The sequence below is a fragment of the Alosa pseudoharengus genome, unplaced genomic scaffold (genome assembly GCF_046254945.1).
Source record: "Alosa pseudoharengus isolate Yale_2024_CS ecotype anadromous, Long Island Sound unplaced genomic scaffold, YU_APseudo_1.1 YU_APseudo_1.1_scf_12, whole genome shotgun sequence".
In the NCBI taxonomy this organism is placed as follows: Eukaryota; Metazoa; Chordata; class Actinopteri; order Clupeiformes; family Clupeidae; genus Alosa; species Alosa pseudoharengus.
The window spans coordinates 15,666,121-15,805,736 of record NW_027468587.1 but is presented as its reverse complement, the minus strand read 5'-3'; the positions used below and the strand labels follow the sequence as shown (position 1 = coordinate 15,805,736).

At 42.4% G+C, this 139,616-nt stretch overlaps 6 protein-coding genes and 1 long non-coding RNA gene across 14 annotated transcripts; 4 read left to right on the top strand and 3 right to left on the bottom strand.

The window, feature by feature from the left end:
* Nucleotides 1-6,353: 6,353 nt before the first annotated feature.
* LOC143119030 (putative acidic leucine-rich nuclear phosphoprotein 32 family member C) lies at nt 6,354-12,602 on the bottom strand. Its single transcript, XM_076280244.1, has 7 exons — nt 12,429-12,602; nt 10,869-11,018; nt 10,185-10,307; nt 9,474-9,609; nt 8,219-8,346; nt 8,059-8,119; nt 6,354-7,800 (listed from the first exon to the last, which is right to left on the bottom strand). The coding sequence occupies exons 1-7, from the start codon at nt 12,480-12,482 to the stop codon at nt 7,718-7,720; spliced, it is 735 nt and encodes a 244-aa protein (XP_076136359.1). The 5' UTR covers nt 12,483-12,602; the 3' UTR covers nt 6,354-7,717.
* Nucleotides 12,603-39,455: 26,853 nt separating this feature from the next.
* LOC143118371 (uncharacterized) lies at nt 39,456-40,383 on the top strand. The gene is made up of 3 exons (XR_012986126.1): nt 39,456-39,680; nt 39,822-39,905; nt 40,276-40,383. It is a non-coding gene; the product is annotated as an uncharacterized LOC143118371 (long non-coding RNA).
* Nucleotides 40,384-40,932: 549 nt separating this feature from the next.
* On the bottom strand, nt 40,933-44,172 carry LOC143118369 (protein JTB-like). 2 transcript variants are annotated; one of them, XR_012986125.1, is made up of 6 exons: nt 44,012-44,172; nt 43,226-43,339; nt 43,068-43,108; nt 42,735-42,847; nt 42,551-42,627; nt 40,933-41,492 (listed from the first exon to the last, which is right to left on the bottom strand). XR_012986125.1 is itself a non-coding variant. In XM_076279435.1 (6 exons), exons 2-6 carry the CDS (start codon nt 43,294-43,296, stop codon nt 41,336-41,338), a joined length of 432 nt encoding a protein of 143 aa, XP_076135550.1. In that variant the 5' UTR covers nt 43,297-43,339; nt 44,012-44,171; the 3' UTR covers nt 40,933-41,335. The 2 variants fall into 2 exon arrangements, 1 of the variants encoding a protein (XP_076135550.1); XM_076279435.1 differs by having other exon boundaries at nt 42,735-42,820; nt 44,012-44,171.
* A 439-nt stretch (nt 44,173-44,611) lies between these two features.
* creb3l4 (cAMP responsive element binding protein 3-like 4) lies at nt 44,612-50,042 on the bottom strand. Of its 3 annotated transcripts, XM_076280242.1 has the most exons (11): nt 49,991-50,042; nt 49,703-49,838; nt 48,692-48,811; nt 48,244-48,511; nt 47,916-48,052; nt 47,488-47,577; nt 47,265-47,371; nt 47,062-47,130; nt 46,554-46,638; nt 46,197-46,293; nt 44,612-46,004 (listed from the first exon to the last, which is right to left on the bottom strand). In XM_076280242.1, the coding sequence occupies exons 3-11, from the start codon at nt 48,806-48,808 to the stop codon at nt 45,667-45,669; spliced, it is 1,308 nt and encodes a 435-aa protein (XP_076136357.1). In that variant the 5' UTR covers nt 48,809-48,811; nt 49,703-49,838; nt 49,991-50,042; the 3' UTR covers nt 44,612-45,666. The 3 variants fall into 3 exon arrangements, with proteins under 3 accessions (XP_076136357.1, XP_076136356.1, XP_076136355.1); XM_076280241.1 differs by lacking the exon at nt 49,991-50,042 and having other exon boundaries at nt 49,703-49,983; XM_076280240.1 differs by lacking the exons at nt 49,703-49,838; nt 49,991-50,042 and adding an exon at nt 49,418-49,632.
* A 6,333-nt stretch (nt 50,043-56,375) lies between these two features.
* On the top strand, nt 56,376-59,080 carry slc39a3 (solute carrier family 39 member 3). 2 transcript variants are annotated; one of them, XM_076280239.1, is made up of 4 exons: nt 56,376-56,598; nt 57,065-57,321; nt 57,451-57,581; nt 57,845-59,080. In XM_076280239.1, the coding sequence occupies exons 2-4, from the start codon at nt 57,183-57,185 to the stop codon at nt 58,565-58,567; spliced, it is 993 nt and encodes a 330-aa protein (XP_076136354.1). In that variant the 5' UTR covers nt 56,376-56,598; nt 57,065-57,182; the 3' UTR covers nt 58,568-59,080. The 2 variants fall into 2 exon arrangements, with proteins under 2 accessions (XP_076136354.1, XP_076136353.1); XM_076280238.1 differs by having other exon boundaries at nt 57,020-57,321.
* A 941-nt stretch (nt 59,081-60,021) lies between these two features.
* Nucleotides 60,022-90,234, top strand: LOC143119026 (CREB-regulated transcription coactivator 2). 3 transcript variants are annotated; one of them, XM_076280236.1, is made up of 15 exons: nt 60,022-60,213; nt 65,868-65,969; nt 66,643-66,756; nt 67,225-67,286; nt 68,622-68,690; nt 69,349-69,449; nt 72,595-72,621; nt 72,761-72,840; nt 72,976-73,025; nt 74,195-74,427; nt 75,752-76,257; nt 77,331-78,161; nt 80,240-80,320; nt 85,916-86,117; nt 86,359-90,234. In XM_076280236.1, exons 1-15 carry the CDS (start codon nt 60,040-60,042, stop codon nt 86,559-86,561), a joined length of 2,835 nt encoding a protein of 944 aa, XP_076136351.1. In that variant the 5' UTR covers nt 60,022-60,039; the 3' UTR covers nt 86,562-90,234. The 3 variants fall into 3 exon arrangements, with proteins under 3 accessions (XP_076136351.1, XP_076136350.1, XP_076136352.1); XM_076280235.1 differs by having other exon boundaries at nt 74,195-74,430; XM_076280237.1 differs by lacking the exon at nt 68,622-68,690 and having other exon boundaries at nt 74,195-74,430.
* A 201-nt stretch (nt 90,235-90,435) lies between these two features.
* Nucleotides 90,436-135,257, top strand: dennd4b (DENN/MADD domain containing 4B). 2 transcript variants are annotated; one of them, XM_076280234.1, is made up of 29 exons: nt 90,436-90,557; nt 106,919-107,246; nt 108,635-108,887; nt 109,386-109,455; nt 110,721-110,890; nt 113,989-114,230; nt 114,787-114,853; nt 115,578-115,636; nt 116,492-116,636; nt 118,029-118,204; nt 118,648-118,748; nt 120,689-120,904; nt 121,443-121,588; nt 121,849-121,982; nt 122,288-122,402; nt 123,529-123,735; nt 123,959-124,087; nt 124,504-124,648; nt 124,835-124,981; nt 125,296-125,521; nt 126,290-126,575; nt 126,933-127,037; nt 127,508-127,683; nt 128,741-128,903; nt 129,794-130,033; nt 130,490-130,589; nt 130,940-131,108; nt 131,415-131,473; nt 131,907-135,257. In XM_076280234.1, exons 2-29 carry the CDS (start codon nt 106,939-106,941, stop codon nt 132,050-132,052), a joined length of 4,500 nt encoding a protein of 1,499 aa, XP_076136349.1. In that variant the 5' UTR covers nt 90,436-90,557; nt 106,919-106,938; the 3' UTR covers nt 132,053-135,257. The 2 variants fall into 2 exon arrangements, with proteins under 2 accessions (XP_076136349.1, XP_076136348.1); XM_076280233.1 differs by having other exon boundaries at nt 125,293-125,521.
* The last annotated feature ends 4,359 nt before the right edge of the window (nt 135,258-139,616 follow it).

The window sequence follows — 139,616 nt, the reverse complement described above, 5'->3', positions numbered from 1 at the left end:
TTTATGACATTAAATGAAGTGCGATACCACATTTACCTAGACAGACATCAGATGTATATGAAGAATGAGAATGAGAGAAGAGAAGAGAGAGAATGATAGAATGAGCATGAATGTATAAAATGTCAAAAGTTGAGCGCATCATGAAAGAGGATCACTTTAACTTGAACTTTAAGAACCTTATAAGGTAGGTAAAGATGACACTGCTGTGCATACAACACAAACTCAACCCTGACCTCAAAGCCAGAGGCAGTATAGTTACACACTCCCTTACAAAGAAGAAAATGATCTCAGTGTCATCTTTGCTATATGTTACAGAAAACAGCCAGTGGTTTCTGTAAGAAGTTATGCAAAAACTGCACAGGCTGCTATGAGTCTGTCCCTCAATCTTAGACATAAATGAAGAATGTAAAACTGAACTGGATCTCTATAATTACACCATGTGGTCTGTATGCACTCTGTTTAAGACAGCAAGCTATGCAGCTCATTACAGAGAGGCCATGCTGTTCTCTGTTTTTCAGTCTTGTTGTCATGGTGTGGGTCTTTCATACTGAAGTGAGCTACACACTGGCCTTCTCTCTTCAGGGGTATTTTTAGTGCTTCCGTGTGATGCACCGACAGCACACCACCAATTTGGTTTCAGTTTTACTCATCCCTGGATGCACTGTAAAAATCAAATGAACACACACACACACACATACACACACACACACACACACACACACAAACACACACACACACACACACACACACACATATATATATACCCCAAAGACTTAAGGCGTTTGACATGCAGACAGTGTTAGGTGCCATTCTGTATTGGTACACATTGAACAGTAAAATATTGCATATTCAGAGCAATGTATTGTTGGTGGAGTGCTTTTTGTTGTCAAAATGATTAGTCATGACTTGCTTGAGTCACATGTCGAGCCTGCACTATTGTATCATTTGATTCCATATAAGAGAATTAGGTTTTGTTTTTAATCTGAGGGGGGGTGGGGCAGAGGGGTTGTTGCATTAGAAATGTCTCCCTGATAAAATCAGGATGAAGTGATGCCTGCATCTTGTTGCCATGAACACTTATCACAACAGTGCACACACAGCGAGACTATCCAGTGACCCCACGCCCTACCCCCTCACACACACACACACACACACACACACACACACACACACACACACACACACACACACACTGACACAGACATATGCATGCACACAGACGTCTGCCGGCCGAGTGCTGTCAGGGGTGTGTGTTTTTGTCCTGGAGATTTGAGTAGGTCTCTGGGGGTGAGGCTGGTGTGTGTGTGTGTGTGTGTGTGTGTGTGTGTGTGTGTTTAAGGGTGGTACATGAGGAGAGAGACAGGCCTGATTAAGGCTGGAGGTCCAGGGGGAAAAGGCTCTCACAGCTGCCAGGTTTTTGGGCCTTTTGTTCTGTCCGCCCCCACCAGAGGACCCATCACAGCACCAGGGGACAGCAGCATGAGCAGGAGCACCACAAGCACCAGCAGGAGGGAATAGAAGAGGTTTTGACACAGGCCATGGACATGACACATTCTCTCTCTCTCTCTCTCTCTCTCTCTCTCACACACACACACACACACACACACACACAAACACACACACACACACACACAAACACACACACACACATACATACCCTGTCCGACAGGATGACATGCCATATACATAGATGGGCCTGTCTCAAACGGACATGGCCCTGTCCGCATCTTGAAGCCATCTGTGGGTGCAAGACACTAAGTTCTGCCTGAAAGTGTGTTTATCACAACGATCACGTGTCATGAATCACATGTGTCATCATGAATCACACAATGTGTGTATTGGGGACATTATATAACACATCATCCAAGTGCAACAGGGATGTGTGAGAGGAGTGTTTCAACAGACACACAAGCACATACACACACACACACACACACACACACACACACACACACACACACACACTCGCACACACTCGCACACACACCTGCCTCCAGTTTTGTCGGTTGGTGTTTTTCCAGCCAGGCAAAAATAATTTCCCTCTCATTTGTATCCCTCGTCAGGCCTGTGCCTTGGAGTGGACAGAATAAGCACACAGAGCACGAGGATTCCGCTGACTCGCTTTCTTTTTGGGGGGCTCTCAGTCTTTTGCGCCGCGTCAGCTGCTTGTCACACTTGAGAGACAGCTGAAAAACTCCCTATAGCAGCAGAGTCAAGACAGGCTACAGATATCAAGGCATAGCACTCTAACCAAAAAAATAAAAACAGCAAAGAAAATTTAAAACAACAAAATGCTTGCAACTGTGTATCACATCCAGACAAAGCACTGGCAAAGACTTTAATCTCACATGTGTTGGCTGAAATGTGGGAAGGTTAATTCCACCTTGTCTTGGCGAGGGAGAGCCCTGCCACCTCCACCAGCTTGCGAGCATGTGTGGAGGAGATGGAGAGTTAGCAAAGTGTACACAGCCTGGCAGACATTAAGAAAACAACAAAAGGGCCCTCAGCCACTAGCAAACGCAAAGCACTCTAACAAAACCTTCCCCTTTTCACAACACAGCACAGCACAGACTTACCATATAAGGCATGGGGCCAGCAACGCACTCTGATTTGCTGGCTGGGACACATGGATGGGGGAGGTGGGGAGGTGGGGGGTAGCGGGAGGAGAGGAGTCGAGGGGAGAAGAGGGGTGGGGGTTAATTGGTGGGGGGAGGTGAGGTGTGAGCGCAGACAGCGATGGTGTGGGGGAACAGCAGGAGAATAACTTGATGAACAAGTCATTATTTATGATTCATTTGACAAAGTGAGCCACATATGGTCAACCAAGAGTCAGGTTCGAAAACAGTTATGGTGAAGATGCTCAAGACCATAAATTAAATATAACAGTGCTTAATGGGTCTGCTGCCTTTTTGTCTGTATGTGTAAGTGTGCCTGTGCCTGTTACATCTTACAGCAAAAAACAATAGAGAGAAACGATCAGATTGCACATGCAGGCCAGTTCTTGATAAACAAACAGTGTCCATAAAGACAACCACTTACGCATGTATCTGGACTGGGAAATCATAAGAGTAAGGTATCAGATCTTTGGAGAGAGACTAAAATGTACAGACACACACACACACACACACACAGGAATAGATATTTATCTATATTTCCATTCTCTGATCCATTCCATATGTGACTTGTTTGATCTTCCTGCCACATGCATGTGCAGCACACGTGAGTGCCTGTGTGTATGAGTGTGACCACATACAACCACATGTGAGTGTGTGCAGAGGACACATGCATGTGTGTGTGTGTTTGTGTGAGTGCTGTTGACAGAAATGATCCAGGGTACAGAAAGGCAGCCCTATTGCTGTGTGCTGGTGTGGCTCAGTGGCCCTCCTCCCTCCTCTCCCACAGCGAGGGACCGCACCAATGAGCCATACAGTACAGTAGAAATGACCTCACATCACACATACACTCGCACACACACACGCACGCACACACACGCGCGCACACACACGCACACACACATGCACACACATGTACACACGCACACACACACGCACACACACACGCACACACGCACACGCACACGCACACGCACACGCACGCACACACACACACACACGTGCGCACACACGCACACACACACGCGCGCACACACGCACGCGCACACACACACACACACACACACACACACACACACACACGTGCGCACACACGCACACACACACGCGCGCACACACACACACACACACACACACACACACACGCACACACACACGCGCGCACACACACACATACACTCAAGCAGTTGAGGGACCTGCAGGGGCCACTAAAGCCACAGAGAGACCTCAGCAGTCTGCCCTGCCCAGTGTTCCATTCGTCAGGGTCAGGTGCAAAAGGTCTCTGGTGCTCCATGCAAAACACTGAACTCATTTGTTTGTTTGATGTCAGCAGTCATTCTGAAGATAAAGCTGGGAGATCAACAGTCGAGCCCAAATCCACAGTAGATACTTACACCCAGATCAGTTCAGTGACCCATTATGCCTCAGTTCCAAGTATGTGGAATATGATAAACTTTAATCGATCCAAAAAGAGGCACAACCCTTTGATGATTTTTAAAGCAGTTGATATCAGTCAGCAACAGCTGGATAGTTTCTTTGTAATAAACAAGCTGTTTGTGCCATGTGGAAGTCAGCATGTCAAGAATTTGTGTGTTTTTTTTTTTTTAAAGCACTGTCCAGTCATGACTCATGGGCAACGTTTCACACAGCTTTCAGACAAAGAGCATATTCAGACATGTACCCCCCCCCCTCCCCCCTAAGGACTAAGGACTCTCTGATCTGAGGACCCATAATGTGCAACACTTTATGTCCACTGCTGTCCAGACCGCATCATAACTCCACTAGCCCGGAGCGAAAGGCCCAGCACAGAGGGACGAACGTCATGTGCAGACATCGAGCATACCACACTGTCCATCAATGGTCTGGAGCACAGAGCATGTGTGTGTCGTGTGTCGGTGGCCTCTGTATCTGTGGTCCCGGGGTGAGTCAAAGAGCAGGGATCTGTTTCCTGTCTCCAGCTGGGTCGCCCGTGGTCACTCAGCTCAGCTGGGCAGAGGGGTTAGCAGATGTTGCACTCGGACATGACACATGACACAGGGCCGTTGTGGCTCTGGAATGCACTCAAATGTCAAGATGAGTTATGATCCCTCCGGTGGGATTCGCCACTGAGCGAATGCCTGAGGTCTACCAAAAAAGGTGTGTGCGTGTGGCTCTCTCTGGTCTGAACCAATGACATGTAGTAGCATCACTGCTGGGCATTATTGGCACCTGTAAATCAAAATGCCCAGTCTGTACTGTTGGGACTTCATCTGTCAACTGCGTGCCTGTGCATCACTAACAAACAGTGAGTCTGTATAGAAGCAGACTTTAATTAAGTTTTTCTCGATCATTTTGATACTTGTGTCAACTCTGACATCACATTCTCAAAACAGTTAACACCTGTGTCTGAACAAAAACACTCGGGCCAAAATGATACATTTTGCTTGCAAAAGGCTGTTACTCTCTCAAAACTTTTAAAACATGCAGCAAAAGCAAATCTTGCCTTCAAACAACACATGCTGTCATCAAATCACTGTGTGATTTCATTCAATCATTACACACTGGACAACAAAATGCAAAATATAGTTCTCAAAATGAGCATTTTTGCTATGTCTGTTCCATTTCTTTCTCATTTTTCTGGTATCAGAGAAAACTGTGATAAGACAAAATATACTGAATAAAAAATAATTTATTCATTCCTCCCAAGATGTAACCGTCATTGAGATGTAAGACCTACAGTAAACACCTAGGCAAGACAAATTTCATTGAACATACTACATTTTTCATCAAAATAGACCTACAGTAAAAGCCTTTTGTACTGTTTTCTTCACCAAATAGGCAATACAGTACTTTGTCAAAATGTGCATTAGATCCATACTTGCAAATAGCAACACAGAACAGACATGGCATCTCTTATGAATGATTGCTGATTGAAGAATTGTGCAAAGGAGTTTCACACAGGTGTATCAGAGATTCAGACTTATGCAAGGAATCTATACCACCTGTGAAAAGATGTTTTCCTTTTGTTTAGCAGGGGAAAACCAATAGAGTTTGGGTTTTTTGAATGACATCTGTGTTAACTGTTTTGCAGGGGGTGTGAGAAATGTGTGAAACCAATGAAAATGTGTGAACACATTCGCAAGAGATGACTTCTGCCGTGCAAAGAAAGTGTTTATGAAGACCAAGTGGATTCCAGTTTCCTTAAGCAGGTCAAAGCAGTCGAGAAAAACTGAAACAGATCACAGTCCATTCCAAAATGTTTCCCCCTATAGGCCTTTGTTTACATGTGGTATAATCTTTTAATCATGACTGTTTCCATCTCCTCTCCTCAGTTATACAGATTAAGCAAATGCCCTTTCTGCGAGGTGCTTGAGAAAGTCTTTCCTTCCGCAGTCAGTAAAAGGGACAGGTCTACAGAAGTGGTTGCCTCACCAACTGCCAAATGTACACAACCAATAGTTATGAAAATCTTTGACTCCATCTAGTGGAGACATGACATCATAGGCTACATGGGCAAGTGGCGCACCCAAGTTGCTATACAAACATAGAAATGAGTCCCCAACTTGGAGTTGGGGGTGGGGGTTTGTTCCAGCACAAGCGCATGTCATTGCATCTTACATAATATTGGCTTCATTGGTTTTGGGTTGTCAGACTTGGAAAAGCCTTCAATTGAATATATCTATGTGAATTAAAGTTGAAAGCTGATGAAGTGGTAATAATTGAAAGAATGGTAGAATCACACTAAAACTAGTAATACACTGGTTGAATTATTATTTTTTTTTTATTTAAAAAAACTCTTTAGAAGATTACAGCACACAAACTCCAAACACAGCTTTCTCAACAGCAGAGGACATAAAAATAAAAACTATATTGAATGGATCTGAATCTTATCCTGACCTGTGCTTTGCATTTATTCAAAAACAAATCAAAAAGAAAAGAAAAAGGACAAGAGATATTGCATGTTTTAAAAAGACAAAATTAATTAATAAAATGAACTACACACGACAGAATCGTAGGGTACCTATTTACAGTCATAGAAACAAGTTTTAAAATGTTCATTCTAAAAAGGGAATGCAAAAAGGAAAAACAACAGAGAAGGCATTTGTTTTTGTCTGAAGAATAGTGAGCGGTAGTAAATTCAGTAACAAAGAGTGAGATGATCGATTATAGTCCTGGAGATATACTGAAGCCTCCAAAGTTTGGTCCACCTGAGTGTTCTAAGAGATCTGACATCTCATCAGAAATTGTTGAGCGCTGAGCCTTGGGGGAGAAAGGAGGGAGAGGGTGTTGGATCTCCGAGGACTTGCTTGCTTTCTTGGTTTGTTTGATTTCTTTAACTCTTTGATGCCACAAAACATAACGCGCCTCACAAACAAGCAGTACAGTTTGTTTAGAAAAAAATAATTTAAAAATCCTCTATCCAACAAATTAAAACATGATTGTTAGGTTGACTCCTATACAGTAATGGAAGGGGAATAACTTTACAGGAATTCATGGAGGGAACACATGGTAAACTGATTCTGGGCAAAAATGTAATTCAACGCAGGGATACTTTAACCTTATATAAATACAGATTTCCTGGTTAGCAACATTTCATTCTTTTGGGCGAAAAAAAAAAAAAACCCAGACAGGAGAACACACACAAAGGTGGATTTCAACACTATAAGAATACATGGGTTCTTAGGAAGTCACAAGGAGGGCAAAAAGTATTTTAGATGAGGAGCCTAGCCCATACAACTCTACAAAAGGACATGTAGAGCGAAACAGCAATCTGACTCACTTGATAGAAACGGTGCCCACCATACGAATGAAACTTTACATAAAAGTGCCAAAACATGGGAAGCAATCTGGAAATCAGAATGCACTTTGCTACTGCCATATTTGGAATGACATCTAATAAAAATTCTGACCTTTTTGAATGGCCGATGCAGAAAAACAAAAAACAAGACAAATGATATAAAAAATGAAAGACAAAAAAAAAAAAAACGTACATACTACAGTGATGCCTATGATATACAAAGGAAAATGAAAACAAACAAACAAAAATATATAGGAAAGACCATTTCACGTTTCTCTTCTACAGCTTAGTTTTGGGACACGGCAGCTTGGCTTCACAGGGCAGTGCTTTAGTCGTCATCCTCGTCATCATCACCTTCGTCTTCTTGGTCCCGCTTCCGTTTCTCCCCGTGGGCCACGGCTCCATCCTCATCTAAAGGAGACCAATCACACAGCTCAGCTTTAGATTTAGCTTTAGCAACACTTGAACAATTAGTCAAAACTTATGAATGGTGAAAACTATAAAAATATGGAGAGAACCTTGTCATGTCAGAACAGTGCATTTCTTTTCAGACACATGAGTTGGGCATAACCATTTCAACATGGAAAATTAAAGATCACAAAACAGAAAAAAAGATGCAGTTCTAAAGCACAAACTTAAAAAATAAATAAAATAAAAAAAACACCTCACCTTCACCATCTACGTCGTCCTCCTCTTCCTCTTCTACATAGTCATCATCGTCTTCCTCGTCCTGTCAATGGCATTTTGCATTAACCAAGGAATGTTCAAAGCATATTTTTCTCCATATAGAGTTTCTGCACAAAGGACACACAAAATAACCACTGGTTACCTGAATCCCATCCTTCATGAGGTAGGACAGGCCCACCTCATCACCCTCCGAGCCCTCGTCATCTTCGTCCTCATCCTCATCATCCTCGTCATCATCATCTCCAGGGGCGCCACCATCCTCATCCTCGTCTAAAAACCAGACAACATTTTTTTTTTTTATACTATGTTCACACCATCTTCAGTTTCGCTCACCACAACATCTAGGTGATCTACACATGACCCTTGATGTGCAATCACATGATTTATGCCCATTTCATCCAGAGTATTTTCTTGTCTAAAATTGTCACACGACTGAAAAAAAACATACAAACAAAAAAACACGACTTCATGTGGTGTCAATCATGTTTGTACTCAGAAAGTTTCGTCTGTCAAAAAAAGTTATCGGAACAAGTTGTTCGATAGCCTGTGTTTTTTTTTTTTCCATCAATGTAGTGAATATGGTTTCCTATTGCAGTCTGTTTTGCACAGACCAACAAAAAAAAAAGGGGAAATACAGACTTCAGTGTGCAAAGCCCTTTAGTTTTCCATCTACCTGGACTAATTGAGCTTATAGAACTTCATAAAATTCAACCTTTATTACTTATGTTAAAGCTTCAATACAGAGAGACTCAAAAGTACCATCATTACAATTTAACACAGAATGAAACATAACTGTTTAATATGACTAATAGCTTTTTTCGAATAAGCCTATCAATATCATGAGAACACCATGACTTCCCATTTCAACCTGTAGGTCTACACTTTTCATTTGACTGAAGAAACTAAAAAGGTAAACATTCCTTTCCTTGCATACAGCTCCAGTCCAGAAATGGAGCTACATCAATAAAGCACTTTTTGAGCACTTCATGAGACAAACTCAGTTATGGTAGACTGGTTAGGTTAGTCTCCACAGGTTGTGGATCAAACAAGACCCTGTTGGGTCGAAACGTTGCTTTTTTCTTTTAATTAAACTCTGGGAGCTACATCGGTGTGCAGACATTCACTTGTTTTTACCTTATAGTATACTTTGTCCTACACCTGGCTTTAATATACAGCTCTGGAAAAAAATTTAAAGAGACCACTGCACATTTTTCTGATGTCATCCTACGGTTGTTGAGTTGACGGTCATATTTAAAATATGCCCATAAACACATTCGAATGTCACTCAGCAAATGTGGGATGACATCAGAAAAATGTGCAGAGGTCTCTTAATTTTTTCCAGAGCTGCAGGTGGGATGTGCACACAAGCACTCTACCAGACTTTCACCTCAACACACCTTCATTGTCATCCTGGTCGAAACCATCCAGGAACGTAAGCTGAGGCAGGAGCTCAAAGATGTTCTCTCTGTAGTCGTCCTGCGAGGTGACGTCACAATTAAACAGGTCCAGCCTCTTCAAACTCTTCAGGTTTTGCTGCAGGAAGCAGAGACAAATATACGGTTTGTTGAAGTTTCATACGTAACAAATCAAAGGTCAAAGTTTGAAATGCTGAAAAGACTACACAGGACACAGTACTAATCTGGCTAACACCAGACCGCTTCTCAAATGAGATTGAGAATGGGTCTGGGGACTCTTCGTTCATTTCCGATTTTCAAGGTGCGTAACCAATGGTAAAATTTAAACAGTTACATTGAAGTCTTACCCAGTCATTTTAGAAGTATAGCACACACATCTTTCTTGTAAACAAAGGTTTTAAATGCAGTTGTTTACTAAATTTGAAAGAAAATATACATCTACATTGTATAACACTGACACCATCAGAGCAGCTGTTGGATATGTAGAACAGTGCAGCTAACTGTACTGGCTACACTGCCACATAAACCAAGGAAGTATGCAGATATTTGATGACACAGGGAAGCGTTATGTTGAACTGCATTTTTCCAGTGACAGTGTTTCTCAGGGTCAGCTTTTCCTCTGTGCCTAGCTGAATCCAAAGGAAATGTGCTCAGAGGCAGAGCAGTTAGACCAAATCCTTCTGCACAACATACCAGTGCTTCCATCGCGCTGGTCTCCTTGATGCCGTTTCCACTCAAAACCAGATAGGTCAGATTGGGACATTTCTCTGACAAGGTCTCCAGACCCCCTGAGATGCCATTATCACTGATGTCCAGCTGTATGGAGTAGGCAAAGTGAGGAGTAAATTACCTGGATATGTTTGCAGTTGAACACGTCTAACAAGGAAACACTTCCGTTCAATGTAAACACATTCACATAACATGATGATCAAAGGAAATTAATCGAATAACTACTACAGGAGAATTCTGGCAATTTTTTACATAAATCTGTTTCTCGAGGTTACCGAATACTGTCTGTACGAAACAAATGAAAACAATCGTTCTACCCAGCTTGAGTTGTTGCAGCCAACAGCTAGAGGCGCCAGGCAGTTAAAGCGCTACACTCTGAGGGCATGTCCGTGAGTCCCCATGTTCATGCCCCCAGAATGTAGCACTGTAGCTGCCTGGCTGTTGGCTGCAGGAACTCGAGTTAGGTTGATCTGATTGTTTTCGTTTTTCCCCTGTCGGTGACCTCGAGAAACAGAAATCTATGTGAAAAAAATTGCAGGAACTCTCCTTTAACTGACAGTAGACTATTGCCCTGTGCAACTCTGGAAGTTTCACTTAAGTTTGTTTAAGGCTGTTTTTTTGACACAAAACCATGTCATTCAAACTCACCTTGCGAAGCTTCGGCAGCGATGGCAGTTTGGCCAGGGAGGTCAGTCCAGCGTTCACCATACTCAGAAACTCCAGCTCCTTGTATTCATCAGAGAGGCCCACTATCTGTCCATCGCTAGAACGGCTGTTGTCCACAACAAGCTCAAACACCTGTGGAAGCAATTTATTCAGACTTATTCTTATTTAAAGGTATTAAAAGGTGTCTATTTCACTTTAATGCACTTTTCAATACACTTTTGTCGAGCTGTCCTCTAACTAAAAAAAAAAACAAGTAAATAAGAAACAAAGTTGATAGGAAGAGCCATACATTAGTTCAGCTAATTCGAATCTTTCTTTGGGAGCTCTGGAGACGGGTGAAGTTGGATTTGCTATTGAACTCAAACTTATACTTCGGATATCAAAATATTGCAAACTGAATACATCACCTTCCACACACTTAAATAACAATAACAGGAATAGTGTCTACCCGCTCCTTGGTCATACATATTCCAGCAAAAGCAACGAGTTTAACCTCCTATTAAGATACATTCATATAAGAATATTGCAGATTATCACATCATTACATAACCAGACCAACAGAACATCAAGTTTACTTTGAACTTCGCACACCTGCGCTACTACAACTGCATGACGGAAACCCGCTTGTTTGTGGGCTTTGAAACGAGACAAAGATGCTGCAGCGTCAAGGAAATGTGATTGCCGTATGTACCCAACGCTAATAGTGAATAGGCGTTGTAATGTTTACAAACGCACCTGCTGCATGAAAGTTGTACTACTGCGTGACGTTATCTTGAGGACCAAGTGAGTGAGCGGCAAAACAGTCTGGGAGGGAACTAGCCATGGTTAAGACGCGTGTCTCATTTCGTCTTGAGTATCGAAGGTGGTGTAACAAAAACATTCAGAGTCAACAAGACGAAGATGTTAATCAAACTAAAGACCTTTAAATATGTGTAAGCTTCCTTGCATGGAATGAATGAATATATTTACGTTAACCGGTTAACTAGGGAGAGGTTAGCAAGCTAAATGACGTTGGATGGCTGAATAACGCGCCCTCCGGTTGCGCTGGGACTGGTTCAGCCAGCAAGTTCACAAACAATACTACACGCGCTGCGCTAAGTTATGAAGCCAACTATTCGGTACACCCTGTTTATCCACAATTCAGCGAACTAACGCATCCGATTACCGTTATAGCGTTGTTACTTTCTGTGTCTCCAACTTGGTTTTAAAAGGAAGCAAGCTAACCAGCTAAGCTAGCCAAGGAAGATAACCGCGTTTTTTCGTGGCTCCGACTCAAATGCTTGAAGACTTGGGACCATCTTTATTTGAAGAACTAGCTAATCAGAATGAATACTAAATTCGTGTGTACTGTAACTGTATAAGACTACATTTCACTGCATGCTTATTTCTAGCTTAAAGATACAACTTTGCACTCAATGTCGTTCACAATTTCTATGGACTTCTTCAAGGCTGGTTTGGAAACCAAGTTGCCAATCAGCAGTCACAGGCTAACATTAGCTAGCATCATAAAATGTTTCTGAATAAATAGTCCAAATCCCATACCTCTTCCGGCTTCCGACTCCCAACTTCTTTCTCTATTCTCTTCTTGAAATCCATTTCTGATTTGGTTAAAAAATGTAGAGGTCAAGGATATAAAAAAAATACAGAGAGAGAAAGTGTTTAGCTTGCACAGTCCACTCGGTAATAGTCTGTAGCCACAACACGATTACTGAGCCACCATGTTAACTCCAGGCCAAACCCCTTTGCTAAACCCCGCCTGTTTTGCGTTAGTAGGCGGTGAGTTCATTTTTCAGCCACGACATTGGTTGACGGGGCTGCTTTCTGGTATACGTCATACTAATTACCATAATATGGTACAATGCTGCATAAGGATTGGTCAGAGTTACTTGCATAATCATTATAACTTCACCAATCGGTTTATTGCTGCATCTTTTTAAAACTCGGTGAACGCCTCCTCTTTGTTCTCATTGGCGCCATGACGAGAGATGGACACATCAGAACGACACAGCCTAGGCAGGCTACAATGTTTTTAATCGTAATGATCCAAACATTATTTAAACGTCCAAAGCATGTACTTGCAGCTCTAGTGGAATTAAAATAGCCTACCTATGGTTTCTTTGATCTTCTTTTGCTCTACGCTAAGGGATCGAGTAACCCAAAAGATCAACTACATGTACAAAATGGCTGCCGAAAATACAAGGATATATGAATCTGTCCTTGCAAACATGCGAATCTCCTAAGTAGGTTACCCAGGGGTTCCATTTTCAACAACAAAGCCACTATGTTGTATACCGGTATTGTCCAATAATAAGCCAGTCACAAATTGAATTACCTCAAAACGCATTTTCTTTTAATGCATCTATGCAAAAAGAAGTTAAAGACAAATAATTTCTAAATACCATAAACACATTGACCCCGTGACCTACAAAAAAACGCACGGGTGGTAAATGGAATTGTGGTATCTACAATGCCCAGTAGATGGCAGACAATACAAGGCTGTAAATTAGTTGTTCAGAGTGAACCTTGTGAAACACTTAGGGCCCTATTTTAATGGTCTAAAACGGAAGTGTCTTTGCGCAAAACGCAATTCACTTTGTGGGCGGATCTCGGGCGCTGATGCTATTTTACCGGCGGGATATTTGACTGTTGCGCCCGACGCAAATCTAAAATGGGGTTGTCTGAAGTAGCTACATTAATTATGGGTGTGGTTTGGGCGTAACGTGCAATAAACCAATCAGAGCGTCATCTCACATTCCCTTTAACAACAGGCATGCTTGTTCCATAGCTGATTGCTATTATGGTGGCGTATTTGCCAGGCGCAGCCAGGAGCGTTTACTGTTCAGTTGGGAACAGTTAGCTATTGATTTTTCATCTACAGAATTGTCACAAAGACATACTTTCCGATGTTTTGGGATCATTCTCACTGAATCAAGAGGTTATGAATGCATGGTGATATATTTGCAATGTACAATGTAATCTAACATTTCCTCTCTATAGACAATGCATATCTTCTGTCAGTTAATCTCTTCTCTCCCGTGCTGCCGCTGGGGCATTTGGGTTAAATGGCATCGGCATGCAGTTCAACATCACGTCTCCTGAAGTCCTCTAACATTTCCTAATTTATGTCATCAACGCAATGTGTACGCTAGATTTATGCCTATTTTTTCACATGGACACCACACTGATTTCCCTCGAGTGGTAATATTTTTCTTTGAAATTATGTATGGTTTACAGAAATGGGAACTACATTGTATAGATGAGAGGAGCTAAGTGTGCGTTGCGCAGCACAGGCGGCCAAGCAAGGGCTTTGTTTAAGTTGACCTAACTTTCAACTCTGCACAGTATCCCATTAACTGCGTGACAGTAGACTATTTACAATATTTTCTGTAAAGCAGAGTTTGTAAACACGTTATCATCAACTTAATTCACGCACAACATTTATTTGAGCAGGAGAGAGAATAACAATGAATGGATGCAGCAACTACAGAAATTGTACAGAAATTGTAACCATACTTGCTGCTTTCTTGTACTATCTGTTGCTGGTTAACAGCACATGAAAAGCTGATTTAAGCTAATTCACTAACTCAAGACTTCAAGGCCATCATGGATATAAAACGTTTTTTGAAAATAACGAAAGGATGGAGGGAACATAGCAAAGCTTGGAGTTATTTCAGATGGGCTACAACAAGGTAGGCAAAATTATGGTGCTTAAAACCTTACACAACGGTAAATTGGAACAAAACTAAAAGTAACTTTAGCCTTTATAGGGCTGTAGCCTATAAAGTTGTCCAGATTAATAGGTCGTAATTAGGCGTTGTTGTAAAGATATTGCATGTAGATGTTGTACTATATAGGCTACTAAATATTTAGGTCACCAATGCACGAACAAAACCGGGAAATGGACAAATATTATCAAGGCTTTGAATGTTTCCGTCTGTGCACGGAGGTGTCTGTAGATTGGTGTGCAACGCATTCATTCATGCAGGCCTGTGGTCATGCACGCACCCTTAAAATAGCATCTGCATTTTCGCCACAGACTTTAGACCAGGGAGTTCCTGGTCTGTGGCGGAATTGTTTTCTGAAACTGCAAAATATCAACAGTGAACGTTTGCGCCGGAACACGCCCCGTCTTTTCGCTGAACCGCCCCCGTGGGCGCAATCGAATTCCCTAATTTACAGGCATGTACCTGTGGAGGGAAAATTCCAATATGCGCTGACTGCAAAATAGGAAAGACAAACGCGCGAGTATACAAAGTCAATTGCGCCGGCACGGAAGATAGAGCCCTTAGTCTATATTGTGTATTCTGAATAAAACACCACCCTTTTGTCCTCCACTACTTGTGTAATTAAAAAGTTGTACCTTTACTGCACCATTGTTTTGACTTTATAGTTTTGGAAGTCTGGACTCCATTCCATTCAAAGTAAAAAGTAAAACAATTTATTTTTTTGCAACTGAGAACTTGTCTTGAACAAGCCTTTTCTGTATACCAGGCAAGGTATATTAATTGGGCTGCCATAATTTGGGATATTTTTACAAATGTAAATCCAGGGATGGTTTGTGGCCTAAGGTAGGGGTCAATTTTTTTTTTTACCAGAAATACAAAATAAATCTGTCTGGGGCTGCAAAGATATCAGAACCATTTAAGAGAAATCAGTTTAAACACCTCTATTTTCATTAGCTTCAGGCATATGGTATACTCGCCATACTCGCATATATGTTGTACTGTACAGTATAGTATTTTCACTAACTATTGGGACAGCTTGAAGCTTAACAACTAAATTAAACTGTTAGAAATTTTATAACTTCCATTTTTAGAGAAAGCCAGGGAGCCACTAGAGAGGAGCTAAAGGGCCGCATGTGGTCCTCGGGACGCAGGTTGCCTACCTATGGCCTAAGGCGAAGATAAAACCACGTCCAGCCCCCAAATCCACAGCTGTCACTTCTAGATGGGTGTGGAAGGGAGAGGATTCCACCAGCTCAGAGTCACTGCACTCTAATTTTTTTCATAATAATAAAAAATCACCTTATACATTTACATTTAAATGTAGTCATTTAGCTGACACTTTTATCCAAAGTGACTTACAAAAAGGGAAACACTCAAGGTACACAAGGGAAATAATAATAAAAAAAATACTGATAAATAGAGAGTAAGACAGACAGGTTCCCTTGAAAATGAATGTCCAATGACATAAAGACTTGAATGATTTACAGGACAGCTACTACAAGCAATAATAGAACTTGAATAAAAAACAAGTCCTTAAAATATGTGAAATGTCAATTTGCCCCACAAATATTTGACTTGATGCCAAACATGGAGGGCAATTCCATGGAAAATTAGATTTTTTGTAACATCCATAACACCAATAAAATGTGATGTATGATGTGAATAATTACATGAAATATGAGAATTTTCTATTTTTGGCTGAAGAATGTAAATGAGAAAAAATGCACAAAAATGAATGTTATCATTCACATCATACAAATGCCAAGGCATTTCACTGGCACTATGGATGTGACAAAAAGTCAATTTTCCGTGGAATTGCCCTGGAGTTTAATAATCAGGATTCATTGTTAGTTTTCACATCTGTGTACAAGTTTGAAAAGTGATTTGTTTGATTGACAGCACTCAGTATCAGTATTACTCTTTTCATACACTGCAGCATGGACACGATAGCCCCCTACAATGTGATGGGCTGACCCATGTCTCAAATGAACAACATGAGCTCTTCTAGATGAGATTGGTCATGATTTTTTAAGACATGTTCCATACAACCTTTTTGAGAATGAAACATAAACATAACCTATCAATTCATTTTAAGCTCTTATACAGCATAGCCTGTAACTATAATGTTTTTAGTGATGAGTTTATAGTTGGCTTATAATATGGTCACAACCTAGAAGCACACTTTTTTACACAAGGAATGCTTGCCATGAATAGTTTGGAAGTAACTTTATCTGGTAGCCTACCTGAAGCAACACATAGGGGATTCCTTCTCTAAATGACATTTGAAAAGCTGCTTGCAGCTGACATGAGAAATATTTGCTATCATTGACAAGCAGAGATAAGGCAAATATGATGTATGGGCCTGTTATATGAGTTGAGTAAAGGGACACAAATCTGTTCCTTGAGGTTCCTTTAAGAGTTGTAGTGAGTGTGTGTGTGTGTGTGCACTTGTGTGTGTGGTTGTGTCATTATGCCATCACTTCACAGCCCATAATATGTGTGGACATAGAGCTGATGAAACTGCCTCAGAGCTCAGATACTGGAATGGAGTGTGAAACAGTTCCCACATCAACACGGCCAAGAGTTAATGTAACACAGCCCAGCTATGCTCCTATGGGCAGCTATGACCCAATGACCAGAAGCGAGCGGCTATAAATAGTCTACTACTCAAGTGGAAAGGTCCTCTGTTAGAAAACCCCTCTGCAGGCTCGGGGGGGGGGGGACAAATCCAGTACCCCGGTTTAATGACACCACCACACATACTTTTCGGTTGAGAGAAATACAGTGTGATCAGTGGGCCATAAAGTGAGGACTCTGTGAACATCTGCCGAAGCATTTAGGTCCTCTGAGGGTGTGCCAGTGAGAGGTGAGGAGTTATAGTTGATTCTAATGATGGGAATAACACCTGAACACACAGTCTCCCCGCTTGGCTTGCAACACATGGGTCACAAGGCCTTCTCATTTCAAGGTGTCCAGAAGCTTTGTGTTTTTCAAGTGATTCACAACATGGGATCTTGGCATTATACACAGTCGTTATCAGGAGTCATTTTACAGACACACACGCCAGGACGTCTCCATAAACATCTGGGTTTGTGTTCTCGTTCACTGGAAATTCTCAGTGTTGTGAAACAGCAACACAGCTCCCAGAAAGAATGTGTTAGAGTTGCAACATAGTGCTGTTCTCTCAGCCTAAAACAAACACATAATTTAAAAAGTAACATGACATTTAACATGTTTGCTTTAATAATCCCACTGATTCTTTTGAAAAACAGTGACGTGTCCCTATGGGATTTGACCCTATACTACGTCTCTGTTTATCTAACTTTGTCCATGTACCTTGTGTGTTTGTTTATATTTATGTATCTGAAAATTGTAAAGTGTCTTTGAGTGTCTTAAGAAGCACTTAAATGTATTATTATGTCACATTTGCTGAGAGAAGATATTTATAACACTTCAGCATGCACCCTGCAAAGTTACATAGTTTAGGTACCTAATATGTCATTCTCTGTTGAGAAGAATCCCGTTATGCACTGCTGAGGTCATTTGCAATAAAGGGCTCTCGGGTTTTTAGCCCTGAGGTTGACCTGCTCCGTGAGTACATGCTCATTGTTTTCATGTTTAGACTGCCAAATCCACCCCCTTCTTTGCACAGTGTCCTGGACGAGTTTTTAGATAGGAGGGTCAGGAGGCGCTGCATCCTCTCCTCTGTCCCCGGGTCTCAACGGAGATCAGTCTTCATCCCTGACTTGTTCAAATGTTCCAAATGTTCCAAAGCAAAACGAAAAGTCCTCTCACTGAGAGGGAGATTTTTCACACTTTCATTTTTGTTTTCATGAGTTTCTTATTGAGTTTGTCCAACCAGTGTGTCATAAAAGTAGTAATTATGACCGCCACGCAGCGAAGCGGCGGTCATATAGGTTTAGTCAGATTTTTTTTTTTTTTTTCTTTTTTTCGCATGTCCAAATTTCCGTCAAGGATTCCCGGGACACTGTAAGACCGGGGTACTCTAAACTTGGTGGGCATGTAACCCCACATGGATATCATGGAACCTCCTGTTTTCGTTTTGATCTGTAGCCCCCCCCTGGACTGGACCCCCCGAAAGGAGGGTAGGGCAGATACAGTTTTCTGTGAATATCTCGAGAACCGTAGGGTTTAGGAGGACCATCTTTTTTTGTATGTTGATCTCAAAGGGCCATGTCAACCCATTCCATAACCACTCATTTCATGTATAGCGTCACCTAGTTAAACACAAAAAAGTAAAAATGAGGTGTTGTAATCGCAGGTATCTGTGACCTAACATAGTCAAAACTGCACGAAATGTAGGATCATTATGGAAGTGTAGGATCATTATGACACCCTCTGAATGCACGCCAAGTTTCGTGGAATTCCGTTCATGGGGGGTCACACAATAAATTAATTTATGTTACTATACACCAACTGGCCTGTAGGTGGCCGGAGACAGTTTTCTGTGAATATCTCGAGAACCGTAGGTCCACCTTTTTTTTGTATGTTGGTCTTAAGGGGGCATGTCAACCTATCCCATTACCACTTATTTCATGTATAGCGCCACCTAGTTAAAAATTAAAAAGCAAAACATTAGGTGTTTTCATCACAATATCTCTGGCTGACATGGTCAAAACTGCATGAAATTGAAAGTGTAGGATCATTATGACACCCTCCGAATGCATGCCAAGTTTCGTGGACTTTCGTTCATGGGGGGCCTTACAATAAAATAATTTATGTGTACATTTAGTGACCGTACACCAACAAGGATTCCCGGGACACTGAAAGACCGTGGTACACGAAACTAGGTGGGCATGTAACCCCACATGGATAGCATGGAACCATCGGTTTTTGTTTTGATCTGTAGCCCCCCCGCTGGACTGGACCCCCCGAAAGGAGGGTAGGGCAGACACAGTTTTCTGTGAATATCTTGAAAACCGTAGGGCCTAGGATGACTAATTTTTTGCGTATGTTTGCCTCCGGGGGTCATGGAAACCCATTCCATATGCACACATGTGCATAAACAGATACACACGCACACACATACATTCACAGTAATCCTACGTATGACACATACTCACACAGTAGACATATATACGCATGCATGCACATGCACACACACAGGCACATAAACAGGCAAACACACAAGCACATGCACGCACACACACCCACCCACACACACATAAACATAAACATGTACACGCACACATGCACACAATTAAAGAATTTCTCAAATTATGAACATGCAAGATGGGGGTGGGGTTGTATAAAATGTATATTACATGTGAAATCTATGAACTAATCATGTTTTGGTACTTGTTGTCTAGCAGATACCAGTGAGAATTGAGTGTGCATAATGCAATTCAGTGAGACAGTTAGAATCATATATGCCTTTCAGCGTGACTTATTTTTCTGGAAAACATGTGCTGGACTGGGCGGCGGTCATATTTTGTACCGCTCTGCGGTACATCTAGTTTAATTTCATAGTACTAGATGTACCGCAAAGTGGTACAAAATATGACAGCCACCTAGTCCTGCGTGTGAGTCTGTGCGTGCGTGCCTGTGTGTGCATGTGAATGCGTGTGTATGTATGCATGTCTACTGGGTTTTTATGTGTTTATTTGTGTGTGTGTGCATGTGTGTGTGTGTGTGTGAGTGTGAGCGTACCTGTTTGTGTGTGTGTGTCTGTGCTTGTGTGTGTGTGTGTGTGGTGTGTGTACGCGTTTCTGTGTGTGTGTGTGTGTGTGTGTTTATGTGTATGTGTGTGTGTGCCTGCACGTGGGTCTGTGTGTATGTGTGTGTGTGTATCTTTAGGTGTGTGTTTGCGTGTGTTCATGAGTGTGTGTGTGTGTGTTTTTCACGAAACTTGGCATGCATTCAGAGGGTGTCTTACACTTCAAATTCAGTGCAGTTTTCAGTCAAAGATACCTGCCATTACAATGCCTCATTGTTGCTTTTTCCTTTTTACCTAGGTGGCACTACAGTATAAATCAAATGAGTCGATATGGGATGGGTTGACATGGCCCCTGGAGGCCAACATACAAAAAATATTGGTCGTTCTAGGTACTACGGTTCTCGAAATATTCACAGAAAACTGTGTCCGGCCATCTACTGGCCACTTGGTGTACAGTCACTAAATGTACACAAATTAATTTATTGTGTGGAATTCCCATGAATGGAATTCCACAAGACAGACGCGTTTCGGCCAATGCCGTCCTCAGTGTCTTGGCATTGGCTGAAACGTGTCCGTCTTGTGACATTCTTTCTTAGAAATTAAAAAGAGTTTAAGCTTGTGTTTACTTTTTATGCATTCAGAGGGTGTCATAATGATCCCACACCTCCAATTTCGTACAGTTTTGACCATGTCAGCCAGAGATACTTGCAATTACAACACCTCATTTTTGCTTTTTCATTTTTAACTAGGTGGCACTATACATCAAATGAGGTTATGGGATGGGTTGACATGGCCCCTTGAGACCAACATACAAAATAAATGTGGTCCTCCTAGGCCCTTCGGTTCTCGAGATGTTCACAGAAGGGATGGGGGTGTAAGGCCCGTCTTTTGCCCAAACCTTATGCATTTCTAAAGAATGCCTTTTTGCATTCAATTTACATGTGTGGATGCCTGTGTTTGATCTGTATTGTCTTAGCTGGCCATGGCCAAAGATCTCCAACACCCGCTCATGCATAAAGTGACCCATTTGTTCCTTGTTCTGGGCCCCCTGTACTGAGAGATAACTCAGTCCTGGGCCTACTTGATGTCCTTTGGTGAGATAGGCCAACCTCATTATCATACAGTATTGCTCTGTAAATATGTGTTGTGAATAATACATTCATGTTTGGTCTTGAATTAATACTTGTAATGTGGGCAACAGTCTGATTATGGTTTTGGTACAATTGGATGTATCTGTGCATAGTTGTAGATTAAGAATTAAACTGTAGCATAAAGTTATGATATCCATCTGGGCCACACCCATCCACCTCAGACAACAAAGGCTCTGATGAGTCGGGGGTGGCCCAAGTGAATGATAAAAGTGGAGGCTCTTGTCCTCCTGGGCTCTTCTCTGCTCGGCTCTCTCTGCTCTTCTATCTTCTTTCCCATCTTGGGGCTTCTTTTCCCATCTTCTCTTCTTTTCCATCTTGGACCTCTTCTCTGGGTCTCTCTCTTTTCCCCCTTTCTCTCTCTCCCTCTCTCTGTCTCTCTCCCCCTTTCCTATATCTGGGTTTGTATTGTTTTATCTGGTGTATCTGTTATCTTTAACTTGTCAAGTTTACCTCTGTGAATTGGTTAAGTTTCCTTTGTTACCATTTGCTACTTTGTTACAGTAGACTATGTGAGTTTACTTGTACATTCAACTGAAGTGATATGGGTTACATTTACCTTTAAGACTTAATGCCTATTAAATTGTTCATTTGCCTACCAATAGGATAACTTCAATTCTCGTAGTGTGCCATGTCATTCTCCTCCATAGCTGATAAACTAGTTACTTGGTAATTGATTGGTGATACAAATTATTAATCAAACGGAGTCAGATTAACGAGTATGTAATAACATCATTGCCATTTAACTCTTCACCCTACTTGTCCACGGGGCAACGGATCAAAATGAAACACAATGGTTCCATGTCATCCTTGTGAGGCTACATGCACACCAAGTTTTGTGAACCGCGGTCTTTCAGTGTCCCGGGAACTGAAGAAATCACTGAAGAAAAAAAAAAATCCAGAAGAAAAAAAAATCCAGAAGAAAGAAAAACCGACTAAACCTATAACCGTCGCTTCGCTACGCGGCAGTCATAATAATAATAAAACCAGTTAAAACCATGACCAAAAAAAAGGACACTTTGTCATGCGAATAGTGTTAAAACACGAAGAGAAGTATGTCATCTCTGGTTGTTGCTTGAACAGATTGATGAATGGCATTATTTCATCAATTAGGCCATTCTTATACTGTGGTTTGTCCCCTTAGAGGCTGCAGGCTTGACAATGATAAGAGACTACTGACACAAGAGAACCTCGGACGCAGTTCAATGAGTCATGATCTAGTGAAAGAATCTATTCTGATATGAGCTTCAAAAGCCTCTGGTTAATGGAGAGCATGGTTAATGTGATGCACACCCCAGAATTTCAAGTCTTGCCTTTCTGTTTCACAAGTGTCTGTTTTCATGAGCTATGCTATTTACTGCATGAGAGAGAGTCTGTTTTGCCTCAGGCGATAGGGAGGTCCAACGATTCAATGTTGTACCCACACACATAACAAGTTAACCATTTGTTCACTGAATTTTGCCGTGTCGATCCTAACCCCTCTACTCCTGCTTTCTGTCAACAGAGCTCCACACAAATGACAAGCTGCTGCTCTCAGCTGATGCACATGATAACCTTCAAAGCAGAGTGTGCGAGAGTAGCTGAGACCCTTATCATGGTATCATGGCCCTGATGCCATGGCTGTCCCTGGTGCTGCTCTTAATGGCATCCGTGCAAGACCATATAAGCAGAGATGCTGTGTTTGCAAATTGTATTTTTGTCATGCCAATTAAGCTCAATTTAATTTAATTGAAAATTGAACGAGAGAGAGAGATTGTGTGAGAGTGACTGTGTGTGTGTGTGTGTGTGTGTGTGTGAGAGAGAGAGGTATGGAAAAACAGACAGTGCTCCACAGGGAGAGCCCAGAGGTCTCTCCACCTCCGTTGACCTCTTCCTCCCTTTCTGTCTGTGTTTGGCAGGACACAGATATGAGAACCCAACCGTGAGGCTGCCGACAGCTTCAGTAGCTCTGTAGACTGTAGACTGACATTTAGGGATGTTGGTTGATAGTGAAACGTAGACTCATGTCATGCAACATATTTCGGAGGCATTTTATGGTGATTTGATGGTCAGCTGGGATTTACTTATAGTCATCGAAAAGTGCAACTTAATACACTGATGTTACGCTGCATGCCAGATTACAAAGTTAGTTGAATACTCTTTGCATGGACGCTCCATTGGCAAATAAAACACTTCTCACATAGAGCACTGTATGCTGCTGGATACAGTGCTCCTCAGAGTTTTCAAAAATGGCACCTTTAAGACAGAAAAAAAAATATATAACAAGAGAATGAATATGAGGCATTGCCATAACCAACACCTCTCATTTTCCTCTTATCTCCTTTTTGGGCTTGGTCACAAAACTCCATTGTTTCCATTTGAGTGAATGAAATGCCGATGCATGCCCTTACTAGATGATCTTAAATGTAATTTAGCCCTGTAACACACCTCTTGTTCTCTTCTTCAACATTGTAATGTGCCCTGATCTCCTCTATAGCGAAGAGTGTGCCTTTGCAGGCTTACTTATTTTTACATTTCAGTCCAAGCAGATTTGTGAACTGAAATGCAATGTGTTTATTGGGGCTGTAAAAAATATGGACCTTCATCTTGCATTTTTAAAAGATTAAACACTGTCCAGCTATTTGTTTGTAGAAAACAGTCTTTTTTTAATTTAACAAACTGTTTTAAAAATGGCTGTTACATATACAACTTGCACATCTACATCAGTCTGCCTTCACACACCAAAATCCTGGACCTTTATAAGGCACACCAGAGTGGGTGTCGCCCAATTAACCCATTACCCCACCTGCAGACAATTAGCAGTTAATAGTCCGACAGGCCATGTGCAAAAGCGCATTCAATTAAAACAGTGTCCTAAAACAGGGAAGATGTAGTCAGCATCTTCACAGGGGCCAAATGTGAATTTATACTGTGAAAAGAGATACCTTTGAAAATTTCTTTGTGATTCATGAATGAATGCTACCTGTTCAAATTCAGGGATCTAAAGAAAAGTTGCATTTTTAATTAGAATATAAGAGGTCAAACATATGAGAATAATGGGAACCAAAAATAAATGATCCCTCCAGAAAAATATAATGTGTACAATTGTACAGAAAATCAAAAAGTCGCACTCCAAAATCACTGATAACAGCAGGGGTAACAGTAACAAACGTTTCGGCCTTGCGGCCTTCGTCAGTGTGTGTGATCCCTAACCGTTTCCTGGTGTTTAAGGCAAGCTACCTCAATTGATAACACCTTTAGCCTATCTACAGCGCCGCACAGGGTCACAAAGTGCTCCGACACATCGGGCCTCACGGGCCATGCTTGGTGTCTCCGATGTTCGCATGACACAACATTACATTGAGCCAGACAATAATAAAAGCATAGCAAAAATGTGTAGGTTACATTCAAATACATTCTCAAAGATACAATTGTACAGGCATCATTAAATACACTTGTAGAACAGCATTGTACATACCAGGCCCTCTGTGCCTGCTGAGAAATGAACTGTAACCCAGCGGGTGGGGGGAATGGGGGTGGGGGTGGGGGTGGGGCAGGCAGTCAGAATGAAAGACAGTTCAGACACAAAACAGCCTTAATGAAGAGGGATGGCCCTCCACTGCACAGACACAGTGGATTATTTCCAATATGCGGGCCATGGCCAGTTAACACTGTGCGTGCAGAGATTCTGGAATGGCCCTGGCACTCTGCCTTAAACTGGCAAAGACAGAGGCTTTGGCTGGGGCAAGAGTGTGGGGACGTTGTGAGCTTGTGGTTTTTGTCCATGGGTGTGCGAGAATCCTCTCAGGTATGAAGTTTAGTTTTCATGCCTCCCTGCCAGGAGTGCTGCTGGCACCTGAGAGGTGCAGGCTCAGGCCTGATCCAACAATCACCGCCATCATCCACCCACTAACAGAAAACACCTACGACATGTTAGTGCTGTGATAGTAACAGGTATATTTATAAAAAGAGGAAGGCCAAAGTATAGGAACTCTATTAAGACTATTTTGTCTTATCTTAAAGGTATTTGTACCTTGTATCAGCGATTTCAGGCCCAAAAAAGGCCCGAACATAAATGAACACATTTATCTAATCTTTCCTAACGATCCGCTAGCTGCCTGCCCCATAAGCAGGCCGCCAAAAAAACGCGTCTCTGTAGGCAGCATAGGCTCCGAGATCTGTACACAAAAAATTGCTACCAACATGTGCTGCCAACCACTCAAAGGCAAAATAAAGTGTTCCAACCAATAACCGACGAGATGCACGTTTAGGAGAGTTTCAATTGCACAGGAGGGAGGGGGGAGGGAGTAACGAGCTAGCTCTCTGTTTTGTTTGAACATCAACAAAAGTGACGTTACCCCGCCATTGCTGATACAACCTTTACAGTTTTTTTCAATTGTTTACACGCCATTTTGAAAACCACATTCTTTTTTTCAAAATATAATCACAATTATCCAAACACCACACTCAATTTGCATAATTCCTAGATTGTTTGCAAAATGACACTTCAGTCAAAACATACACACTCCAGTCAAAACATATTTGTGAAAATGCTATTAGTTTTCATTTAACTAACACAGTCCTCAATGATCGACACTATTGCAGCCAGTTTCACACTGCTGTGATAAATAAAAAACACATTTTAAAAAAAACTAATGTTAGGAAATAGCATGTGCTAGATTTTTGGCCAGACATTGTTATGTAAGGGATCATTTAGATTACAAAAAAATATTACACTTCAATTAGTTTGATTAGTTTGAGATATAGGGAGAATGTACACAAACAGGCCTACTATACAGTAAACTTACCAAGCACTGCACAACACTGATGCTGCAGACTGAATATTTCAAGTATTTACATTTCAATACTTACAGTATTTCTTACCATAATCAGTTACAGTAATCAACCAACAATGAAATCAAAGAAACAAATACAATCTGTAGACAAATAAAAATTACTGCATGAAGTACATACACTTTGACTCTGAAAAAAAATTACTGTAAAAGCTGCTGCCTTTTATACACCTGAGTGCTGCGTTTTCAAATTAGCACATGTGCTTCCACACCTGGTGGATGTGGTTATCCAATTCATTCATTAGTGTGGTCATTGGCAATCCGGGGCTTTGTAATGACAAGGAAGTAACCTCACAATCCTTATCTGTGTCTAAGGTGTGAAAATGTGTGTAGAGTTTTACAAATCACTGTGTGTAATGTTTTGCAAAAAGGGTGAAGCAGACATTGTGTGTAATGCTGTGCAAATCTGTGGAAGTGTTTTGCTCCTTGGAGTAGAATTTTGCAAATTGTGGTAAAAAGTTTTTATTTTAGTGTGTAAACAATCATAAAAAAACTGTAATAGAGCTCTTTAAGGACAGGTTTAGATGTCAGAAAAAGAAACGACCTTGTGGTCATTCATTTCTGTGGCTGTTCTGAGGTCAGTCCTGCACACTCCCATGGTTTGGAGCCCCTCCTGGACTCACAAAGCTGGGACTGGTTAGAGATCAGTGGCCTCCTCTCATCCTCCTGCTCAGGTCCGCTCCAGAAGCAGCTGGAGAAGAGACAGAAAGGGAGGAAGAGGGCAACGGAGGTGGAGAGACCTCTGGGCTCTCCCTGTGGAGCACTGGCTGTTTTTCCATACCTCTCTCTCTCTCACACACACACACACACACACACACACAGTCACTCTCACACAATCTCTCTCTCTCTCTCGTTCAATTTTCAATTAAATTAAATTGAGCTTAATTGGCAAGACAAAAATACAATTTGCATAAGCATTTATTATTGCACAGGTATTTAGTAGTATATGTAAAAGAAAGAAAATAAAACATCTTGCATCATACAGTACTGCAACGGCAGTCTGTGTGTGTGTGTGTGTGTGTGTGTGCGCGCGCGCTCGCGTAAGGGTGTGGATGGGAGTGCACGTAAGTGTATGTATGGTTATTTATGCGTTGCTATGTGTGTGTGTGTGTGTGTGGCTATGTGTACATATGTGTGTGTGTGTGTGTGTACGTGTGTGTGTGTGTGTGTGTGTGTGTACGCGCGCACATGTGTGTTTGTGTGTGTGTGTGTGTGTGTTTGTGTGTGTTTGATTTTTTTTTGGTGCTTGTCTGATGAAGTGACTTCCTTTTTATATGGCTTAGATATCTTAATACGTATCTTGCTGCAACTCTTGCACTCTTTCCTCTTCTAATAGTGTTCTTAGACTTTTGTAGGTCTGGGTGCATTTGTCAAGGTTTTTGTCTGTCTGGTATCAGTGACTGTGATAGGTAGTCTGCCATAGTGTACTCACAACAGGTTTAGAAACATTATGTGAAATGTTTAAACATGTGTTATCCTCCCTCAATAATGAATTGTCCTTAGTCAGTCATATATAGTAATATAACATCACTCTTTATAGTTCAGTGCTTCAGTGCGATTGAACTTGAGATAGCACTGTTCCCTTGACATGTCTGGATTTGTCCTCTCTCCTCTCACCTGCATTGCCTTGCAAGAAAAGCAGAGGGAAATCCTGATAGGAATCAGCAGAAGACCGTTGAGCTGAAAGTGTCTATCTGAGGCAGATAGAGTTGCACAAAATGCCTCTGGCCCTGCCTTCTTCCTCTCTTCCTCCACCCCCTTGCACCCCCATAGCCCATGCACATCAGCATGCTCCCATACCAGTGGCCATACACATACACACAAGGACACACATACAAACACATCCAAACACTCACACACACGCAGCAGACATCCAGTTGCAGTTCCGTTCCCACTCTCCCCTGTATCTTCTCTTCAGCATGCACTGGCAACTGCTCTCTCTCTGGGTGACTGGGACACTGCTGACTTTAGGGCTTTGCTGGGGTGAGTACTACTGGCTGAAGATCTCTCTCTCTGCACACACACACACACACACACATACACACACACACACACACACACACACACACACACACACACACACACACACACACTCACACTAACTCTCACTCACACTCACAATCTATGTTCTTACATGTTGCCTCTAGACACGTTTTTTGAATAGGCAAAATATTTGATGATGTTCTCCACAATGCTGAAAGAGACAGGAGCTTATTCCAAAGCTCAGACTTACCACATACACACAAAAACACAGACATGCGGGTTTTCCCATTGCAGTGTAAGTCAGGGGTGACAATAGGTGCCTCGGGGTATGTATGGAAACAGAAGAAAAAAGAGTGCAAGAGACAGAGTAGATCTAGTTTCAGTCTGGACATAGCCATAGACAGTCCCACTGTGAGAGATAACAGAGTGCCAAGTATTGTCTGTAAGGTCTGATACCGTTTACACAAGAGATGGAGGAAAGAGGCCAAAAAGCCCAAGCGGGGGCTACAAATTTCCTGGAGGATCTCATACAGCTGTCTGTTAGTGGATCTGCCAGTTTGTGGTGAATGCACCCGGGCAACCGGACAGTATTGGTTTACAACTCTGGGAAATACGTTACCCCTCTTCATCTTATTTGTTTTTGTTTGCATGTTTGTTTGTTTTCAGTGGTTTGCTTTTTTTAAGGACTCTTTAGTCAATGTCACTGTTGAGTCTGCATGGTGAGACAGATAAAAAAAGTGTGTGTGTGAGAGAGAGAGAGAGAGAGAGAGAGAGACAGAGAGACAGAGAGAGAGAGAGAACTGAGAAAGAGACAGGCTGTGGAAGGCTGTTGAGAGTCAATTGAAAGCCGTCTGTGTTCAGTGACTCATGGGAATTTCTGGATGTGAAGGAGGAAGAGATGAATTAAGGAAGTGAAAACACTAACAATCACCATGTCTGCAAATCTGCGCTTTATCCCTGGCTGCATATGTCACAGGACGGAGAGGTAAAGGTTAGTCTTTAACGTAAAAAATCAGTGACTGGGTGATAAGGCTAATCTGGGGAAATTACCATGCATCTGGCATTGCTCACATACCTCGGATGGCATGTGTCTGGAGTGGTCTAGTCCATATATCCAGGAGCACTGGGAATATCCCAGACACCTTGAAGAGAGAGCAGAGGATTATACCAACCCAAACTTGAACAAGAATCCTGCCAAATAAGGATAGCTTAATTATATGTTTCCAAGAAAAAATATTTAAAAAATACATTATAGCTATTTAAACTGTCATAACATTGTCTTGTATTTACTTTACATTAACTGCAAAATGTAGGCTTTACATTAACTGCAAAATGTAGGCTATTGCATCATAACAGTTGGTGAGGTATAAAACAGTAGTTAATGCAATCAATGATAATTATGATGTTATGATGATGAGGTGCCTACTATTATTGGTGAATTTGTTTCTTTTGATAAAAAATATTGATAGAGGAGTGGGTGCCTTTTGATCTTATCAAAGCACTTTATTAGGGTCAGGATGACCTTGCAGAGTACTTAAAGGAAAGGGAGGGGATAATGCTTTCTCCATACGTGAAGCTCAGTCATGATGTGAATGCAAATGGACCTGATGATGTGTTAAGCTGCAAAAAATAACATGAGGATTCACTATCCTTTTCATTATCTGCAGCATCATTTTAAACACTTCAGTCAACAATATTTGGCCAACAACTTTACCATTGATAATTGAGACACTGTCAGGTAATGGGAATATTGCCAACCGTTTCCAGATAAAGAGGATGGTGTCATTTGTTTTTGGTAGACGGGCAGTTTTTAACTTGCTTTTAAGGAAACTTTCAATTTCAATGAAGATTTTCATTCCCTTGCTCATTCATGTGGTTTCCCATAAAAGAGGGCGGTCTCACCATTGTTTAACAGAGACACATTCGAAGAGACTTGTTCAGTTTTGCCTCTTTTTGCCCTTGGGCTATGGGGGCTGATGGAACAGCGGTTAAGTTTCTTAATATGATGACAGTTGAACAAAAGAGGGTGGTATTCAGATCTTGATTTGCACCTCAATTGCACCTTGAACACTTAAACATTCTTCATTGCCAGTTTAGCCGTTTTCCTCAAGATGTATTGACATGAGGTGAGAGGGCAGTGACTGCACACAGGGCTGTTCCTACAAGTTCCAAAAAGACTTGTGTTTGCATAAGCTCTATGAGGAAAACACCTCAACAGTTGAGGTTACAATTCACTTCTTAATTTGTCCTCCCAATAGTGCATAAAAAGGGAATTTAAAGCATTATTAGAAACAACTATACTATTAATTACACTATTGTCACACCGGGTTGATTGCATTGACTTTGAGCACAATAGACTTTCTAGTTGGGTAAAGTCTATTGTGCTTCTTCAAACAGACACAAAGCGCAGAAGTACACTGCACCAAAGCCATAAATGCATTCATTCGTCTGTATCTGTATCTGATGGTCTTATGGCCTCAGTAGCAGAACTTATACCATTCGTATTTCAGCAACTGGTTTGTGTATTTGTAATTTTTTGAGAAAGAGAGAGAGTTTCATTACACTCTCCTAATACGCTCAACCAAACTTCACTGGAATCTTTAGCTATCTATGCAGATATGCAGCTATCAGGGGTCAGATTTGCAAATTTTATATCCCGAAAAACATTAGATGTGTCCAGTCACAGACTCCAGTGGTTGTAACCCAACACTGTCTGTACAGCTCGGCTTCCCTCTCACAAGTTGTGGTAAATGCGCAGATCTGCACAAAAGCCCCCATGCCCTCCATTCATGGAATGATTGATAGGGCTGTGCCTGGCTGGAACCCATCCCAATTTGTGCCCCTGGGCCTGGGCCTGGGCTCCTTCTCCTGGGGGAGAGATTCCTCATTGGGTGTCCGCATTGTTCTGGCCTGTAGAGGATGGCTCCACTGGGTTGAGGGGGTTCAGGAAACACCTAAGTATTAGTGAATTAATAGTCCACCCTGTAACACACACACACACACACACATTTACATATCGTAAAACTTAAAATAATTGCCCAGGCTTTTATTTTCCCAAATCGCCTAACTACACTGCCTAGTAGTTGAGACAGGTGCCTCACACAAAACTTTTTTTCTCTGCAAAGATGGGAATTATTATTGAATTAAATCTGTGGTGGGGTCTGAGGGACCCACAAACAGAATTTCAATACATTTCCTACCATGCAAAAATATTATTAAAAATCACAAACAATTCATTAGTTAAGTCAGTCAATTAGGGTAGTCCAAACTTTTGACAGACATAGGCATGGATGGATTATGAACCCCTGGGCACAGATGCAAAACGCCTGATGCAAATACCATTTTTGGCTGGTTTCTGACAGAACGTCCAACTTTTACTGACTGATTCCGGACTTCAACACAGTTGGATAACACTACAACTGTCATCTGTTTAGCTCGCCTCTGGCCCGCCTATATCAGATACACCGATGTGATTGGCTCCCCGCGATACAAGTGGCAAAAGTAACGTGCATCATTACTCATTGCCAGAGTGTCTCGCAGAGACAATTCAAATTGTGCTCTTGCGAGAACTCTGGAGTTTCCAGGGTAAGAATAGGCTACAATATGGAAAATGCTTCAAAGTTCCCTTTGAGTTTGATCAGCTCCAAAAATGAATGGGATTTCCTGGCCTGTGCTCTTTCCAATAAGTTTTGTGAGAATTGTACTGTAGCTTTTGCGATATTGTTAACAGCCCTACCTCATGGCAGTAGGGTGCAGTAAATGGAAGCTTTTGATAGCGCACGCCACTAACGAAAACGGAAAACCACTCAGGGGTAGGCTACTCTGGAACCATCACTAGGTCACTAATTTGTGCATTATTTACATTTGATTACATTTCAGATGGTGGTGCTTGTTGGATGGTGGCGTTTTTTTCTTTCTTTATTTTTCTATGTCCGGATATTGGAGGGGGGGGGGGGGGGCATTTGGTCATATCTGAATATTGGGAGGGGATGAATGTCTATGGTGACTATGGCCCTGGTGCGTAATCTGCACTATAGAACTGCCTTAAACAGACGATCTAGCGGGTTTTAGGAGATTAAATACAACCCGAAACTAAAAAACAGACCAGGCCTCTATTTGAGACCGGCCTTTATTTATCCAAACTTGTAGCCACACCAGGCATGTAAAAGAGACAGGCGTCTATCTGGGACTCGGCTTTTATTTGAAGGTTTACAGTATACTTTCTGTGCCTCTCTCTCTCTCACACACACACACACACACACACACACACACACACAGACACACACACACACACACACACAGACACACACACACCACATTTACATATATACCTTCTATACCTCTCTCTCTCTCACACACACACACATTCACACACACACACACTCACACACACACACACACACACACACACACACAGACAGACGCACACAGACAGACGCACATTATTGTCACACCACATTCATACACATACATAATATACTCACTATCTCTGTGCCTCTCTCTCTATCTCTCTCTCTCTATATAGGTCTGAATTGGGAGATGGGTTAAGATATTTATCTGAGTCACTGACTGTGTGAGAAGTACCAAGCACCAAGTCTCTAGTCTGAAAGAATACAAATATACAATGCAAAACTCACTTTATGTTCTGTACACATAAATTCTGTAACTGTCTATGGGCAGTTATGTAACCAATATTTCTCTCTTCAAATAGGAGATGTTACATGATGTGCAAATGTGCTCTAGAATGGCACTAATAAACTGAGATTTTATCATTTTTAACATCTACAGGCAAGAGTGTTGGAAGAGAAGATTACTATGAATCAACAACAGCTGACTATGACTATGAAAACGCTACTTTTGAATACTACTATTACAGTATGTATATCCTCATTGTCTTTCTTTGTCTATCTATATACATCTACACTTTCACTAAACTCAGTTACATAAGATTGTTTTTTTTTTTTGTAGACAATGCAACTATCAACTATGATTTATATGAAATTCTTCAGAAGGGCGAAACATCAGACAAGGTACTTCTGTCCACTTTTTCACAACATTATGCAATTGCTGTTCACTAGTCATCATAAATTAAAACTTTTGCAATTTAGTCTACAGTGTCTCCTTTAACTCTAAAACAGACAATAAGGTACTTGTGAAAACATTGTCATAGTGTTATGCATTTTCCATTCATTCAAGTTAACATAACTTATATAAAGTATATAAAGTATAGCAATTTAGACTAAACAGTGTCTCCCTTATCTCTAAAAAAGACCGAAATTCCGCAGGAGGAAATAAAGTCATCAAAAACAAACAAGGTACTTGTGAAAACCTTTTCATAGTCTTGCAATGTCCATTCATTCAAGTCAACATAACTTAAGGCTATTCTCAATACCCTTTTGAATAATGACATACAATAATTTTGAAGGAAATAAAAGGAGGCTATATAAAGTATAGCAATTTAGACTAAACAGTGTCTCCCTTATCTCTAAAACAGAACAAAATTCCACAGGAGAAGGAAGTGAGGTCAGCAAAAACAAACAAGGTACTTGTGAAAACCTTTCCATAGTCTTATGCAATTTTCGTTCATTAATCATCATAAATTAAGGATTTTCTCTATTATGTTTCAAATAATGACATTGCAGCGGCACATCTTTTCATTAATCAGCCAAATAAGACACATGTAACTCCTCTGTTAGTTACTGTTCATTGGCTTCCTATAGCAGCCAGAATTAAATTCAGATCCCTTACTCTAGAGTTCAGAGTTTTCACCACCCTCTGCAGTGCTTTCCGGTCAGAGGCAGAGCAGTTGTCATATCATACTGTGACACTGTTGGTGAGGATGCTCTCGATGGTGCAGCGGTAGAAGTTCACCAGGATCTGAGGAGACAAGTGGACCTTCTTTAGTGTCCGCAGGAAGGAGAGACACTGGTGAGCCTTCTTGATCAGGGTAGAGGTGTTGAGGGCCCAAGAGAGGTCCTCAGAGATATGGACACCCAGAAACTTGAAGCTGGTGACACGTTCCACCTCAGTCTCGTTGATGAGAATGGGGGTGTGTGTGCTAGCTTTAGACTTCCTGAAGTCCAGAATGAGCTCTTTGGTCTTTGAGAGCCAGGTTGTTGTCAGTGCACCACGATGTTAGGTGCTCGCTGTAGGCCGTCTCATCGCTGTTGCTGATGAGACCAATCACCGTAGTGATGAGACCAATCACCGTAGTGATGAGACCAATCACCATAGTGATAGTGTTCTATAGTGTTTATAGTGTTCTAATGGTCTAATTTGTCTTCCTCCTTCAGGCCTCAGGCATCACGCTCCCAGCCCCCATCATTCTCCTGGTCCTCTCCATCCAACAACTCTTTCACCTACTTTAAACGGGACCATGTACACACTGGACACACACACCAAGGTCAGTCCAAGCATTTTAGCCCAGCAAGGATTTACAGTGTGAGCTTGTCATCTCAGATGGGACGCAGCTGGCTGTTAGCCAAATGTGTATTTACATTCAAACCTACGGAGAGATTGCTGAGGAAAAGAGAGGCAAGAGACAGAGACTGTTTGTTTTTTCCCACTGCTGCTAATCAGGATGTGGCTTATAGTGAAAATTAGGAGGTTTTCCCATCCATAGTGGATATGCCATCTAATGGAATGTATGTGTACTGTATATGAGCCATGGTATTGCCATAGGAAGAAAAGGGAAGCAGTGCTCCAAAAATAATCAGCTATACATCCAACATCCAGAATATTTTTCTTAACTTCTATTTAATATAGCAATATTTTGTAAGCTATCTTTAAAATAATACTACTACTACTACTACTACTACTACTACTAATAATAATAATAATAATAAATAAACAACTGATTATAAACAACCCAAAAACCTCCTTGCCTCAAAAATTAAAATGGGTCTGCCTCTGTGGGAATTTTTGTCTCATAAAATGTGTTTATATTTTACTTCCAGTTGTAATGAAGATGTCAAGAGGGATTGAACATAAAAGAAGTTCTAAATCACAGAGTTTGCCAGCACATCCTCAGTTATGAACATCACTTTGACACAGATTTCAGGTGTTGGGTCAAGGTCTGCAATAAGTAACTGTATTAATATTAAAAGCCATGAAACCAGCAATTTTATCAGTAAATGTTATCCAACCAAACATAATACACTTTGCACAGCACTCTACACATTTAGTTTCAGAAGCACTTATTTTCCTGACTTATCTACAGACATGTTACTGGACCTGCTATAAAGAATGTTACAGTTCACAAGACATTTTTTCTTGGTTGGTGTGGTGCTTGCTTAAAGACTTACATCAGAGACTTACATCATCCCCTATAAGGACTTTGCTTACATGTTTATATTTTCATATAGTTAGACTTTTCATCAATAACTATTTTACCTTAACACTCCATGTAATTAAATTAAATATGTTTGTGTTGCTTTTGTTGTTTTTACTATGTCAGTAAAAATAAACACATTTTACTGTCTTTTCACTTCTATTTGTGCTATGCCTTTTAAGTTAGTATGAAGGACACATCCATGCAAAAGGACCATGCATACAAACAAACACCAAGACACACACACACACGAATGTACATGTGCATATAAATTCATATGGTACTTCTAAGGTTTGCCACACCGCACATCTTGATCAGCAGATCAGGCCCAGCTGGCTGATCCTAAAGAATAATACGTCCACATCTGTGTCCATCCCAGCGTTGTTTACCTTGGATCTCCTTCCCAAGCAACCAGGGCTCTCCTGGGGCCGTAGAGTCGGATTCTGAAGGAGACTGGCCTATAACAGCAGGGTCCACTGGTAGTAAAGTCAACTCCTAGCAATTCTGGGCTAATTTAAAGCCATGCTTAGCTGCCAAACACCTAAGCATTATTAAACCGGTTTGACCTTTGACATTTTTTTTAATGACCTATGATGTGACCCAGGGAAGTTCAAAACATATTTTCCCTATAACTTTGTCCTAAACACATAGATCACCATGGGGCTGGTAGGAAAGCCCCGGGTGGTCTCCTGTCATCACTTCAGTCCATCATTCAACTTAATATTGTGACTGGTTAAGTATCTCTGTGAACCTCTGAAATAAAGATGTCTGGATTTGTTATCCAGACAAACCTCACAGAGCAGGGAGCCAGAATTATAAATGTATACATGTATAATCATTTATAATTATGAATTATTTATTAAATCTAAGAAACAAGAGGCAATGCACTCTGATTTGATTTTACAGTTGTAATAGGCTAGAGCAGAGTAATTAAAGCATAAAGTAGCCTATAGGATACTAGAGCTGTATTCTTTTACAGAGTAGTAGATCCAAAGCATTGAATATCAGTGTATAGTGTTGTAGATGTATCACACCATTTTGAATATGCTAAGTGGGTAGGCTAAAATAGATAGATAAATAGATAGATATACTTTAATTATTCCACAGGGAAATTCAGTTGTTTCAGCAGCCTTAAGAACATACAACAAGCACACATATAGTCCACATACATAAACAAAAAATTACTTTCACCCACAAGACATAGCATGTGGTAGCTGTCAAGGTACCATACACATCCAAGTACCAAAGTGTAACTGCCTAATAAGACATAAATCAAGACAATTGCCTCCATATATGATATAAAAGATTAAAAGATAAGTCGTCTCTCTCTATTCAAAGGAGAGAGTCGTTGTACAGTGCTATTGCTGTGGGTAAGAACGTTTTCTTATATCTGTCCTTACTGCAACTGAGTTGGCGAAACCGCCAACTAAAAACACTTTGTTGTTTTGCCAGTGTACTGTGTAGGGGATGTGATGCATTGTCCATTATGTGTAACAATTTCTGCAACATCCTCCTTTCCACCACCAACTCTAGAGGCTCTAGAGTAATCCCCAGCACAGAGCCTGCTTTCCTAATCAGCTTGTTCAGTCTGTTAGAGTCACTGGCCCTAATACTGCTACCCCAACAGATGACCGCAAAGAAAATTGCACTTGCTACCACAGACTGATAAAACATTTGTAACATCTTAGTGCACACATTAAAAGACTTAAGCTTCCTCAAGAAATAGAGCCTGCTTTGACCCTTCTTGTAGACAGCCTCAGTGTTATGCTTCCAGTCCAGTTTATTGTCTATTTGAACCCCCAGATACTTATAGTTCTCCACCACCTCCACCTCTTCCCCCAGGACGGTAATTGTGTTTGGCTTAGTCCTGTTCCTGCTAACCCCCCCCCCCCCCCCCCACCACCATTTCTTTGGTCTTGGCCACATTTAAGAGCAGGTGGTTGCTACCACACCACTCCACAAAGCGATCCACCGTCTGCCAGTACTCTGTTTCTAAACCCCCCCCCCCCCACACACCCTTAACACACCCCACCAATGCAGAGTCATCTGAGAACTTATGCAGATGGCAAGACTCAAAGTTGTATTGGAAGTCAGAGGTGTAGAGTGTGAAAAGGAAAGGGGATAGCACAGTCCCCTGAGGTGCTCCTGTACTACTGACCACCCTCAGACACACAGCCCCCCAGCCGAACAAACTGTGGCCTATCTGAGAGGTAGTCCATAATCCAGGAAGTGATGGTGGTGGCCAGCTGCATCCTCTGCATCTTCTCCCCCAGCAGCCTATAGGCTGGATGGTGTTAAATGCACTGGAGAATGAACATGATTTTCACAGTGCCGCCTGCTCTATCCAGGTGAGAGTGGACTCTCTGGAGCAGGTAGATGATGGCATCCTCCACTCCCACCTTGGGACAGTAGGCAAACTGTAGGTAACTTAGTAGTATGAAGTAACTTAGTAAATGTCCTTGATTATTGCACTTAAGTATGATTTTCGAGTATCTGTACTTTATTTGAGTATTCCTATTGGAAACTTTACTCCACTACATTTGAAAGACAAATTCTTTTGACTCCACTAGATTTGAAATATGACCATGAAGTACGCATTTCTTTTAAGCACATTTGAAGCAATTATTTAAATGCAATAATGCAAGAATAGAACATATTGAAGTCAATTTGAATGATAGTGACAGCAGATTCTTCATCAGAACAACCTCCATGATCACGGTGAAGTTGGAAGTCGAATCACCTGACACTCACATAGATCTTTACATCATTAAACTACTCATAATAAATTGAGTTATCCTATTTTTTATTCCGCAGTGAAAATGTTATAATTTGTGAACAGAGAATGAATGACTATTTAAAGTGCATTATTGCATCCATTTTCAAGCTATATGAAAATAGGCCTAGATAAAATGTTGAGGCTGGAATTAAGGAACAAAAAGGTCTGTTCAAGTCCTGGTGACCAACTAAAGGATCTACACCCTATCATTGACAAAAAACCCCGTTATATTACAATACATTGAAAACAAAACAAAATGTTTTACTTTTGAATACTTAAGTAAGTGTTTTTAAAAGCAGGCTATACTCTGTACTGCAACTCAAGTAAAATGTTGACTTAGCAACTTTTACTATGTCAAGGTGTCTATGACAAGATTATACACCTTAAAAAAAGATGACAAGCTGAGTAACACCTCGTTGTTTACAAAACTATCTACACAAAGTGGCGTTGTTTATCCCATGGCCCATGCGCTTGTCCTCAATGTAAATCGCATTCAACTAGTCAATGGAGTTACCCGAGGTCAAAGAAACTCCTTAATGAATACCTATGGTGCTGACTATGACGTCACACACAGGTGTATTAAACCCATCTAAAATAGGAAAAGATTAGATCTACACGGCCGGATTAGTTCCAGCAGGGTCTTCCCCATTGATTTTACGTAACGACAAATAAAGTAAAAACAGCACCTTCGATGTTTAGTGGGTCACGTAGCCCAGCCCCTTGAGAGATGTCAGGACAGAAGTCGGAGAATGTTCGTTGTATTTGTTTTTCGAGTGTTTAATAACACTGTTGACATCGCTGGTGAATTGCAAGCCTTTAGCCTACAACCCATTAGTTGAAAGCCTGTGCAGCGTGGAGATAAGTCATTAGGCTACATTTCACCAGGGTTCCTGATTAACAACCAACAGTAGGCTACAAGAGTCTCTGTTTTCCATCCTAGGCCTACCCTTAATCCAATTAGATGACATAACTAGAAGAGGGATTAATAGTATAAAATGTAGCCTATCAAGTCTTACGTGACGCAAAGGTGAGTTTGCCCTGCTTTTAAGACGGATGTCAGAGGCTAATCCTGACCATTGTGGCCACATCTAAACCTCAACTTCAGTTCAGTACCCTGGACAGCGTTTCTTGTCACTTATCGTCGAGGAACATTTGGGACCAGAAAACACCTTATGCATTATTGAACACCTGGATATGGCAAAGACGGCTTCAGTTTTACTGGGCTATTTGATCTTTATATACATTCTGTCACAATCGTCCCATGTGAATGCGACATGGGCAGAAGATTTACCTGAGAAACCGGTTGAGGAAAAGAGACAACTGGTAAGTTAGCCTACAACAAAAAAAAGATTCAATTATTCATATATTTTTTAATAAGTATTTTGTCCTCCCAGTTCCACCTAGGCCTAGGCTAGCCTAGAATAGGCCTACTATAACACACAATCGCTTCCTCTTTCCTGGCAGCTTGGTGTTCTTCAGAATGTTTTAGAGAAACTTCAGAACCCAAGAATGGGCATGTGGGAAAGGAAGCACAGCCGTCTTCCACAAGTGAGTTCATTATTCATTATAGCCTGGGCTACTGACATGAACTTGGCCGTTCCAAGTTCCACCACCTCTCTATGTTTAAGACTTGTGAATAGATGAAAGGGTTTGTTTCAACCAACACAATTAAACAAAGTACATCTACAAAGTGCTAAAAACTAAACACGTACATAGTAGGCTAGCCTAGTCTGTCCACGCCAACTTTGAAACTATTTACTCAGCACCAACATCGGTTAAACACTGACATCTAGTGGCAGAAGAACAAAAAACAATGGAAAGTAGGCTACTTTCTCTACTCTCAGGATATGGGAGTTTGAAAGCAATTTTATGAATAAAGCTTCCTTTCTTTATAACTTTTATTTTTTCCCCCTCCCAGTGCAACATTGGAGATTACTGCTATGTGAAAAAGGGACCGCGTTTTGGCCAACTATGTGACTGCCCCCGGGCTTCGAAGTGCAACCTCTTCTTCTTAAAATGTTTATGACCTGAATATTACATTGCTCAATATGTCTGTTTTCTATGATGACTGATTTCTACTTTAAACTGAACATTTTACTTCAAATCAATTTTTAATCACAATTGTTTTGTTTTTGTCAAATGTGAATATCAAATACTGATTTATGAACATAGTAAACATTAGTAAACATGTAAAGTATATATTTTTCAATAAAATTATTTATTATTGCCAAGAGCCAGGATTGTATCTTTCAAGCCTTAAACTAGCCTTAAACTATTTTATTATATTATCGCTATTTTATTATATTAACGTTAGCCTTAAACTATTTTCACTGTCAGTAGATTACTTACATGCTTTTGATGTCATATTTCTTATGTGAACCTAGTGTCACCCTAATTTTGAGAGGAAAAATACTATGTTAGAAATAATGAAAGTTAACACAAAAAAAACTATACTATAAAAACTTTAAAGTAAAAAAAAAAACTATAAAGTTAAAAACAGTAACAAACCAAAAGTATTTTTCTTTTTTACCTCTTCATAGGTTTTTGTAAACATTCAAAGACACAATAGGCAAGGTTATGGTACGTATCTTTAATTGTAGCAACATAGAGCTCTTTTACAATTTTGCAAGTTCTCAGTACAAACAGTATGTCAATATAAATACAAAAATGATTCTTCTCTTAAGGGTACTACTTCATAAAAACACTTCATGTAAGATTGGAGGATTCCATTTGTGCATTTTTAGAGATAAACCTTAAGTCGAGAGAACAGTCAGTAACAGAATCAATGTCTGGTTTCAAGTGAAATCTTTACTCTGTGGTCATGAGACCACATTTGGATGATTCAATAAGACATTTGCATAATTCAATAACCCACAACCGAGATGAAAAAAAAAGAAAAACTCTCTTTTGGTCTCTTAACATCACATACAAATAAACCTTCTGTGAGGGTTGCACATTTCTGTACGCTCGTAAGACTCTTAAAAGGACTCAATCTGTTTCCAAACCCTCTCTGATGCTCTACGATCCAACACACACTGGCGCTTCACAACCACCAGTGCGAAGAAAACCGTCAGGCTCATCATCACCGCCTCAAACCGCCAGAAGAGGCTGTCCTCCCTCACAGCAGAGTGACAACTGCACAAGTGGACAAAAACAAGAAATGAAAATATGGTACAAGCACTCAACTTTGAGTCTAGACCAGGGGTGCTTAAATTGGGTGGCCCACACTCTATTTCATTTCTTGCCCCACCTCATTAGTCCTAAGAGTATGTCAGCCGCTGGGAATTTCTGTCCCGATGGCTTTTTAATGTTGCGGTTTGTGCTGTGGAGCTCCTGTCAGCAGAGATCAACAGGCCCATGACACGAGTGAGCAGCCAGGGGCCACAACGGAGCACCGTCTAAGGCAGTGGCATACTGACAAAAATATGATACATTTCAATTTAATGTAAAGGGACATAAAACAAAAGCTTATTTTTGGCTCGTGGTCCTTATAGGGAAGAATTTGGGCACTCCTGCTCTACACTCTCTGAGCCTGGTGGCAGAGGACAGCAGAGACAATAAACACACTCACTGGCCTAATACTGGCTATGACTACAGACTGTTACGGCCCTGCCGCTCTGTGTGTCTGTGCCTTATCAACCCCGCCCATTGGCACTGACGTGCCAGGGTGATTGTTTCCCTATCTGGTGCCCAGGTGTGCCTGATTGGGAGTGATACTTAAGGCCTGCCTAGTCTGTGCTTGAGGCGGCACTCCATCTCCCGGCTTGGTTTTGATTTTGTTTCTTTACCGTTTTCCCTGAGACTGACTAACACCACATTTCTGTTTATTCTACATCACACTGATTTGCACTACACTATTTTATCTTTATTCATTAACCTTAGTCTCTGTTAACTTTATGTAATAAATTCCTTTATTATTATTTCAAAACTGCATTTGATCTCCCCTTCAATGTATATCCTAAGGTCCTATGTACAGTACTAGTAGGCCTAGATTGCAAGTAGCCTAATAATGTTCAGTGGAGCACAACAAATGAACAAGCATTCAGTGTCATGTCCTACAAAGGCTTGCTTTCCTAACAATATCTCTAAACTTTGTTTCAATGTACTTCATGAGTTCATTGATATGCACATGTGTTTGCAAATTTGTTGACAGTGGATATGAATAATTAGCTTATTGTTCATGAGATGCTTACCTTTTTAAGTCAACCCTGTTGGACTTCATACAGATGACTTTTTCAGTGTAACCAGTGGGACGGCAGGCAGTCCGCCACTGTGAGGTGGAAATAACATTTTTCAGTCTTCAGGTTGCAGAAAATCTCCATGATATAGACACTGTGGAGATAGCCACTAGGGGAATGATGGGGGATGATTACTCACTGACTGAACAGCACTGCACGGAGCACATTCCACCAGGACCTCAAACTCCTCCATCTGCCAGCATGGGGTGACATCAGGAACCAGTTCTGCAGTGATGTCACATAGTGTAAAAACTTGTTTTCCTTTGTGAGTTGCACTTTTTAAATGTTGCATAATATTTTGCTGTGCCCTGAGTATCTAAGTGTGATTGAGTCTGATTATCCTACTTAAGACATCAAGTATTGTCCATGTCTAATACTGAACAAAAATGGGAGAGCCACAACCTGCAACCCTGTTAATCTAATTATTTTAGTTTTACAGTAAAACAAATGTCTGATAATGTAAAAATCTAACCTGTATAGTTGTATTGATCTAGTACAGCAGCACTTAATACTCTGTCAGAGCAACAGAGGAAAAAAAGTTAGAGATCATCCAACAGCAAACGCCATTAGAAAGTGGCAATGTGACACTGCATAAATTGATACGTCATTCTTTACACAAACAGAACCTACCTGTTTGACCCAATAGCCAGGAGAGCTATGCAGACAGAAAGCTTTGTCCACACTGGAATGGGAACACCCATTTCTCTTGTGTTTGCACCACACCCAAAGAGAATCTGACACTATCTAATGCAGAAAACAATATGAAATGAAATTTATGGTAGAATATACCGTTTATGGGCAGTGTAGTCAGTGCAATTCTAGGGGAATGAGGGGGAAACTATGTGTCTAAACTATGTACATCTGAAGTAAGGATTAAATTAGTAAAGAACAGACATCCATTCATTCATTCATTCATTCATTCATTCATCAATCATTATCACATGATCAATCGGGTCAGAAGAACACAGGGTAGGCATAACATAATATTACTATAGGTCGCCATCTACTGGCAAAAGCCTAGGATAACAGCTGCCTGATACACTTACTTGTTCAGTACATCTAAACAAAGTCAATTATATTACTGACATTTCTGGGTGTGGGATGAAATCCTAAGGTTGACTTAGCAGAGCATCGACATTGCTGTAACATGAAATAGTATTCTAAAGATATCTCAAATATCTGATGGGCTCAGAGTAGGCTAACTAGGTTGTGCATGCAGTGACAAGTTTCGGGAAAGTTTACAAAACTACACCTATATGGGCGACATTTTCTATTTATTGATGCTATCAGACAATGCAAGGATCGTAATTCACACAGGCAAACACATTAGCATGACTATCCCATGACAGGAAGACCGACCAACAAGAAGCAGTGGTCTAAACGTCAATGTCAAGAATCTGAGAGGAGAAAACTTACCACTGTGAAATTAAGTTTTCTTTACTTCGTGAGAAGAACGAACTTGGCAGTTTTGTCATGGTTTATTTCATACATAGCCAACAAGGCTACTCAAGGATAGCACTGCCATTCATAATGGACGGCTGCGGCTGCCTGTGTAATGACTTTTACCAAGCATAATAGTAGAGCGTTGCTTTGGGCACTATACTCTACTGCCCCTGGTGGATTGAGTCTGTGAAATCCAAGTTCTCAAAATTAGGAGTGTTTGTAGACTACTATTCTGCCTCAACAATGAATGTAGTGAAAATTTCGTCTGGCTCACCATATTCTCTAGCTAAATATGGCAGATTGCCTCCTAGATCATATCTCACTGATATTTTCCCATTGAATCAGATGGATTTCTAAGAAATATATTCAACAAGTCTACTCGAGGTCCTATAGAATTTTGACCTTGCAAGCCCAAAATATGAAGTGAATATGAGAACGTAAATAACCAGAGAACAATACAGGAGAAAGGTGAATAACCTGAGGAAAACACCTTTTCTCTTAGGGACATACCACCTGAAAATGAACTTGTGATGCAGTAACTTTGCAAAACACTATGATAAAAAAAAAGAATGCTTTAAAAGAAAAGAATGCTTTATTTCATTTAAACGGTGTTTGCACAGTACAATTAATGTATGTCTACCATGCAGATCTACAAACTTTGAAGGTGAACTACTAGCAGTTTCCAGGATTGAACTGCAATGAGCCTGGATCATCCTGGCTGTTGCTTCCCTCTGTTTTTACTTAACACTGACAGGAGGGGTTTACTAAACGTTACTGGCTTATTAGCCTGGTAACTTTGGAATAACCGCTGATCTTTAAAATAACACTTTACTGCTTGTATTGCCCCTGAAGTGACATGCTGTTTTGAGATCAGTGGTAACTCCCCAAGCTACCTGGGTATAATCCTCTGGTTGTGTCAAACAACCAAACAGAGCTGCAGAGCTGTTGCTGTTTTTAATTTGCATTAAAAAGAAGGTAGTTCCATCAAAAATGTCCCTCAATTACAGGCCTCCTGAATTCTGATACAAATAAAGTTATGTATAACTTTAATACAGAATTAACTAAAATCACAATTCAAAAAAGCCACATATCCTTGAAAAGGCATGGATTTACAGATATCTGCATCCTGCAGCACAACATTACAGAAAAAACAGAATCACATTGAGAAAACTGTAAGTATCCTCACCAATTTTGGAAGCCTGCAAGACTGACACATCTAAACTTTAAAGAAAAAATACAAACTTTTCTCTTTAACAGTATTATCTGAATACACCTCTTTGAATTGCTTCATGAAGAGAAGCAAAATCACAACAATGCCAAACATGGATGCCCTAGCCGAATCAAGAAAGCTGGGCTTATGATTTTTTCTCTAGAGAAAAAAAATATCCCTTGAAGACATCACTTGAAGTAGAAACACAGGTACCGCCCAGGGGCGTGTTTCCCAAAACCATAGTTGCTAACTAAGTTAGAAACTTTGTTGGTTGCAATGCAATTTCCCATTGCCAACCAGCTAACAGGTTAGCAACTATGGTTTTGGGAAACGCACCCCAGATCATCTGGAGAAGGAGGTGTTAATAATGATCCATAAATTAAAGATAAACAATAAATAATGAAAGCATGACTGCTGGTCACATTTCATCTGCATGCGCTGGTTTAGTTGGATCAATGTTTGCATTTCCTGGTATGGCTGATTGCATCCTCCCCAGGTCCACTTGGTCAGTTCTCTTTGCCTCAGCCAGACTTGAGTTGTTATTAAGCTGGCTCCCTTCTAAGGTCAACTCCACACGATCATTCATATCAGGAGTCTCTGGTGATTGCTGTGGCCTTGACAGAGTCAGATCTGGGGGGTCAGACTGACTGAGGTCGGGGGGAGACGGCACATCGTCTGGGGAGGCCACCGTGTTGTCAGAGTCCTCGGAGATTTGCAAGGACGAGGCAGGATCATTGAGAATGCTTCTGGAGATGACTGCATAAAAACAAAGAGGCACATTTTACCCTTTTATCAGAGAATGGACAGAATAATCATGTGGATGATATGGGTACTGTTACCGTGCACCATGTAAGCAGTGCAGACCTGGAAGCAATCCTGTCTACCCATCAGATGCATTCAGCACGAACCATCTAATCTAGCAGGAAATAAATTTGGAAAAGCCCACACCTCCAATAGGAGCGTAGCCCTCTTCTACTGCAGACGAGCCTCTACTGAAAGGGCTATAACTGGGAAAGATGATTAGAACTAAGGAGAAAATGAAAATCTGCAGAAAAAGACAAAAAAAAGAAGGTACACTCTATTATTGCACTTATGACAATGTGACTATGTGAAAAAGGCTATTTTCTCATATTGTGTTTGCCTACATTACTATTTCTACATCAAATATTTTATACATAGAATTAGTTTCATATTAGATAATGTACACAAAATATTGCACACAAGCTAAGTAAAATCTGCACCTAAATGTGAAGTAGATGATACAAGATTGAAGATATTGATAGACCAAGATCTACTTTGCCTTACCATGATGCATGTGCTGGTTTGAGCTGCCTTAGTGGCAGTCTGTTTGATCAGACTCTGAAGCTTCCGCAGCTGAGCCAGAAGGGATCTGAGCGTGCGCGCGCACACACACACACACACACACACACACACACACACACTTTTATATTGCATACTTCATCAGTTCATGAAACACACCCCTTTCCACCACTACAGTTTGAGAAATAAGCAATCTAATCAAAACATCGTTGGAGAAACCCTTTCTGCATCACTATGAATGCATGAAGGAATCCTTTGCCTTTCAGTTGGTTACACATTTTCAGTCATGATGAACCAATTCTAACCATTTTTATGAATGGTTCTTTGTTTAGATAACACTATAAACCTTGAACCATAAGCTTTTGAAAGATCCCATTATCTTTTTCTATACTATTCTATAAGTGTACGATCATGCAGCTGTGTTCAATTGGCACATGGGCCACAGACACACACACACACACACACACACACGGCTAATGGCTGAGACACTCACATGTTGTGTTTCTCCAGCTGATCCACAGTCCTCTGTAACTCCTTGTTCTGGGCTGAGCAAGCAGCGACTCTGAGACACACACACACATAAATGTCTCGCTTCAGAAAATGCTTAACTCGAGTTAGAGCATAATACAATATGATATTATGAGTAAAAAATGCATAAATGTAATTAATGAAGATCAGTTAAGAAAAGTTAATTACCTGCCTTCAAGCCCATCAATATACTCTTTCTTCCTGCGCCGGCTGTCTTGAGCTGACTGTTTGTTACGGATTTTACGTCTAACTTTTTTCAGAATCCTCTCCTCAGTCTGTAACACACATTTGAGAGAGAACATGCTATTTAAATGGATGGTAAATACAGGCATGTGTAGATATTATAAAATACTGAGTAGTCATTTTGCTACTTTAGGCTTCCTACACAAACCTTAGTGAGAGGGAGATTGTTAGGTAGGGAGATCCCCTCTTGTTTCAGAAGCTTCTCCTCTTCTTCAGTGAGCTGCAGGTCTGGATAATCCTGACCAATAGGTAACAGTACAAGCTTTAGTACAAGAGCATTTGCAGAGTTTAAGATTATATTTACTTTGCAGAGAAAGTGACTTACAATAATATTACATTAGCATTAAAATTAACATTTTAAAGTAACATCAAGTATTTCTTAAAAAGAATAACAATAGACTAAACAAATCACAATAGTGATGCCAATAATAATAGCAAGTCGAAATAACAATAAACATTTACAAATCAACTCAATAAATGAGCTTCTAAATGCTTCCTGAAAATCTCTAAATCTATTGCTAAAACAGCGAACAGTTTTAGTGGAACAGATTATAATGGTTATTGTTTTACACTCACCAGTGAAGCTTCTGAGAGGCTGGCTTCACTGGAAGCACAAGTTGAGGGGTGAATAGTCTCCACCTTCCCCCCAGCAACAAGAGGCAGCTCGTTCACAATACAAGAGTCTGAGAGTAGCATCTGAGAGCTCCATTCGTCTTATAAGAGTGAGGATATCAAAAGGAAAAGGGGGAAATGTTAACAAGGACGTTGTCAAATACATATGAGGTGACATATTGATAAAAAAAAACGTTCTAAGACCCATGAGTGATAAATGTATCACTTTTGAGACACATGGATGAGAGACTAAAGGAAATTTGACAAGTACATTGTATTTGGTCTAACTAACCAAGCTGTATGGATATCACATCCACATTGTGATGCTCTGGTTCAGTCTTAATGCCGCCTATGGCACTGATGTCATAGACCACCTGATAGACCGTGGGAACAGACATGTCCTGGGAAGCCTCTATTGTTCCCAAGGGACTGTCAGACTGCGGATCTGCGGACATGCCACTGTCACTCTCTGACAGGGACTCATGGAGGAGCCCAGAGGTGTACATGTCATTTGGATTAATGGCATGGAGAACATCCTCTGTCTCACTGTCATTAAGAACCTGTTGGCATAAGAGAGGGGAAAGAAACTTTTTGTAATGCATTATTCTGAACCACCAGTTACCTCGACAGTGCCGTACCACCCCCTAGCAGCTTTTGAAAAGATGGAAAAGGCCATTTCTAATGTTAGAAATGTTATACTGAAATTAAACGTTATACTGAAACTGAATAGCCACACATACACTTTGTGAGGACCACAGAGCATGGCTGCCAGAGAGAGTACTGTTGTGAAGATCTTCCCTCGTCACAGCATCTTCCTCCTTGATCCTGAAAAACACCTCTCCATTTTCAGCATCCATGTCCTGAGGAAATAATCACAAAGTGGCCGGTTTTTACTGTAAATCTTTATCAAGGTTGTTAAACTCCAACAAACTAACAATCAGTCAATCAACTAATTAATCAATTAATACGCTAATCAAAAACTCAAATCCAGCCCAGAAGTGTAAGGAGATTGGAGAGGAAGAAAGGTGTAACATTTGTTCAAGGTGTGTTGCAGGAGGGAGGAACTCATTCACTGGATTCTAGGAGGATATCAGCATCCTGGTAGCTGGCAGCATGGGACAATAGCTTTTCAACCTTGTACAAAGTAAATATTTTTGAAGCAACAGATTGTCCATTGAACAGTAACATTATCTCATGGATAACGTTGTCTATGTCCACATTAATAACATATTATATATTACAGGCCAATGTTCTTCAAAGCACACATTTTAATCTGAAGAGAACCAGAATTTGCAACTTCAAGAAATAGTTAGGCTACTGATATTGTTGTTGTACATCATGTGATTTTTGGCTCCACACTGACCAAACAGAGTGAAACAACTATATGAAAGACCAACAGCTTTAATGAAATAACACCGTATTTCCAAATGTCGATCGAGCCAAGACAACCCCGAATGAATACATACTACAGTGACATGTCGTCCTTGCATATCCTCGCAGTCTCTGGTGAGCAGACATTCCATCACGATAGGTAGCAACAAGTCGTTTCAAATAAAGTAGGCTAACGTGAAATAATAAGGCTGTCCATGATAGTTTAGAAACCCTAAAATCCTCGTCGGAGTAGCTGAAAATCGATGAAATGAGAAACATTTAGCAGCGGCGTCTTGTGTGTAGGAGGAGTCAGACTTTGTCAAACAGGAAAACCAGGAGTAGGGCATTATATACAAGCCTGTCTGGCATGATCAACTTACTTTTGTCGATGGTATCGGCGAGAATCGATTATTCTAATGCACGTAGCAGCTCATGGATGTATTCATTACGTTTAGCCTGTTTCACGTTGAGACGTCCAAAGGAGCAACCTTATGGCACCAAAGCGGGGCGTTCCTCCTAAAATGTTTGGAAGAAGTTAAAATAATAGGCTACGAGACAGCCTGGTAGAACTAGTCTATGTATACTAAACTGCTATAAGTCCTATCTCAGTGGGTTTCCTGATAAAATATTATTTTCAGCTGAAGTATAGCTGACCCAGGGACACTTACGGTCGGTGGATCCGGGATCTATCAACACTGCCACCTATGCATTTTGTCGATTTCTCATTGGTGGATGCAGTCTCATCTAACCAATGAGAATCTGGAGGATGAGTCTCAAAAATCATTCAGTAGGCCTATCCACATTCAGACATTTCTTCGGCAGAAGCAATCCACAGGTGTGTGTTTGAGAGAGGAGATTTGAGTAATATATATATATATATATATATCGTTATATATATATATATGGGTGGATGACAAATAAGCTTGAAAAAAGGAATTTAAAAAAACTTCAAATATCATCCCTAAAAAGTGTTTATATGTGTTGCTGTATCTCTAAACTTGACTAATATATATATTTATATGTGAATTTGTCATGTTAGTGCCTAAAATTGTCATATGGTGTGACGTGAAAATAATTTGAAATAAAATGAAAATTAGATACTTTTTTCTACTTTAATTTATGTCACTGTACATTTTAATCATGTTTGCTTTGATATGCAACATTTCCTTGTGAATATTTAGAAGAAAAACCTAACATTTAACAAGTTATTTTGTCAAGGTGGAGAATGCTCCTAAGTGTAACCAAATATTTTAGCTTAATTCTGATATTTCTTGTAAGAACTCACTCAAAATTCTTGAGGTTCTTGCAGATACCATTTCCTTTGTGTGCTATTGATGTTTTAATGATTTTTCAATTATAAAGTCTTTTTTTGTGACATTATTTAATGTCACACCAAATGACATGGTGTCACGCAATACGATGAACTGCACCACTCCACCATGTGTCAGAGCAAAACAGGGTTTTTAATGACTATAAAATCATTAACAATGAATTTTGAAGTCACTGTATGAATGGTGTATGCGTGTAACAGCAAAATAGATGAAAGTTTAGTATTTATTTTTTTAACTAACATCGCATGGTAACATAAAAGAAAAAAGTATGAGAAATATGAATTGTACAGATACATTTTTTCCCAATTATCACAGATTTAACAAAAAAACATAATATCTGAATTTAAAACATGTTTTTACAAGAACTTTTATGTAAAAATGCAATTTGGTCATAGGGTGTGACAGAAATGTCATATAGTGTGACTTTTTTTTGTGTGAAAAAAGCTGTCACACCATATGATGCAGAGTCACACTATATGACATTTTGACAGTTAAGCTAATTTTCTTGACAGTTAAATACAGCTAACTATTATTTAGCATGCAACTGACCACATGGCAGCAGTGCTTTTTAAGAATTCATGAAGAATATTTGTGAAAAATAGCTACTTTTTAGGCAAATGATGTCACACCATAAGACACTAAAATTTGGCCACGATTGATGATGTCCAATTCAAAGCTTTTTATATAAAAATCTAAAAAGCAGAACTCCCCTCTTGACCATGCCAATTACTCCTGACATTCAATTCAATTCAATTTCAATTCAATTTCAATTTATTGTGCTTATAGAGCGCCAAAACATAACACATGTATCATGGCGCTTTACAGAATGTAGGCAATCAGAAAAAGAAGGAAAGAAAGGAAGAAGAGAAAAGCAAGAGAGAGGCCCATGGGTAACAGGGGCGAGGAAAAACTCCCTAGAATTGGAGATATATATAGGAAGAAACCTCGAGCAGATCCACGACTCAAGGGCCTGACCCATCTGTCTAGGGTCAGTACATGACAGTAAGGTCTGTATACATGACAAATGCATATGATAGTCGGGTGTAGAGAATAAGACATGGTGTTAAGCACTTGAGCTGAAAGTTACAAGAGGTGGGATGATTACGTATCCGTTATGGTAATTCATTATTCCTGATTTAGTGACAGAAAGTTCAATAGTCCAGCGTTGGAATTGTCCAGGGGAAGGGAGTTGTCGAGGGGCATGTGGTGGGTTGGCAGACGGGCCAGTAATCCAGGCAGATTTGTCATAGGCTGGTGGTGGGTCGCTAGGCTGTACGGGCCAGGAGTCCAGATAGGGGGCAGTAGTAGGGCAGTCGAGGATGGGACTTCAGGTGAGATGGGTGAGAGGAGGGCCAACACACGGATGGTTGTTTTGGTTGGTTCTATTGTTACTTCCTGGTTAAGCAGGGTCCTCTTCACAATAATAATGTCCAAATGAATGCCCGGTCAAAATATACAATATAGTGTCACGCCATATGACAACCATTTTATGGACAAAATATATTTGATTATAACTTAGTTGGACAGCATGCATAAACATCAAAACTTTCTGTGGTTGTAAAAAACATTCAATTATTTTATATGCATGATAAAACTTTAAAGTAATTATACTTTTTATGGATATACGTGCTTTTTAGGAAGTTCGCACACATGGTGGACAGTCACACCATATGACATTTTTTATGTTTGGATGATTATTTTAAGTCAAAAGTTAAATACAAATCCAATAAATTTAATACGACAGAACTTGAACCTACCAGACCTACAACATTTCCATATCAATTCTTAACAATTGGCATTTTTTATAAGTGTGTGACACATGGACAGTCTGAATTCTGCTATTTGTCATCTACCCATATATATATATATATATATATATATATATATATATATATATATATATATATATATATATATATATATAACTATATATATATATATATATATAAATGAATCAACAAACTAGTCATACAGCATAATGACGTATGTACTAATTTTAGTGTACATTTTAATTAGAGTTAGAGTTTGAAATGTGACACCTCCAGTTCTGTTGTGTGAAGGCAGCCTAGTCTGCTGGACCATGCAGGGGCGTGGGGCTGGCCTGGGCTATAGGGCAGCATAGGCTATGCTTAACCATGGCTAAACATTTTCTCACAAAATTAGGTCAATTCACATGTAGCCTAAGTCTATATGCATTATTATGCTATCTTACATTTTTCTATAAGAGGGAACATTAAATCATCTCTGAAAGGATTCCACTGCACTGGCCTACATCCTGGAGAAGAGAGGAGCCATCTGTGACCCCCTATATTCACCCTGTGCACACACATGACATAGGCCTACTGTGTAAAACAGACCTTTGTTGGTGTTGTCTGCATGCCATCCAGTCTGATTAGCACAACACAGCATAGCTAATTAAAATAACTCATTAGATTAGATTAGATTCAACTTTATTGTCATTGTGCAGAGTACAAGTACAAAGCCAACGAAATGCAGTTTGCATCTAACCAGAAGTGCAAAAAAAGTGCAATGTGATATACAAAGTATAAACAGGTGATGCATAGACAGGACAAGAAATATAGTGCAGTGTAGACAGTGTGGGCTGGTGATGTCCTGTGGACGCCTCAACAGGTACAGGCAAAGAGTCATCGGCCGGTGTGTGTGTGTGTGTGTGTGTGTGTGTGTGTGTGTGTGGGGGGGGGTGTTAGGGGTTGATTGGTTGTCACCATTCTGTTCATTGGTTTTTGTGAGAGTGTTTCTACTTATCTCAATAAGGAACATAAATCAAGAGCCCATGTTGAGTACAAATATGTCTTCTGAAGGCCTAAACAGAGCCCAGCCAAAAACTCCAATTAAATGTTGATCAACTTTGAGGGACAGCTATGACCATGCAATATCATCCAGACCAAACGTGACGATTTTGCTATGTACTATTTCTATGTATGTACCAGCATGCAAAATTTGAGCTTCCTACATGGTTTAGTTCTTAGTCCCCCCCCCCCTCCCCATAAAACTGGCTGTATCTTGGAAAGTATTGATCTTACATAAAAGTAATTTTACAGTGAGTCTCCTGGGTAACATAGGTAGACCTGGTAATGTTTTCAGAATTTTTGGAGACCTAAGTGCGTTGGCCCTGGTTGAATTGATGTGGAATGACCCAATTTATTTTGAAAGGCAGATGATTTGCTTCTGATTCCTGATAGCAATAAATGTAGGGTTAAAATGAATAATAATTTAATTGCCATGTGGCCCTTGGTTTAAAACAAAGACACCCTCCCCTCCCCCAATCAAATGCTAATGTGGTGGTTCAAGGCCTATCAGTTACACAGGACAAAGGATGTTACCTTGATATAATGTATCCATGTGTCATGAAATGTAAATGTATTCATGTTTGGTATCATTCTGATAGTCTCAATACAAGGATTGTAATGATTTGATTGTGAGAATGTTTGGAACATTCTATAAGTGATATTTCTGATATATATGATGTCTCTCCTCATGCTATTCTGATAAGAATGAATAGGTGTGAAGTGGGTGTGAGTAGGTGTGTCTGATGCCAAGTGGAGAGCCAACCAAGTGGGCTTGTTTTTGGCGCCATTTTCTTCTTTGTTTAAAGCATTTAAAAGTAACTAAAATGCAATGTTTGTCAGATTTTGGATTTTTAGAACATGGAGAACTGATAGAGAGAGGGCGATCCAACAGAGGCCATGGCCTTGTGCCATGGCCTGGGCTAGGCCTACATAGACCATAGACCATTTTTTGTACCCTCTCTGCTTGTAACAGAATAAACTTGATTCCTGAGTTTTTCCTGAAGTTTGCCAGTCTAAGATTAATATTAAGTAATTATTCACCACAATTACTTTCATTCCACATATTTCAACTTTTAAGTTTTGTTCTCTGCAGGGACCCAGAGGCAGCATGTTTTATGAACGAAGAATTTGTCAGTACAACACCCATGAGGGAAGGTGCCTGCTTGATAACGTGAAATGCTCTTGAAGGCTGTTCTGTTGATGATGTTTTGCCCACAAAGGTTGATTTGTTAGTGATTTTGTTTTTGATGGTAGACTTGGTTGTTCATGGGTCGCTGTGTGAAATCAGAGGCGCAACAGGCTACAGCGCCCATACCATGTACGGGTCCAAGTGCCCACGGGGACCCACGTTCGAATCCGACCTGCGGTCATTTCCCGACCCCACCCCATCTCTCTCTCTCCCACTCGCTTCCTGTCTATCTTCACTGTCCTATCTGAATAAAGGCAAAAAGGCCAAAAAATATACTTTAAAAAAAAGAAGAAATGTATGGGGTTAGTTCGTACCACAAACATGGCAGTCGTCTACACATATTCCGCCCCTTCCGCCGCCAAAAGTTGACATATGAATACATCGTGCCAATCATGTGGTATATTGGGAATACATCGTGCCAATCATGTGGTATGTTGTGAATACATTGTGCCAATCATGTGGTATGTTGTGAATACATCGTGCCAATCATGTGGTATATTGGGAATACATCGTGCCAATCATCTGGTATGTTGTGAATACATCGTGCCAATCATGTGGTATGTTGTGAATACATCGTGCCAATCATGTGGTATATTGGGAATACATCGTGCCAATCATGTGGTATGTTGTGAATACATTGTGCCAATCATGTTGTGAATACATTGTGCCAATCATGTGTTGTGATCTCGCAGCTGGAACGAGGTTGGTGTGTCGTGATTCGCGAAGCATTGCGCACGCGCAGATCTACCCAAAATAGATGCCCGATAAGTGCCCAAAAAAACATTGCAATATGGCCGCTGAGTGGAGGGACTTGCCAATGTACTTTGGTGAAATGCCCTACAGCAGTAGGATCTCTCCTGTGTGTATATTAGAAATGTCATTTACTCTAATCTTTACCATATACAGTAAGTTTATGTTCATTGATCATGTACACCCCATGCAAAAAATTAGTGTGCAGCACCTGTTGCACCTGATATTGATCATCAAAATGATATAGACTACATCTTGAGTACATGACAATAAACTTGACCCATATCTATTATACTCACAAAATATTTGTTTTACTATTTAGGAGCTTGTAAGAGGCTATGAGAACATTATATTGTTTAAGAAAGATAACTATGTTGAAAATGAATAAACGTTTAGCTTCACACTCCATCAGCTTTTACATCAGAAAAGAGAGCCATTGTCAATGCACCAGTACATAACCTTGAAAGATTGCAACCTACCATAGACAGTCTGTTACATTACAAGTGATGACTGTTATTTGTCATTATTTTGGAGCTTTCACTGAATATCCTTAATTTCCCAGGTCAAGGTGCGACTTCTACTGAATAATAATAAAGTGTAGACTAACAAATTCAGCTACAGGATATAATCATAAGAACAAACAGAAGCCTAAACATGAGGGGCATGTTTGTAGCCTATCTTATAAAAAAAAAAATAGGCTAATTCAATGACCTAACATTCAGCTTAACATATTACAGTGGTCTATTTAATATTGTATTGCAGACCATGGTAAATAAATAGCCTAACAGACCATCTTCTGTTGGCAAATACCCAAATTATTTGCTGAGCGGACAGTGACATAATAGGCCTATACCCAAAACAAATATTGTTTGGAACACATGTCTTTCCGAGAAGACATGCCCAAAATGTATTCGGGATGGGATCCCTCCCACTAGCATACTCTGCGGTTTACTCAGCTGACCGATGTGGGGGTGATTTGACTCACACATTCCCGTAAAACAGGAACACGACGTTGATCAAGGCGGTCCAGGGCATTCTTCCCAAACGAAAACGAATACCACACCAGCTACATGAAAAACGGCTATCGTCTTTAAACAGACGTCGAGTAATGTTGGCCAACCATATCTCGTAGTCTACACATCTGAAAACAACGGTTTGATGTGATCAGAAAAAAGAGTAAGGAAGGAGGAAGCGACGTAAGTTCGGCTGAAACTTTTCTTCAAGCATGACATCTGATCATGGCAAAGTGTTTACGATTGATTCTTCTCTCTATCATCCAACTCGAAAGCAAGCATTGTTTAAGCGACTACCACTCTGCATTCTACACGTGCTTTGATAACGCTCAAGCGCACGTTGTGCGATTCTTTTTAATAACCTATAATTCACTCATGCACCTGAATGTATTCTAGTGCACATAGTGTGTCTCTATCTTTGTAAGTGTGTGTTTACATTTTGTCTTTTGAGAAAGTATAGCGCTTGAAGACTAAAAAAGAGCTTTTTAGTTATGTTTGTCTTGTCTCTGAAGAATCTGTTGTGTGCTGTGTGAATGTTTATTGGATTTCAGTAGCACAAGAGGTTGATAACTAGGCCTTTGTTTTTTTTGTCTTGTTTTGGCAGGGTGTTTACCCTTCACATTATTATAACTATTATACACTATTTAAGCCTCAATGAAAGTTGCCTGCTGTTATTCTTGCACTCCTTTGAGGTGAAGTAAACATAAGAAATAAATAAAGGAGTGTGAGCTCTTGTCAAGGGCCTCCTGACTTGGCATTGTTGTGAAATGGAGGAGACATCTGCCTCAATTCCCGGACTGGAGATAAAATTAGGCGCCCTGTTTGTGCTGCTCTCAGCAACACTCCTCTTCGGCTTGGCCCCTTTGTGCATCATACGGGGCACAGGGCGCTGGAGCACAAACCCAGGTAATGGCAGTGGCCAAAATAACCATGAGTGGGAAAATACAAATTGTAATCATAATTTAGCAGTCCCTAATAAACATTTGGTGTTGGATCACAAAAATGCATACTTTAGCCTCAGGTTCTGTTCCACAGAAATCCGACACAAAGTGTTGAGCTATGTAAGCTGCTTTGCTGGTGGAGTGTTTTTGGCCACCTGTTTATTGGACCTCATCCCTGACTATCTGGCAGAGATCAACCGGGCATTCCAAAATGTTGGCATTACGGTAAAGAATATATAATTTCAATATCGTTGCACAATACATCAGAATATAGTTCTCAGATGAGTTGATGACTTCATAAGTACAATTAATCACTTGATTTGACATTTCATAAATCAATACAATAATAAATGACTTATGGGCAATGTCATTAAGACACCTTATTTGCACCATTAAATTTATAATGGGTCCAATGTTCATGTACCTATTTGTGAAAAGGGGAAGTGAGCTGTAAAATGTCCCTTTTTTCCCTTTGTCTTATCTCTCAGCTGCATTTCCCTCTCCCTGAGTTCATCATGGCCATGGGGTTCTTTATGGTCTTGGTAATGGAGCAGATTGTCTTAGCCCTCAGAGATGAGTCTGGGAACATCTCAGAAGAGAGACAAGCGCTGTTGGTTGGGTCTGGCATTCAAGCACATGACAAAGACCACCCGAGACACACACACCAAGTGGCTTCATCCAGCCACGCACGGACAGAACTCAGCAGGCGAGGCTCCGGCACAGATGGTGTCCATCTCCATGTTGATTTTAACTCGCACTCTGCCATCCGCGCCTTCATCCTGGTATTCTCCCTCTCCCTTCACTCTGTGTTTGAAGGCCTGGCAGTAGGACTACAACAAGACTCGCAGCAGGTCCTGGAAATCTGCCTGGCCTTGCTAATCCACAAGAGTATCATCGCCTTCAGCCTTTCCCTAAAGCTGGCTCAGAGTCGGCTAAAACGGGCTGCAGTTGTAGGGAGTATCCTGCTCTTCTCCATCATGTCCCCACTGGGCATGGCATTGGGCATTGGCCTGACGGAGATGAAGTCTACGCCACAGCACCAACTGGCTCGGTCCACCCTGGAAGGCCTGGCTTCTGGAACCTTCATCTACATCACCTTCATGGAGATCCTGCCACATGAGCTCGGCTCTCCCAAGGATCGCATCCCAAAGGTGGCACTGTTGCTCACTGGTTTTGCTGTTGTGACTGGAGTGCTGTTTATCAAACTGTAAAGGGCAGAATAGCATTTGACAACTCTTGTGAACTGTTTTTTTTTGTATGGAGAAGAAATGATCTATAATGATTTAGAATTGAGATAATGCAATCCTTTAGTGGAGCCTGCACACCTTGGTCTACTGCAGATTAGGCTGAGATGTAATTAGATGTGTTTTTTTTTTTTTCAGCTTGTCAGACGTATCGGCTCTAATGTTTGTGAAAAGCGACAGAGGAGAAATAATATTTTGTAATGCATATTAATTGTTAAAATTGTGGTTTTCAATTAGCTGGATGTGGACTGTCCTTGCCCAAGTGTTTTCTTTAATAACAGCTATTGTTAACTATTATATGACACACTTAACATGTAATGCTCTGCCCTTTAACATGCTCTTTAATTTAACCATAAAACATATAATGTTTGATTTGACTCAATCATACATGATTAGTGGATTGCCATTTGGCCACTAAGTGGCTTTTCTCAGATGTGGTAAAATAAAAAAAGTAAATAAAAAAATCAAACGGGTCATCTCACTCTCAATCACCTTATGTGATTGTCTCATATTTGAATTAAAATTACAATATTAAAATCTGTTCTTCCAGGATTGTGTAAAATCATAGGTAAGTAATAGGCTACAATACACATTTCACTTGGTATACTCAGAAAGAATCATGTTTCACTGATAGACAGCAGTAAAGTTTTAAAAAATATTTTAAACAAAGTAAATGAGGTGTGTACGGAGCTCCTGAAGGACCGTGGTGGGAATTATCTTTTAAGAGGTGGGAATCTATTTTTAAAGCCCCTTTTGCATTCGCAATATTTTTAACTTTGTGTGGGAATGCAAAAGTTATTGGAAGGGAATGCAAATGACTTGAGAATTGACTTGAGAAAAGAATGACTTCTTTTGTCATATTTAAATAAAGAATAGTGATCTGCAGCTGTGGACATTATGTGGGGTTGTGTAAGCGTGTGAAATGAGACCTGAATTACAATAGTAGTGGTATAGTAGGACAAATGCTTACCAAGGCCTGCAGATAAAAAGTAGGCCTCTGGTTGAATAATGATAATTATTACAATTGCGTTTCCAAGCACTGGTATTATGCCTCCACAAAACAAAGGAAGAAGGCTTAAATATTGTGCACACATGTTGATGAAATACGCAAGAAACTGATTTAAAGGATAACATGATCCTACATAGCCTACATAGCATAGACAAAGTGTGAAGAAGTAGACCTAGACCTAGTATTGTTTCGGAATTAAACTTAAATTGACATCATAATTCAGTAGGCCTATTAGATAGACTAGAGACAGACAAGAATGAGATGGTGAAAATAATTTGCTGGCAACACGCTCAGTAAAGAAAGCCAAAAACTACATGTCCCATAAGGCCGTGTTGGCAACTGTCGAGATGGCTCTATTTTCTCCTCCCCTCTTGCCCTCTCCACAAGTCAGATCATCTCGGTCTGCGGGGAAGTCACAGAGTTGTAGAAGATGTCCGCTGCGAGTGCAAGCGGCTGCGGACCCGGACCAGGACCGAATACAGGTCCTGGATCCGGGGTGTCAAACCCACGAAAGTTTAGCGAGAAAATAGCCCTGCACACACAGCGTCAGGCCGAAGAGACTGCTGCGTTTCAGGAGGTCATGATGGACATTACTTCAACTCGGGTAAGTAGTGGAGGGAACCGGGGACGAGCTGGAGGTAGCCTAAGACAGGCCTCCCTGGGTATTCGCTTGGAAGCTTGCTAGCTAGCGGTAGACCTCAAACACAAGAAATAGCTTCCTAACCACTGGACGTAGTAGATACGTCGCAAAAGTGTCAATTGGCCATCATCGGTCATTTTCGCATGTTGAAAGAACTTGTGAAATTTTGACAGGTCGCTGTAGCAAGTCCTACCACGCAATGTAGTGGTACAACACTTTGCATGGCGTTGTCGCTAACGTTAGCGAAGAAACGCGTCTAGCATTAGCTATCAACAAGCGTCCAGTTGCTTATTTTATTTTGACGGATGAGGAATGAGTACTTGTTAGCGAGGCTAACTAACTAGCTAGCTAGCGTAGGCTACTCTAACCAAGTCGTATTACAACTTCTTGTTTAATAATTTAACTGCTCTCATTGTTTTCAATGTTAAACTTTCTTAACTTACATTATAATTAAATAAATGTACTGTTACCTGTTAGTCTGCAAGATTACTTTTGTCGCTTGTAGCTTTCTGAACGTTTGCTAGCTAACGTTATGCTACGGATATATTCAACAAGCTAATTTCTTGAAACGTACAGTTGTTATGTTTACTGTCTTCTTATTTAGGAAACAGTGGCGCGATTTTTTTCCACACATCTTGTGCGTTTTGTTGGTTATTTAAGTTGTTCATAATCATGCAAAGCATTGTGTCACTTATAAGTAAGAAACCGTAACTGGTTACGGGTTGTTGGCTAAATCAGTGGCACATCACTTACTTGTCGCTCTGATTTGGGAAGCTGAAGCAAGCAACCTGTGTCAGTTTCAATAACATTGTCATCTCAGGATTCTAAACTCAAGCTCAAACCTGGCTTTGGGCATGCTCAGGCTTCATGTTTTTGTTTTGTTTGTTTGTTTGTTTAATTAATTTACGGTGTCTGCAGATGTATATGAACATACATATACATATGCATACATATCACTCAAATGACAGATCTTTTAAACGAGATTTTCGTTCCCGAGGCAGGCTGAATTTAAAATGATCTTAGAGACAGCCATCGCTGCCTCTGAGATGTAACAACGTTGCGATCGAACTTGACACGTTGGGTTGTGAGAGCAGATGGTCTATCATTCGTCCGCACGTACGTCCTGTTTCCATCTGCGAAGTGTCTTAATATGACATTATTTAACATCTTATTTGCTGCATCTACTGATCTAATCAAAATAATGCTATACATTATAACAACATAATAATAACATAATAACATATATATATGTTTTTGTAGAATTAGTCTATGTTTAGTGTTATTTAGAGCGATGTATTGATTATTTATTGAAATAAAATGACTCTGGTAATAATAAGAATAAGATGTGAGAAGTAACTTACAAGGAGCATGCCCAAGGTTGTTGTTGTGTATTGGTGCCTTCCACAGTATTTTCTCTAGAGCATGGACAAATGGTTAATTCTAAATGAAATAATTTTAGTGTCACTACAAGGATTTCTAAGACCTGTGTTTGAATGTGGTTTAAATGAGTAGCCAAGGCCTAGGTCTGCTGAGGTCCATACATAAACACAGTTTACTATATGCTCTGGCTAGACTCTCCTTGTCTCATCCTTGCGCCTGTGCACTCTCTCAGCGCCCATAAAATTCCATACACCCACACAGTCCCTGAGCTTAAGACTTTCTTTATTGCTGTTTTGAAGAGGGATTCTCTTCTCCTTGGTTTGACATGGACAGTCTGTCAGACCTCTTGCTGCAGCAAGCTCGGACTGGGGATTTAACACCCATATCCAGGATGCTGATGCAGCCATGCTCAAGTGAAAACAGTTGTCACCTCACAGATTCTCAAAGTGATGTGAGGAAACATGGGTGGTGGGTAAGAATGTCTGGTAACAAGCAGGACCCTGAGAAAAGGTGTGTGTGTGTGTGTGTGTGTGTGTGTGTGTGTTTCAGGGCAGTAGAGGATTTGATATTTAGAGCTGTGGTTTTCTTTTTAACCGTAATGGAAAGAACTGTAGTTAACTGCATCATTAGCCTGAACTAAATTGTCATGATGTGTCGGCTTTGATCCATCAGGGGCAATAATTCTAATGTAAACAACTCATGGATATTACATAGGGGTGTAACGGTTCATGTATTCGTATTGAACCGAAACGGTACGGGCGTCACGGTTCGGTGTATGAATTTACATGGAGAATACACGGTATAAAAATACATAAAACTCGTGTGCGGATTAATTAATGTCATGCGCAATTACTGTTAAGTAGCGAGAGTTACGGGAGTTCTTTAGCGACACCTAACGCTAATCTGTAGCCTCGCCTTAGCTCTGAAGCTCTGATTGGCGCCTATGTTTTTTTTTGTCAGGTCGTCGGTCGAGTCCGTCAGTCATTAGCAGCACTAAGGTTAGACCTACAAGAGTTAGAGGATCCGCTGGTCTCTTTAAGATCGCAAGTTTGAGAACTTCAGTTACAGTAACGTTAGTACAGGCGAAAGAGTGGTGGATAAGATGAAATTGTGTGTCGGCGTTGTTCAGCATTGGGTATGTGAGTGGAAAAAATGCTACACATATTCGAAGCCATCACCCAGATGATGTAGGCTACCAATCACTGAAACGAGGGGAAAGAAACTTCCCGTGCGCTTCAGCAGCCTTTGGATACACATACAAATAGGGCCAAAACCTATGGCTTAAATTAAATGATTTCGTAATGACAGAAAGCTATGTAAATCGGGTGGTAATTACCTTTATGTTGGGGTAACTTGTAACTTCTCACATGAGGAGCTGGTAGTGTTAAGTGCATAGACAGTAAAATAAAGTGACAACGCTAACCAGGCTAATAAACAAACCATGCTACGGTGAGTTAACGTCAAAGGGCAAAGTCACGTGACTTCTAGTTGTAGTCTGTTTATGAAATGAAAGGAGCAATTTCGTTTTTTAAAAAAAGGCAAAATAGTGTGATATTTTCACAGTTAGTAGGCTAGATTATTACTTTACACACAATGAAAAATATTGAGGCAAATTGTAGACCCTTCCATATACAACTAAACACAGATGTTGAAGGTCTTGCTTAAGTGGATTTTTAAAAATCATTTTCTATGTAATTTGCACTTTCAGAAATAAGAGATGCTGTAGGCCTATTTTCAGTTTTATCGCTGATTGTCTTATTTTGTTTACAAGTTACAGATTGAGTCTGGGCACTTATTGTACTGTTTAGCCTACATCTTACACACTTCAGGCTGTTGCAGATAGCTCAGGGAAGAGACTGTATGACACTAGGTGGTACAGCCTGAGACATGTACAAAAAAAAATGCTTTCTGCATTTTTGTTTTGCTTTTCCCTCCATTGTACCGAACTCATACCGAACCGTGATGTCCGAACCGAGGTATGAACCGAACCGTGACTTCTGTGTACCGTTACACCCCTAATATTACATAATATTTACAGTATTTAATGGTTTTATTGGAACAGACGTAGTTACTAGTTGTTGTTGCTTGTTTGCGGTACGATTTTTTACTTCACTATCTCTATGGTATATCAGTAATATTTAAAAAGAATTCATTGGGTTGTGTTCCATTTGTCCTTGGGTAACTTATCGTGCAGTGTCTCACAGATGTCATAGTTTACTACTGTAGTGACCGCAGCACCTGATTCAAGCCTAATATACCTGTCAGTGCTGCACTGAAAGTAAAATGCCAGAATGGATTGTGGTGGAGAGAAACCTTGGTTTGTGTTAAATCCGGATGTTTTTCTTTCTCCCTCTGCTAATATAATTAAATCAGATGGAATAAATCATTCCATTGAAAGGCTGCTCTTTCCCAGAAGTCTTCTCGACTTAGGCTCTGCAAGCCCCTTGTGAAGGTTGATCTAAATTAATTTGATATCACAGGCATTTCTGTATGTCTTGTCCTTGCAGTCACATTCCTCCTTCTTTTCCTCCACCTCATCCATTGTCATGTATGGGTCCCTGCACCATTGCCGTGTCCTCGTGTTCCCCTTGCATTTTGATGTATAGTCCAAATGTTGTTCCAGTGTCACTTCAGCCAGCAACACAAAGCAGTATGCTGTCACTGTTATTCCTGTCTTTTTGTCCTTGCTCATGCTCTCCCTCCCTATCTTCCACTCTTTCTCTTTTCTCTCTGTTTCTTCCAGCCCTTTCGCTTTGAAAGGGATTTGGAATGCGAAATGCCATTGGTCTAGGGAAACGTTAAACAATGGTTTGCTTGTGATAATGCCGGAAGGCCATAGGCCCTACACTAAGAAATACCAACACCCATCATTATGGAGGCTTGATTTAAATGGCCTATAGAAGGACAGCTGCTTCAGGGATGCATGATTGAGCGATTTCTTCTTTTGACAAAGAAATTCAAAAAGAAATGCCTCCATGCCTGGGTGACCTTCACCCTCTCCGTCCCGCTTTAGACTTGGGCACTGGCCATTTCCCTGCCATGTGTTGCCGAAATTAGGCGTGTTTTCTGTGTAATTTTTTGCCGCGAGTGAGGCGCTTGAGTTAATGTGGACAGACGACTCTTCACGCCAGTGGCGCTTGCATTTTAGCCAACTAACCTGTAGATAAACATAATGAGAAATGTTGATTACTTGAGGGACTTCCCACCCCTCAAAATGTCTCTTCCTATCTTCTTAATATCCCCTGTGTTGAAACAGTATTTTTTTTGTTGTCCTCCTCATTTAGGCTAAGTTTCAGTTAAAAACCATGTCACATTTTTACTGCATTGTTGCAGATGTTTATCAGCAGCACTGGTTACTAACAGAGAAAATCTAGCCAGAGAAACAATAACATTACACTGCCTGCAATGCAGTATGGAAACCTCTGCATACCATCCCCAATTAAGCTATTTGATCAAAGTTATGCTTATTTATTATAAGTTATGGTTAGACTCCTACTTATGCAATGAAATTATTCATTGCATAATATGGCCGTACCTCACTGATGCACTGAATTGTCTGTGCGGGAGCTATGTGAATATGCTGGTCTGCTGATGAGTAAGCTATTTGCAATGAGGTGTATAGCCTGGTGGGTACTTATTTGCTAGATCTGTGCCTCCTCCCCTCATAGCTGTTGAGATGATGCGATTGTTGTACTGCAGAGTATTGCAGACAGCAATCCACTACCAGCATTATTGACTTCCAGTCATAACATTGTGATGAAATTTTGACTGACAACATCCATGTATGATTCTTTAATATTGATAGTCTTGGGTTCTGTGGTGAAAAGCATACCTTTGTGTTGTGGTAGCAGGAGCAGGCCACAATTTCAGTGAGCAGAGTGACCCACTGTGATTGACTGATTGCCACCACATTGCCCTGTGTGACTTCAGGCTGGTAGCAGATGGCCCTTAGTAACCTATGGCCTTATGGCATGGCTGAAGCATTCTGTATTCTAGTGTATTAGTATCATAAATAAAGTAACTGAATGACTTATGTCTGGCTTCAGTGTACTCCTTTTTTTGTTTGGTTGTTGTGATGTGTCAGACATGTTTCGTGTGGGTTGACTAATTTTAGAGCATGTGTTAGAGAGTGTGAACATGTAGGCCTATGTGTTGAGTGCAGAATTCTGAAACCAGAGTAACTAGTAGCTGTCTGTGGTGACTCATGTTGGGGTGTTGTCTGTCTGTCTGCTCTCCAGATTCAGGCTCAGAAGGTGCGCCTTGCCAGAACTCAGGGACCATACTACGGGGGCTCCCTGCCAAACGTCAACCAGATCGGAAGAAACGCGGCCGATTTCCAGGTGAGACGCTGTGTTTGTGTGCGCTGATCTTGGAATGTGGTGCGAAGAGTAAAAAAAAAATAAAAAAAAACGGAGCTGAGAAAAGTATACACCTGGGCTTGCTTTGTTGTTAGTGTAAGCCTCACCTTAAAAGTTTTTTTTGTTGTTGCTCGTGGTGTCTCTAATGAGTCCACACCCGTTATGATAGTTCCCTGCAGATCAGCTGCAAGTCAGACAACAACAGCTCATTATGGCTCATCGCCCCTCTCTCCCCCTCTGTCTTTCTCACACTCGGTCTGTCTCTGTCTCTGTCTCTCTTTCTCTCTTTTCCTGGGTCTCTGCGCCTCTTTGGGCCCTTCTCTCCTCCCTTTTATACTCCTCTCTCTCTTTCCCTTTTTTCCTTATCCCTCTCCCTTTCAATCTTTCTCTCTCTCCTCTCTCCCTTTCTCCCACTCATCCACCTCCCCCTCTTTCACTTTCTCTTTTTCTTTCTCCCTCATCTCTTTTTTCTCTTTTCTCTCTCATTTTCCCCCTCTTTCTCTTTTCTTTCTTTCTCTCTCTCTCTCTCTCATTTTCCCTCTCCTCTTTCTCTTTTCTTTCTTTCTCTCTCTCTCTCTCTCATTTTCCCTCTCCTCTTTCTCTTTTCTTTCTCTCTCTGTCCTGTCCCCTCCCTCCCCCTCTCTTTCTCTCTCAGGGCCCGTTCCATTCCAACCTGGACTCCAGCCGGTCCACTCGGCACCACGGCCTTGTGGAGAGGGTCCAGAGAGACAGACGCTTCATCTCCCCGAGCCGGCCCTACAGGAGACAAGTATCCTTTCCTTCCAGCCTGCTGCTCCCAGCACAACAGAGCACACACATGCCCACTCCACTGCTCCTTGCCAGGGCGGCCATGTACTATGTGCTCTACAGTCAGGCTCTCAGAGAAATGGGATCATGGATTTGTGTTATTTGACAAAGAAAAAGGTGTGAGGAGGGCCATCGGCAGCACATTTTTGTGTATTTTTGTAAATAGATAAATAGCTGAGTTGGAGACTGTATGATATGGAACTATGAATACATTTGTTCAGCCACCTTTTCCTGTGAGTTGAATCACTAAAGTAACCAACCATATTTTCTCTTCAGCAGTAGTAGAAGGGAAAAGGCTAGGTTGTGCCATGTCTAATAGCACTGCTATTATCTTCTGATAACCACACTTAGGAAAGATGCAGGGCTGTGTTGTGTGTTTGTTTGCTTGTTCTAATGAGGTGAGATGTCGCCCTTGACCGAGTGCTCTCAGGTGGATAACTCTCACTGCAACTCCGCCTACCTGTCCCCACCACCCGACCCCAGCTGGCGAAGGTAAGATGCCCCCGTCGAGTGCGGTAGCGCGGGCGGTCCCCCCCCTAGGGACAGCTCCCCGCTCGGCTCCCTTTTAGCCATGTTATTTCGCTGGCTCTCCTGTCTCTGAGGCCTCACTCTGCTTAGCGAATGCGAGCCAATCTTGAGCGCTGTACGCTGCTGCGCACTAACCCAGTGGGACTAACACCACAGAGCTTGTCTTCAGCTTCTCTCTCTCTCTTTTGTTTTTCTCCCCTTTCATAGCCCTGAGTTTCTTTGCAAAAAGACCCCTTTGGCATTCTCAGTTGGTATTTTTTCTTTCTTCTTCCTTTGACATGCTGACTCCTTTCATTCTTTCATCAGCTGTGAAGAAGGACTTGTGTATATATATATATATTTATTTTTTTCAAAAATCTCTTCCATCCTTTTCTTTAATGCAGCAATTGTTCCGCTTCTACTAAAACAAAGGACCAAAACCAATGTCAGAGAGGGGGAAACTGACTTAGAGTGATGCAGCACCTATGGCCTGCGCATCACTATCAAATTCTATCAGGTGCTACTTTGTCTCTGCCATGTTTTTTTTTTTTTTTCCCCTGGTGAAACCTGAGCACTTGTCTGCCATGGCAGCCAGTGACTCTTGGAAATGGAAACGGTGTTTTCAGCTCGGTGGGGAAAGAGATGCTGTGCTCTGGGAAAAGGAGGTGATCAATCAGTCGCCACTAAAAGTCTCAGGACTCGGAGGGCTGCTTTCTGGCGCGTCAGCAGCCAGTAGCAGAAGCAAGCAGCAGTGTCTGGCCACTGGGCCTGGGCCAGCGCTGGCCCGTGATTCACGGCTGCTGTAAATTCGCTTCACTTCATTCCGATGGCGGACAGCAGCATGATGTCATTCAAGTTGTATGGATGGACACACACACACACACACACACACACACATACACACACACATACACATGTATGCGCACATGTTATGTAACATTTGCAGGTGTAGGTTTATGCATAGGCTACAAGGTTTCTTGTAAGAAGTTGTAGTCAGATACACACACACACACACACACACACACACACACACACACACACACACACACACACACCCACTCCCTTCACACCGGTTCACCCTCTGACTCAGCCTCTGTTTTTTGTGCACTGTTGGAACCGACTCAGGAATGATACCTTGGCAGATGTAGGGAGAGGGAGAGCAGCATGTCTGCTTTTTGTCCTCTGTTTTATGTCAGTATCCCTCTCTCTGAGCCCCCCCACCCCACCCCCACCCCCTTTGCTGCTTACGATGTAATCATCATTTTTTTCGCCTCTTTTATGGTCTGGAAAATAACTGGCATTTTTCTGTCAATCACGAAGGAACTGGTCCAGCAATTTCCCCATGGACAAAAGCCAGTTGTTCTGCCTCCCCACCACTGCACTGAACAGGTGAATCCATCCTCCTGCTCTCTCTGCATCTACGCTAAACCCAGCGAAGCCACAAGACAGACAGTGACCAACACATAATGGCCAACGATAACTTCAGTTATCCAGAGACTTCAATGAAGTCTAGCTTCACTTGTCTGCATTGTATTAAACCAGAAGTTTACGATCATAGGGAAATGACCTGGTCATGACTTCACCTGTGACCTTGATAGGGGGGATGTGGAAGCCCTGGGCTCATATCACACATTTGTTTCATCTGACTGGGCTGTCTTGTCTTGTCTATGTCTTAACAAGTGGTGTTTGTCTTATTAAAACTTTGTGCATGTCTTAAAGAAAAGACCGAAATGTTTTCAGGATGTTCTTTACGGTGGTGTTTAAGTTGATGTTTAAGTTGATTTTCAGTGACTGCAACCAGAACTGTAAATGTCTAATCCCCATACAAAACCTGTTCTCAGCCAGTTCTCTTTGGTTTTGCCCCCCCCCCCACACACAATCCACATGGTGTGCGGTTATGCTTATCTCTTTATCCCTCGACCGTGACCATCCCCCTCTTTTATACCCCTCCATCCTCCCCATCTTCTTCTGTCCATCTGACCTTGTCTTGCTCTTAACCTCTGCCATCTGCTCCCCTCCTCATCCCCGTACTTCTCTCTCTGTGCAGGACCAACTCGGACTCTGCTCTCCACACCAGCGTCATGAACCCTCCGACGGGGGACCCATTCAGTTCTGGTCACACGCTCACCCCTCAGGGTAGACGAAGCGGTGAGCTCCACTTCTCCTTCCTTCCCTTCCCCCTCCCCCACCCCCGTCACGTCGCGTCACGTCAGACAAAGCGTGGGGTGGGGGTAATGTAGTGGTTAAGGAGCTGGGCTAGCATGCTGTAGCCAGAAAAGTTGTGGGTTCAATTCCCAGCTTCCACCTTTGTGCCCTTGAGCAAGGCACTTAACCCCGAGTTGCTCCTGGGAGAATGGCCCGACATGTGTAAGTCGCTTTGGATAAAATCATCTGCTAAACGAATGAATGTAAATGTAAAATGTAAAACACCACACGGACACATCAGGCAGAGGCTTTCGTGGGTTTTGGACATTTACTCTGATATGCCATGCTTACCGTAACTCCCTGCCTCTTAACCACGGTTTGATTGGTCCACGGTCCATTGATCCACGGTTTAGGAGCAGCTGTGGCCTACTGGTTAGTGCTTCGGACTTGTGACCGGAGGGTTGCCGGTTCGAACCCCGACCAGTAGAAAGCGGCTGAAGTGCCCTTGAACAAGGCACTTAACCCCTCACTGCTCCCTGAGCGCCGCTGTTGTTGCAGGCAGCTCACTGCGCCGGGATTAGTGTGTGCTTCACCTCACTGTGTGTTCACTGTGTGCTGAGTGTGTTTCACTAATTCACGGATTGCGATAAATGCAGAGACCAAATTTACCTCAAGGGGTCAAAAGAGTATGTGGTTAATACTTATGTACAGCGGGGAAAATAAGTATTGAACACGTCAACATTTTTTTCAGTAAGTATACTTCCAGTGAGTCTATTCACATGAAATTTTCACCAGACATTAGTATTAACTTAGGTAATCCACACATATATAAAAAAATCCAAACATTAATGTCTAAAAGTAGAGTTATGAGTAAAAAAGTGGAATGGCACAGGGAAAAGTATTGTAACACGCTAAGAAAAAGCAGTACACAAAGGCAAGGAATGGCAAGGAACAAACTGGAATCTATAAGTAGTAAGAGAAATTATCCCTCCTATCTGTGCAAATTGATATAAGCTGGGTTAGTACATACTGGTGGGCTATAAAAAGGTTTTTTGTTACCAAGGTGTCACACAAGAAACATTTCATGATGGGTAAAAGCAAAGAGCTCTCCCAAGACCTTTGCAACCTTATTGTTGCAAAACATATCAATGGAACAGGTTACAGATGCACTTCAAAACTTCAGAATCATCCAGCAAGCAGTATTGGATCCATTATCTGCAAGTGTAAGGAACATCACTGCATTATCAACTGGCCATGCACAGGATCTCCTCGCAAGATTTCTGACCAGGAAGTCAGAAGGATAGTCAGAAGAGTAGCCCAAGAGCCAAGGACCACTCAGAGAAAGCTCCAGAAAGACTTGGAGGCAGCAGGTACAATTGTTACAGAGAAAATCATAGGTAATGTACTCCACCGCCATGGCCTCTATGCACGCTCATCCCACATGACTCTATTGCTGAAGAAAAACATGTGAAAGCTCGTTGAAAGTTTACTACACAACATTTGGACAATCCAATGAAATACTGAGAGAATGTATTCTGGTTAGGCGAGAGCAAAGTTAAAATTTTCGGATGTCATACTACACACCATATTTGGAGGAGAAATGGCACTGTGCATCACCCTAAAAATACCTATGCCAACAGTGAGGTTTGGAGGTGGTGGCATCATGGTGTGGGCTGTTTTTCATCTCATGGTACCGGCAGACTTCATACAGTTGAAGGAATGATGAATGGAGTCATTTTATTCCGGGAGAATCTTTACATCCACCAGGATGATGAGGATGAGACATGGCTAGACCTTCCAGCAGGACAATGATCCAAACCATTCAGCAAAGGAAACTCAATTGGTCTCAGAGAAAGGAAATTAAGGCCCTGACTTCAATCCAATTGAACAGTTTTGGAAGTTAACTATCGTAAATCCCCCAATTATCACCACGTTTGTTCGGAAATTCAAAAACAACGATGTTTTTTAACACTTCAAAATAACATTTGCTAAATGAACCTTAAATTTTTCAGCAGCCATAGGTGTGTAGATTTGAACAAAATCTGGTTTGGTTCTTAATGACAGTTTTTAGGCGCAGCCGTGGCCTACTGGTTAGCGCTTCGGACTTGTAACAGGAGGGTTGCCGGTTGGAACCCCGACCAGTAGGCACGGCTGAAGTGCCCTTGAGCATATGGGATAAATGCAGAGACCAAATTTCCCTCACGGAATCAAAAGAGTATATACTTATACTTATACTTAACGGGAGCATTTACTGCCTGAAATATCCGATTTTGTTTACCACGCTCGGAGTTATAGTGCTGGCCTGATGGGTCGCCTATTTACGCCGTTTCAACGGTACATGAACGGTTAGAACGAGAATTCTCGTCATGAAATTAAAATTCCACTGGAGCTCCAAGCGGATGTGTACACGCAGCCTTACAACACTGTTTATAGCTCTTGGAGTCACGGTGAAATGTAATTTTTGGTACATAGCTAATTTAGATACACCGATGGTGTGGGTGCTTGCGTTTCTTTAGGAATCCACCGTCTTGGTTTGTATAGAAGTGGATATTAAGTGACACATACACGCAAGACGGCGGAAATACGGGACCGACAGTAATAGGGGGAGTTCCGATAAAGATCAGGATTCACAAGAGGGACCCCTGGAATCTTCAATATTAAAGGGCTATCTGTTTAAAAGAATGGGCCAAAATCACACCAGAATACTGTGACTGATTAGTTTCGTCATACAGGAAATGCCTTGAAGCTGTCATGAATAAAGGGTTTTCCACAAAGTATTTAAGAAATTTCAGCAGGCGTGTTCAATACTTTTTTCCTGTGTCATTCCACTTTATTACACATAACTCTACCTATGGACTTTAATGTTTGGTTATTTTTATATAGGTGGATTATCGGAGTTAATACTAATGTCTGGTGAAAATTTCATGCAAATAGCCTCATTGGAATTATACTTACTAAAAAAATGTTGACGTGCTCAATACTTATTTTCCCTGCTGTATCTAAATTAAACCACTTAAATGCTGGCATGGACATTGCCATAGGTGGTTACAGGGTCATCAGGAAAATGGCTGTTTTTGGAGAACTATCCAGTCAGACTTTTCTAATGCCACAATATCATTGTGACTCTCTGTTGTCTCTTATCCAACAGGGTTAGCTGAAGCAGATGGACGCAGAAGTGAGTCACCTTTGTTTTATTTCTACTTTATTAACATCTCACGATGCAGTCAGTGTTTGGTGCAAATATGTGTTCAGCTCGTCTCTTAAGGACTCTAATGGCCTGAACTCATGTAGTAACTTGTCTTCTGTCTGTTTAGTGTTTCCGTACCCTGTTCCCCCTATTGAGGAGAATGTTCTTGATGAAGGAAAATTGCTGAAGCCTTGGGATACTAAGAAGGTAAAGATGCTGCATGTTATTGTACCCATGTTTCAGTATATTGCTATATTGGATTCAGTATATTGGTACAAGACTCAGTACATTGTTTGTGAAGACATCCATATATACTTAAGGCACTATGTCTCTGTGCTACAGTTACCGATGCCATCTTCGAGACCCAAGTCCTGTGAAGTTCCTGGCATCACGTAAGTCTTATCTCTAGTCAATCCCCTTGGAGAGCCCTGGGCTCTTTATCCAATTCAGGAACAGTCTGGTCTTTGTTTGTAAACGGTTATATAGTCCTTATATTGCCACGTAAACAATGTCACTGTTTTAGCCAAAATAATTTGTTGGACTCAGCCGCACTCTCTACTCAGTGGTGCATAGCGTGGCTGTTGTCGGCGACTGAAGCCGGAATTCACCCTTGGCAAAGAACATTTTTTGGACGCTCTTGACGCAACCGGCCACTATAAATCTCCATTAATTTTGCCCCGAAACCACCCATTGGTAATGAGCTCTGCCCTTCCAGCATCTCTCAACCTCTAAGTCTCTTTCACATTCATATTCCAGCGTTTTTTATCAGCGTGACTAACACAAGCCAAGGGAGTGGGCCAGAGGAATGACTTTATAGTCTCCCCCCACCCAACCCCCCTCTCAGTAGCGTTAACGCAGCTCTTCTCTTGCAGTCCCTTGTCTCAGTCCAAGGAAGAGTGAGAGGGTTTAATTTATAGTTTTTATTTGTGTTTTGGGATCGGTGGAGGGAGGGCAGGAGAGGAGAATGTGTGTGTGTGTGTGTGTGTGTGTGTGTGTGTGTCTGTGTGTCTCATTCCTGCCCTAGGGGTCGTGGTGCGTCAGTCTGGCCTTGGGCTGCTGAAGTCACCCTGTCGGATAACTCTCGCTCATGTGTTTATTTATTTCCTCCTCCTCCCTCCTTACTTGAGGTGGTCACCCACTCATCCTTATGTGCCCTCTCCAGATCAGATCTCCGCATTCCTCTAGCCTCAGCGTCCTGTTCCTCTCCCCCACTATCCACTATCCCTCCTGTCCACTCATGTAACTGTAATTTGAATGTCTTTTTACATCTCCCATATTTGCCCTCCTTTGCCAACTCACTTCTATTCTTCTTTGCTTCTTGCTCATTCGTCTACTCTTATCTCCTGACTTTCTCATTCATCTCTTTCTCCCTCTTGATCCTCAACACCCTTTTTTTCACATCCTGTCTTTTCCATGGCGTCTTTTCTTTTTCTTTATCTTTTTTTTTTTTCTTTCTACCTTTTTTTCTGTCTTAGAACCTTCTACCTTCTCTTCTCTGTCTCTCTCTTCTCTTGTCTGTCTTGCCTCTCATTCTGTCTTGGTTCTTGTCTTTTTCCCACAGCATCTTCCCCTCCCCAGACCAGCAGTCCGGCACCCCTCTTGTCCCCTCTGCGTTGAACACGGGCGGTTCCCTGCCGGACCTGTCCAGCTTGCACTTCCCCCCACCGCTGCCCACGCCACTGGACCCGGATGAGCCTGGCTACCCTTCTCTCAGTGGGGGCAGCAGCACCGGCAATCTGGCCAGCACCCTCACCCACCTCGGCATCAACACCAGCAACGCCTTCAACTCCCCAGGTAGTGTGTGTGTGTGTGTGTGTGTGTGTGTGTGTGGCGATGTGTGTAATGCTATGTATTTGACTATTATTCTGATTCAAACTCACAATACTTCCTGCCTGTGTTCCAAGTGAAGCTGTTTTCCCTTGGTGATGGTTTGCGCTTAAGAACACAACGCCTCTGCCTAGAGACTGTCATACTGTGTCCCGTTTCTGGTCCGAGTGAACTGTGGCGGCTAGTAACCTAAATGAAAATGGCTTTAGAGTGGTGTCTCACCAGATGCCTCAGATACAGTTTGAAAACTAGCGCTGAAGAAGGAAACTGGGGGCCAGTCAGCGCTGCCACTGACACACTTAGGTGTGCTTGAAGCAACACTTTCCATCCATGTTCCACTTATGTGTGAGAGAGAGAGAGAGAGAAAGAGTTTGTGAGAGAGAGAGAGAGAGAGAGAGAGAGAGAGAAAGAGAGTTTGTGAGAGAGAGAGAGAGAGAAAGGGAGTTTGTGAGAGAGAGAGAGAGAGAGAGAGAGAGAAAGAGTTTGTGAGAGAGAGAGAGAGTGTGTGTGTGAGTGTGTGAGTGATTGAGTGAGTGAGTGTGCGATCGGAAAAAGCAGACATCCTTATCTCCTTTACGTGATACATCTGACCACACAGGAAACAGTGTGTCAGGGTGTGGAGTCACTGGCTTTTAGGGGTGGTGGTGGTGTAAGTGTGTGTGTGTGTGTGTATGAGTATGAATGTGTGTGTGTGTATGCGTTTGCATGTTAGTATATCTGCGGTCTGTGAATAACATTACCTCCCTTGGTGTTGGGGATTTTTCTCGTTCTGATTTTACATGCAATAAAACGTGTCCTAAATAAGTCTTTGGAGAGGGGAAAAAAAATACAGAATCATCCCCTTGAGGCTCTGAGACACAATCTGGCTTTCCTTTAGCTGAGTAACATTAAAATGTTAGTCTGTGTCCATGAAACAGCCAGTACACTGCATCTTAGAAAGTGAGAGGAATGGTTGTGGGTGTTTCCTGTGAGTGTCTGAGACACTGAGGAAGTGTATGATGAAAGTGTTATACTGACATGCGCTCTGTCTCTCCTTGTTTCCTCCTTCCCATCTCTCTATACATCTCTTCTTTCTCATCTCCCTCTCCCCTTCTCCTTGTGTATTTATCTCTCTTACTCTCTTTCTTGCTCTCTCTGTCTTTCATCTCTTTCTCTCATTGCTATCTCTCTCTCTCTCTCTCCCACCCCATCTCTCTCTCTCCTCTCTTTCCTCTTCTCTCTCACTCCATCCCTCTCTTCCTCCCACCACCATCTCGCTTTCGCTCTCTCTCTCTCTCTCTCTCTCTCTCAGGTCTCCTGGCATCTCTTCCGGGCACGCTGAGCAACCCTTCACTCCAGTCGTCGCTTAGCAACCCCAACATCCAGTCGTCGCTCAGCAGCCATTCCTTCCCCAACTCCCTCAGCTCCACCTCCTTGCACTCGTCGCTCAGCAACCCCTCGCTGCAGTCCTCGCTTAGCTCCTCCCCCTCCCTGCCATCCTCGCTCAGCAGCCAATCGCTGCGCTCGTCCCTCAGCAGCTCCTCGCTCAGCAGTCAGCAGCCGCAGACTCTCCAGCAGGTGGCCTATGGCTCGGCCGCCGGACAGGGCCCCAGTTCCGGCTCGTGCCCGGGCTCCTACGCACCCCTCATGGGTCATGGGCAGGTCCAGGGTCAGACACCCCAGACCCAGCTTAGCTCCTCCCCCCGCCGGCGGGCACAACTCTCGCCCCTCATCCTACCCATGGGCCCGGACGCCCGGAGGCACCACGCCAAGCAGTTCTCCCCCACCATGTCGCCCACCCTCTCCTCCATCACGCAGGTAAACACCAGACGCCAGCCACGCCAGCAGCAGCAGAATGTTACTCCTGGAAATCACTCAACAGTAGCAAAATCAAATAGCACAGTTGGGGTATGGATGTGCTAGCTAGAGGATTACATAATTATTTTTAAACATTGCATATGTGAAGTTTCAGTTCAGTTGCTGCTACTGGAAGAAACTGTAATCCATGCATTTCCACAGAATTATTTTTGGAATCTGATCCCTTATCATACCTGTTCATTCTTACTCGTCGCTCGACTTATCGTGACTAAATTCAAGATGGCTGCAAACGCTAAACTTCGTGAAGATACTGTCTGTATAAATCGTCTTGTAAGTAAACTACCAGTTCTCAATGTCTCGTTTTAAATGTCAGGGCCCTCTGTAGTCTACCAATGAAGTGTGGAGATACATTGAGCCTCGTAAATGGTGTAAAACTGATTTATTTGCATGGCTATGCCGATGCCGAGGCACCACCATTGACCGCCTTGTTGGTAGCATCGGCTAACTAGCGCCAGATTTCGGAGTGCAGGGGACAAGCCGAGATGGGCTATGAGACATACGTTCACACTCGGTATCATGTTTCAAGACACTTTAGGTCAAAATCACACCGGAATTCTCCTTTAAGTTTAATTGAGCATTACATGTTTTGAACTCATTGACCTGAGCCCATACAACTCAGCGGGGAAAAGATTCTATTGGGGGAAGTGGGGGGTGTCATAGAAGCAAAGAGGGGGAGTGAGGGGTGTGTTTGTATGCGTGTTTATGTACACACACATAAAGTCAGTTTGATCAATAGGGACTCAATTATACATACTGTAGTCTCACTCATATAACATATTGTGAACACCACAGGTGTAAAAAAGTTAAATAAAACACCTAAAATATTATGCCTTGTATGAACCCCCGTGGCAGAGAAAACCATGGTCATAGTCAAATTTGACCGAAACACAGTAGGAGAGGTCAAGTAAGGTGAATACTGTGCTATCATGCCTTTTGTGTCCCAGAAAGGTAATATGACCTGTTCAAACCAATATTAAGGGCCAGCTTTGTTTATTTGCTTGTTTGATTCACAGGGTGTACCTCTGGACACCAGCAAACTTCCTATGGACCAGCGGCTGCCACCGTACCCCTACAACCAGCCCCAGCAGCCCCAGACTGGCTCCCCTGCCTCCCACCACCCCCCACAGACAGGCCTGGGCTCCCCCCAGACTGGCCAGCCCCTGCCCCTGAAGCAAACCCCCATGCACCAGTCTGCCCAGCAGCAGCACCAGCAGCAGCAGCAGCAGCAGCACCAGCAGCACCAGCAGCAGCATCAGCAGCAGCAGCAGCATCAGCAGCATCAGAGGACACAAGCCATGCAGCTGCAGATGCACAACCAGCAGAACCTGCGCAAGACGCAGAGCATGCAGATGCAGCAGCATCAACAGCAGATGCAGCAACAACAGCAGTTGCAGCAACAACAGCAGTTGCAGCAACAACAACAACAACAACACCAACAACAACACCACCACCAACAACAACAACAACAGCAGATGCAGCAGCAGCAGCAACAACAACAACAACAGATGCAGCAGCAGCAGCAGCAACAACATCAACAACAACAGCAACAGCAGCACCAACACCAACAACAGCAGCAGCAGATGCAGCAACAACAACAGCAGATGCAGCATCAGCATCTACCCGGTACAGGGCCAGGCCCAGCCTCCAACTCCATGGAAGGTCAGGACCAGGGTGGCATGGACATGTCAGGCCAGAACGTGCTGTGCAAGCAGGAGCCGGACGCCCAGGCGCCCTGCAACGAGCAGCAGCAGCAGAACAGCCAACAACACATGGCTCATCAGGACCAGGGTCTCCCACAGCTCCAGCAGATCAGCCAGTCTTTCGCCAATGATCTTCTCTATAATGTGAGTCTTCTGTGCCTTTACATTAGGAAGATATATTTTAATACGCTGACATACTGTAACTGCATTACATCACAGTGAATGCATTAGACCTACATTACATAACAGACAGTGAACACATTATACATGTGTTATATAACAGTGAAGACATTATATATGCATTAATCACGATGAAGAGCATATTTAGCAACTGTGCAAATGTATCTATTGCAGCATGATACAGTGGTTGATGGTGTGAGTACATAAATTGTACAGGACCGTTATAGCAAAGATTAGATTCTGGGGGTCCTTGGTTGTAGTATGTTTTCACTGGCTCATATCATTACCACAAACCCGTTTGTTGCACTGATATCTAGTGCCCTGCTGTCTGCCACTGCTTTACATAGAGGCTGAACACCTCACCTCCATGCAGAAGCAGTGATTGTGGCAGAGATGCAAAGCAGCTGGCTTTTGTTTTGACTGTTGAGAGTGAAGGAAAGTTTGAGCTAATTGCGGCGATAAAGATAGAGGAAGTGGTGTAGAGAGCGTTACCAGTGAATCGAGAGCCGCAAGGGGAAGCCCCGTCCGTCCCTCTCTCAGGTGAGGCATGCGCAGTCTGCTGCCTGCGGCGGTTGGCCCCTCCCATTTATAGCCAGAAGTTAAAGTGGCTCGTGTCTCATATTGCTCAAAGGTAGGTGTGTGCGTATGTGCGTTTGTGTGTGTATGTGTGTGTGTGTGTGTATATGTGTGCGTGTGTGTGCGTATGTGTGTGTGCGCGCGTCATTTTCCTCCTTTGGCTCACCAGCAGTTTTGCAATAGCCTGATGAGTTCAGAGAAGCGTGTTGGAGCAGAGCGAGACCGAGAATCAGCACTGGCTTTATATTTGCACGCGTCCATGAGTCACTGAGGAACTACGGAACTAATGGATCTGAACACAAACCTGGCTGGTGCCCAGCACGCCACTGCCGAATCTGATGAGTGCCCACCCGGAATGTTAAGGGGCCGAGAGAGTGATTGAGAGAGGGAGGGAGAGCGATAGAGCGAGAGAGAGAGCGATAGATAGAGAGAGGGAGGGAGAGGGAGAGAGAGTGATGGAGAGAGGGAGGGAGAGAGAGTGATGGAGAGAGAGAGAGAGTGATGGGGAGAGAGAGTGATGGAGAGAGGGAGGGAGAGAGAGTGATAGATAGAGAGATGGAGGGAGAGAGAGAGAGTGATAGAGAGAGGGAGGGAGAGAGAGAGAGCGATAGATAGAGAGAGGGAGGGAGAGAGAGAGAGAGGGAGAGAGAGAGTGATGGAGAGAGGGAGGGAGAGAGAGAGAGAGGGAGAGAGAGAGAGGGAGAGAGAGAGTGATGGAGAGAGGGAGGGAGAGAGAGAGTGATAGAGAGGGAGGGAGAGAGAGTGATAGAGAGAGGGAGGGAGAGAGAGAGAGTGATAGAGAGAGAGAGGGAGAGAGAGCGAGAGAGAGCGATAGAGAGAGAGAGAGAGAAAGTTGAGAAGCCTGCTGAGGTAATGAGGACCACACAAAGGCCTCTGAGGCGACGCTCTATTTTTAGGACGGTGGAGAGGAGCGGAGAGCAGAGCAAACTGAGCTGAGCTGATCAGAGTGCCGCCTCGCCGCCTGTGAGGGACTGACGCCACACTCCTGCCAGAGTGTGTGAGCCCTTAGACAAAGGACTAAAAGCGTTCCCTCCCCAGTCTCAAATGGGATTATATTACTTTATCCCTTATGTAATATTATGAGCATGACCCTTATGACTTCGTCATGGTCTAATGAGGGACAGTGAGAGTGGTGAAACTTTTGATGTGAGTGTGTGTGGGAGTATGTGTTTTGGGTTAGTTTGTTCGACAGTGACCTCATTCAAAGGACATGAAAACAAAAAAACAAAAACGATAATCAAGTTCAGCAGAATCTCTCCCGTTATACAGGGGTCTGCTGAAGAGCTTCATGATTAGCCGAATGGTGTTACCATAAAGCAGCTATTAGGTTTTATTGGAACAGAGATTCCCAGATGCAGGGTTGAGTCATCCTCATCCTGACTTCAGTGTTTTTCCATGACTTCAACGGCTGTGGTCTGTCTGTCTGTCTGTCTGTCTGTGTCCAGGATGCTTTGCTGTCCCTGCTGGAAGAACCGTACCTGAGCCTACAGCTTGGTGGCAGGCAGAACCAGAACCTTACTCAGCAGGTGGGTACAACTTTCTGGTTCTTATGGGGGGTTTTGTATACAGGTGAACACTTATGTTAGATGACTGTGTGTCATGTTAGCGTTAGTGATCTACAACATGCATTATAATTATGACCGCCGCGCAGTCAGATTTTTTTTTTTTTTTTCTTTTTCGCATGTCCAAATTTCCGTCAATGATTCCCGGGACACTGAAAGACCGGGGTAGACGAAACTTGGTGGGCATGTAACCCCATATGGATAGCATGGAACCATTGTTTTTCGTTTTGATCTGTAGCCCCCCCGCTGGACTGCACCCCCCGAAAGGAGGGTAGGGCAGACACAGTTTTCGGTGAATATCTCGAGAACCGTAAGGTTTAGGAGGACCATTTTTTTTTTTGTATGTTGATCTCAAGGGGCCATGTCAACCCATTCCATAACCACTCATTTCATGTATAGCGCCACCTAGTTAAACACAAAAAAGTAAAAATGAGGTGTTGTAATCGCAGGTATCTGTGACCTTACTTAGTCAGAACTGCACGAAATTGGAAGTGTAGGATCATTATGACACCCTCTGAATGCACGCCAAGTTTCGTGGAATTCCGTTCATGGGGGGCCACACAATAAATTAATTTATGTTACTATACACCAACTGGCCTGTAGGTGGCCGGAGACAGTTTTCTGTGAATATCTCGAGAACCGTAGGGCCTAGGAGGTCCACCTTTTTTTTGTATGTTGATCTCAAGGGGCCATGTCAACCCATCCCATTACCACTTATTTCATGTATAGCGCCACCTAGTTAAAAAATTAAAAAGCAAAAAATTAGGTGTTTTCATCACAATACCTCTGGCTGACATGGTCAAAACTGCACGAAATTGAAAGTGTAGGATCATTATGACACCCTCCGAATGCATGCCAAGTTTTGTGTACTTTCATTCATGGGGGGCCTTACAATAAAACAATTTATGTGTACATTTAGTGACGTACACCAACAAGGATTCCCGGGACACTGAAAGACCGGGGTACACAAAACTTGGTGGGCATGTACCCCCACATGGATAGCATGGAACCGTCATTTTTCGTTTTGATCTGTAGCCCCCCCGCTGGACTGGACCCCCCGAAAGGAGGGTAGGCCAGACACAGTTCTCTGTGAATATCTTGAGAACTGTAGGGCCTAGGATGACCATTTTTTTTCCGTATATTTGCCTCCAGGGGTCATGTTAACCCATTTCATGTGCGCACATGTGCACAAACAGATACACACACACACACACACACACAGTAATCATACGTATGACACATACTCACACAGTAGACATATGTACGCTTCCATGCACAGACACATACGCAGGCACACACACAAGCACGCACACACACACACACACTCACACACACACACACACACACCCACACACATAACATAAACATAACACAAACAATCAAGAATTTCTCAGAATTATGAACAGGCAAGATGGAGGTGGGGTTGTATAAAATGAATTTTACATGTGAAATCTAGAGCCCGACCGACTTATCGGCGAGCCGATATTATCGGCTGATATTAGGCATTTTCCAAACTATCGGTATCGGCATTTATAATGGCCGATAAATGACTATTTTAAAAATAAAATAAAAACGGACGAAACACCCTTTAACCATGTCATGAGTGTTGGCGTTGTATAGTTTGTCCACCAGAGGGCACTCTACACCGTCCCTGCTGGCAACACTCGTTTATAACGCGCCACACATCCTGCAACCTGCTGATCCAGCCAGAGTCGGGCAGAGAGAACCAGTTATCCGCGAGTGAGATCATCCGTTAAGTGTGTTCATGGTGATTTGGTATAACAATTGAAAAGAACATCCCCATCAGTTCTCTTAACTCAAGTAAGCATGACAAAATTCGTGAAAACAATGTCCAGTTTTGCTGCTGTTAAATAAGCCGAGTGAAGCGGAATTAGCTAGTAATTAAGTTACGTTGTTACAGTGTAGTTGACTGTCTGTCCTTTTAACTTTTGACAATGTGACTGAATATGACTGTATTTCTTTAATAGCGTGACAGTTATAGCAGTGAGACGTATCATCTCTCCCCGGCCTGTTATTTTGAAAGCGTATGTTTTACAATTTGCAGTATGACGTTATCCATTGCTAAATTATGGCTCATCATAGACTAGCTAACCACAAATCTAGCTAATGCCATGAATATCAGTGGAAGACGTTAACATGTAACGTTAACATTAATGAGCTTGGAAACCACAACGAACTTATTCTGCCTAATAAAGTAATGATTACTGTATTTATAACTTGTATATCTGTAGTTACAGTCCCTGCATTGTAAAATGTAAGTTAGACGTGCGAGGAGTGAACATTTAGACATAGAGAAAAAGTATCAAACGTAGCTTGTGCATAAAAGTTAGCTTTTCTTTTAAACGTGTGTGAAATCCAATGACGCCAAGTGTGCGTTTCAGACTGTCGTTCAGCCGCAGCATTAACAAGTTACATAATGGATTTAGATCACTAAATAGTAGGTTTTAGAAGGCAGGCAGCAACTGATGATTGAAAATGGTTTGATGTACTGTAGCTTGATGGAAATAATTTTAAAAGTGCAGGTAAAGGGATAAGCAAGCTGACATTGTAATTATAAGGTAGCTTATAAGGCAATAGGGACTAATTATTACACACGCAAACATTTAGGAGTGACCTTTATCTTGTTTAATGATAATACAAATGATGATGATAGTAATAATGTCATCATTATTTTTTGTAATTAAGTCTTAGTTCAAAGTTATATTTATGAAGCTTACCAAGTCTTTTAATACTGGTAACTTTGATTTGGTTGTTGTTGTTATTGTGTTTTTGTTCAAAAGACTAAGTTTAATATCTTAAGTTTCTATTTTTATACATTTTATTTATCAGAACTTTAATATATTTCGATGTTCCACTGTGACAATATTATTTAAAAATAAACAAGTTTGTTTTTAAAATGCATTATCATATTATTTTAGTCAATACTCATAAATAACTACAAATAACTAATGTTAGGGAAATCTGTTAATGTTTTGTTTTGCGTTTCTGAAAAAAAAAATATATATATCGGCCGATATATCGGAATATCGGGTTTTTAAATCAACAAATATTTGTATCGGTATCAGCCTTCAAAATCCTTTATCGGTCGGGCTCTAGTGAAATCTATGAACTAATCATGTTTTGGTACTTGTTGTCTAGCAGATACCAGCAAGGATTAAAGTTCTCCGTCATAGGACGGATTTCCGTCAATTTGATTTTAGAAATGTCATATTTGAGATCGATGCAGATCCGATGAGAAAACAAATAGGAGGGGGGGGGGACTGTCACCTTTGCTTTTCCTTTTTTAAGGCAACTACAAATATTAGGTAAATGTTGAAAGACCTAATGTTCTTGAGAACTTTATGTGTCTCAATCCGTGACCGCTCAAGAAGATACGTCCTATACGGCCTACGTCAGCCATGAGTTTCGCTTTGTATGTTGTAGCTACACTCTTGTCTCGGGCGTTTGCTTAAAAAAAAGAACACGTATGGAGGACTATAACGGTCTCAAAGTTGGATTATAGTGACACAATCGAGACAGCTGATGAGGTTGGCCAATCCGTTTAACTTTTTTGGATATGATATTGTGAGCTCTATGTGCGAATTCGGAGGCTGTGTTCTTTCCGTGCATCAATGTAGACACTTACTATCGCGAACTCTTGTCAGGGGAGGTCATTCATTTTGGGTGTCACCTATGACTTGAACAGATAGCCTGCTATGCCACCCGATGTAGGCTACTATTATTGTTACAGTTTTTAATCAATGCAACTAACATTATGTGTAAAGCGACGCAATATAAACCGTAGCCTATGCAATTTCTTATCCCGTCTGTTATGACATACAACAATGTTTTTCACAATTTGCGACGGAAGGTTTTGACTGAGCGTGTCGAGTAAGGGGGTCAGTCGTGTTTGTGACGCACAGACAGCCTTGTAGCCTATTTTGCTTAGGCCTCACTTTTAACGACAATAGGTTGTGAGTGTATGTTGACAAAAAATAACCATACAATTAAAATAGTCAACTTAAAACTTTGCTATAAAATATTATTAATTTATAGCACAAAACCATAACCAGTGGGCCTACCAGAACCTCGCATATTAGCGTCATGATTTGTGTGCGTCTATTTGGCAAGGCCACTAGCTGTCATGGATGCGTTGTTGCTAAAGGAAGGCAGGTGTCAAAAGTTAAAAAATAAATGCAGATGGGCAGCTGTTGGAAACGGGGGAGAACTAACAAGCCATGGTGTAAAGAAATTAAAGTGCCAGGAGTTTGCTTTTGCGCGGTTCGCTGCAAGAAAATTGTTTATGGGGCAATAGGATGCAATAGGAAAACGTTTTAGCACGCCACCAATCAGAAGACCGCCATAAGGTTAACGTTCGTGCACTTCAGGACATCTTACCTGGTGCAACTAGCCACCACGACAGAGGTAGGCTACGTTTATCTATGGCTGACCGTTTTTACGTTTAGAAAGTAGGCTACGCATGTTCTTTCATAGCGCAACACGACCTGTCCTTAACCATATCGCAACCTCTTGTCAACCTTATACAATCTGTTGCTGAAGACAAAAGCGCCGTCTCCAGATTGTCGTTACAAATGCGCAGACCTCCTGCATGAGCACACACAGTATTGCTGCTCATTGGAAAACTGAGTTGTCTGTAAAACTCAAAATTACCATGTTATCATTAAATGCGGATGAGGCAACAAATGGAAATATGAACAATATCTAGAATGTTCTGATTTGTTACTTTGATGAGGAAATGGGAAGTCTTGCAAACTTGATTTTATAGATTTTACTTGGTGTTGAATTGCATATTAACAAGAAAAAAATCTCCCCTTTAAACACTTTTGGCCTGAAGTAATTAAATAAGAGTGTGTTAAAGCCTTTCTACAATATTGCTGCAGTAGAAAAGAACAGCAATGGCTAATCAGCAATGGTCAGGGATGGTACTAAAATATATTTTTGTTCATCAGGAAAACTCAATCTCAATCAAGAACACTCTCAATTCGCCTTATTCACATGGCGGCCATTGGCGGCTAAAACGAGGCTACAGGGTACACAAACCATAGGATTGTTATGTTCTATGCATTCACCTGTAGGTGGCATTAATTATATAGTAAGTGTACCCTGTAGCCTCGTTTTGGTTTAAACAATGGCCGCTGTGTGAATAAGGCGAATACTCCCTTTACTTTGCTGTTTGCATCTTTTTGTACATTAAAAACCAATAGGTCGCGACCGCAAAAGGGGTGTTATCTCTATAGGTAGATATGAACAACGTATGACTTATGGCCTGAAAAAAGTTCAGTCAAACGATTTTTTTTCACTTTAATCCCTGTACCAGTGAGATGTGGATAATGCAATTTAGTGAGACAGTTAGAATCATATAGGCCTTTCAGCGTGATTTCTTTTTGTGGAAAAAATGTGCTGGACTGGGCGGCGGTCATATTTTGTACCGCTCTGCGGTACATCTAGTTTTGTGCTCACTGTTTGTCCCTGGTAGGTGTTCCCATGATGTTGTCTTATGTTTTTTAATGTTTGCTCCGGCCTCTCTTGTCTCTGTAGTTTAACATGGACACTCAGGTAGAGGGCCTGTCCTTCAACCATAGCTTGGGCACTGGCTCCTCTTCCGGGAAAGTACAGGACGGCTCATACCAGGCGGTTCTGGATCTTCTGGACTCGGCAGACCACCAGCTCGGCAACCCCAACCAGAACCAGAACTATGGTGGAGGGGGACGGCACAACGTCCCCAACATTATACTCACGGGTAAGGGCAGTGCTTTTTTTCCGCTGGTTGTGTATGACGAAATGGACAAATAAACGGAGAGTTATGGAGAAAAAGGAGAAACACATGGCAACCGTTTAACTGGACATGTTATGTTAAGTTCTTCCAAGTGTGACTTAGAAAAGCAAACAGTCAGTCAATAAAGATTTTGTGCTGTAACGCATGAGAATGAATGACTTGCTATTGCATGAAAGTTTCCTGTTTTTTCTTACTCTCTCTGTAGGAGATTCTCCACCTGGTCTGTCAAAGGAGATCACCAGTGCTTTGTCTGGCGTGCCGGGTTTTGAAGTGGACTCTTTCTCGTGCGACGACTCGCTCCGAATGGACCCGCTGGCGCTGGAGGGGTTGGGCATGCTGACGGACGGAGATCTCCTGCTGGCCGACCCAGCGGTGGAGGACTCCTTCCGCTCCGACCGCCTGAAGTGACGGCACTTGGGGCGGTGGGGGGCCACCGCCTAGAGGTGCAGAAGGAGCAGCCCACGGGAACAGGAGAGCGGACTACCAAGACGGAGGAGAAGTGGTTCGGGAACGGTCAGTACCCCGCTCTAGGACTGAGCGGTTCAGAGGTGAAGGCTCCTGTTCCTATGATGGGGATCCTCCTCTCTCTCCTTGAGTGGACGGGGGAGGGGGAGCGGGGGACTTCTAAAGGTTCAAGAATGGGACCAATGCTTTTCAATGTCAAAATAAGAATGGTCCAGCTGTTTATTTTTCCTGTTTTTGTTTTGCTATATGCAGGCACTTAGCGGTCTCGCTCATGGGATGACAATGCAAATCTAGGCATTAGCTTGTATGGATCTTACCTGCATGTTAACAAATGCACTTCAGATAATGCAACAAAAAGGCATCAGTGCATGTGATATCACTTTTATGACAAAAAGAAGTCAGCTAAACTTGAAGACTTGTTGGAGTCAGAATATCCAGTGTAACCTGGATAGGGACATGCTTGAAATGTCACCAAGTTTTCTTTTCAGAGGCCTCAAAACATGACCAAGAATCACCGAACCACTGAACATTTTCTTTCTGATCAAAAGCAAGGAGTCACTTGGTAGTTAAGGAGAAGGTCTCACTGTAACTTGTGCATCTTTGAAGGATAGATCCTGTGAAGGATAGATCCTCCAGCTCTTGATGCTCTATGGAGGGTCAGATGTATAGATCCTGTGAAGGATAGATCCTCCAGCTCTTGATGCTCTATGGAGGGTCAGATGTATAGATCCTGTGCTCCAGCTCTTGATGCTCTATGGAGGGTCAGATGTATAAAGGGATCCTGAGAGCCCCATTGCCACGCCACTGTTTCTGCCATTATATGCATCCGGTTTAAGAGCAGTATGCAGCCAAGCATAGACGCTGGCATGTCGCAGATTCAGACTGCTGATAGCCCTGTCTGAAAATAATCACTGTGTGCAAGACCATGCTGTCACTAGTGATCTATACGAATAGTATGTGTTTTTAATTGTATGCATTTTAACCTATGATGATGCATTTGTTTTAAATAGCAAAAAACCCACCCAATTTTAACTTAAAAAATGCTGTTAATATGTCACATCAGTAGCTAGTGTATGTCTAATTTGAAGTAATGAAGAGACTTTTTAAAAAGCACATATTATTTTGACGGCAGCTTGTTGAGGACTCTGAGCATGTCATCACTAATGGATTTACTCAGTTCTCTTAACTGTCGGCTGTTCTATGAGCTATCATTAGCATCTTATTAACATCACATTCTACATGACCTACCTAAGGATCTCTTCAAGCAAGTTTCAAGCGTGCAAACCCCTGGGAGAAAAAAAACGTGCACCTATCTGTGCACCAGTCTTAAAGAAAACAAACATCCTTATGAAGCCACATCACAGATCACTGTTGCAATTATATTTATGTACTAAATTATTGTGATGCAAATGACCAAACATTTATTGACATGTATTGTAGTTGTTACTTTCCCAGTGTTTTTGTTTTTCTTTATAATTGTATTATTTTTATTTTTTATTTTTTAAATCTTGCATTGTTCAACTCGTTTGAACATGTATTACTGCTTGGAGCCAGAAAATTCTGTCAGGTAACTTTGTCACTGTGATTGACACACCTGCCCAGTGCCCCTGCTTGCTTTTGCACATGGGTATTCCTGAAAGAGGCCATAGTCATAGAATGACCTATTTTTGTGTAACAAAATTAGTATGTTAGTACATACTTTGACAAAAAAATGTATTTTTGGACAAAAAAAGTCAGTCTTGATGTACATGTATGTAAATGTTATACATAAATCTATATGAATATAAATGTATAATTTATGGAAGAGAAGCCTATATAGTTGTATCGGAAGGCACCAAAGCAACATGCTCTTTGAAAGATCATCGGTTTGAGTGATGGGAAGATTCTGCTTTGTCAGTTTTGCCATTGGTATAAATGTGTGTGTGTGTGTGTTGTCTAATGTTTTTATTTCACAATGCCATCTTTGAAATTGATTTTCATGTTGTAATCTTTTTAGTGCTTGTACATTTTTTCTGGCTTGTTTAATTCCTTCACATCCTTCAGTGGTTTTTCTGTGCTTGAGTTTATCAAGTTTCTTAGTCTAAAATACATTTAAGTGAAGCAAAAGGCTTGTGTCTTACAGAACTATCAGGAAATGTGCGCCCCAGGGAATCATTCAGTTCCTAACATTATGACATGGACTGTGAAAATGCCTCATCTCAACTGCCTGTGGTTTATAAGGCAATGAAACAGACTATTTTTTTTTTTATTTTCCTCCACACCATCCATCTCTTTTCAACAAACAAGTTATGTAATGGGTTCTCCACAAAGAATGTGTCGAGTTCAGGTCTTTGTGTATGGTGGAAGTTGACCGTAGATCGTCAGATGGATATTCATTAGAATTTGATAAAGAGAATTGTTCTGAAACGATGCATTCTTGGTCCTTTACCAAGGTGGTGCAGAGGAGATGGAATGAATCATGCAAACTACAGAACCTGGAAGTGCAAGTTAATTAAATTAACCCTTCAGATGTTTCTGGTTGAAATGAAGGTTATTGTAATTACTAAATCTGCGGCAGTTATAGCTACCAAGGGTCACATTTTGCCTGAAGGCGACTCAGCCAATTGACTGTGTTGTATGAAGTGGTTCAAAGGTTCATAACAGCTAATTTGTTTCCAGTTCCATGTTGATAAATCTTTATCTCTGTCACCATGCCAGGTTGTTTGCAAGTGTAGAAGAGTAAAAATGTTGGTTAATGGATCCAAGAAGTATTTGTCTAGCTGAAGTCCAGTGCAGGCCACTGGCGTTAATATCCTCATGTTAAAATGTTACATTTTTTGAAATGTTAAAAATTCTGCAGCGGAGACAGTGATCTAGGGGTATATGTCATACAGACCCTTTGTGGTTATTTCAGTAATAGCATAAATGTGGTGCCGCACTGTGCTTTAGGGTGTGAGAGGTGAAGTAAGGGGAATATGTGTCTTGTGTGTTCTGTTATTGGTTGGTTGATAGGAATGCAAGTCTCAAGGAATATGAATAGTCAATGCTGTCCATTGAGATTGGTTATAGACAGAACACTCAGAAGGGGGCATTATAAGTGTGAAGACTGCTTAAAGATTTGTGCTGTGCTGTTATGTCATTCGATTTTGTAAACCATAATGAACTAACTGTTTGGCCCACGACAGTTGTATACAGGTCCGTAGAGGTATTGTTTTACAATTATCATTTTGATTATTCTGAACCTCATTATGATAACTGCGGTTTTAATATTTGCCAGTAGGGGTAGCTGTTGAACAGCGAAAATGTGACGAAGCTGTAGGGATGTGCAAATTGGCCATAATTTACTGATTTATTTTTTATCATGTTTGCATGTTGTATCAAATTAATTATACTTGTTGCAGTAATGTTAGTTTGCTTTTTGTTTCAGTGTAAACCAGTACATTTTTCTTTTTTGTCTTTTTTTGAAGTCATATATTGACAGCAGTTGCTGTTCGTTTTCAACAATTTTAACAACCAGGGAAACCATGTCTGTTGTACATAATATTCTTAAACCATAGGTGCTTCTTAAACCTAACAAAACGTTTTTTAAGACTGTATCTCCACGATATTTTACAAAAAAATAAACAAGCAAAATAAAGCGTTGTCTATGTGTGTCTTTATAATAATTACCAAATAATAATGTGGATATTTTCTACCATTTTCTACCTACCAAAGAAGTCACCATAATGCTGACTTTACGAGGTAGCGCCTTTCTGTGGTCAGCGAAGAAACTACCAGCTAGAAACGGTGTGCGACAGGCATACATTTTAGTTTTGCTAGGCTGCTACCATACGCTTCAACAGTCGATCCCTGAAGACGTTGAAGAGAACAAATATGGATGTGAATTGTTTGAACGCCACCTAACCGTCCAAGAGAGGACATGTACACCGTGTTTTCAGAACTGTCAAAATAAATCAAGAGGTAAGCCGTCATAAAATTGTTTCATGTTGGCTAGCAAGTCTCGTTAGCAGCACTGTTTGCTAATGTGATAACATTGGTCTAGTGTGCTGGGTGGCTAGCATGCTCGGTAGCTAACACTATGCGACTGTGAGACTACCGGTTTTAACGGCACTGTTCAGACTTCGGCATTGGAAAATAAGGTCAATAAACAAAGTATCTTTTTTGTTTTTGTTTGTTAAATGCAATATGCAAGAGGTGGCTGGTGGTGTGTTTTCAGCTGGCACGTTACATTTTTCCATGCCTGCTAACGTTCTTCGGTCAGTCCGCGAGCCAGTGCACAGACATGGGGGTGTGTGTGACACATCTTATTTAAATGGAATCGGACGCTGAAGCACCGGTGATTAGCAATCACTCTGCCGTTTACTATAGGTGGTTTTGACCTATTCTGCAGTTGAATAGAAACACATCAATTGTGAAATTTATAATAACACGTTCACGACTATGTTGGGCTGCATTTGACGCTCACATAGGTGTGAAGCAAAAGCTAGCTTATTCCGCTAGTTGCGTTGGACAGGATGCGTGCTCTGAATTGTCATGCACAGCAGTGTAATATGGTCGAATTGTCACTTTGTCAGGGTTTTCTACTACTGGCTAACACAAAACTTTGCTGCTAAATTAACGAAGCTCCACTGCGAGAAATAAAGTTGAGACCGTTAATTTGACTACTTTGTGGTGGTCATCTATATCGTACCTCAGTAATCGGCCTGTATCCACAAATTCATTCAACGAAACAGTCAAGCAAAGAGAGCAGAAATATTAATGGAGTTATTTGTTTGTGCTTTAAAGAAACGCAGCTGTCTTGAGATGTGTTAACATTACTGCCACGCTGTTATGTCACCAGCTGTTGAGCTCTGGTAGGAGATGGGATTAATTCGCTGCTGGCCCTATAATGCTTGCTGCGTAAAATTCAAAGAACATCCGTGGACATCTATAACCCTGATTTTGAAAGCTAAAGCGCATATATTTTCTGGTTCTGTTGGTGCCGTAGTATTGGTGTCTACATGCATTGCCAGAATATGCACTCATTGTTCGGCGGCTTGGATTTTGGATGGCAACATGGCAGCTAGTTGTAGGCAAGTCAAGGTAATGTTAGAGCCAATTAAACCGCTGGCTCAATCCACTTTTATTTGAGCAGCTGCAATTTTCTAATTGGTTCTGTAACTAAACCCTATGTTGTTGATATCATTTAAACACTGATTGGATGGTTGGTTTTCCCTCTATTGTGGTGGTGTCAGTGTTTTGTGATGGCATGTTTCTGTTTGAGTGTGACCTGTTTTTTGTCTAAGGGTATATCTGTATGGAGGAACATTCCCAGCCCCAGTGAGATCATTATCAAACTGCTGGGGCTTGCCACCTCTTGTCAAATGTGGCAACAGCCCAGGCACTGTTACCCTGGAAATATCCAGACTCATTCAGAAAGTGAATAGAGTCTGGGAACTCTCCATTGGGAAACGTTTTCAGCACTTGCATTGGTGGGCACTAACGTTGAAATCATTGGTCCAGCCTTACCAATCACATTGATCAGAGATTCCTAATGTTACTTCCTACTTTGCCTAAACTTTATAAACTGACAATAAACAGCATCAACAGCCAGGAAACAATTGATGTGGGTCTACCTTTGCTGTAAATAAATGTCTGCATTTTTGTGACGTTTGCAGGTGTTCCTTCTTCTGTTTATCACAATAAGTTTTGGTTTCGTCTGCCCCTCTCGTCGCTGATTGGCCTGACATTTTTCTTGTCTGAGGGAAACAGTTATGAACTATGGTGTTCCAGACTAGATCTCCCTGAAAGAAGATCTAGATGTGCGGGGCCAGGCACTGTAGCTACACTGGTACAATAGCCCTCACTCACTGTAGGTTACAGTAAGTGTTGAGCTGAATATACAGCCAAATTAACTTTATAAATGTAAAATTCCTGTGATTGATGATATGGTCACTTTAATTTTGTGGTAGGTGAATCTTGTAGTGGCATGTTCACAGCAATTTGTCAAGCTCTCTGTGGTACAGACAGATATGGCAACATTAGTTTATTGACAACACCATAAGATGAGCTGATGTAATTATGATATGGGATACTCCTGAACAAATGCATAACCGATTAAACAGTTAACAAAACAAGTAGAAGTTACATTAAATAGATGTTACATCACATTGCAACAGCTAGTAAACTTCAAGATCTCTGTTTATAATGGTTTGTGCTTTGTCCAGCAAGTGGCCTTACCCTATGGCCTATTTCGCAATGAGCTCCCTATGAAAAGGGTGTAGCTGGCTGCTCATACAACATGGCCCAGGCCCCAGGACTCTCTCTCTCTCTCTCTCTCACACACACACTCTCTCTCTCTTTCTCTCTCTTTCCCTTCCTCTCCCTTTCTCTACCTCTCCTCCCACCAGCTGATGGGGCTCGATGAGGAAGTGACACTGCCTGTCTTGTTGAAAGTCAGGCAGCTGTGAAAAATGATCCTAAAAAAAGCCCAGCACGTGTGTCAATCATGAAAAGGGAAGTCGGCCCCATAGAAACAAATGTACTCAAAGGTGGAGGCAAAGATTGTATATGGCAGAGCAAGATAGTTTGTCATAGTTCATGTGGGTGCGAAATGGGGATCGAGTCCTGTCTGTTTAAAGAGGCGTGTCGTTGACATATTGATGAGCGTAGCCTATGTATCAACTGGCCAACAGCAGCAGAATAAATTACAGGCGCACACCTGATATAAGGTTGATTTTCTCCAGACTGGAATGCTGAACAATTCTAAAAATGTACCTGAAATGGTCAGAATGGTTTCAGGATCATGAAAACGTGTCCAAAATTCCCATTCCTAACTCTATAGAACCAAGACCTTAGCATATGTGGTGAAATTCTGAGTTATGGCCATAGGCTTCAATGCCTCTGCACTGCATAAAGGGGGATTTTGACCCCCCACCTTGTGCGATCCGGATTCCCGGAAGTGGCTCCTGATGAAAATATCTTGCTCCGCCATATACAATCCTGGGTGGAGGGGGACGATGTGGAATTCTTAGTCCAGGTGTTGCGAATCACAACGGAACAGACCCTGGTGGAGGTTGTTTTGGGGTAGGCAGGGCCTATACACGCCCTTATGCTCAGCTAAATGCTGCCTCATGCCTGGATCACTTCTCTTCCTCCTCTTCTTCTACCTCTTCTCACATCAGCCTCCGTAGTTTGACGCCACCCCGCTGATTGTGCTTAAAACTCATAGAATTTGGCCCCAGCCGTGGCGCAACTGACTGGGGCACCTGCACCGTACGCCGGCGACCCGGGTTCGATTCCCGCCCCGTGGTCCTTTCCGGATCCTACCCCGACTCTCTCTCCCACTCACTTCCTGTCATTCTCTACTATCCTGTCAATTAAAGGCATAAAAGGCCAAAAAAAAAAAAAACTCATAGAACTTGTAGAATATAGAAATTTGGTAGAATGTCCAGGTTAGGTGTATATATCCCTATATTGCCTATGTTGGATACTCTTAAGTCTATTGGCCAGTTGCACGAGTGGTTCTTGGTGGGCTCGTTTGTTTCCGATGGAGCCAGGTGTGTTTGAACCTGCCGCTATTGTTAATGTAATTAGTGTCTACAAGGACCGGGTTGGTTGTTGCACCTAGTGAATCAGCATGTTACGATATAGAAGGATTTATGCATGTGTTAAAATAGTTATTATTGGGCAAACAAGGTATTCAGTGTCGGAGTAAACATGTAAGGAGCAGAATATAACAGAAACGTTACAATACAGCTAAAGCTCCACCGGAGATAGACGAGACCACCACGGATCCTTTCCTGCAACTGCCCAATTCATTTGATTGGCTTCACACCATCGGCTGTATATCTCCAGTCACTGCTTCAGACATCTCTGTGTGTGCTGCAGTGGAGCTTGTGGAAGCAGTTTCCTTTTTATGATGCCAAAACGCCTGTTGATCCCCCCCCTGACAGATCCACCAGGGGAGGAAGATGCTTCCAAGGGTCACCAGCTGCTCAATGGTGCTGTGGATTGCATATCTTATTTGTTAGCAGTTTTGTCTTGGTGCCCGGTCAGTTTTACGGAGATATGGGCATCAGTGGATCCTCCCTGCCTCTGTAATCATGCTGGATTATGTAGCCTAGTCTGCAATGGTCTATTTCAGAGCACCACAGTCCCTGGAGAGCACTCTAAATACTGAGTGTGGAGGTCGGCATTGGGGCCTAGTGCCTTATTGTTGTCGGTGGTTTCACTGCTGCATGGGTTAGACACCCTCCTGTGTTCTAAATCTAACCTGGCTCAGGCTGAAAATAAACTGCACTACCCCCCTTTCTGTCTCTCCGCCACTGACTGCCCTTTTCTCTCAGTTCTCTTCCCCCACTTCTCCTCTCCTCTACTCTACTCTCCTCTCCTCTCTTTTCCTCTCTCTTTCTCTCAGCACTTCTATTGTATGTGAGTATTATAATTTGCACAGTTTGCAAAGTTTACTGTTGAAACATTGGGGGAGAAATAAAGAATCCCTATCAAGCAGACCAGTGTTCATTTTAGTTTCGTTTTAAGTTCATTAGACCAGCGTGGCTTGCTGCATTACTGTCAGCTTAAACAATCTCCTGTTTAACAGTTTGTTGTCATTGGTTTTAAATAGCCTATTTAGCACTCTCCCATTTCTCCCTGTCCTGGCTGTCTTCTAACCCCTGCACCTTGCCCCACCCAAACACACAGATCCAGTAGCTCTGTGTAAATTGATGGCCACAGTGCCGCAGTCTCTAGGTCTGTCAACCTATCTTTGTTACCAAATTCAGTGTGTGTGTGTGTGTGTGTGTGTGTGTGTGTGTGTGTGTGTGTGTGTGTGTGTGTGTGTGTGTGTGTGTGTGTGTGTGTGTGTGTGTGTGTGTGTGTGTGTGTGTGTGTGTGTGTGTGTGTGTGTGTGTGTGTGTGTGCGCGCGTGCGTGCGTGCAAGCCCCTCTGAGCATTGAGTTCCTCCTCATCAGTCCCATGATAAAGCTGTTATACGTCTTTCTTCTCTTAATAAAAATCTTTTCTAGCTATTTTTAGTTGCAGACAGTTCTCTTGAGTGCACGCTGTTGCCCAAAGAAACATATTTCCTGAGAGGTAACAAAATAGGCCTATCTGCTTTTCATTCTCCTCATCGATCTGTCTCTACTTGAACTCATACTGAGGGTGCAATTTGAAGTCTCATCATCTCTGAGAGGTGTTCTCTGAAAATGGTGCTATGTCTAGGATAGGTCTCAAAGATGACTGTCTCAATTATTTTTCCACTTGTCCGGCAATCTGAAGTAATTGGCTTTTCGAATTGATATAATTTTCCAAAATGTGGGTGTTCTTATCTTTTGTAAAAGAACATTGTGAATTTCTAATGGAGTTTTTGCGGTGCTAGTCTTTCTTTGGCTGAGTGGTGTCCACTGACGGGAGTCAATCAGAAAGAATTACCCGAGCCGAGCTCCTCCCCTCATCACCATCAGAGTGGTCCTCCGCGGGCTTTAAATAGATGGAGATGACTGCTGTTTGAAATAGCTTTTTTCTCCTGAGCTCTGACAGTGAAAGAGACTACCACATGCATGCATGTGATCAAGAGAGAGAATGACAGAGTGAGGGAGGGAGAGATAAATAGATAGATAGATAGATAGATAGATAGATAGATAGATAGATAGATAGATAGATAGATAGATAGCTCGATACAGTGCAACCGGAAAGTATTCAGACCCTTTCAAGTTTTCCACATTTTGTTATGTTTCAGGCTCATCTTACAATGGATTCAGTTATTTTTTCTCTCATCAATCTACACACAATACTCCAACTACAAGGATTAAAGTTCTCCGTCGTAGGACGGATTTCCGTCAATTTGATTTTAGAAATGTCTATTTGAGATCGATGCAGATCCGATGAGAAAAAAAATAGGAGGGGGGGGGGGCTTATCACCTTTTGCTTTTCCTTTTTTAAGGCAACTACAAATATTAGGTAAATGTTTAAAGACCTAATAGTGTTCTTGAGAACTTTCTGTGTCTCAATCAGTGACCGCTCAAGAAGATGGCCTACGTCAGCCATGAGTTTCGCTTTGTTTATGTACACACTTCTCGGGCGTTTGCTTAAAAAAAAGAACACGTATGGAGGACTATAACGGTCTAAAAGTTGGATTATAGTGACACAATCGAGACAACTGATGAGGTTGGCCAATCCGTTTAACTTTTTTGGATATGATATTGTGAGCTCTATGTGCGAATTCGGAGAAGAAGCGGCTGTGTTCTTTTCGTGCATCAATGTAGACAATTTCTTACTATCGCGAACTCTTGTCAGGGGAGGTCATTCATTTTGGGTGTCACCTATGACTAGAACAGATAGCCTGCTATGCCACCCGATGTAGGCTACTATTATTGTTACAGTTTTTAATCAATGCAACTAACATTAGGCTATGTGTAAAGCAACGCAATATAAACCGTAGCCTATCCCGTCTGTAATGACATACAACAATGTTTTTCACAATTTGCGACGGAAGGTTTTGACTGAGCGTGTTAACATAAAATAATAATAATATTGTCATCATCGCGAACTGTCGAGTAAGGGGGTCAGTCGTGTTTGTGACGCACAGACGGCCTTGTAGCCTATTTTGCTTAGGCCTCACTTTTAACGACAGTATTGTGAGTGTATGTTGAAAAAAAATAACCATACAATTAAAATAGTCAACTTAAAACTTTGCTATAAAATATTATTAATTTATAGCACAAAACCATAACCAGTAGGCCTACCAGAACCTCGCATATTAGCGTCATGATTTGTGTGCGTCTATTTGGCAAGGCCACTAGCTGTCATGGATGCGTTGCTAAAGGAAGGCAGGTGTCAAAAGTAAAAAAATAAATGGAGATGGGCAGCTGTTGGAAACGGGGGAGAACTAACAAGCCATCGTGTGTAAAGACATTAAAGTGCCACGGGTTTGATTTTGCGCGGTTCGCTGCAAGAAATTTGTTTATGGATGCAATAGGAAAACGTTTTAGCGTTTTAGCGCCACCAATCAGAAGACCGTACATAAGGTTAACGTTCGTGCACTTCATCTTCCCTACCTGGTGCAACTAGCCACCACGACAGAGTTAGGCTACGTTTATCTATGGCTGACCGTTTTTACATTTAGAAAGTAGGCTACGCATGTTCTTTCATAGCGCAACACGACCGGTCCCTCACCATATCGCAACCTCTTGTCAACCTTATACAATCTGTTGCTGAAGACAAAAGCGCCGTCTCCAGATTGTCGTTATCAAATGCGCAGACCTCCTGCATGAGCACACACAGTATTGCTGCTCATTGGAAAACTGAGTTGTCTGTAAAACTCAAAATTACCATGTTTTCATTAAATGCGGATGAGGCAACAATGGAAATATGAACAATACCTAGAATGTTCTGATTCGTTACTTTGATGAGGAAATGGGAAGTCTTGCAAACTTGATTTTATAGATTTTACTTGGTGTTGAATTGCATATTAACAAGAAAAAAAATCTCCCCTTTAAACACTTTTGGCCTGAAGTAATTAAATAAGAGTGTGTTAAAGCCTTTCTACAATATTGCTGCAGTAGAAAAGAACAGCAATGGCTAATCGGCAATGGTCAGGGATGGTACTAAAATATATTTTTGTTCATCAGGAAAACTCAATCTCAATCAAGAACACTCTCAATTCGCCTTATTCACATGGCCATTGGCGGCTAAAACGAGGCTACAGGGTACACAAACCATAGGATTGTTATGTTCTATGCATTCACCTGTAGGTGGCATTAATTATATAGTAAGTGTACCCTGTAGCCTCGTTTTGGTTTAAACAATGGCCGCCATGTGAATTAGGCGAATACTCCCTTTACTTTGCTGTTTGCATCTTTTTGTACATTAAAAACCAATAGGTCGCGACCGCAAAAGGGGTGCTATCTCTATAGGTAGATATGAACAACGTATGATTTATGGCCTGAAAAAAGTTCAGTCAAACGATTTTTTTTCACTTTAATCCCTGCAACTATCCATAATAAATCAGGTGTTTGGAGTGTAAATTTATAAAAAAATAAAAGTCTGAAATATTCAATTTACATAAGTATTCAGACCCTTTGTTATGACACTTGCAATTGAGCTCTGGTGCATTCTACTTCTATCAAAGGTCTTTGAGATGCTTCTACAACTATATATGTACTTAACTTGATTAGAGTCCACCTGTGCCTAAATTAATTCATTGGCCATTATTATTAGAGGTAGACATCTCTTTATATACGGTCTCACAGTTGATGGTGTATGTCAGAGTGAAAACCAAGCCACAAGGTCAAGATAATTTTCCGTAGTCCTCCGAGATAGGGTTGTGTGAAGACACAGATCTGGGGAAGGATACAAAAACAATTATGCAGCATTGAAAATGCCCAAGAGCATGGTAGCCTCAATCATTCTCAAATGTAAAAGTTTGTAACAACTAACAGTCTTCCTAGATCTGGCTGCTCAGGTACAGTCAGACAGGTAAACAAGGACCCAGTGGTCACTATGAATGAGATTCAGAGTTCCTTTGAGAGGATGAGAGAAGCGTAAAGAAGGACAAACATCAGTGAGAGAGAGAGAGAGAATGGAAGTGTGTTTGTGTGTGTGTGTGTGTGAGTGAGGGAGAGACTGAGAGAATATAAAAGTGAATGAGGGAGAGAATAAGAAAGAGAATGAAATAGTGAGTGAGGGAGAGAGAAAAAGTGAAAGAGTATGAGGGAGGGCAGGAGAACGCTGGCCCAAGCTGAATTAACACATCCGTGTGAAAGAAGACAGACCCAGAGGCCTCTAGGCTGGGGTGTCTATCGACTCAGAGGAGCAGAGAATGATTTTATTGAGAGCTTTTTTTATTGAGGGCTAATGCTGGTTGGGATAGGAGAGACAGACTCTCATCATAGACTTTCCAAAGTCAATGGCTGCCAGGTGGCCTAATGGTTTCATATATCTGAAAGCCTAGGCTACATTTATCGCTGATGCAGGATGCTGCAATGTGGACAGTCCTTCAATACACAGCAGTCCTTCTCATAGATCTCTGTGGTTTCTCATGTCAAGGTCTTTGGCCTATATGACATGCTAAGCCAGTTTAGAATGTAGAGCGCCTGTGTTGAATGTGCCATATGTGGTTAGTGTTTGACATTGAGGCAGGGATTGTGAGCAGTTTCATATTTGTAGTCTTTATGATCTCAAAAGTTTTGGCTACACAGGTCTGTGTAAGTCAAACACTACACAAGTAGGTTGTTGTTCAGGCTTTCACTTTGAGATTATTTTGCACTGATGTGGTAGAAGTCAACTGTATGCAGAGAGCGAGTTGAGAAGGCTGAGACACTCAGACCGTGGTAATCTTTGTTACGCCTGCAGCTACACGGTAAACAAATAATTCATTCATGGCATTGTCTTGAATCAGTTGGCCTATTTTGTTCTTCATTTGTTTGTTGTCCCATTGCCTATTGTGATGAATATTGAATGCTCATCATGTGATTGATGGTATTTGTTCAGGCTTTGTCTGAGTTATCTTTTCTCACTTTATTTGGCGAGTCGTCTGCTTGTTCTTCAGACAAGGGCATGGACGATTCTGCTTTCAACTATCGTGGCATTCATTGTTAGAAAATATTACATACATAGCTGTGTCCTCCTAAATGCATCTGTGTCAAATAAAATTTAGAGATTTCATGAACTGACACGAAAGTGACATAAAAAAAATCTCACACGAAGTCACGGTCCCATAGTTTTTTGTGGTCTGGAAACTCATTAATTTACTCATTCATTCATTGGAATTTGTTTGTGGTCAGTTGTGAAATTTGTTAGTGTCAGTCACTGTATTGAAAAATAGCAGGATCTGCCTTTCAACTGGACTTACATTCCTTGCCACTCTGTTGCTATTGATATTTTATCAGCAGTTCATACAGACCAAGCTGTCTGTGTTATAATGGGAAGCTTTTCCCTCAGGCTTTGCCAGAGGAGTTGGAGTATCCAAGGCCACGTTCAATCTCACGTCATCCAGGGTACGTTCAGCCCACTCTTTGTTATCTCAGAGAGTCTGATGCTGCTGTGTGCTGTGATCATCTCGTCAATGGGCCTCTCTGTTCTGCCCCACTCCTGCCCGTCTGGGTCGCGTTTTCTCTGTGTAAATACGGACGTGTGTGTGGACTGGCATCACATGCCTGGGGTCACAGTGTGGCACTGTATGGAGCCTCAGTGAAAGCATCAGAGTGGCATTGTTGCGGCGCTCCTCCACGGACGTTGGCTCGGATGCTGGAGTACCAGCTGGCTGTTTCCCCCCCACTGACCCAGCCGCCACACCCCAGGGCAGTGCAGGGCTGAATGGGGCTTCTGTTGGTGGAGAAGGCTGGCACTGATAATTGAGATGTGGTCTTCTTCGCACTTTCAGCCACAACAGTCGTATCTGGAGCGTCTCGTCTGAGTGGGTTGGAGTCTAATCACAGCTCTGAGAAGAAGCCTATTTCTGGATGTGGCTGGCCATGCTGCTGCCGGAATTAAGTCGTCTCTGTTTATCTAAAGCCGTAAAAAACCAGACAACTGCAAAAAATTGGAGTTCCATTCATTAAGCCCTGTGGCCTCATGTTAATGACCATGTTTATTACCCTAAAATCAGGGATGAAGTCGAGGCTAAACGCAAGTAACCACAGTTTATCCACCTGAAATTTCAGAAATAGAGTTTATCTACCTCTTATTAGAGTTTACCCACCTGTCAAAAGAGTTTAACATTCAAAAATTACACTGTATTATCCACATTCACAATATATACACTCATCAACACTCTAGGAACCATTTAATACCATTGCTATTGTTATAAACATTAGACAATAACCTCCACCATCATCAAACATGTTCTGAATGCCTTTTTAAAAAATCCGATACCACATTGGCATGGCACAGTCCACCTCACCGTGATCACAGAATTCATAGTTTACCCACCTCTTAATTTACCACTGCATCCCTGCCTAAAATTGTTTGTTTTGTCAAAGTCTGCCTGGAATGGTGAGAGTTTTTGACACATGTCTGGGCAGAAATAGTCAACAGTATTACTGGTCTTTACTGGTCTATATTATTAATCAGGAGGAAGCATTCAGAACATCACACTAATCCAAACCACTCGGCACCAACGGAGGCCTTAGTTTTATTAGATATCAAACACAAACTACAGCATGATGAACCCCCCCCCCCCCTCTCTCTCTCTGCTGTGCAAGGTTGGGTGTGTTATGTTTTTTGGTAATTAAACTGTCTGAAAAAGTCTGCCATCTTTAAATAAGATAATATGGCGTGTGTGTGTGTGTGTGTGTTTGGTGTGGAAGAGAGAGATAATAATGATCATTTATGAGACTTGTTTTTAACTGACCTATTTGATTTCACTAGTCTACATTGTTTTCAAAGTAAAAGCTCTTAGAAGTCTCTCCTTTCTCTCTCCTTCTCTTGCTGCTGCTAGTCCCTCTGAGGCCTTTTGGTGACTGCTGAAATATCATGCAGTGTGTGTGTGTGTGTGTGTGTCTGTGGGCTGTTGAGGGGATGGAAGTTGGCGCGGTCTGTAGATGTATATGTCTGCATGGAGTTGATTGTCCCGGGTAAGCGGTGCGCTGCTGTGGGTCCCTGATGATGATGAGGCTCTCTGTGTGTGTGTGTGTGTGTGTGTGTGTGTGTGTGTGTGTGTGTGTGTGTGTGTGTGTGTGTGTGTGTGTGTGTGTGTGTGTGTGTGTGTGTGTGTGTGTGTGTGTGTGTGTGTGTGTGTGTGTGTGTGTGTGTGTGTGTGTGTGTGTGTGTGTGTGTGTGTGTGTGTGTGTGTGTGTGTGTGTGCGTGCGGGCAGCTGGGCTGGTGAGCTCTTATCTGTCAGTCACACCTGGGCCGCCAATGGAGCGCTGTGCTGTGTTGCTCAGCTCACAGACAGAGAGCCACTGCTGCAGTTAGGCAGTGTGTTAAGCTGCACTTAGCCCACACACACTCTCTGTCTCTCTCTTTCTCTCTCTCATACTCTCACTGTCTCTCTCTCTTTCTTTCTCTCTCTCATACTCACACACACTCACACTTTCTGTCTCTTTCTCTTTCTCATACTCATACACTCTCTGTCTCTCTTTCTCTCTCTCATACTCACATACTTTCTCGCTAATTCTATCTCAGTCCCATACACCTGAGATGTTCATTAGCATGTCCTGTATGTAGCATGTAGCTGTCCTCCATTACACTAGGTCTGTATAAGTGTTTATGATTGTGCTCTTGAATGACTTAAAACCTAGCGCGGGTAACGCCAAACCCCATCTCATTGAGATGGGGTCTGGGAACTAGACATTAATTTTCTCGTATTTGAAACGTGGTTTTAAACGCCGTTTATTGAGCGCTACGAATGTCTACCAAATGCGTCTGTACGTAGCTCATAATGGCTTTGGTGTCTCGTCATCGTCTTGCTGCCCCCCCCCTCCGTTCTGTGATTGGTTCCTTCGTTGAGGTGAAAACGAAGTCCATGGAATCCAGGCTGCCTAGCAGCGTGAATAAAATCGTGTGCGTAAGGCAGCATGGGAAAACCCAGTCTACTTAAAACCAGTAAATGAGTTGAGTTATTGCACGTCATTTGCCATTTCACAAGTCTTAGGATGACCGAAGGGTTTCCTGCAGGTGGCCATCTGTTAACAGTGAATCCCCAAGAGCGGCTGCTAACGTTTTGTGGTCAGCCACCTTCCTTTTTCATTTCTCTTTTAAGTAATGAGGGAAAGAAACATTCTGCCACTACGATCATGATGTAATTTCCTGCCTCACCATGGTGACATGTCCTGTTTGTTTGTTGATTGATGCTCTGTAATGACTACAGAGCCTGGGATAAAGATCTAGACCAAAAGACATATAGGGCATCCACTGAACGTTAAAAAAGTGTTGATGTGACAGTTTTGAGGTCGCAGTTTTCAATTTATCTGATGCTGTAGCTAGCTTTGTCATTATGGCCTTTGTGCATGCTCTCCTTTGGTTTGACACCCATATGTTTAGCATTGATTGCAATCACAAAATGCATCAAGCTTTAGATAGAAGCTATTTTGCCAAATAACCAGGCCATGTTGTAAGTCTCTTTCGGGTTTATTTATCCTGATCATTAGGGTTAGTCATAAGTCATAAGTCATGTACTACTCTGGTGGTATTGCCACAGCACACAGATGCTGTATGAATGACTCACATCTCCTTCCTGATAGACGTCCCTCCTGTCTCTACCGTTAGAGTGACGAACACCAGCAGCGACAGCACTGCTGAGACGGTAATAAGCTCGAACACGCACACAGCGTGTGATGCAGCAGAAAGAAATGGCTGCACGCAGTACTAAGGGTGGGGACCATAACCCTCACTAGGCTACAGTGCAACGTGGGTGTCTGCTAACTTCCTGTCCCTGTCACCCGAAGTAGCCCTAGATTTGGTCAGTGACAAGGCTAAAAGGCTCGATCCACAGAGAGTGTCAAATCAGATAAGGCTGTTGCTGCACTGTCTCAGATCTTGTTCAGACCTTGTCTATATCACGAATGGGTGTCAAAACCAAGGCCTGTGAAATGCTTCTGTTAAAATCCTTTACAAAGGACACATTACAAAGGACTTAAATTGTGTACGGGTTAGCTAGGAGGAACATAAAAATCTATGTGAAAGAAGCTCATTGTATGGGCAGGGCACTTAGGCTAGTGTACAAAGTGTTTATGTTGTACTATAGATAAATATGACGTAGTTGTAATAGTGAAATTAACTTTTTGTAGAATTTATGAATTTACAAAATTGGCGCTTGGTTCACTAAATGATCACAGATTGAGCTATTCCCACATAGATGTTCATGTTCCTGTGCTCCTATGTTTACGTTCCTTCTGTCTGATTTGACACTTAATGACCCCACAGCAAGAGGGAGGAGCAGAGCATGATGAAATAGTAAGATGACACAATGTATGCTATTTTTGGTTGTGTCATCTATAAAAGGATTTTACCTGAGTGACCATCTTAAGTTGGTCAAGTTGGCATTTGGTTATTGACAGAGTGAGCTTATGGTTTGCTCTTTGCATATAGTTTTGATTTCACTTCTGAATAGTTAGCCTAACTAGTTCAAGCAGGAAAGCAAATCTCTGCTCAGCTTAGTGTCCCCGACCGCATGGCAGATTCCATAGCCTACCTGTTGACACTTGCTCCCAATCCCAACAGTCTCATATTTCTATAGACGCAAATTCCACACAAGTCAGTTATTTGTTATCTGTTACAGCTGCCTCATTCAGATCCATGGCAGATACTAAAGCTTGGTGTGTGTGTGTGTGTGTGTGTGTGTGTGTGTGTGTGTGTGTGTGTGTGTGTGTGTGATTTGTTTTGCCTCGGATCGCTGAGTGTACATATTCCTCGATATACTGTCAGTAGAATTGTGCAGTCTGCCACATGTTTGTGCTAAACCTTTTCCTTCCATCTTTCTTTTTTTGCTGTGGTCAGTAGGGTTTGCAATGTCAATTTCCCCACTTTAGAAGCGCCCAACCCCCCCACCCCCCCATGCTGCACGGGTGCTGACAGGAAACATGTTGGTTTCGAGCACTTCCTGTTTGTCATCCGACTTCGGAGTTGGGTACTCATCCTTCATTTTCACTCTCTCTTCTTCTCCTCCTCCGCTGGGCGTGTGCTACCAGTGCTCCCCATACAACCACCATCTATACTGCATGGGGGGGGGATTCACGGACACAACCCAGGATAGAGGGATGAAAGAGAAAAAGAAAGAAAGGAAGAGTCTGGTGGGAGGGAGGTGTATGTGTGTGGGTGTGTGGGTGGGGTTGTTGAGAGAAGAGAGAGGCCAGTGGTCACTTCCAGTCATCAGTCGTGCTGGGGTGGAAACAGCAGCCAAAAGGATTGCTGACCATAACAAATCTCAAATCCTCTAACGCAGCTGCATCAAGAGGATTATGTAATAGTTTTTCTCCCTCTTATTTTTTTCTCTCTCTCTCTGTCCGCCTCTGTTTCTTACTGGTATGCACTGACCCACACAATCCTATTTTTATCCACCCCCCCCCCCCCTGCCCCATTGCTCCCCACATATCCCCCCCCCCGCTCCTCCCTGTTGTGCACTTCTGTTTAATCAGACATCGATTTTGTAACGAAGCGCTCTGAAATATGCCCCGGCCTAGCGCGAGGAGGATGTAACTCAGTTAGAGCCTCCCACGGCATGCTGGTTATTAAATGCTGCCATGGAAACGTTCCCTTCCCACAAATCCACCCAGGCCGGGTAGAGATAGCAGAATGGAGTGGAGAGATAGATAGATAGATAGATAGATAGATAGATAGATAGATAGATACTTTATTGATCCCCAAGGGGAAATTCAAGAGGAGAGGGATGGAGAGAGAGAAAGAGGGAAAGGTGGACTGTGGAGAAACAGGGAGAGGAATGCCAAGGCTTCTCATCACTGTGGAGATTCACCCTCAGAAAAGCAATATACTGTAGTTGTCAGACTCAGTCTTATGATGTGTTTACTACACTTGATTCAGGTTTATTCCAATGTGTACAGTAGTGTGTATGATGCAGTGCTGCCTGAATCGTGCGTTCGAGTGTCCGTGCGTGCCTGTGTGCGTTTGGGTTTATGTACGCTCTCGGTGAAACAACTGAAGCCTGCAAGTGCCTATTGACTATTGACCTGTCTTAGAGTGTGCAAAACAAACAAATGCCTTCTTGACTAGATGTTGTATTGTCTTGTCTTAACATGTCCTCTCTCCTTCTTCCTCTTGTCTGTCTGCTTTAAACACATCTTACTCTCACTCTCCCCTCCCCTTCTGCCTCTCTTTTCTCCTTCTCTCTCTTTCTCTCCTTCTCTCTCCTCTCTCTTTCTCTTCTTCTCTCTCCTTCTCTCTCTTCTTCTCTCTCCTTCTCTCTCTTTCTCTTCTTCTCTCCTTCTCTCTCTTTCTCTCTGTTTGGGTGTCATTACCCCTTCTGTATATTTCTGTCTGCCTCTCCCTCCCTCTGTCTGTCTGACTATGTGTCTGTCCCCCCCCCCCCCCACGCACTTGGGGGCAGCCGTGGCCTACTGGTTAGCACTTCGGACCTGTAACCAGAGGGTTGCCGGTTCGAACCCCGACCAGTAGGTGCGGATGAAGTGCCCCTGAGCAAGGCACTTAACCCCTCACTGCTCCCCAAGCGCCGCTGTTGATGCAGGCAGCTCACTGCGCCGGGATTAGTGTGTGCTTCACCTCACTGTGTGTACACTGTGTGCTGTGTGTGTTTCACTAATTCACGGATTGGGATAAATGCAGAGACCAAATTTCCCTCACGGGATCAAAAGAGTATATATACTTATACTTATACTTATACCCCTCTCTCTCTCTCCTTACACACTCTCTGTCTCCCCTCCTCCAGCGGTGGGCAGACAAGGCGGCATGACTGAGGAGAAATGCCCTCAGCTGGTGGACTATTTTGTGGTGGCGGGCCTGGTGGAAGGCTCGACCCCCATGGACGACGATGGAGGTGGACAGCAGAAGGGAGGAGGAGGCCGCTCGGTGGAGCCGGTGATGGACGTGGTGGTGATCGCGCGGGGGCTGGGCGAAGACGTGCCCGAGGGCTTCACCTGCATCGAGAAGACTCAGGGGGGGCACCCGGCCGAGCTGAGCGCCGGCCTCATCAACAACCCCCACATGTTCCTGTGCTACCGCCGCGGCCACGACAAGCCCCCCATCGTGGAGCTGGGGTGAGAGACAGAGAAATATGGGGTGGAGAGAGAGATATGGGGGAGAGAGAGACGAGAGCGAGAGAGAGAGAGAGGAATGGGGGGGGTATGGGAGAGAGAGATATATGGGGGAGAGAGAGATGAGAGAGAGAGATATGGGAGTGAGAGATGAAGAGAGTTATGGGTGATAGAAGGCGGGGAGAGAGAAAGAGTGAAAGAGAGAGACAAGGGAGAGACAGAAGACAGGATTGGGGTGGTAGGTTGAGACCGGGGTTGACAGGTGACTGCCAAAGGAACTTGCTAGCCTGTACAACAGTTACAAAGAAGGAATGTGAAGGTGATGCAAAATTCAAGGACAGCTGGAGAAATACACTATATCTAAAATGTAGAACAGTGCTATGACGCTGTTTGAATCACAGAATTGATAGTACAGCTAATTATTACTATTCAGTAGCTTTACCAGTGCTGGTGACTTAGCTTAGCAGATACCAGCACAGGCCTTTTTAGGTAGAGTCAGCAGAACACAAGCCTTTGGTATACTTCACTTTTGGCCATTTAATTAAGAAGTGTTCGCTTAAATGCATTACAAAGCTGCATCTAAAATGCCTGTTATGTAATGCAGTGCTTAAATAACCTTTAGATTAGCTAATATGGGCATAATAATATGTTTATTTGTTATTCACATGGTCTCAAAATGAATCTTCATGATACAGTGATTTGTGTTTATGCTGTGTGTAGTGGCACAGTGGGTGTTGTTATACAACAGTATTGGGGTTGGTGAGCATGTTCTTTTCCTTAATTATCTGAAGTTAAGTGACCATATATAAAACTGTAGCACAGCGTTTACTTCAGGCTAATAGTAATTAAGATGAACTCTGCCTCAGTAATGTTGGATTTAAGTGGTTTAAAGTTGTGGTCCTTTCTTGATGTCATTTACTGATAATTAACTTTTGCATAGGCTATTTCTTTGGCATGACAACAGCGATGCAGAATCCTATTAACCTTATCGATCAGAAGGTCTATCAATTAGTCGTGTACCACACGCATACGCATACGCACACACACACACAGTCATGCATACGCCATGCAGTTCTATTAAAACTTCAGCCACTCGATTTTAATTATAATGTACAGTGCAGTCATTACATAACCACTCTGACTCAAGCATTAAATTACTCCTGTTACCAATTACGTTATTAACTTGTTTATTAACTGTATGTTGGTATGAGAGTTTGTGTCACAAAACAGCAGCTCAATTTTAATAAACAGATGATTATTTAATAGATGTCATAATCATAATGTACTGCAGGGGTTAGCAGTATTTGTACTATATAGGCTATGCATTTTTTTTATATCCATCTGTTTTCATTTCATGTATTCATTTGACACCTGACCCATGTTCTCTGCAGAGTACTTTATGAGGGAAAGGACCCCTCCAAGTCTGGCTGGGAGGTGATCGACCACACGCCGTACGGTCGCTCTGCCAGCCTGAGCACGGGTAGCCCCACCACTCACCGCACGTTCCTCACGTACCGCCGGGCACCAGACTCGCAGGCCCTGAACACACTGGGCGTCACCGACATCTCGCTGCTCATGCCCAGCAAAGGGGAGGTGGCACCGCACACCTTCTGCAGAGTGGACAAGAATCTGAACACGGGCATGGTGAGTCACTCTCCGCCACCACGGTGGCAGTCTCTCAGCACGTATCTGTCCTCAGAGTTGGGCAGTATGTCTTGCAAGTAGATGGGGATAAGCATTGTAACGTGAAAATAGTCTAAGTTTCGAGGGTATCTGATTTGTTTGTTTTAATAATAGCCACTAATTAGTCAAGCTGTGTGTAGACAATGGTATAATATTTTGTGGTGACTGCATTGTGTGATGGCTAGCTTCTGCCCTGCTCTGTTATTAGTGAATATAGACTATTTTAGCTGTATTGTTCCATTTTCTCTTAAAAATTTATTATTTTGGATATCTTAAGTATCATTTCCTCTGTCACTCATTGTGTTCCTCAAGAGATACAGGCCAAATGTTGAACTGAAACAGAGTTTGGGTACTGGCTAGTGGCTCTCATAGAGATATGGGAAGGTTGGTGTGACCCTTGACCATTTCTGGAAAGAGTCTGGGTGAGGTTTGTAATCTTGTGTGTGGTTTTCTCGACAGTGGGGTCCAGCGTTATACCTGTGTTACAAGAGAGCTGTTGCCAAAGCCAACGCTCTGGTCTATGAAGCAGGTGAGTTCCCCCAGAGAACAATGTGTATCGACAGGGATGTTCAGAGTATGAGTATGAGTATGAACGATGTGTTGTCTTTGATTTATAATAAACACAGATGCTGTCGGATGTAAACATTACAGTAGATCATAGTTTACAGTTAAAGACTTAGGTGGGAAATGGGATTTAGTAATTATGACCGCCGCGCAGCGAAGCGGCGGTCATATAGGTTTAGTCAGATTTGTTTTTTTTGTTTTTTTTTCTCTTTTTTTTCTTTTTCGCATGTCAAAATTTCCGTCAATGATTCCCGGGACACTGAAAGACCGGGGTAGACGAAACTTGGTGGGCATGTAACCCCACATGGATAGCATGGAACCATCGTTTTTCGTTTTGATCTGTAGCCCCCCCGCTGTACTGGACCCCCCGAAAGGAGGGTAGGGCAGACACAGTTTTCTGTGAATATCTTGAGAACCGTAGGGCCTAGGATGACCAATTTTTTTCGTATGTTTGCCTCCAGGGGTCATGTTAACCCATTCCATGTGCACACATGTGCATAAACAGATACACACGCACACACATACATTCACAGTAATCATACGTTGTGCACATGCACAAACACACATACGCAGGCAAACACACAAGCACGCACACACACACACACACACACACACACACACACACACACACACACACCCACACACATAAACATAAACGTGTACACGCACACATGCACACAATTCAAGAATTTCTCAGAATTATGAACAGGCAAGATGGGGGTGGGGTTGTATAAAATGAATTTTACATGTGGAATCTATGAACTAATTATGTTTTGGTACTTGTTGTCTAGCAGATACCAGTGAGAATTGAGTGTGGCTAATGCAATTTAGTGAGACAGTTAGAATCATATAGGCCTTTCAGCGTGATTTATTTTTGTGGAAAAAATGTGCTGGATTGGGCGGCGGTCATATTTTGTACCGCTCTGCGGTACATCTAGTAAATTAGTAATTATTAATCATTAATTAGTTAGTAATTGATTATGTGAAATCTGAAAGTATCCCACACAAGCCTTCATTCACACTACAAAAGACTCAATTTCCATACATCTGACAAAACCATTGGAGCTCATGCTGCCGAGATGATGGACATGTTGTGGATAGAAAGGGAAGTTGCAGGATGGCTACAGATATCCTCTTGTCAGCTGTAATTAATTCCTGTACAATGATAATGATAATCCCAGACCCTTTTACTGTGTGTGTGTGTGTGTGTGTGTGTGTGTGTTGCTGCAGGTCTAATTAACCGATACCCAGAGGAGGACCTGGAATCCTTCCCTCTACCGGACTCGGTGCCGATGTTCTGTTTGCCCATGGGTGTGACTGTAGAGAGCTGGCCCCTCAACACCAAGTACCAGCTCCCGGTCTTCTCCACGTTCGTCCTCACCAGTGCCTCTGGAGACAAGGTGCGTGTGTCCACTGGAAACGCCTGGGCAGCTTTTTGCTGCTGCTAAGAGTGATATTAAGGTCACTTTGTTGGATGACGTGTTTGGTTATTTTCTTATTCTTGCTTAAAGGAGAATCCCAGCCTTTTTTTTTTTACATAAATCTCTGTTTCTCGAGGTCACCGAGTACTGTCGGTACGAAAAAAAACTAGGTGCTACCTAGCTTGAGTTGCTGCAGCTAACAGCTAGAGTAGCCAGGCAGCTACAGCGCTACACTCTTTGTGATTATGCAATTATAAGTTGTTTTGGATTAAAATGCCTTGTATATGAGACATTTGAAATTGCATAAATTGTATGGGGTTTGATAATGCATCCTGCAAAATATTCCTGCAGTACTCCTCAAATACATTTCATTATTGTGAAAATGTAATTTATTTGGGAAGTTGTTGACTTCGTGATATTTTTTTATTTTATCTTAGGTTTCTGATTTCCACATCATTTTTTTAGAAATGTTGCTGACTGCACAACCACTAGCATACTCCATCAGTCATCATTTGCATGTAGATCAGGAGAGCTTGACCCTCTGTGCTGGCTGCAGTTGATCGCTATTGCAAGGATTAAAGTTCTCCGTCGTAGGACGGATTTCCGTCAATTTGATTTTAGAAATGTCTATTTGAGATCGATGCAGATCCGATGAGAAAAAAAATAGGAGGGGGGGGGGGCTTATCACCTTTTGCTTTTCCTTTTTTAAGGCAACTACAAATATTAGGTAAATGTTTAAAGACCTAATAGTGTTCTTGAGAACTTTCTGTGTCTCAATCAGTGACCGCTCAAGAAGATGGCCTACGTCAGCCATGAGTTTCGCTTTGTTTATGTACACACTTCTCGGGCGTTTGCTTAAAAAAAAGAACACGTATGGAGGACTATAACGGTCTAAAAGTTGGATTATAGTGACACAATCGAGACAACTGATGAGGTTGGCCAATCCGTTTAACTTTTTTGGATATGATATTGTGAGCTCTATGTGCGAATTCGGAGAAGAAGCGGCTGTGTTCTTTTCGTGCATCAATGTAGACAATTTCTTACTATCGCGAACTCTTGTCAGGGGAGGTCATTCATTTTGGGTGTCACCTATGACTAGAACAGATAGCCTGCTATGCCACCCGATGTAGGCTACTATTATTGTTACAGTTTTTAATCAATGCAACTAACATTAGGCTATGTGTAAAGCAACGCAATATAAACCGTAGCCTATCCCGTCTGTAATGACATACAACAATGTTTTTCACAATTTGCGACGGAAGGTTTTGACTGAGCGTGTTAACATAAAATAATAATAATATTGTCATCATCGCGAACTGTCGAGTAAGGGGGTCAGTCGTGTTTGTGACGCACAGACGGCCTTGTAGCCTATTTTGCTTAGGCCTCACTTTTAACGACAGTATTGTGAGTGTATGTTGAAAAAAAATAACCATACAATTAAAATAGTCAACTTAAAACTTTGCTATAAAATATTATTAATTTATAGCACAAAACCATAACCAGTAGGCCTACCAGAACCTCGCATATTAGCGTCATGATTTGTGTGCGTCTATTTGGCAAGGCCACTAGCTGTCATGGATGCGTTGCTAAAGGAAGGCAGGTGTCAAAAGTAAAAAAATAAATGGAGATGGGCAGCTGTTGGAAACGGGGGAGAACTAACAAGCCATCGTGTGTAAAGACATTAAAGTGCCACGGGTTTGATTTTGCGCGGTTCGCTGCAAGAAATTTGTTTATGGATGCAATAGGAAAACGTTTTAGCGTTTTAGCGCCACCAATCAGAAGACCGTACATAAGGTTAACGTTCGTGCACTTCATCTTCCCTACCTGGTGCAACTAGCCACCACGACAGAGTTAGGCTACGTTTATCTATGGCTGACCGTTTTTACATTTAGAAAGTAGGCTACGCATGTTCTTTCATAGCGCAACACGACCGGTCCCTCACCATATCGCAACCTCTTGTCAACCTTATACAATCTGTTGCTGAAGACAAAAGCGCCGTCTCCAGATTGTCGTTATCAAATGCGCAGACCTCCTGCATGAGCACACACAGTATTGCTGCTCATTGGAAAACTGAGTTGTCTGTAAAACTCAAAATTACCATGTTTTCATTAAATGCGGATGAGGCAACAATGGAAATATGAACAATACCTAGAATGTTCTGATTCGTTACTTTGATGAGGAAATGGGAAGTCTTGCAAACTTGATTTTATAGATTTTACTTGGTGTTGAATTGCATATTAACAAGAAAAAAAATCTCCCCTTTAAACACTTTTGGCCTGAAGTAATTAAATAAGAGTGTGTTAAAGCCTTTCTACAATATTGCTGCAGTAGAAAAGAACAGCAATGGCTAATCGGCAATGGTCAGGGATGGTACTAAAATATATTTTTGTTCATCAGGAAAACTCAATCTCAATCAAGAACACTCTCAATTCGCCTTATTCACATGGCCATTGGCGGCTAAAACGAGGCTACAGGGTACACAAACCATAGGATTGTTATGTTCTATGCATTCACCTGTAGGTGGCATTAATTATATAGTAAGTGTACCCTGTAGCCTCGTTTTGGTTTAAACAATGGCCGCCATGTGAATTAGGCGAATACTCCCTTTACTTTGCTGTTTGCATCTTTTTGTACATTAAAAACCAATAGGTCGCGACCGCAAAAGGGGTGCTATCTCTATAGGTAGATATGAACAACGTATGATTTATGGCCTGAAAAAAGTTCAGTCAAACGATTTTTTTTCACTTTAATCCCTGCTATTGTGCTGGTCACAATTCAGTCTGCATTTCTGCTTAAAGGTTGTTGAGATTTTCGTGCAATTTTAGCTGAAGTGAGGCAATCAAATGGCATCAAGTGAGGGTGACGGGAAGCAGTGTGGGAGAGAGTTGAGGTGGGATTGGGAAATGATCACTGAGTCAGAATTGAACCTGGGTCTCCTCGGGCACGAAAACCTGAGTATGGTCCAGGAGCTGCCACTTGCACTTCAGCTCCCCCAAGGACTAGCGATGCATCTCAAGACTGTGTCCCCGCCACATTAGCATGCCCTCTGACCTCTCGTTCGCCCCCGTCTGTCCCAGGTGTACGGCGCGGCCATCCAGTTCTACGAGGCGTACCCACGGGAGGCTCTGTCGGAGCGACAGCGGGTGAGGCTGGGCCTGGTGAGCGTGGTGGACCGGCGGCCCATCACCAGCCGCTCGGTGCAGGTCAAGAAGAGCGTGTGCGTGCTCTCCCACTGGCCCTTCTTCACCGTCTTCCAGAAGTTTCTTACCTTCGTCTACCGTTACTCCATCTCAGGCCCACACGTGCTGCCCCTGGAAAAGTGAGTTGCCCTAAGAGAGGTGGGGGTGGGGGGGTGGTGCAGGGTATAGACCCTTTCAAGAGAGTTCCATTATCAGCATCATAGTTGGCCCCACAAGACTTCCTTTTTAACATTCCATATGCAGAGGAAGTAGATTGGGGCCCAAATAGAACGTTCAAGCATTGTTTTTGTTTTTATTGTTGAAAGGGTCTATAAGCAGGCATGAGGCGATGTTCACTGCTGTTGTTGAAGTGCGACGTGTACAAGATTTGAGACAATGGACATAATATGTTAAAGTACTATAAAAAAAATACTGAAGTACTACAAAAAGATTTTGGAATTTTATGAATATTTTTTGTTATATTCTCTTTTTTTCTTTTTGTTATATTCTCTGATTTTTAAATGTGTTTTTATAACATATATGTGTTTTGTGTATGTAATAAAAGCCACTGCGGATTCTCTGTGCTAGACTGTATGAAGTTCTCCACCGATTAGTGGAGTTTGACCTATATTCCAGCCTGGCTCATGCTTGGAGATGTATAATTCATTTCTCTGCGTTTGTGGTCCTCTGCCCCAGGCACATCTCCAGCTTCATGCACAACGTGCCCTTCCCCTCCCCCCAGCGGCCCCGCATCCTTGTGCAGGTGAGAGCTACACACACACACACACACACACACACACACACACACACACACACACACACACACTCAACACAACACTGAATCGCAGTCCCATACTACTGTCTCCTCATAACCACCTGTGTTGATTTGCCCCATAGCACCCATACTTTATTTAACATCCCCACAGTCATTATGCTCATTCTCATTTAGCATGCTGAAGGCCAGCAAAAGAGCTAAATTTCCATTCCATTCCACTGCATGCACTAGAATTGAGCTGAATTGCTGTCTACACTACAGGTGTGTTTGTTGCTCTGCTGCATGTGTCTCTTACGAGTGACTTCACTTTCTCCACAGGATCATTTGACTACTTAAAGCATTTGCTGAGAGGTCTGGGTAATGCAAAAAAAGTCTATGAAGCAATCAGTAGAGAACAGACATATTATTCCCTTTCCCTAATTGCCAATAGTTCTCTTAGACAAATTGAAAAAACATGACTATAAGTGGCTGGTTTGGCTACAATAAAGGTAAAATCCAGGGAACTTGTGACACCTTATGTCAAAATGATTGTATTGTGATTCAACCTGGGGCTTGATTGGGTGACTAGTGTGTTGGAAATCAAAGCATGGCATGGATTGAATATTGATCTGCATGCGATCATCCTTTCCATTATAAAACACAGAACTGTCCCACGTCTGCATACAGTCCACTCTTTACTGACGATCCATTGACTGGGTTTCCTCTTTTTCAGCTGTCCCCTTATGACAACCTTCTACTGTGCCAACCAGTCTCATCTCCCCTCCCTCTCAGGTAAGACAAACGCTGTCATACTCACACTCGTTCACCTGTCTCATTTACAGTTCTTTCTCTCTCATACACACCACATACACACACACACATTTCCTCTCTCTCACTACTTTGGGTTGTCTTGAGGTGACCAGGGAAATCCTCACATGATGGTTCTTTCATCTAAAGGAACTCTTTATAGGAACTGTGTAGTCTTAGTCCACCTCAATTATTTTTAGTTCCCACAGTGTCTCTGAATAGAAATGCAAATGCTCGTAATTGTGTGACATGGGCTGAGGAGCAGAGGGACGTATTTAGTTGTATCCCTGTTTCTGTTTCCATCTCATATCTTATGTCTCATATTCTCGATTCTGTCTCGCTGTCTTCTGTTCTCATTATTTTTTGTCAGCACAAGACATAATTACGTATTATTTAAGATCATGACCCTAACCTCATGTCAGTTCATGGCATTTACCTGTGGCTCATTCCATTTACATTTGAATGTTTATAGCATTACCTTCCTGTGCTCAGGTAGAAAATATCTTACACACATACACACTGGGTTCACACGGGACACACATCCTAGTTTAGTCCATGATAGGAGTGTAATAGTACACAGGAATAGTGTTTTGAAAAGGTTTGAAATGTATATTTTGCCATTTATTAACTACAGTGACGTATGGTTGGCTATAACTACTATGTGTGTGTGGAAACTTCGAAACACACGTACGCAAACAAAAGCCTACTGATGATTACTGGCACGCAAAAAAGCCTACAGACGGTCACTGTTTAAAACAGTTCTGTAGGAATCCGTGTACCTTTCCACGCCTAGTGTCTGATGTTGAGTGATGTTCTTTCCTGTGTGTGGTCCCCTTCCAGTGGTGCCAGTTTCCTGAAGCTGCTGCAGAACCTGGGCCCGGAGAACGCCTGCACTCTGCTACTGGCTGTTCTCACCGAGCACAAGCTGCTGCTGCACTCGCTGCGGCCGGACGTGCTCACCTCCGTCGCCGAGGCCCTGGTGTCTGTGAGTTCCAGCGCTCTGACACGTGTCTAGGAATAAAACTACTTAAGCACAGTTTCAGTTCCCACGGGTCCTTGTAATCCTATAAAGTTTGTGAATTTTTAACCTTTATTTCAAGGCCCTGGAAAGTTTTTGAAAATAGACATTCGTGTAAATGTACAAAGGTCATTGAAAGTGCTTGAATTTATAGTTAAGATCAAAATTGTTTTCCCCCTTTATAAAATCACACAAAACCCTGAAAATGACCAAAACCAAATTTGTCTCTAGCACGGTTGCCTCCAGAAGAGCAAAGGCATCATCTCCACTTAGCTTGATGGATTTTAATGATGCGTCAAATAGAAACAAAAACAAAGTGATTAGGCTAAATGATTAGTTCCCTGACATTTTATGCTCGATGGTGTTTTAAGCCCCCACCGTCAACTTCAAGGCACCTAACCCTAACCCTTGCCATATCTAGCGCCTTCCATGCAGCGCTGCCTGGAAGACATTCGGGGCTTAAAACACCAAGTAACACATTGCATCCTCAATCGTAGTGCAGTGTGGAATCAGCATGGGGGCAATGAAGTACTGATTGGCGCAGGATGGGCTAAGTGTATCTGGATTGTGTTTTCTAATATTCAAACAATATGTTAATTTTCTGTCTGAAATTGCATGAATACAATTTTAGCTGCTACAATTTTCTGTATAGCCTGTAAATTAAAAGAAAAAAAAAGATTTAGTGACTTTTATAATCATTAATTATGTTGATCCTGTTAGTATGAAGTTGCAGTTACTACACGCTCAGAACTTGCAGCCTGACTATCACTGTCTCCACAGGTTGTGGTTTTGGGTGGCTTAAGAACCTAATAATATCTTGTCCTCCGCCAGTAACAGGATCTCCTGGGCTTCATTTTGTAGGACATGACACTCTTTTTCATTTTTTGCCAGTCTAAGCAAGAGCGCGTTCTTGTGTGTAGTCATTCATCTGAATCCATCTCCTCTTTAGTCTGACTCTGCTCCCCCACACATACATCTAGTCCTCCCCTCATGTCTGCCCTCGTTCACTCTCCTTGTCCTCCTTCTCTGTCTCCCTCCTTTGACACACACACACACACACACACACACCCACGCACTCTCACACTCTCTCTCTCTCTCTCACACACACACATACACATTTTGGTGTTTCATACCTTTCATTCTACACATTCCCCCCCTCCCTCTTATCATTCTTCCTTCTTTCTTCTCCTCCTCCCCCTCCTTCTCATATCCCTCACTCCTTTCCCCTATCTCTACTCGTTTATCCAATGCTACCTCACTCTTAACACTCCTTCTCTGTCTTTCTGTTCCCCCTCCTTTTCTTTCTCTCTCTCTGTCTCTCTCTTCTGCCCCTTCTCTCTCTCTCTCTGTTCATCACAGATGACGTTCCCTCTGCGCTGGCACTGCCCCTACATCCCGTTGTGCCCACTGCGTCTGGCCGACGTGCTCAACGCCCCCATGCCCTTCATCGTAGGGGTGCACTCCAGCTACTTTGACCTCTACGACCCCCCCTCTGATGTGGTGTGTGTGGACCTGGACACCAACACCATATTCCAGTGAGTTCCCCCCTCTCAGACACAGGGCCAGAATTCCACTGACTGCTCCCATCGTTAGGATCCTCAGATGGTGTTTCACTAGCCTTTTAGCCTGATTGGAGTGAATAAGTAGCTTTTGGAGGAGGTTTATCTACTAGATGGGTGCAAGGAAAGAAAAGCTCTTAAAAGTCATCGCTCAGGAGAAAGTTTATTTTTGGAGTGTAAGCATGCTGGTGGTTCACATGTGAACTGAACCAGGTGTAATATTAATACTATTAATAATTGGTTATGCCAGTAATTACAGGGAACTGTGCATCATCTCAGCCTGGCATTTCTGTCCTCTGTGCTGCTCTCTTCGTGCTGTTTCAGCCTCATTATAAGAACTCACTGACACTAAAACTGAGTTCTTATTAGACAGGTTTATCGTGCCAGTCTTGGTGAAATGTTTTTCATTCTGTTTACAGATTGGAAGATAAAAAGCCTCTGTCATGGAGATCACTTCCAAGGAAACATGGGAAGATGTTGCTCAACTCGCTCACCAACTTGAACAAGACCTTAGAGAAGAGTGAGTGTTTCCTTTTTGGAATATGGGTCACACTTTACGTTACACTGCCCACAGACTATCTACAGATTATCAACAAACTATCTATTGACACTGTTGAATTTGGTGATGTTCATTAATGGTTCAACACATTTTTTGCATACTGTACTTTAATCTTAACAGATAATATGTACTTTTTATAATACAAATAAAAACATAGGGTGTACATTGGCATCTAGACCTTACTGGAATGGCTTGATATGAGTCTTTAGGTTGCAGCAATATATTTGAGATATAAATCGGCGAGACTTTTTAGATTTTGTATTGTATGTATGTATTGTATTGTATGTATGTATTGTATGTATTGTATTGATGGTTTCTGGTGGTTAAGTAATTGTCAATCCTTCACACGGTCAGCTGTCTGCTGCTGTCTTGCCACTCGAGACCTCCTCCTGTAGATGGAGCCGTTGAGGTTCTCCGTGGCACGCCAAAGATGGGCTGCCCGCTCGGCCTTCTTCCTGTCTCCGTTCCCTAGTCTCAACACTCTCTTTGTCACTTTTGTCTTTCAGTCCTTCTGAAACATAATGGGGGACAGCTCCTGTAGCGTTGCCAAGGCAGCAATTTCACTGGATCTAAACAAATCAATCTAACCATTGAAATCACCATTAGCGGTGGCTTTCTTAACCTATTTCAATAATTTTACAACGTTTCTAAGATGTTAGTATATTTTTTTACACTGTAGGAATCACATACTACAACATATATTCATACCAACACGATCAAATTTGTGACTACAGAGTTTTATTTTAGCATGGGTTTCCTCCGTAAAAGAGATCTGCATGTAACTTCACAGCATGCAGTTAAAATCTTTAAATACACAGACGTATTTTGGCTTTATTTTTTAAGCAAAAAACGTCACTCTTAACAGCCGCCAGTCTTTCAGAAGACGTGAAATATCCACTGGAATTTTGTTTCTTTATATTACACCTGCCAGGGAATCCGTATTATGTGGGTAAGCTACTGCCTAGCAGGTAAAGCACGTTTAAATGGCTATAGCCTACATTTAAAACAATTTATTAGCTTGAAATGGTGCCACATGTCTACATTCAATGCTGTTTAAGCCACTTCGAAAGTTTGTTTAGATCCAGTGATTCTGCCGTCATGGAAACGCTACGTCAGACTTCGGTACTCTATTAGGAGCTTTTGAAGACCCTTTTCTTCTTTTTGTTTTTATTTTTTTCATCCATGTCTTCATCAAGTTTAACCCCCAAAGTATCCAGTTCTCTCCTTAGTTCCTCCAGTCCATATTTTTTGATACGCTTCTTAATTGCTAAAATCCTCATCGTGCCTTGCTGCCAGGTAGCAGGCCAAGAACCAACAGAATCACATTAAAATCAGATCACCAGAAATCAAAGTTTGAACATCAATCAAATAGGATGAAAGATTGGTACCTTCAGCTTAATTTCTCTAAAACTGAGCTTTTGGTGTTTCTAGCTAAAACAGCTATTAATTACTGTAGTTGGTCGCCTGCCTTAAATCCACGTTGTGGCGCCGACCGTGTGTGTAAGCCTTGATGCCAGTTAAATGCATCATTCAATGGAATCTTTGAATCATTGTCTTTCTTGACTCTTTTGATATTGTAGTGTCCTCATATCCATAAGCAAGAGCAGTTTGTTACTTTGCTTCTTTCATACTCTGATGACATTCATACAAAGTGCTTTATTATATATAATTTAATAAATAATAATAATTTAATAAATATATACTCAAAATATCTCTTTTGGGTTGGCAGGTGTGGGCTACCATGGCTGCCCATTTAAGTATGGTTGAATATTCTCTGGATCAGATTGTGCTCAGAAGACCTGTTTGTTTGACGTTGTTAGCGTACGGTATGTCCGTCAACTTAAGACACTCAAGATGCACAGCTATCTGACCGCTATCTGACCATTGGTCGTGTTGTGCAGTCTGTACGCCGGGCCAGGAGGAGGCCACGCTGGAGTTCCTGCTGACGGACTACGACCTGATCTACGGGCGGCAGAAGCAGCTGGAGCTGGAGATCCAGGAGGCGTTCTTGCGCTTCATGAGCTGCCTGCTCAAGGGCTACCGCACCTACCTGCTGCCCATCACCCAGGCCCCATCTGACCGCACCACCGACTGCAGCTCCCTCTTCAACCTACAGGGTGAGAGAGAGAGAGAGAGTGTGTGTGTGTGTGTGTGTGTGTGTGTGTGTGTGTGTGTGTGTGTGTGTGTGTGTGTGTGTGTGTGTGTGTGTGTGTGTGTGTGTGTGTGTGTGTGTGTGTGTGTGTGTGTGTGTGTGTGTGTGTGTGTGTGTGTGTGTGTGTGTGTGTGTGTGTGGGGTGGATGGTATGTGTACAGTCATTGAACCAGAACGCCAAACAGCTTGTGGGAACGTCATTATTGCAACATCCAAAGCTTTTTTGCAAGGCCTTGACTGATTCCTCCTGTCTGTGTGTTAGGAGAGTGCTTGACCCCAGACCACAGAAGAACCTTGTGAATGTTGTGTTGTTTTTTAAAGTATTTTGCAATTGTTTATGTTATCTACTAGTGTGGGTATGTGTATTGGTCTTTTTGAAGACTCGCTGCATGTACATGTGTATTGGTATATGTAACTAGGCTATGCCCTAGTTACATACCAATACCAGCCGCAATGTTTAGCTCATGGTAGTCTAACTATCTTAATGGTTTAATGCTGTGTAGGGTTTCTGAAGTCTCGAGACCGCACACAGCAGAAGTTTTATAACCAGCTCACTAGGACCCAGATGTTCACCCAGTTCATAGAGGAGTGCTCATTCGTCAGTGACCGCCACGCCAGTCTGGAGTTCTTCGATGAGTGTGTACAAAAGGTCAGATCCATGATTCAACTTTTTATCTTCATTCAAACGCTTTTTCCAAACCTCTATGATCAGGTATGCATGAGTTGAGTTAAGGTGTTTCAGTGTGTTTGAAGTGTGTGGAAAAAAGATGTATACTACTGTACATTTCTCTCTCTATGATCTGTCCTCCCAGAGGGCCTGTTCACCGTTATCGCTTATTCTTTATGACCGACTGCCTGAATCTCTCTCTCTCTCTCTATCTATCTCTCTCTCTCATCCACCCTGCTCAGGTGGATGTGGAGAAACCGGAGGAGGTGCATCTGGTGGACCTGGATGAGACCCACAGTGGGGAGCACACGGTCTTCATCATGCCCCCAGAGGAGCCTCAGGAGGCGGATGGCTCCGAGTGCCAGGCCCATTACAGGTTAGCATACTGCCAGGATTAGCACACTGGGCATTGGGTTTATTTCCGCTAGTAAAATATTGTAGTAGTATTTTAGCTATTGGTAATCATTAGGTCATGGCCCATTGTTTGGCTCAGGAATAAGCTGGATAGCTGTGACATTTTCCCCATTCAGATGAAGTGAAATGAGGAATTGAAATCAGAAATTATTTTTATCTCAATCTTAAACTGTCACTACCTGTTTGAGTAGCCTTTGCTTTATGCTGTAACAGTAACAGTAGCCTAAGCAGTGTAACTCCGGCCCTTTTCCCCATCTCGTTGTGCAGCTATGAGACGTTTCCCATCCTGCAGCCAGAGCTGTTTGACCGGCCGCACGACCAGCTGCGTGTCCCAACCAAAGGCAGTGCCCCCAGCAGTCCCGCGCCACGCCGCACCAAACAGGTGAGGGGACCGGCCTCACTTCCTCTTCCCTCCCTTTTAACCGCTTTCTGTGTCTTCTTCCCTTTCTCTCTCTCTCTCTCTTCTTCCCTTTCTTTCTCACACCTGTGTTAGAATTAAAACGTCAAAATGCAGAACTACCATTATTTATTATACGGCTCTTCACAATGCTAGTAGAACGCTCCATTGACTTGAATGGGATTTCCCAAAGTTCTAGTGGTAAATAAATTGATGTAATTACCGCTGCAAACATATAATTACCGCTGTCAATGGCAACGGGTTTTGTGCTTCTGATACGTCTTTCATATCACTACGCAAGGACTGGAACTTCATTCAAACGTGAAAGCAGACAGTTGATCAGCTGAATGTTTGATTTGCAGCGTGTGTTGTTGCGAACTATTTGTTTCTCAGCAAATGCCACGATGAACGGTAACAAATAGGCTAGGTTATGTAGGCTAAAGTCATATTGTGGGGAGTTTATTATTTCGTTTTTGGCAAGTAGCCGTATAATAAGCGGGATAATGTATAGAACGCCGGTCATTACTGTGAAAATAAGTCCCTTCAGGGCGGAACAAGACCCCTCCGCTGCGCGTCGTGGTCCGGTTCGCCCTGTCGGGACGTATTTTCCCAGTAATGACCGGCGTTCTATACATTATCCCTTACTTGACAAATCTTGTTGTCTCCCTCCCTTGTCCCTCCCTCTCTATTAGCCCCACCTGTGTCTCCTTTCCTCTCTCTCTCTCTCTCTCTCTCTCTCTCTCTCTCTCTCTCTCTCTCTCTCTCTCTCTCTCACCTGTTTGGTGTTATAATTAAAATGTCAAAATGCAGAACTACCATTTTATGACATCTTGTTATGTCATATGTCCCTCCCTCTTGATTAGCCCCATCCGTGTCTCCTTTCCTCTCTCTCTCTCTCTCTCTCTTTTTCTCTCTCCATCTCTCTCTCTCTCTCTCACCTGTTTAGTGTTATAATTAAAATGTCAACATGCAGGATTCAACTCCTAAGAGTGCACTCCCAGCTTGTGTTATTGTGCTGCTTTAATTCAACTCCTAAGAGTGCACTCTCAGCTTATTATTGTGCTGGATATTGATGTTTGATGTCTTCTCTCTCTCTCATCCTGTGCTGCAGGAGATCAAGCTGGCCCAGAAGCGGGCGCAGAAGTACGCCTCGGTGCCCGACATGTGGTCCAAGTGCCTGCTGGGTCACTGCTACGGCCTCTGGTTCATCTACCTGCCCACCTTTGTCCGTGCGGAGAGCACCAAGGTGCGCACGCTGCACACCGCCTACGAGGTGCTCAAGCACATGGAGACGCGCAAGGTGGTGCTGCCTGACGAGGTGAGACAGGAGGAGGACCTCGCCTTCCCATCATGCACAGCGTCCATGCCAGAGATTCGCTTAGTGCCAGGAGGCTCAATAAAATTGACACCCTTCAATTAAAACTTAACACCCTTTTAATTAATGAGTGTTCTCTTTTAGCAACCAGCTTTTTGTGACCACTGATGGTGTATTCTTTTTGTGAAGGTAATAACCAGTGTCATGGCCGTGCCGTTTGTTGCAGGTGTGTTATCGGATCCTGATGCAGCTCTGTGGACAGTATGGTCAGCCTGTACTCGCAGTGCGGGTGCTCCTGGAGATGAAGAAGGCAGGCATAACGCCCAACACCATCACCTATGGCTACTACAACAAGGTGAGGGCTGGAATCAGACTTTCATAGGCACAGGTTAAAATCTCAGCAAAAAAATAAATAAAGGTTTTGATACTTTGTGATAGAGAGAGAGAGAGAGGGAGGGAGGGAGAGAGAGAGAGGGAGGGAGAGAGAGAGAGAGAGAGAGAGGGAGGGAGAGGGAGGGAGAGAGAGAGAGAGGGAGAGAAGGTTGTGGTTGTGATGGAAATGAGGAAGCTTTTGATACTTTGTGATCTCAAAAAAGCTTAAAGCCCATGATAACTCATCTTCCTAATAATAACAATAACATAAGGTAAACAGTAAGACTTTAAAAGGCAGACATAATTGTGCATAGGAATATTATGTTTATGTTATATGCATTACAATGGCAAAGTGAAGTGACTATCATGTGCTGTTAAAGATTGAAGGTCATTTTTCAGGCTGTCTTGGAGAGTAAGTGGCCCTCTACCAGTCAGGGGGGCCGTCTGCGCTGGGCAAAGTTGCGCAACGTGGTAATGGCAGTGGCACAGTTCAGACAGCCAATCAAACACCGGCAGAAGAGTGACTCTGTGAGCTCCAGATCAGGTGGGAAGCAATCTAAAGCTATGTAATATCAATCAATCAAGAAATTAATTCATAAACATGCATGTATATAACATATTAACTAACTAACTAACTTACTTTTGTAAGTTATGCAAAGTGTTAAGAAAAACAGGCAGTTAGAATTTTGATATGAATTTAACATTTTTGTTTTCTGTTTTTTTCCCTCAGATGTCATCCTCTCTAAGCCCCGTCCCCACTCTGCTCTGGTTCGCCAGAACAGCTGGAGCGGCTTGAGTGAAAGCTCCAGCCACGAATCATTGACCAGCTTGCTCACCAAGAGCAACAGCCTCAGCAGCATGCGCTCCTCCACTGACCGTGAGTAGCACACAGGCCACCACACCGACACTCCACCCCACCCCACCCCACCCCACCCCACCCCACCGCGCCGCACCACACACACCCACCACCCCACCCCACCCCACCCCACCGCGCCGCACCACACACAACCCACCACCCCACCCCACCCCACCGCGCCGCACCACACACACCCACCACAGGCTTAGGTTACACCACATGCCCAGCCTAATCCAGGGAGCTATGCTGATCCACTCCAAACAGACAATGGCACGTGTAAATATGAGCCTCCTCTCTCCGAACCCATCTGACTGTGACCTCTCTGTTCCTAGCAGAGGTCAAGTTGACCAGGAAAGCGTTGCTCCGGAACACCGTCGGTGCGGACGACCCTGCGTCCCGCAAACCTCCCGCCGGACCGCCAGAGGTCCCCGCAGGACTGCCTCCGTCTGGGGTCCTCGTGAAGCGCAGTCAGGTGTGCCTGTCCACCTTCTACAAGGACTGCGCTGAGACGCCCGAGGCCGACCCACACTGCAGGTGCCAGCCTGGGGAGAGGGAGAGCAGGTGAGTGGGACGGGACCAGAGGTCCTAGTGGGGGTCATCTCAGCACTCCAAACAACACTACGTTTTTATCATCAGTGTATAACCAAATATTCAGTGCCACAGTGTAGTTTGTGGTATATATTTGTATCGTAAAAGCACCAATTACCGCCCCTTTCATTCGAAAATTCTAAAACAAAGATGTTTTTAATACTTCAAAATAACATTTGATAAATGAACCTTACATTTGTCAGTAGACATAAATGTGTAGATTTGAACAAAATCTGGTTTAGTTCTTATCTGGAGCATTTACTGCCTTAAAAATCCGATTTTGTTTACCGTGCTTGGAGTTTGGTGCTGGGCTGGTTGGTGCCCTATTTCCGCCCACTCACTCGGCTCATCAACGGTTAGACCAAGAATTCTCGTCGCAAAATCAAAATTCCACTGGAGCTCCAAGTGCTTGGTTTCTTTAGGAATCCGCCATCTTGGTTTGTATAGAAATTAATATTAAATGACACATACACGTAGAAGGGTGGAAATAGGGCATGGGCTGAAATAGGTGACGTTCCGATATGTGTTCAGTGCGTGTAAACTTGCAATTCTGTTAAAAAAAAAAACAGTGTGTAACTGAGTAAGAGGGTTTTTCTGTGGTGAAATAATATGCAATGAATCAAAAGGAACAAAATAGAAACTACTCCGTCCTAAATATTGAGTTGAAGATACTGAATCAGAATACAAACAAAAGTGAATTATGTACTTGCTTTGAAACTATTTCCCCCTTTCCTCTCCCAGGTCGACGGATGCCAGAGACAGCTTGAGCAGAAAGACGCTGGACGAGAACTACAACCACGTGGCGTCGCCGAGCCGCGGCCTGGCAGGGAAGCTGCAGCAGCTGCTCACGCCCACGCGCCACCGGGCGTTCGTGCGGCGGGCGGCCAGTGTGGACGAGCGGCGGCCAGGAGGAGGCAGCGGCTCCGGACCAGGGAACAAGGCGGCCGAGCGGAGGCAGGCCCGCAAGGCCCAGGTCACCGAGACCCTGCTCAGGGCCAAGGAGCGGCTGGTCAACGCCACCTCTGAGGTAGTGTGTGTGTGTGTGTGTGTGTGTGTGTGTGTGTGTGTGTGTGTGTGTGTGTGTGTGTGTGTATAACAGAGCTGTTCATGTTGTTGTTAGGTGGGTTTTGTTTTGCGTGCGTGCGCGTGTGTAAAAAGGGATGTTCGTTTCATTAATGACTAACTGACAGCCTTGTTTTGTCTTGCGTCTATTGTCTTTTGTGTCTTATTTCCTTATCTGTTTCTTCCCCTTTTCACTTCACACACATGCTGTCGGCTAAGCTTTAGATTGGCGGTTAGATGTGCGTCCACTACAATGCAAATATTTACTCAGTGTCCCATGAAAGTGACAGACACTTAATAGTCGTTTCCTCTTCTCAAACAGAGTTCACTGTCTGTCGGAAGTGACATTGACCTGACGGAGCCGCCCGGTCTGAACTTTCCGCTGAGGAAATCCTGGGACCCCACACCAGAGGGAGCTGGACTGGAGGTAAAAGCATCTGAAGAGAAAGTACTGGAAGTACCAGACCAGGCTCCAGAATATAGAATAGTGATAAGACTTTGCTGTATGGCCTTTAGAGTGCTTGTAATCTAGTAGTCTTACACAGCCCTGGTTTAGTGTGCAAACAGTGCTATGGTACTGTACACTCTCCCTGGAATCAGTCATCTAGCTGTTGATGCAGCTACTAGCGTGGAGTCCTACTATTTGATATTAGGTCCAGTTGGGTTTTAGAAAAGCACCATTCAACCCCAACTGTTAGTGTTGGCCTGCTCTCTGTCTCATTGTCTTGTCATAGCATCACACCATAGACACCACAATAAACTATACTCAAGTCCAGACACGGCATGCAAGACAGCTGCTGCTGTGTTCCTAACGGTGTGCCCTCCATCCATCCATCCATCCATCCATCCATCCATCCATCCATCCATTCATCTATCCATCCATCCATCCTCCTGCAGGTGTTGATGTCAAGCTGCTCTCTGTGTCGGAGCTGCAACTCCCTGGTGTACGACGAGGAGATCATGGCGGGCTGGACGTCTGATGATTCCAACCTGAACTCCAGCTGCCCGTTCTGCTCGGCCACCTTCGTTCCCCTGCTCAATGCGGAGATCTGCGACCTGGGTCCCGTCAGCAGGTAATCCCGGGTGCTCGCTTTCTGCAGGTCTGGAAAGTCGGGAGAAGTATGGAAATATGAAGTACTGTTTTACCCGACCTGGAAAAGTATGGACATATCAAGTACTGTTTTGGGTGAATGTCTTTGAATACATACACAAAAAAAACAGTCTCCTGTCAATGAGTTAGAAACATTGTATAAAATATTTTGTAATTTTGTAATCAGTTTGCAAATATGAAAACTAGAACTAGACAATGCACAATGAACAGTGCGTATTTGCACATGGGAGATTCGTTGTGGTTCAGCTGTAATTCTCACTTATTTAAGTTAAAATCTGATTCATATACTCTCAAAAATCTGAATCAGTGCCACATATACCATTACATTTAAACGTGAGAATTGAAAAAAAGTTTGCGTATGGAGCCTAAAGATGCTCAGGAGTGAGTCTAAAGGACCAGAGAGCAACACGATATCTGGTGCACTCCTCCAGTGAAGAGCACTGTGGCTCACAATGTCACCTCCTGTTGAGAAACTCAGTGTGCCAGATTTGGTGTTTTTTTCTCAGATCTTACAAATGTACCCTAAAGACAAAAGCTATGGGACCACACCTGCCGATCAGCTGTTTCTGTGGTCAAACTTCCTTCCGCTTCATGTCCTGTGGCAGTCTGGTGACTCATGTAACCTGTTCAGTAAAGAGCAGAGGCAAACGCAATGTAACTTTCCATCTCCTCAGTGTAGTGAGGCATAGACACAGATGTGCCTGTGCCGTAGGCTCTCCTCACTTATCTCCGCGAGCTGCTTTTCTAATCCATTTAACCCTTTACTGATAAGTCGTCTTAACTCCTTGACCACCTGCAAGGCCAAGTCTATCTACAGCACGCTCAGTGTATGTGTTGAATCAAGGGCAGATAGCCAAGGACAGACACTGCATACAAGACTCCTACACCAACTTTAAAAGTGCATTTTGAGCATTTCAAATCACAAAAATAAAAAGTTTTTTTTTATATCTTATGATAACGTACAAGACATAAGAGTGTTGTAGGTTTCTGTGTGTAATGAGACAATGCTTGCACTCCAGCTCAGAGAGGAGCACCTTGAACGCCGAGGATGAGGTGGAGAGCGCCATGAGGCCCCCTGGTGGTCAAGAGGGCTCAGAGCGCCCGCTGCCGAACGGCCTGAGTGACGACTCCAGCTCGGAGACCAGCGGCTACTCAGAGAGCAGCAGCAGCAACACCACCAGCGTAAGTCCCAGCTTAGCCACCACTTCCAGTACTTAACAAGGTGACTGCATTGACGAAATCAATGGGCTTCAATTTCATTCTATATAATAATTACAGGATATTACATACACAATGCAGTTTTAGCCAAAAGAAAATGACAACTCTGCAGTCCAATGACAAACATAAATCAGAAAAGGGCAGTGCAATATAGCTAGTGCGATAAGAGCATGGAAATATATATTTTGTGCACCAGATCAGAATCTGGTTAGGCATGTAGTAGATGTTCCACTAACCCCCTAGTATCCCATTGTTCCCCTTTTTTGATTATTGTATTTTGTGTACTTTACTTTTTAAAGTTTTTTTTGTAACTATTGCCCTTTTTTGTGCTTTTATTAGATATTATTCTTTGCTTTTGTTTATGTAAAGCACATTGAATTTAGCCTGGATCCACCCGTCTACTCACGCTCAATCTGTAATTGTAATTGACTTATTTGAACAGGGACAGTGCGCAAACAACATTATTAGATGTCTTGTGCCAGGTTGTAGCAAATTGCTAGTTTCCGCCCGTAGTCCCTGGGCAGTTTAGACTGGCACAGATGTGGTGTAGAAAACCAACCAACAGCCACCAACCAACCAGTGAACAGAGGGTGTGGCTAAGAGCAGTTACTTTTAAGTTGAGCCCTGAGTTTATTCATGACCCAAACGTTAGTGATTGGTTTAAAGGAACTCCAATAATTTTAAACTTCAAACAAGTGGCCATCCACCAAGAAAGAAGACATTTGCCAATGACGCCTGGCCAGACTCTTTGCACGAAGAGAAGCGAAGTCAAAAGTCTGGTTTTACGAGGCTACGTTGACTTACCCCTGTGTATGAAAATGCGCTATATAAACGAACTTGCCTCGCCTCCACAGGGCCTGTCTGTGAGCGGACCTCCGCTGGTGACGGTGGCCTACCTGAGCCCGCTGGTGCTGCGCAAGGAGCTGGAGAGCCTGCTGGAGAACGAGGGCGAGGCCGTGCTCTCGCAGCCACAGCTGCTGGACAGCCACTCCATCATCTTCTGGAACCTGGTCTGGTACTTTCAGCGCCTGGGCCTGCCCAGCAACCTGCTGCAGCTCGTCCGCTCCTCACAGCTCGCCGCACACATCACGCAGGTAACGGCACACACACTCAGGTACATACACAGGTATGGGAGGTGTGAATGGCTTTGTTGAGCTCATTCCACAGCATTTATTCGTTAAGGTCAAGGACACTTCAAAGAAAAGGCACATTTTATACCTTAATAATGCATGTTATTCCAAAGGGTTCATTTACTTTTTCTTGCTACTGTATACATGAAGGGATGAAGTGATTGAGTGCATGAATACTATGTGAATGAATTAATTCATTAAAGCAAATATTATGCAGCATTTTGCTACAGGGAGCAGCTTTTACTAAGGAAAAGCAAGAAGTCCTGACAAAGATGCTGTTGCTATGGCTGAGGTGAAGCCTCATGCACAAGCTTGCTCTCATTGACATTTACGATTGGTTGATCGGTGACTATGCCAGTGAGTAGACGTGCGCAGGTATGTGGCGAGAGTGCTAATTGTGATGCCGTGTGTTTGTTGTAGAGTATAGAGAACCCTGCAGTGCGCGTCAGGCTTCTCTGGGACACTCTGACGCCAGATACAGACTTCTGGCCTCCGCTCTACGTCGTCTGGAGAATACACAGTAAGAGACCAGCTCACTCATCATTTCTGACATCTGTGTGGCAGCCTTTCCTGCTCTGTGTGGCGCTAGTGTTAGGTGTGGAATGGCTGAAAGGTAGCAAGTGGCAGAGAAGAAATGCTGTCCTAGCTGTGTATGCAATGGATTTCAACACAGTGATGATTACTGAAGCCAAACCCACTGTTTCCTTTTTCGATTTGTGATCCTTCATGTGTGTTTGACCTTTGCTCCTTTGACTTCAACCTTTTTTTTCTCACCCTTTTTCCCTTCCTCCTGGCCCTCTCTCTCTCTCTCTCTCTCTCTCTCTCTCTCTCTCTGTCTCTCTCTCTCTCTGTCTCTCTCTCTCTCTTTAGGCGGTGTCCGCATGCTGCGGAACCACAGCTGGCGTAGGCACAACCACCCCTTCACCCTCAGCTTCCTGGAGGAAGTGCTACGCTGGGTCGGCATGAATGAGGTACACAAGGCGGTCACCCTGTTACTGGATACCATCGCCAAGCAACCGGGCAACCCTCGGATCCAGAGGTGAGCGCTGCCCGTGATTTAAATATTATCTTGGATGACCCACTCATTCCCGTCAGGGTCACGGCCACAGAAGTTTCCATTGTGATGCCATATCACTCTCACTTCCTCACTCTAAACAGTACTTATGCAATGTCTTTTAGTAACAACACAGAAATGATGTACATTTGTTTTAAAGTTATCTGAAATAATTGGAGTTGTGAATTTTAGCAGATTCTGTCCAGAGTTTCCGAGGACAAGAGTTGCAGTAGCTGTTAAACCCCCAGTGAAAGTGTGGTGCCTGATGTTCGTGTGTTTGTCTGCGTTTAGGAGTTTGTACAGAGAGATCCTGTTCCTGACCCTGGCTGCTATGGGAAAAGATCATGTCGGTGAGTTGCCATGCTGTGAATGTTGGAAGCAGATAAAAGAGGTGCCTGCCTGACAGAGGGATGCATCAGATGGAACGTGTACTAGCAAGGGAAAACATGCCAACAGATGAAAGTCCAGTTTCAAACGTTAGATGACCTGCCAAATTACAGGCCACAGTTTGCTTTTTTCGTTGTTGTACAAGTCATTCTATTTAACATTGACATTTTTGTACATAATTAGTTTTTATACTGAAGTCCCTGAATCTCCAATTTTGGTAGATTTGATAACTGTCTTGATTACTCAGTTAAATATTTGTAAACAAGGCTTTTGTGTTTGGAGCAGTTTTACTTATTGCTAATCCTTTGATTTGCAAGTAGCATGACGCACATAAATATAAAACTTAGATTTTATTGCTTATTGTTGTTTTTGTTTCTGGTGTGTGTGTGTGCGCAGCGGCGTTCGATAAGAAGTACAAGACGGCCTACTCTCGGCTGAGCGGCTCTGTGGGCCGGGACGAGCTGCGACGGAAGCGGGCACAGCCGCCCAGTCCCAAAGCCGTGGACTGCCGACGCTGCTTTCTGTTTCCTCTTGAGTGCTGACGACTCCCCTCCCGCGCACTCTCTCCTCTTCCTCCTCCTCACCAGGGCCTGCTAGACCTCTCCCTCAACACCATCACCATCACCATGACTACCACTTCAACATGAAGGCCCTCACCTTGCCCCTGCAGATTTGCCTGGTTTTGCCTAAACACCTCAGTGTGCTTTTCAGAGATGGCAACACCACACTTAGTCTTGGCCAAACTCTAAACAGCTTATCTTGCTGCTGCCAGTACAACTGAATAGGAATTGGAATGACAACTGGCTTTTCCCATTGCGATCTCTCAGCTTTGCCTGGCCATCAGTGTGGGAGATTGTCCTTGTCACAACAAGAACATAACCGTTGCCAGGCTTGTAGAATCTTTGGAAGTGATGCCATTGTTTGTTGTCATTCTTTGGATTACAGAGGGATTACAGCTGACTAGACTAGCTTTATAGGTGTCAGGTTAGCAGTTGCCATGTTTTGGCTATGGTCAGGCAAAGTATAGGCATAGCTCATCGGTCTCTCACACCTGAGTTCCTTAAATGTAGTCTTGTGCTGCCTTGTATTTCTGCCCTGAAGCATTCTGCAGACTCTTCTCGTGTGGGCTTGTGCTTCAGACACAATCCTAAACTATGCACCTCATATGGACATCAAACACGCGTTGCATTGCCTTCAAAGTAGAACCTGTTATCTACTTAAGGACAAACAGTGGCCGGGCAGTTGGTCAATTCCAAAAGGGGTGGAACGTGCTATTAGCACACTGTGAAGGGCAAGGGCTTCAGCAACAATTTGTTCTCTAATTTCTTTTCACCTTTTTTACCCTCATCTTTTTGAACCCCAGTCCCACCTTTTGTTGCCATCCTAGCCTTTTGCCAGGAGAAAACAAGACACAACGGCTTGTGTGTGTGGAGTTCAGGCTGTCGGCTGCATCCTTGAGGAGGCCCTGGGGAGAGGAGGTCTAAATGGATAATACAGTACAGGGACAATTTGAACCAGACTCTTATTAATGACCCTCAGTTCAGACTGGAGAGAAACACTGACAGCCCCTGAGGAAGGGAACGGAGATGCTTCCTTCACAGGGCAGAGGAGAGGCCCATGTCCAGAGTTTGGTGTGGACCAGGTCATTGAAGCAGAGGAAACCGTGAGGAAGGAGGCGATGCTCCATGGTCGGACAAAAAGGTCGGGTATAGATCAGCACTCGGTGTGACCTCAAACCAAGAGACCTCTCTCTCTCGCACGCACGCACACACACACACACACACACACACGCACACACACTTAAAGAGGACTGCTAGATTTTATTTTATTTTTTTGCATTGTATGGTTGCCTGTCGGTCGGTTTGACCATGACGTGGGACAGGAGTGTTGACTGGTCATTCAGACACTGCTTTGCTCACAGCGATACAGAAGACAACTGACAAAAAAGGCAAAGAGAGGGGGAAGAGAACTTGGCTGAGGCATACTATCACACCTGTCAATGTCACCTACAACTTTGTCTCCCGTGGCATTATGCATATTTTTGCCTTGTTCTACTGGTATAGTACTCATGGTAAACATGTGTTATATATATTTGTCTTATACCTATCTCTGTGTGTGTGTTTCTCTTTTTTTTTTGACAGCATAAAGGGAAAACCACATTTCCACTGCACTGCTTTTAATGCTAGAGAATTCTAGAATTCTCACCACTGTGACTGTCGTTGGACTGTATTGTTTTTAATCCGCTCGGCTGGGCTTACCCAAATAGGCATCTCAGCAGCTACATTCACTCGTATGTGTCTAGACTGTATGTGGGAAGCACCTTAGGATCAAATCTACTCCAAGCCACTCAGAACTCAGAACTTGCACGTGTTCCAGAATGCACCTGCACCTCATGGTCAATACTAGAACCTTTTGCTGGGCTTAATGCAGTGGATAAGCGTGCCAGTCTTTTTTGTTTTGTTTTGTTTTGTTTTTTGGCACTGACTTGTAATAAGATTTTAACATTATTATTTTTCAGTGCTCTTTTTAGATGCCTACATCTATATGTTATTGATATTGTGTTTGTTTCCTCCACATATAAATCAACCCAGCACTAGCTTGAACAGCAGCAATGACTGATTAACTTTATTCATTATTTGAATAAAGTTTACGTTTTACTGTTGGCTAGGGATGTTGAGAGGAAACTCACAGGTTGACTTTCTCCATATGTTGGTCTGGACTACATAACCCATAATATTTTGAGCCTAATTGTCATCTTATTAGTGAACACACTAAGTTAGATGTGTAAGGAATATGTAATTTCAGTACCACAGTTGAAAGCTAAATAACCATAGTGAATATGTTTATTTTGTCACAGCATTTTCCATAGAGGAGCCCAGCAAGTGCACATCTCCATGTTTGGACATTGAGAATGATGTTGAGAAGTTTGATACCCTCTTTTTTTTTACTGTGGTTTTATTGCTCTAGGGAAAAAAGAAAGCTGTGATTTGTGATTTTGTGAGTTTCTGAATAATGTTTCATGGGAATTGAGAGGAAATGATATTCATTACACTTTATTTTAGTCTTAAATTGAACAAATTAGCATATTCTTATGGCACTGATACACCATTATATATGATACTTGTTGTAAAGAGAAGATCACAGGTAAGAACCTTGATCTTGTACTATTGCAAATATATAGTTTGTTTCCTTCCTCAACCCACCCCAATGCAAAATTTTGCCAAGCCGAACAAACTGCAATAAATGGTCATGACCAGCAGAGGGCGGACTATGCCAAAGGGAGCTTAGATCATGCATGGGAAAATGCCACTGTGTTTGCTTTGATGCAATGGACTGGATACTTGTCCATAAGTGGATACTTGTCCATTGGATACTTGTAAGAGGTAATGACTTCCAGTGTCAGTTTTTATTTTTTATGGTTAAAATATCAAAATGAAGTAAAGAGAGCTGTATTTAAAGTTTATTGTGTTTGTCGTAATTTATATGGTGTTATGTTATCTTTTGTTTATTTTCTTTTGTTTATTTTTTGTAAGAAAATATAAAAACCTATCTACCCCCAGCTCACTTTTGTCTTTATTATGTACTGCGTTGACACCTCTTGGTACACTTACTTCACTTCATATGCTTCAATTATGTCATGTTTTTTGGCCAATATGTTATAGGAGGTCAGTGTGAACACCGCCAGAAGGCCAGACTGTGCTTTGAAGTCATGGAACAGTATTACCTCATTTGCCCCCAGATTTCAACCTTAACTGTTAACCACAGTATCACATCCTTACAGGTCTACATGGTCATTTCGCCACAGCTTTTAGAAATATGATGGAACAAATGGTCTATGGTAAAAATAGGGTTTGTATAGTTTTGTAATGATGTTGAACTGGTAACGTACCTTATTCCTTATTATGTATTACCTTATTTCCTCATATTAACCTTATCAACTATGGACACTCAAGGCAGCAGTATCTTCTGTGTTTGGGAGCAGCTGGTGAAGACACAATCCTTGGGGGACCCCCAAGCTGTATACAGGTGTTCCACTGTGATACGTCAGTTAACACACACTGACCAGTGCCTTTACACCACCTCTGATCAGCCTCAGTTGAAAAGAAAATTGTGTTTGAAATTTGATTTTAAATCAATGTTTGTTTATTTTTGCCTCATTGCCTGAATTGCACATACACATACACTCTCACACTGGACTCCTGCTCCAGACTCCCTTCCATGTGATGTGTTTTTTCTTGTGATGCCAAACCAACTAAACCCGCGCAGACTGCCCTTCTCTTCTCCAGTGGTGACCCCCTCTCCATATCCCTTTTCCTCTGCGTCTTTTATTCCTCTCCCCTTCAGTCTCTCCAGCAATTGTGCCCTTAGTGCCTCTTGCTCATCTGCTTTTATCATATCTGTTACCACAACTGGTGTTAAGGTTGAAGTGGACTCAGTCATGTCATATTTACATTTCTGTCCTCCCAAGTTACAACCTCTCTCCAACTTCCTTGGCATCGGCCGTCTTTTCTTTGCCTGCCCTGTGTAATTTCTTTGAAATTCCCTGTGAACTGTTTCGGTGTTTATCTGTTGAACTTCAGGACCAGCAGACCAATTCTGAGAAAACAGTCATAACTTTCTCTGATGGTTTAGTTTGTTTATGTGATCCACTATATTAAGCTCAGGTCTATGCATATTAATACTTACACACTACCTTAGAACACATAAACTAGAAGGCTTTTTTCCCCCTTAACATTAATCAATCCCTGCAGAAGACCAGAATCTAAATCCTTCTCTGACCTTGTTCATTAATCTGCTTGTTTCCTCACCAGTGTCAGTTTCATCTCTGTCACAGCCAGGACGGTCGTCAGTACATGTCTCTCTCGGTCATCCATCCTCTCACTCCACGCGGTCCTTTCTCTCTCTCTGTCCCTGTCTACCTCCTTCCTCTCATTCCTGTACCGCTCCCTCTCTCTCCAGAGAAGCAACAAGAGTCGCTCTTGCTCCTCCTTGAGAGCTGTGATCTGTCTTTCTTTCTTTTGCAGCTCAGCCTGCCACACGGCATGCTCATGACCTCTCTGGGCCTGCAGTCTCCTTAACTCTGACATTATACGAGTGGTTTGAACGTTAGCACTGGTTGTCCCCTGTCCCTTGAGTGTGCAGCCGAGTTTTCTCATCATCATCTCCTCCATTACCTCAACAACACTGCCGACACTTCTCTCTGAATGTGATAGCGGTCTGGAAGACAAAGAATACGCCCAGAACAGTCTTTTCTTGATCTCAGTAGTCCTTCCTGACCGACTGACCTGACTGGTCCTTTCCAGAGTATATGATCTATACGTGTCCTGTAAAGACCATCTCAATCTCTTTAAATGCACAGCCACACACAGCTGTGCTCTTGACAGTGATTTGATATCTGTCTCAGGGAGAAATATTTATTAGATGACAACATCTACATGCAATTAGTGTTGATAAAGCTTACACTTTTAAAAGACTATGCAACAGTAAGCGTTTTTTCCCTTTAAAAAGCTACAAATAAAACATGACCCCAACAACATAATCTATAGGTTACTATTGGCCCTCACCTTATTAGCATATAGCCAAAGTCCCTTGCACCATTCTGATGTAGCGCAAAATAGGCCATGATGACGCAATGACATTATAACGTCACAGTAGGACGCGCTCAGAGTGGTAGAAAAAGTTGTAGGCCTACGAAGATGTGACAGGCTATAAGTGGTAGTCTGCACTCTGCAGAATATATAAAGCCAAATATAAAGCCTATGAATATATTTCGAATGCTCATTCTACATGGGTTATTGTTTTTGCATTCTTGTGTGATTATTAAGGCTGTGATGATTTAGGTTACAAAAAGTAGGCCTTGCCATTCAGCAGCACTGAGAGGTTGTAATTTGAAAGGTCATGCCACATGCCAGTCAGTTAAATCATAAAGAAATAGCTGAAATTCAAAATGTTAGTTTCATTCAAGTATAATTTAGTTTCGTAGAATAAAAATAAGCATTGTGTATTTGTTTGTGGTGTTGATAGGATTCAGATTTTATCATTTGACCTTAGCAAGGGTTCCATCCTCAACCGCTAGGTGTAGAGTTCATCGTTACTTGCTGCGGGCGGGTGTGATAACATTTCACGTGTTTTCCTATCAAAACTACCTAGCTGTACTATCTGTAATTGCCAGTAAAAGCAATGACATCGCTTGAAGACTATCAGTTTTTACAATCTCTGAAAGGGAAGCGCCTTAAATTAAAAACGAACGATGAATCTTTCATCGGCGTTGTTCAACGTATCCTGAACAAAACCATAATCTTGGAGGATGGTAACGTAATTTCCAAATACAGTGTAGCTAACGTTTCAATTTTGCAATTTTGTGTGTCTCTTTATGACACTTAATTTAACGCATATGTCTTTTGTGTGAGAAGAAAATGCACAGCTATCTGACTGCTCTCTTTGAAGCAGCCCCAGTTCTTTTGATGTTAGAAAGTTTTTTGGGGGCATAATGATGATGGGATCTCTTCATGCGAACGTTAACCATTAGCTGCTATGCCAATGCTATGTTTCAGTGAAAGCAATCAAAAGTGGCAGACAACACGCCGTGAGACACTTTCACGGACGTGAAATTTTGGGTGGTAAGTGAGAGTAACGTTGCAATTGTGGCAGAAAATTATATTAACGCTAACACTTTCATCGCTTTACAAATTAACATTTAAATCCCTTTGTAAGATTTGCTATGTAGCTAGCTAGCCACTGACTAGCCACATTCGTGACGTGAAGCGAAGCAAAAGACACTTAGCTGTTGCTCTGGCTAAAAACGTCTCTTGTTTCTGTGTGCAGTGGAGTTTCTTCGTAGCACAGAGCATATAAATGGGTAAGTCTGTCTTTTGTCTTTTTCTTTGGGCGAAACATACTCCAATAAAATAGTTAGTTAATAGATTGTTTTTGGGGATATTTTTTACAGAAGCAACACGGAGGCAGTCAATGGAGAAGGGAACCTGACCATAGCCGAATATCAGCCTTATAAATTGGATATATTGCAAGGTGAGGTGGCTACAGTGTGCAAGTTAGCGTAGTTATCACTGTCACTATGTCAGCTGTTTTCTATTAGGACATTATTTAAAAAGTTCTAAATTGCCTACTAAACTATGTCAGTTAAGCATTTTCCATGGGTTTGTTTCTCTCTTTTATCAGAGAAAGATGATGATGAATATGTCAACTATGTTGTCATCAATGAATTCCATCAGAAGTTCCTCCCAGCTGTATGTTGCCATATTTACTTTATTTCCCTATGCTTCTTTTAGTATTTAGATCTTCTAGTTACTAGTCTAGTATGATTCATGCTTCCTGTTCATTTCCAAATATGCAAAACTGGTGTCTTAAAAAGCTCTCAACCACTGTTCTAGGTAATGGAGATTCAGCGGCAGAAGGTCATCGGCGTGGGAGCTGATGGAATTGGAGGCGTTTATCTTGAGAGACTCTGCTGGCTTCAGGTAGGTGAACTGAGAATGACCATGTTTAGAGCAGGTGTGCTTAAGAGGTTAGAATGTAGTAATCATAACATCTTGGGCTATATAATGATCAATGATATTCACATGATCTTCATTGCCTAATTGTTTGGTTTTTTCACAGATTGCTACCAAGAACAGAGTCTTCCTCTTTGATATGTTAGCACTTGGGGCCATTGCCTTCAAAAATGGTTTGACCAAGATCCTTGCAAATGACCGCATACTGAAGGTCAGTCATAAACATTTTTATTTTATTTTATTAATTATTTAATTTTTAAATTATTCTTTGACTATTACCCTTCTATGCTTTTATGAGCTATTCCTGTTTGCTTGTGTTTTATGTAAAGCACATGCTGGACCTCTGTGTATGAAATGCACTATATACATAAAGTTTACTTGACTTGTCTTCTAAAGTGTTAAACAACATGAAGTTCATATTTATCCTCATGGAAACTTAAAACTGCATTTCAGATGTGGTTAGAAGTAGAACACACCCTTGCAGGTAACTGATATCACTAGTGTTTTTATTTATTTATTTTGTTTAGGTTGCCCATGACTGTCGCAGACTGGCTGCTTGCCTGATTGCTCTATATGGTGTGAAGCTCATGAATGT

What these genes read in the sequence shown, in the direction of transcription:
- LOC143119030 (XM_076280244.1), bottom strand. Translation starts at nt 12,482, where the DNA reads ATGGATTTCAAGAAGAGAATAGAGAAAGAAGTTGGGAGTCGGAAGCCG. An exon ending in GGAGTCGGAAGCCGGAAGAG is followed by an intron (nt 11,019 to 12,428) that starts GTATGGGATTTG and finishes TTGCTTCCACAG; the next exon opens with GTGTTTGAGCTTGTTGTGGA. An exon ending in CGCTGCCGAAGCTTCGCAAG is followed by an intron (nt 10,308 to 10,868) that starts GTGAGTTTGAAT and finishes TACTCCATACAG; the next exon opens with CTGGACATCAGTGATAATGG.
- LOC143118369 (XM_076279435.1), bottom strand. Translation starts at nt 43,296, where the DNA reads ATGGGTGTTCCCATTCCAGTGTGGACAAAGCTTTCTGTCTGCATAGCT. An exon ending in AGATCAATACAACTATACAG is followed by an intron (nt 42,821 to 43,067) that starts GTTAGATTTTTA and finishes ACATCACTGCAG; the next exon opens with AACTGGTTCCTGATGTCACC. An exon ending in CGTGCAGTGCTGTTCAGTCA is followed by an intron (nt 42,628 to 42,734) that starts GTGAGTAATCAT and finishes TCCACCTCACAG; the next exon opens with TGGCGGACTGCCTGCCGTCC.
- creb3l4 (XM_076280240.1), bottom strand. Translation starts at nt 49,474, where the DNA reads ATGGAATGTCTGCTCACCAGAGACTGCGAGGATATGCAAGGACGACAT. An exon ending in CTCTGTGGTCCTCACAAAGT is followed by an intron (nt 48,512 to 48,691) that starts GTATGTGTGGCT and finishes TTATGCCAACAG; the next exon opens with GTTCTTAATGACAGTGAGAC. An exon ending in TGTGATATCCATACAGCTTG is followed by an intron (nt 48,053 to 48,243) that starts GTTAGTTAGACC and finishes CACTCTTATAAG; the next exon opens with ACGAATGGAGCTCTCAGATG.
- slc39a3 (XM_076280239.1), top strand. Translation starts at nt 57,183, where the DNA reads ATGGAGGAGACATCTGCCTCAATTCCCGGACTGGAGATAAAATTAGGC. An exon ending in GCGCTGGAGCACAAACCCAG is followed by an intron (nt 57,322 to 57,450) that starts GTAATGGCAGTG and finishes TCTGTTCCACAG; the next exon opens with AAATCCGACACAAAGTGTTG. An exon ending in TCCAAAATGTTGGCATTACG is followed by an intron (nt 57,582 to 57,844) that starts GTAAAGAATATA and finishes CTTATCTCTCAG; the next exon opens with CTGCATTTCCCTCTCCCTGA.
- LOC143119026 (XM_076280235.1), top strand. Translation starts at nt 60,040, where the DNA reads ATGTCCGCTGCGAGTGCAAGCGGCTGCGGACCCGGACCAGGACCGAAT. An exon ending in GCCGGCCCTACAGGAGACAA is followed by an intron (nt 66,757 to 67,224) that starts GTATCCTTTCCT and finishes GAGTGCTCTCAG; the next exon opens with GTGGATAACTCTCACTGCAA. An exon ending in AGCCTTGGGATACTAAGAAG is followed by an intron (nt 72,841 to 72,975) that starts GTAAAGATGCTG and finishes TCTGTGCTACAG; the next exon opens with TTACCGATGCCATCTTCGAG.
- dennd4b (XM_076280233.1), top strand. Translation starts at nt 106,939, where the DNA reads ATGACTGAGGAGAAATGCCCTCAGCTGGTGGACTATTTTGTGGTGGCG. An exon ending in CATGCGCTCCTCCACTGACC is followed by an intron (nt 124,982 to 125,292) that starts GTGAGTAGCACA and finishes CTCTGTTCCTAG; the next exon opens with CAGAGGTCAAGTTGACCAGG. An exon ending in TGGTCAACGCCACCTCTGAG is followed by an intron (nt 126,576 to 126,932) that starts GTAGTGTGTGTG and finishes CTTCTCAAACAG; the next exon opens with AGTTCACTGTCTGTCGGAAG.